Source organism: Sciurus carolinensis, chromosome 6 (genome assembly GCF_902686445.1).
Source record: "Sciurus carolinensis chromosome 6, mSciCar1.2, whole genome shotgun sequence".
Taxonomy (NCBI): Eukaryota; Metazoa; Chordata; class Mammalia; order Rodentia; family Sciuridae; genus Sciurus; species Sciurus carolinensis.
In genome coordinates, this window is record NC_062218.1 from 136,231,926 (window position 1) to 136,374,755 (window position 142,830).

Here is a 142,830-nt window from a genome sequence, read left to right on the forward strand (position 1 = left end):
GCATCCCCATGTCTGCCATGTGATAAGTGCTAATTAAATGTGGATTGCTGGAACAGAGAGCTAAACAGGTTTCAGGTATGGTCTTAAATTCCCAGAGCTGGGAATCAGACCTCTTTTTGGATCTCTGATACTTGAGAGAATGTGATGAAAGCTAAAAACCTTTCTCTAGAAAAAAAGTATATACAAAATAAAAGTCCCATTTGTATAGCACTGTATATATACTCGCACATACACAAATTTGTATCTGTAAAATTGAGGAAATCTAAATAAGATAGGTGGATTGACTCAATATCAGTATTCATGTTGTGATGTTGTACAATAGGGGTTACCACAGGGAAACTGGGATCTCTCTGTATTATTTCTTGCAACTGCATCTGAATCTAAAAATTATCTTGAAGAAACTTTCAATAAAAAAAAGAAAATTCAGCTGGGCGCAGTGGCACACACCTGTAATCCCAGTGGCTCAGGAGGCTGAGGCAGGAGGATCTCGAGTTCAAAGCCAGCCTCAGCAAAAGGGAGCACTAAGCAACTCAGTGAGATCCTGTCTCTAAATAAAATACAAAATAGGGCTGGGGATGTAACTCAGTAGTCAAGTGCTCCTGAGTTCAATCCCTGGTACCCCCCACCAAAATTTTCCAAATATCATCTTTTGGGAGTTGATAGATAACTCCAACTAAACCTACTCATGAATACAGAACTAAATTAAGAACTCCCCAATATAGTCCCGTTGGATGGATGTCCAAAGTCTTTCAGATTAATGGTGGCAGAGGTGAGATGAGCCCAGCTCTTTTTTCCTAACACCACAACCGGGTCCTGAGAGGAAGAGGGTGCTGTCCACATTGTGCTATTTACTTGTTTTAAAGGCAAGACAGATGCACATATGTAATCCCAGTGACTCAGGAGGTTGAGACAGGAGGATCTCAAGTTTGAGGTTAACCTAAGCAACTTAGTGAGATTCTGTCTCGAAATTAAAAAAAAAAAAAAAAGGCTAGGGATGTGACTCAGTGGTAAAGTGCCCACTGGGTTTAATCCCTGGTATCAAAAAAAAAAAAAACAAAAAAACAAAAACAAACAAAAAACAAAAAACAAAAAACAAATCAAAAACCCCCAACAAGACAGTTCAATATATCAGGATAACTGAAAATTATCAATGTGGGGAGTGTTTTCAGCCTTGTTTAATCTTTTTCCTTCTTGCTGCTTCCCAGACTGCCAATACTCAGTCTGTAGACTGAAATGGTTTCACTTGCAGGTAAGGTGACTTGGAAAGCTATGCCTTAGAGAACAGCAACCTTTTGGTTGTGCCAAAAGAAAAACAAATAGTGCTTCAGTGGGCTAGACATGTGGAGGAACAGGAGAGAAAGAAAAAGAAGAAGGATAGGAGAAAAGACAGCAATAGAACATGATATGGGGAGAGGACAGTGGGGGGCGGGGTTGAGTGTATTTAGGTGTATTGAATGTAAATGTTCATAAGTTGTGAAGGATAAGTGAACTAATAATACATGTAAATCCCTTGGAAGAGAATCTGACATATTGTAAGAGCTTAATAATTGCTGACCCTTAGTATTGTTACTACCTGACAGAGGCTCATTTACTTTTGTCCATTCCTTCAAGGACAGAGGGAACTAATCAGCATCCTTCCTCTAAGAACTATGCATCAACTTGTAAGCATTAAATTGACCATCACTTCTTTTTGTACACATTATTCCTTCTTTTGTTTAGGGATCCAGCTTCATTACCATCCTCTGAATCAGAATTTAAAGATGAGCACATAAGCACTTGGTAATTGAGGGACCTTCCTGCTTGGTGTTCCCTCTGTTGACTTAGAGAAAAACACTCCCGTGTAGGGAAAGTTTCTTTCCATCAGACAGTAGAGCAATATGAACCTGTATTTCTAGTTTTGCAAATGAACTTCACAGTCCTGTCCAGATGCTTATATACCTGTAAATTCACCTGTTGTGGGGAATCTAATTTCTAACTCTTGCCTGGAGTCAAGCTAGAGCACTGGCAAACTGCTCAGTCTGGAAAATGAAGGACAAAATGTGAACAGAGTACCCCTCTGGCTCCCTACAATGTGCTCCTTCACAGTGTTTATGGGACTCTTAAGAGAATATCTCATATGGGCTTACCAACAAATCCTCCTCCATTCACACCCCTCTACTCTAACAAGTACCAGATCTGTGTGCTGTTCTTCAGTCTCTGGGGTCTCCTTCTAATCTAGTAGGCATCCCCAATCAAGAGAGATCTTGCATCATGTTGGACAGATAGGGTTCATATAGATACAAGGGGACAATCTTGGGAGTAAGGACAAGGTGAGCTGAGGGTGAAATTAGGGTAAGTAAGACGTTGCTCCTATGGGGACTAGCTGAGCTGAGGGGAGGAGCTTGTTGTAAGAGGGAAGGCAGGAGAAAAGTCTACTGGAAATGCTTTGTGAGGTGGCTATGGGAAGAGGGAAAAGGTTTCAGTAGAGTCAAGACTCCTATCCATAAGAAAGTGGGGGCAACTGAGGGCACAGTGGAGTATTTAGCACAACCATTGGCCACATGTTCTTTGGGCCTGTGAGTCTCCTAAGTGATGCTTTGTCATGTTTACTTATTCTGGACATTTTCTTTTCACAGTTATAAAAGCAATATGGGGCTGGGGATATAGCTCAGTTGGTAGAGTGCTTGCCATGAAAGCACGAGGTCCTGGGTTCAATCCCCAGCACTGCAAAAAATAAATAAATAAACAAATAAATAAAAATAAATAAAAATAAAAGAATAAAAGCAATATGTATACAATACAGAAGACTCAAATAAGCAGAAGGAAGAAAAGGCCCCACTCACCAGATGCAACCACTATTAGTAACTCATTGTGTAGCTTTCTAAAGTCTCTTATAAACATGTATTTATAACATTTAATACAAGTGGGCCAATATCATACACACTGTTTTATAAGGTACTTTTTGCACTTAATGTGTTATGAATAATATTCTATGTCAATAAACAGACTGCTGTGAAAGGATTTTTAAGAGCTGCCAAGTTAGTAACAGTATTTGTAAGTTTTACCCTGCCTTCTGGAGTGTTGAACTTTGCCTTCCATTTCAGAGTTTTTTCTTTCCCTGTAACAGAAAAACATTTCCTCTGTAATTGAGAATGCTATCTGGACGTCATGGGTATCACCCTGGAACATGATCATTTCTCTCTCTTTTTTCTTTAGCCAAATTGCAGGGGCTGGGAAAAGGTCTGTATTGTATCTATGGCAAAGTTCCTGGCCACAAAACTTTGGACACATCTATAAAATTATAATTCTAGGTGAAGGGGAAACATATGCTTCATATCTCTGAAAACCACAAAGAAGAGGACTAGAGATACCAAAAAGTTGCAGGTAGCGTGGGTTATGCTGAGTGCAGAAATTTGGTAGTTAGGCAGGTCCAGTTAGCCAGAGCATGGTAGGTTTTTCATGGGCAGAGCCACCAACATGTTGACAGTTCAGAACTTTATTTTGGGGCTTCTGAGGCACAGAAGGCCTAGATGCAAAGAGCATATTATCCTTTTTAGGTATGGCACCCTTTTCAGATAAGGATTCTGCACTGAGAGGAGCAAGATGACTTTATTCCTAAGTGACTGTCTTTCTACATAACAAGTCTTCTAAATGTCTACTGGTGGCAAGGGAAGTAAGGGAATGCTCTTTTTATTCCATCTCTACCTTTCCTTTCTTGAACTTCCGCCCCCATCTCCATTTCTTGCTGTGACTTTGTCTCTATATGATGTTTTTTATATCCCTGTGTTCTGTTTTCTACTTAAACGGCGCCCTCATGGCAAGCATTGAGGGACTATAAATGACATTAGATGATATTTAAAAGCAAAGTCCATTTAGAAACTATAATAAAAATAATATCTAACACTTATTGAATAGTACATGCTATTTTACATTTATAATTTCCTTTAATTCTCAGAAGAATCTTATTTGACTGTTACAACTATTTCCACTTTATAGATGAGAAAACTGAGCCTCAAAAAAGTTAGAGACCTTGCTAAACTTCACCCAACTAGGCATTTGCAGTATGAAAATTCAAACCCAGGTCCATATGGCTCCAGAGTCATTTCTTACACTGCTCTACTTTCTGTCTGAGTTAAAAAAAAAACCGATGGGATGACAATGACAAAATAAACCTAACGTAAGGCCAAGAGAATTGCTGACAGATATATCTCATTCCTTCTCCATGTTTAATGTCAATTTTTATATCTTGGCTAAGAGTGACTATTATAAAACTATTTGCTCAAGGTTATTCTTCTCCTACCCCGCTCCCATCATCAGATGATTTTTATTTATAGCCAGGTTTAAACATCATGGGCAACACTCAAGCACACTATATACTGAATTTGCCATATGAGCAAAGATTCTTTCCCCAAGCAGATTTGCTTTACTCACTGTTTTCTTTCCTTCCTTCCTTCCTTCCTTCCTTCCTTTCTCTCTCTGTCTCTCTCTGTCTCTCTCTGTCTCTCTCTCTCTCTCTCTCTCTCTTTCTTTCTTCTTGGCTAGGAAATTTAAAGGAAAATTGTTGGTTTGCTTTTTAACTTTTGTTCCAAGTATCCCTCAGTTTTAGAATTGAGTTGGTCAGGTCAAATTGATTAAAACCAGTTTAATCAAACTTAACTTTTGATCCAGTCTTTATTTTGAATTCTACAGAGTAACAAAACATTCTGGATTTCTTCTAAAGAAAAAGATAACCTGATTAACATAGTTCTATATTGTTTATAATCATGTATGCTTTATTTCACTGCTTGAATGCTAATAAAAGCTTCCTAGAATTCATTCCTTAAGAAGTTAAGTCATTGCATCTAATTATTTGGCAGGAAGTTTTAAGTACATATAATTATATCTTCCTTCCATTTTGTGATGGTGTTGAGCCAAGTAATCTGCATCAAGGGAAAATAAATAGCACCTGCATTAATGCTACCAACGAGGAGATCACAGTATATTGGAAAAACCCTATCATTATAATCTGAGCACTTGGTGGGTGTTCAATACTTCTTAATCTACCAAACTAACATGGTCGCCATTTTTGCAGGTAAAAGAACTCAGGTAAAGGAAAATTATATTGACCATGTTCCATATTTCAATCCTTGTAAGTCAATCATATGACTGGCTGTGACTTTGGGAGTATGAAGTTTTAAATCCTGACCACCACTTTAGGGAAGTCCCTTCTCTGAGTGCCTGTTTGCTTCTTGTCCTACCAGACGGTGCCAGTTCTCTCAGAGGTATGTGGTGATGATGAAGAAAATACCATGTGCCGGCACCCTGGGCCACACTGGGCACAACTGGGCACGACTTCATTGGTCACCAAGAAATGGTTTACATTCATTCAATTCACATGGTCCTAACTCTTATTCTTCTATTATTTGGGGATGTTAACTGCAAAACAGGATCAGAATTTGGGCCAAAAGAACTTTTTCCCAGATTGGTAATTTATGTGATAGCCTCCTGGAGGAGTACATCTGAGGTACTTTCTTCTGGTTCTACTAGTAGGAAGTACAAAGCGAAAGCAGAATTGCAATTTCCAGCCTGGGAGGCCAAGCCAGTCCGCCTCGCCAAGCAGGTTATCTTGGAAGAAGGATGATTTTCAGTCCCGCCATTGATGTGATGCTCTCAGAGCTGCAGAATGCGAACTCTCCTCCAGTGTATCGCGGAACGCTTGGGTGTGGCCAGGTTGACTGAGATTGAGGGTAAAGACTTAGAAGAAAGACGACCAGCTCTTGCCTAGTCCTTTCATGGTTAAACTTCCTTTGGAAAGCTTTGATAACTCTTAAATGCTGGGGGCATCAAAACCTCTGCCCATTACAAACGTTTCTAGTACTGTTGGGAGAATACAAGCCCCACCAGAGCAGGAACCCCTGTTCATTTGGATGACCCCGCTATTCTCGGGGAATGGGATCTGGGAAACAGCTGGTGCTCAGTGGAGCCAAATATTTCTGTAAATGAAGGAACAATGTGATGTGAAAACGTTCCACAAACGCTAAAGAGATTCATAACCAGATCAAGGTCCAACCCTTAGGGTATAAAAGCTTTTTTTTAAAGAAGCAGATCATAGCCGCTTCTACCACACCCGGAAGCCGTCAGGACGCGAGCTCCCAGGTCCTTCGGGAGTCTCCTCTAGAAGTAGGCCAGGGCGGACAAGGGTTGGTGCGTCTCTCATTCTCAGTAGGAACGCGATTTGAAAGAAAGTGCACACCAGAGGTGTGAAAGACAACCTCGAGAGAGGCTGCGCGGGAAGACTGGAAGCGAGACAGGGACGAGATTAGGAGAAAGGCCAAGCAAGCCTCGACCCAGCCATCGCCCCTGACAAGGTGTGTACTAAGAACAGGTGTGTGCTGGGGGAGTGAGTACGCTGCGTGGCACTCCCCCGGCAGGTATACTCTCCTTCGCCTACAAGTGACCTAATTACAAGGTGCAGGAAGCGCCCAGAGGGGGTGGCAGTCACTCCAACTGGGCTGCCACACGGCACCCATTCCTGTCCCAAAAGATGCATTAATCCTATGCAATTCCAGCGCTGTTGGATTACGGAAGAGTCACAGGGTCGCAATTCTCGTTTCGGTTACCACGCTGCCACGTCCCATGTGAAGCACTGGGGAATGTTACCGAACCTACTTCCCCTGGGAGCAGGTCTCAGAAAGCCAGAGCCCCCACCAGAACTGCGCTTGCGCCGGACCAGCGCCGGCGCCTGAGTTTAGAGTTCCTGGACTAGTCGGGTTGGCGGTTTCGAGCACTGCGCTTGCTCGGACTCTGTTCTTCCCCTCCCCCGTGGCCCCTCCCTTCTGGGGGACCACGCCCCAAAAGCGAAGGCGCCTCAGTCACCAGCCCACTACGGTGCGCCTGCGCCTTGGCCCCACTGTGCGCTCCGACTCCAGCGGTGCGTCTGACCCAGGCCTGCTCTGCAGTTGCGCAGCTCGTCTCCAGGCCCGTTTCCCCTCCGTTCCCTGCCGCCTCCTGACGCCGGCGTGACGTCACCACGCCGAGCGGCCGCCATTACAGAGAGCCGAGCTCCGGAGCCAAGGCGGTCGGAGAAGGAGGCGCAGCGGCCGGTGGCCGAGCACTGCGGAGAGAGCCAGCGGGCCAGCGCCCAGCAGCTGCCAGGGGCCACAGAAGTACCCCGGGAATCGGCGGCGGCGTGTGCGTGTGGCCCGTGTGCGGGCGGCGGCGCGGTAGTAGCGCGGAGCGGCAGCCGGTTCGGGCGGGTGGCATCATGGACGAGAAGGTGTTCACGAAAGAGCTGGACCAGTGGATCGAGCAGCTGAACGAGTGCAAGCAGCTGTCCGAATCCCAGGTTAAGAGCCTCTGCGAGAAGGTGAGTTGCTCGTTATGCGGGAGCCGCTGTGGGCCGGGCCCGGCCCGCCAAGGAGGAGGCGGTGGGGAGGGTGCAATATGGCGGAACCGCCGGCTGGGCCCCCCCGAGCCTCGACGACCCGCGCCGGGCCCGGCCGGCGGCGGCTCCCCGGCGACCCGGCGCCCCCTGCCTCCGGCGCAGGGATTGGTTGTCGCCGCCGCCTAAAATGGCGCCGTTCACCCGACTCCGGGGCTTCGGAGCCTCGGGTAGGCGCGGGGTAGAGTGGCAAGGGGGAGCCGAGACCGGGGGGCCAGGGACCGGGGTGGGTGGAGATTATCTGTGAAAGGGAGCTTGGCTTCTATCGCCGGGAATCGGGCCCGGTCCTCCGCGGTGAGGTGGGTAGGAAGCATTTCATTAGTGCTCAGGCCTAATTCTGGGGCCAACGCCACCCCGAGGGTCCCCCAAAGACAAACTTGTAGGCCAGATCTCAGGACCTATGTAAAGGTCACGCAACTTTAGTCCTGTCCTAGGTAGTTGTGTTGTTCACCAAGCAAGTCGTCTTCTGAGACCTGTTTAAAGGGTGCCTTTAAGAATTATAGAAGAAATCGGTAACCTAATTTCTACGAAGGTCATGCCAGTGGTAGTTACAAGGGAGTATGACTTATTTTTCATAGTTGGAAGAAATGGAGAATTCGGTGAGTCATACAACATAAGGAACCTTTGGAATGGAAGTCAAGTGTCAGTTTAATCTGGTTATGTGCTGACTCAAATTGGGTAGCGTGAAACCCTTTTCTAAGCCTAACATACTTGGCATTTTGCCATTTATTTTTAGAATGAGCAACAAATTGGAAGAGCGTCAAAATCTGTATACTCGCTCTTTGTTGAAAAAGTTACTTGATTGTATTTTTGGCTATAAGTAGTGGTGGTGGTAGTAATCACTGCTTACTAGATTCCAGACATTGTGCTTGATGTTTAAGTGATGTCTCACAGATGTTGAAAATGGAGTGTCGTAGTTCACTTAATAACACTGAAGTATTTTCTGTTACCTTACTCCGTTTTGTTTTCCTTAGTGGTTGGGGAAACAGCCTGTTGGCTGTCAACTATGTTGTATTTTTAAAGTTTTTGTAACTCTGTGTTCTAAAGTATATGAAATATTCATCTCCACTATGAACATTTTAACTTCCCTTTTTACAATGAACTATGTATGTAGCGTTTCATTTTAGTACAGAATTGTGGGATGCTAGAATTTGTATAATGGAAAGAGTTTTGGGAGAGTTATTGTGCTGACTCTTTGTGGTTTGACCTGCAGATTAGATTCATAGGTTTGTTGTATATGTTCAGACTTCCAAAAACTGCTAAGAACAAGTGGAAACTAAGTCAAATTTAGATTTATTTATCCAGAAAACTCCACCACTAGTTGATGAGGTGGCACATCTCTTCGAGTTGAATTTTAATTCTAGCAGTATATTACATCTCCTTTTTCTTTACTTTTGTTTCTCTCATGTGAGGTTGATATTTAGAAGTTTAGAAATAGGACTTTAAAAATTACTTAATGTATATTATCACATCTTAACTTTATAAATGGTGATTTTTCTGACTTTTGGGGTTCAGTACTTATAAAGTTTTGAGTCCATAGTTAACTAGATAACTATTTATGAAGCAAACATAGCAGGGCAGTAATGATGTCATTTGAAGCCCAGTCACCAGATGACTAGTTAGTTCTGAACACTAGTCCTCTTTCTGTTCCTAAATGAATAATTGACTGGCTTTGGGGCAACCACTTCACTTCTTCCTTGTTTTATTGTCTGTAAAATAAAGTTAAAACACATTTGCAGATCGCTTCTAATCTCTTGAGATATGTTTCTATCTTAAATTGTACTTTGTGTTTAAATATTGAAACCTATTGAATATCCAAGATCTCACACTTTTATGATGGACATGAAAAGCAGTGAATAATCTTACATATTTTCAGGGAGCTTTGAATCTGGTTAGAAAAACAAGCATGGTGTGGATGTGAGCAGGAGATTGACCATGGAAATAGAGGGTTTGGATACTGAGGTGAAGAGGCTGAAACTTTATGGATTCAGTGTTGTTTTCTATATTTTTGTGAAACTAAGATGTAGTGAGGCTAATCTATCTTCATTGCTCACTCAGTGTGTATTGATTTTAGTTCTGAGAGCCAAAAGAAATAATACTTGAAAGATAGTTGTTAACCTAAGAGTTAATCATGGAATAGGTCCTTCTTGGTACCACCACACAGCCTTCATAATATTTTTAACTCATAAGTATGCCAACTTTTGGAACTATATTAACTTCCCAAACCAAATTAATTTGAAGACTGTGTTTTAGATATATGGGGTGCATGCTTATCTTTCATACAAGTTCTAGTAAAACAAGTTTTCATGGTTAATATTTGCATAAGCCAAATGGCATCTCTGGGTGAAAGCTACGTGTACTCTGGTGTGATTGGCTTCTAAACAGTAATTTTGAAAATACTGAATTAAGGTTTTTCATTAGTATGTTAGTATGGTTTTTCAAAGATAACTTTTTGGAGATAAATAAAAGAAGGAATATTAATATAAAAGCCTTCTGCCTATGTGAAGATGCCTGATATAAGTGAAGTATTTAAAGTTGAATAGTAAAGATATAAGTATATCCATAAGAGGTCATTGTAATTGAAAAACACTGAGAACATTAGTCTTGTATCATAACAGTGTTAGGTATTCAAAATGGAGAGAATCCAAGTGTGTATTTATAGACAAGGGTCAACTTGGTTTTTATATTATTGACTTGCTACAATATTTCAGATGTGATTCAGGTTTGTATCAAGCCAAATTTGTTGTATGTACAGTATACCTTGTCATTTTAGGGGATCCTAATTGTTTTAAAATTTGGTGTGTGATTGCAGTTTTGTCTTGGGCACAGTTCTTTTTTTTTTTTTTAATTTTTTTTTTATTGTATTGGGCACAGTTCTATAGTCAGTAGCCTAATTACATCTGTATAATTGACTAGGAATGTTTCCATCTACTGATTGAAAAGAGTGAATAGTATTAGCTTGCTTTTGCATTAACTATACTAAACAGCCTTTATTATTAGTTCAATAGTGATTTAACTTAGGTATGATTTTTGACTTTAACTTCTTGCTTTCATGTCTTAACAAACACGTGGAGAATGTTGTTTGATAGCCAGTTTTTTTCCCCAGTGGAATTCCTTACCAAGTATGCATTTCCTTTGCTCTACAAGCTCTATAAATAAAATATAGTCATTATGGCTTCATTTACTTTTACATTCTTATATGAAGTGAGTAATGTACTTGTGTGAATATGTGTTTAATTTAAAAGACTGGCTCATTTCTATAGAGGTAACTTGAAAATGAAAAAAGTAATTTGACTATTGAGAACAAACAGGTGGGAGAAGCATGTTACATAATGTTATTTTCATCATACTTTCTTGTACACTTTGTATTCTCAGTTATAAATATAAACAAATGCTCAGAAAGATAAAGTGACTTGACTACCAGGACTAAACTTGAGGTTGCCTAGGTTTATGGATTCTAATCCAAATGTTCTAGCACAGCTTTATAGATCATCTTTTCTGTGGTAGTGTTAATGAAGGATGTAGCCAGTCATGGTGGTGCACGCCTATAATCCCAGTGACTTGGGAGGCTGAAGTAGGAGGATGGCAAGTTTGAGGGCAGCCTTGGCAATTTAGTAAAACCCTGTCTGAAAATATTTTAAGTGGGGGAGGGGGGAGTGGGAGTGGGGTTTTAAGGGTACAGGTGAACCCACCCAAACTGAATTGTGAAATCAACAATTTTGTAAAATGAAGCATTTTTTTTATTATTGCTTAAAAACTTCTATTCATACCATATACTGTTGTCTCACTTTATCCTGGAAACAATAATTATTCATCCATTTTGTATGTGTCTAACTACATTGCCTGGCAGATAAGATTAGTGAGATGAAAACCCTAGGTCGTTGTCTGTGACTTGTCCGAAATTATGACCCAGAGATAGAGCTATAAAATGTTCTAATAAAATGCAACTGACTATATAAAAGTCAGTCACTGCAGCTTATGAAATGCCTTTTTTTAATCTTAACTTCTACAGTCAGATGTGTATATGTTTGTTTCATGATCTCTCAACATGAAGTGGAAACACAGTTTTGTGTTAGCTTAATGAGGAAACAGACCAGTTCTATTAACATATGTAGGTATCTCAGTCCTTCCTGTTTTCTCTATCCAGGGCTAAACGTTCTGTGTCTTTAGAAATTGGGAGTAAGGTAAAACTCATACTTTAGAAAGAATGTTGAGTTCTGGAGAAGTAAATGGAATAATATATCTCAGTCTGGTGTTCTGTTTTTTGTTTTTCTGTGGTACTGGGGATTTGAACCCTGGGGTGCTCTACCACTGAGCTACATCCCCACCCTTTTTAGTTTATATTTTGAAACAGTCTCGCTAAGTTGCTGAGGCTGGCTCGAAATCTTCCTGAGTAGCTGGATTACAGGTATGCAGGATGATGTTTTCCTGTTTTATGGCAGAAAATGTTTTCCCTATCTCATTGCAAGTTAAGTGTGTCAGAGTTACTTGTTAGATATTCTTTGTTTTGTTTGGAAGAGATAAGCCAGGAAAACTAGGAGACACTGAGCTTGGGTTGAGGTGGTGTTGAGTTCTTTTTTGAGGGTGATGAGAGAGAGAGAGAATATGTTGGGCAGGAAAATATTGTTTTCTTTCTACTTTGACCCATTTCTCTAAATTCAATCTTCTCCCTTTATTCTTTTTTCTTTCTTTCTTTCTTCTTTCTTTTCTTGTCTGAAAAAACCCCCTCATACCCAAACAAGATCTGAATTGGACTGCGACTAGAAAGCAGGAAGATTTTTGTTGTTAAATAGCTATTCTTTTGGCTTAGCAGAGTAGGCTGAAGGAGGGAGAGGTTTCTAACTGTCAATAAATGGGAAGTGGGGTCTTAAAGAACATGCACAGTCTGGGATTAACTGCGTAACTTGTTCACAACACAACATTGTTGTCTATATATGTTTTAGTATTGTGGATTGTGATTTGGAATGGATGAATGAGACAGAAAGGTGTATATGTATCTAAATCTAAACTAGCTGGCTAGTTGACGCTGTACTCCCTGTCCCCACACCTGCCTTAGTCATTGTAGTTACTATTACGGTTGGTAATTTTTTTTTGAAAAGAATTCTTATGTCCGTTGAATTTATTATTTCACAGATGATAATTCTTACCTTGTGATGCTGGGACGAAAATTGCAAATCTTTGTTATAATTTGCCTCTAGGAGATTAAAAAGAACTTGTTCACCTGCCACATAAAGTATTGTTCACAGATTATGGATTGTTGGTGATGCTATTAGCTACATGTACATTTATTTTTGAAATTCATTCAACCAGTATTAAGCCCTCATTATGTGCATTAATCTCGCTATTTAGCTTTGTCTATATAGCATTGTCTTATTTTAGTGCACAGAGATTCATTTGGGTTTTGCTCTGATTAATAGCAGTTTCATATTTATCAGAAAGTTGACTTTGTAATTAACTTTTTTTTGACAGTGCTGGGGATCAGACTCTGGACCTTGCACATACTGCATCTATCACTGAGCTGCATTCCAAACCCTTTTTTGTCTTGAAATAGGGTCTCACTAAATTGCCCAGGCTGGTCTCAAACTTGGGGCTTCTACCCCAGCCTCCCAAGTAGGTGGGATTATAGGTATGCTCCACTGTGTCAGTCTTGTAATTGACTCTTTTTTAAAAAAATATATATTGTTAAAATTGTAGACGGACACAATATGTTTATTTCATTTATTTATTTTCATGTGGTGCTGAGGATCAAACCCAGTGCCTTCACGTGCTAGGCAGGCATGCCACCACAGCCCCAGCCCCTGTCATTAACTCTTGATAAAAAATGTTTTAGAATGTTTCTGCAAGTAGTGATCAGTAGCTGATTTCTCTGCCAGTAGCAGTAATGTCTACCCTATGTTGGATGGCTTTGATTTAATAATAAAGGCTTCAAGCCAGGTGTGGTAGTGCATGCCTGTAATCCCAGCAATTTGGGTGACTGAAGCAGGGGGATCACAGGTTCAAGGTCAGCTTCAGTGACTTAGGAAGAGCCTCAGCAATTAGTGGGACCCTATCTCAAAAAATAAAGAGGCCTGGGGGTGTAGTTCAGTGATCAAGTGCCAGAAAAATAAATCAGGCTTCAGGTGTGCTGGGGGCATAGCTTAGGGGTAGAGTGCTTTCCTAGCAAGCATTAAGTTCCATCTCCAGCACTATAAAACAAACAAACAAAAAAACAAGCTCTCCAGGTTGGAATAGAATTTAGTGTTGAAAAACCATACAGGCTAAATCATATTTTTACAGATGAGGAAAGAAACTGAGACCCAGAGTAGTTGAATCTTATTCACTTGGATTATTGTGAGAATGTTTAAATAATTGCACATGAAGCAACATTTTTTTTTTGTATGCAGGAATGATTTGCAATACTTAATTCATACACATAGATTGGTTGGTAATGAGTGAGGTCATCCTGTTGCACAAGATACATAAATTTAAAGAAAATGGTCATTCCTTTTGGTTAGAAGGGAAGTTGATTATGTGATGAAGACAAACAAAAATAATTTTGGAATTAGAATTATCCCTTATTCCTAACATTTTCCTTTTTAAGTTAGACCCTAACCTGTAAGACCAAATAGAATTAGTTACTAGAACATTACGAAAAGGAATAATATATACACTCACTTTCTCTCTCTCTCTCCCCCCCCCGCCCCCCCCCCCTTGGTAGTACTGGAGATTGCAGGGCCTCAGCCATGCTAGATAAGCACTTTGGCACTGAGCCGTATCTTCAGCCCTTTTTAATTTTTATATTGAGACAGAGTCTCACTGTGTTGCCCAGGATGACTTCAGTCTTGGCAATCCTCCTGCCTCAGCCTCTTGAGTAGCTGGGATTACAGGCATGTGCCACCACACCTGGTTTATATTTTTAAGTTTATACAAATTTTAGTCAAAGAAGAATTTTAGTCAAAGTATTTCATAAAATGTTAAAGGTATCTGTTCAGTGTAGTTAATGAAATGCAAGTAGTGTGGAGAAAATTTTTATAGTTGAAGGTAATTAAGAGTCAATTGCTTCTGGGGCTAGCCGTATGGCCAACCTTATGTACCACCCACAATTGAGATCTAGCCTTATACACTAATTTATCACAAATCTCAGTTGTTTCTACATTTGAAAATAGCATTATCAAAGAAGGGTACCTTTTATCTTTCATAGAAGCTTTATGAAGCAAAATGAAATTCTTGGGATATTGAAAAAATGTTACTCTTGTCTGAGAATTTACTTTTTTAGAAAGAAATTTTTAATTGACTTAAAATCTGCTTAAATTGCAAAGCAAAATTTTAAAAAGATTAATTGCATTTTTTCCAACTTAGCTGCTCTGTATCTTGTATTGGTGGATGTGTATTAAGAAATGTCCAGTTTCTTTGAACTAGAATTCAAGTAAACATTAGAATTAATCATTTTAATAATAAAATGACTTTTTTAAAAAAAAAGGGAATTCCTTTATCAAATAATGCTATTAGTATTATTGAGATTGTGAAGAGCTTTTTTATGTTGACTGAGTTTGATCCCACAGAGAAGACACAAGACTATCATTGACTTTTTAGTTAAGCACAAGTCTTTAATTACTTGATGAGCGTGAACACATTTTCCTCAGTTTAGACCTTGGAATTCTTCTGTTGACTTATGTAAGATTTCCTTTTGTAGGAGTACTATTTATTTATTTAAGGAGGCCACATTCAGTATATACCTTAAAGAAAGTGCTTCTAGTTATATCAAGATCCCTTTCAAATAGCTAACACCAAAAATGAATATTAAGACTGTGCGCGGTGGCACACACCTGTAATCCCTGTAATCCCAGCAGCTCTGGAGGATGTTAAACTAGTTTTAAATATTGCTTCAGTGCCATAGGAACTTCAGTTCAAAGCCAACCTCAGCAACTTAGCAAAGTCCTGTCTCTAAATAAAACTCAAAAAAAGGGGGAACTGGGGATGTGGCTCAGTGGTTAAGCATCTCTGGGTTTAGTCCCTATCTTTGATTAAAAGTGTGTGTGTGTGCGTGTTTTAATTGTTATAAATATTTATTAATTAAATATCAGGCTTGGAAAATTAAGTAAAATTTTCAGTAAATATACATTGTTTAATGGAAAGCAATACGTTCTTTTCTCAGCTGATAAAAGATCAAGTGGGCCAAAAATATGGAACGCTTCACGAATTTGCGTGTCATCCTTGCTCAAGGGCCATGCTAATCTCTGTATTGTTCCAATTTTAGTATATGTGCTGCTGAAGCAAGCACTGTGTTTTTAAGATAAACTTGTTTATTCATGCATGATTAAAAACATATGATAAAGGTATCAACTGTACCCAAGTATATGGATTATAAGAACAATTATAGTGCAGACTCCTAGTTACTATGTGTGATTGTTTTTGAGACTACCAGAAATATTGCTGGAGATCCTGATGAAGTTATTGAAAATTTGCAGTTGGGTGTTCTCCCTGGAGTGTGGTAGCCAGAGTATTTTGTTCAGAAAAGGCACACTTGCTGCTCTCTGTTGGCCTTGCTGTAGAATGGCATGATCTGATGTGCCAAATCCTAATGTTTTGAAGGAGAAAAGCTGTTAACTTCAGTTTCATCCTTTCCGTGAGAAAGCACTTGATTTTCAGTGGTGAAGGGAGTGAATCTGATTTGAATTAAACATCAGAGACTAGTTTTTAAAGAACTAGAGAAGTACTTATAACTCTGTATCCCAATTTAGTGATTCTTTGGGGGCTATGAATTCCAAACTACTTCACGGTAATTACTAGGCATTTAAAACATTTCTTTTGTCATAATAATGTTTTAAATTTATTCAGGTTTAAAGCATTGATATAAGAAGCAGCTCGAGTAATTGTCATGTAATCCTAGAATTAAAGTATAAAACAAAAACTATTGAAAAATGGCAAGGAGTTGGCTGGGATATGGCTCTGTGATAGAGTGCTTGCCTAGCATGTGTGAGGTCCTGGGGTTCAGTGCCCAGTATTGCAAATGAAAAAAGAAAGGGGGAAGAAAACAAAGGAGGTAAAAAAGAAAATGGCAAGGTGATGGCTTTTCTTTTTAACAATTATAAGAGAAAAATTATAAGTGAAAATGAACATGGAGATCTTTGAGCTATATATTTAAAAATAAGAGACAATGCCACAAAGTTGATTAAAGTAACAAACTAAAACATAGTTTGTGGGTTGGGATTGCAGCTCAGTGGTAGAGCACTTGCCTTGCACCCATGAGGCACTGGGTTTGATTCAGCGTCACATAAAAATAAATATATTAATTAAAGGTATTGTGTCCATCTACAACTAAATATTAAAAAAAAATTGTATGAATAAACAAAAACATTATCTACTTCTCCCCTCCCCCCACTGCTTCTGGATTTAGATGTACAAATGGCACAGGAGGATACCAGTTCTTCTGTCCTCACTCTTAGACCCTTTGCAGGAACCTGGGTACTGTTGGGAGCTGGAGCTGAAGTTGCAGCCTGGATTTGGTCAGTGGCTGTAGAACCTATGATCCCTGGCCATATGGGCATGAGTGCCCTTAAGCTTGGGGTGGCCTAGAAAGGCAAGGCGATCAAGCTTGTGGCTTTGATATCTTGGGCTTAACCTCCTTGGGCCTTACCAGGGCCTTGATAGCCTTGGCACATGCTCTCATGGCCTTGGTGTTGTTTGCCTGCATCTTTTTCAGACCCTTCTAGATGTGCTTCTTGGCAAAACACATATTTCTTAGGAACTTGAGTTCTACCCCCTTAAAAGATTCATATCTTTGTGATTGGGGTTTCTTGATGCCAGTACTGTGCCATTTTGGGGTCTGGCTGTATGTAGTGTGGTTTTGGACTTGGCCATGTCTGCATTATAAGCTGCTGCTCCTGGAGTGGTTGAGACCAGAAGAGGGAGAGTCATTATCGATGATTAGATGTTTGAGAACTTTGGTTGACAATTTGTGTAAGAGGAGAAATAACTTACAGTAAATAAACATGGAATGAAAGGTTGAACCCAGAAGTGAAAAAATGCCAATTAAATCAGTGAGGTTACATTTTTTATATTAAGTAGCTGAGAATGGGTGCATTCTTCTAGGTATTATTGCATAACAAGTTGGCAGAATCCAATTTTGTAATGCCTAAGAACAAAAAACAGAAGTTTTGCTATTTTGCCCTGTGATCCTACAGTTGAAAATTTTCTGAAAAGAAATTCAAATAAATAATAAAAGATGCATAGATCTTCAGGAGGATGTTAAACTAGTTTTAAATATTGCTTCAGTGCCATAGGAACTTCAGTTCATGAATACAAAATGAGACATTGGGCCAATTATTAAAAAAAAAAAAAGAGGTCTTTGTGAGTAAAAACAAAACAAAAGTTCTAAGAAATGAGAGTAGTGTTTGTTGGTACAAATAGGCAGATAGCCATGTATTATAGTTTTACCACTGAATGTTTTTTAGTCTTTTTTTTCCCCCAGAGGGTTTTTTTTTTCTTTTTTTTTTATTGTAAACAAATGGGATACATGTTGTTTCTCTATTTGTACATGGCGTAAAGGCATACCATTTGTGTAATAAATTTACATAGGGTAACGTTGTTTGATTCATTGTTATTTTTTCCCTTCCTCCCCACCCCTCCCACCCCTCTTTTCCCTCTATACAGTCCTTCCTTCTCCATTCTTGCCCCCCTCCCTAACCCTAACTCTAACCCTAACCCCCAGAGGGTTTTGACACAGTTGTGATTATTTTGTGCTTTTTAAATGTTTGCTTGACTTAATATAGAAATGCATAAATATACAGCTTTTTTTTTCTTCCGTATGTTGATGACTCTGTTGTTGGTTCCATGGTGTTTTCTCTTTTAAATTGTGTTCCTTGAAAAATCTTGGCATGCTTTCGTTTCATGATATGGTGGTGGTTATGATGACCTGCATTCAAAAATGTCCAGTCATTTACTTTGTAGGTGATTGTTTTGTATAGATCGAAAATAGTTTTGAGATGTCTGACTCCAAACCCAGAATGCTGAGAGGATGTTGATAATAAACTAATGCCCCTGAAAATTTCCTTTAGGTTAATCTCCACAAATTCTAGGACGCCACAAAATTTTAACTTCCCACAATTACTTGTAATAAGATCCTATTAATAGAGTAGCCTATTTCCAGTTTTAACCTTGTTCTAGGAAGTTTTTATCTAAGCCCTTTAGCTTGAATTCATTTATTCCAGTTCTATGCCATTTGACTGAATTTCAGAAGGGGTTTGACTGAATCAGAATCGATAGGGCACTGATTACATTATTTTAAAAGACTTGATTCTTTGCCTCAAATGTTAATTGTATCTACTGACAAATTTGAAAGCCTTGCAAAAAATGTTTTTGGAGAAGCACAAAAGTTTAGCATACACGAGTTTTGGTTTTCCTTTTGCTTCATTGCACAATTCAAATGACACGATCCTTTAAATACAGGAGTTAAAATGCCAGAGTGAAAAAATGGTTATTTACACACACACACACACACACACACACACACACACCAAGCCTCTAAATTACTTTAAGAAACCTATTTCTACCTTTTATTTTGAGTATTAAAATAGAGAGTTTAGATTCTATAGCCATCTTTGAAGCTAATGATTGTTGCGGGCCTGGAAGCTCTTGGAGGTAACCCATTAGATCACCCCATGACGTTCTCCAGGCCTGACTTCTTATGATAGCACAACTTCCCTCAGACTTCTTTTCTTCTCCTCCTCCCCGCCTTCTTCCCCTGCTTCTCCTCCTCCTTATTCTCCTCCCTCCTCCTCCTCCTCCCTCCTCCTCTGTTATTCGTTTGTCTTTTCCTGAATGTAAAATTAATGCTGAAATCTGCAGCTTTTAAAGTTATGGAATTCAAGATAGTATATTTTGGTAAGTAATTACGTTAGAATTGGTAAATAGAGACAAAAAACTAAAAGGCTTATTTGCAAGCCCCTTCCCCCCCACCCCTTTGCAGTACTGGGGATTGAACCCAGGGCCTCATGCATGCTAGCACTCTAAAACTGGTTCCTAGCCCTTCATTTTTGTTGTTAAAATATTTTTTAGCAGTTGACTTGATGGTTACATTTGATATATATATATATTAGTATTTGCTCCAATATTTAGTTATTATAAATTCTGTTTAGTTATGAATTTGGTAGGAGGGATAGAAAGAGCTTTGGTTGGCTTTCTCCAATTTAGAAGTTAAAGTTTTCACTTAATGATTATAGTGTTTTCTCCATTTTGGAAGACAAGTTGATAGTGTCAGCATTTGAAAATACAAACTATTAGGTAATAGTAATAAGTCCACTTCATAGTATTTTAGGAAATATGCTGCATATATATATGAGAGTGCAAATTACTAGGATATACATTGCTGTATTTTTATACATATCACTCCTCCAGTTGTAATCTGTCAGGGACTATTCTGCATCCACTGAGGTCTGTATGTATGTTATGAACTCTGAGATGAATTTTCAGAAATTCAGACTTGTTGAACAGTGTTCTACATTTAAAACACAGAGGAAAACTGTTATGTTTCTATAGGCATATGACATGTGTAAGTATTTTAAAAAAGGTTTGAAAGAACACACATCAAACTGCCATTGGTAGTTTCTTTGCCCAGGGGGAGTAGGAGTTGTAGAATGGGGCTCAAGGGGCGTTCAGTTTCATTTGGGTCAAATTATTTTGTGCAACTTGAATGTTTATCATTGTGGTTTGCCTATGTTGACATAAAAGAAAGAAGTAGCATCTAGGTTTAATTTTTCTTTCACAAAAATTAAGGAGTTTAGGCAGTCCAGAGTGCAACTTTTTAACCATTCATTTTAAATAATAGCCTTTTAGGTAAGCAAGTGTTTAGAAGTATAATTTGAAATTTAACTTCTGATAGGATTAAATATGAAAGTTAAATCATGTTGAGATTTACATAGTATGTGACTGTTTTCTGTTTTTAAAACTTTTTGAATAATTTTTCAGTCTTTGAAGTGTAGAACCTGTCGTTTTATTCTCAGCTATCAGCATTGGTATGTGCCAGGTGCTATTAAAAACATTAGGCATGTGTTAATGCCAGAAGACTTAGTAATGGAATATGCCTGAGTGACTGCTTTTTAGTAAGATAAATAATCAAAGATTGGAATTATCCTAGAGAGAATTTTTCAAAATATAGTAAAACTTAATGAGTGGATTATTTGTATTCCTTAATATGTCTTTTTGAAATGAATTTTTTCCTTTTCTTTTTAAAAAATGTGTTCTAATTAGTTATACATGGCAGTAGAATACACTTTGAAATAAGAGTTTTTTCTAAACTTCATAAAAATGTTAGATCAAATTATTGTTTGGGGGATGTCAGTAGTTGTTGAGTATCTGGGAATAGGCTCCCCAAAATGGAGAGTAGAAAACTGTGGTTCTAAAACTTGGTTGTACTGAGGAAAGCACCAGCACCTGGAGAGAGACTTAAAAAATTGTTTGAATCCTAGTTCCAAAGAATTCAACTTAATTGGGGGGAGGAGAACCTGAAAATTGATTTTTAATGTGCAGCTAAAATTGTACGCCAATGTCTTAAACTTGTCCTTGGTTGTTACTCTAATGAGCATTTGGCTCATTAGCAACTATTTTTCATTGCCTTTGTTGTGCTATTTAATTTAAAAGTGGTCTTCCCCAGTTGATCTCTTTTCATTCATGACATTTAACAGAATCTGTACTTTTTTTGCCTGGTTATTTGTAGCCTTTCTCTCTCCTGCAATGGGAGTGATCTACTTATACATCACTGGAACTCTAGTGACCAGTACAGGGCTTGGCACATAGTAGTCATTCCAATGGTTGAGCAAATGATTGTCTTCCAGTGTACATAGTTTGTAGCATATAAGTGATCAGTAAATGTTTATTGAATAATAAATGATACATGAGATTTCTACTGTGTGAAATGTTTGCCATTAAAAGTAATGTTCAAATTTGATTTTATGGGGGATTGTGTATGCTGCCAAATAATTTTCTAAAAGCAACACAGAAAGCATGTTCATTGAAAGACTGTTCAGTGTAAAAGAACTTTTTATTTGAGTATAAAGAAATATGCCAAAATACAGACAAAATTATAATGTCTTCCAAAAATTAGAAGGCCTAAGAAACCGTATAGCCTGAAATCTTCAGAGTGGGAGCATTATAGTTGATTTTATATAGCAGCTAGTGATCTCCCTACTATTTAGTTAGATGGCAATTTGATAGGCTTAACAACTCCTGATATTGATCATAAGAGTCGGGGCTATGTATGTACCTTGCTACACATTTTTTTCGTAGGTATCAAATGAGATAGCCAGTACATAAAATCTAGCCATATCCTGTCTTACTTTAATGGGATCATACATGTTTGCAATTTCATCTTACCAAGTTTACCCATTCGGGTACATTAAGTGTGCGTAAATGTATCTTCATTAATGTTATTTTAATGCCAAATGATTGCTTCATTTTTCTTTCCCTCTGTAGGCTAAAGAAATCCTGACAAAAGAATCCAATGTGCAAGAGGTTCGATGTCCAGTCACTGTCTGTGGAGATGTACATGGGCAATTTCATGATCTCATGGAACTGTTTAGAATTGGTGGCAAATCACCAGATACAAATTACTTGTTTATGGGAGATTATGTTGACAGAGGATATTATTCAGTTGAAACAGTTACACTGCTTGTAGCTCTTAAGGTAATTTCAGTTTTATGTTTGGGCCTTTTAAACTGGGTAAGACAGTCTTTTGTTCCAATGATTTTCTCAATCAGGATGTTAAATTTTAGAAGAAAATTCCACATTTAGTAATGCAAATAATGAGGACTTTAGAGTTATAATCATAGGTGCAGAGGATGGCAAAGAATAAAAACAAAAGAGAATATCTTAATCAGTTTATGTGAAAAATGTTAGGACTGGTGAGGTAGGAATTGTAGTTTAGTATATTGGGTGTGGAGAAATAATATAAACATAGCAAGTGTTGGAATATTTATATTCTCTGACAGTAATCCTATAATTAGAATTTTTCTAAGGAAGAATTTCAAAAGGAAAAGCATTAATCCTGTAAAAACATTATAACATTATCTTTATCAGAAAATACTGATCTAAATATCTCAACAGTGAGTGAATACTTACAGTTTACAGCTGTTAACAATAATCTAGAATATTAGAAATGGTCATTGAAAGCAAATTGCAGATTTTTTTTTTTTTTTTTCCCTCCAGTGCTGGGGATCGAACCCAGGGCCCTGTGCTTGTAAGGCAAGCACTTTACCAACTGAGCTATCTCCCCAGCCCACAAATTGCAGAATTTTTGCAGGTGCTTTGCCCTATACCTGTTACCCCAGCTACTTGGAGTAAGGCCCTAAACAATTTAGTGAGACCCCGTCTCAAAATAGAAAGGATCAGAATGTGTCTTGGTGATAAAGTGCCTCTGGGTTCAATCTCCAGTTACTCCCCACCACCTACGCACAAGCACACCCATACCAGTTGTGGTTTTGTGAGATATACAGATGAAAATCTGAAGGTGAAACACAAAATGGTATAACTTTTGGGGTGGAATGTTTCTGCCTTTCCTTTTTTTTTTTTTTGGTATTGGAGCTTTGAACCCAGGAGTACTTAACCACTGAGCCTCATTCCCAGCCCTTTGAATTTGTGAGCCTCCCTAGCTTCTGGGATTACAGGTATGCGCCTTGCCACCCAGCTAGGAAAACTAAATAAGGGTATTTAAAAAAAAATTTTTTTCCTTTGAACTTACTCTTTTGGGGGAGGAGTGATTCCCCCCTCCCCCTTTCTTAGGCAACACATACTGAAGAATATTCAGAATGAGAAAATGGCTGCTGTAGAGCTGTGGGTTCACCAGGAGTCAAATTTAATTTTAGGTGATTAATATCTGAATTGTGTAAAAATGCTACAAAACTTTATTGTTGGCCATTATGTTCTGCATTTTTAAAATGAAAACATTGGACTACATGGAGGAAGCTTTCTGCTGGGACTCCAGGTGCTGTGAAAGAAACTGTCAAGCTACTACCCTGCATGTATCAATCCCAGTATGCAGAAAAGCAAATACACTACCTTTAAGAATTCGTGCAACAGGGTGTAATGAACTGAATTATGTCTGCTTAAATTTCATATGTTAAAGTCCTAACTCCCAATACCTCAGAATGTGACTATATTTGGAACTATGGTCTTTACAGAGGTAATTAAGGTAAAATGAAAAGAGATTTGGGCACAGATAAGGGGAGAGGATAGAAAGACATGGAGAACTTGAGTATCTATAAATCAGGGAGAGACCTTCAAAAGAAACATCCTCTGCTGACACCTTGATCTTGGACTTTAGCCTCCAGAACTATGAGGAAATAAGTTTCTGTTGTTTAAATATCCAGTCTATGGTATTTTGTCATGGTAGCCCTGACAAATGAATTTTGTTGGAAACGATGGCTTTTTCAGCAAATGGATCAAATTGGATCATAGACCTAAATACAAAAATGACAAAACTTCTAGAATAAAATTTAGGAGAAAATCTTTGTAATATTGGTTATGTTGGAAGGTTAGTTAACAAAAACACGATTCATAAAAAGTAGAAAAATTTGACTTCATCAAAATTTACTTTTTTGTTCTTAAAAAAAGACTTCAGAGAGAAAAAGCTTTTGTATTCAAATTTTAAATTTTTTTATTTTTTGGTGCTGGGATTGACCTAACAAGGCTTTACCACTGGGCCATACCCTCAGGATCGAAATTTAAAAACAAAAACAGAACCCTTAAAAAAACATAATTTTAAAATGGGCAAAACATTTGGGTAGATATTTCATTCAATAAGATACGTTGGTCAGGAAGCACATGAAAAAGACGCTTAACATTAGTCATCAGGAAAATGCAGTTGAGGTCTAAGTGAGATAACCTTCACATCCTTTAGAATGACCTCATGCTTTGCTGGTGGGAATGTGAAATGGTCCAGCCACTGATTCATGCTGCAATGTTGATAAGCCTCAAAAATATTTCAGATAATTAGCACAAAAGAACTGTATTTTGCATTATTCTATTTCTATATAATTTCTAGAAGAGGCAATCTCAAAAGCCAGAAAGTAAATCAGCGGTTGCCAGGAAGTAGGAATAGGAGTGGGAGTGAGGAGTGACTGCAGACAGGCCTGAGGATCTTTTGGGAGTTGATGATTATTACATAACTATAAATTTACTAAAGATGATTGAACTGGAAAAAAATCATGTATGAGGTTTTATATCCTATGATTATGGTTAATATAAAGTTGATAGTAAAAAGGAGTTTGATTTTATTTATTTAAACTTAATTTTATTCATTTAACTTTTTTGGTACTGGGGGGTTTGATCTCCAGTAGCACTTTATCACTAAGCCACATCCTCGGTCCTTTTTAAATTTTAAGGTGGTTTTGCCAAGTTGCTGAGGGTCCTGCTAAGTTGCTGAGGCTGGCCTGAAATTTGCATTCCTCCTGCCTTAGCCTGCCAAGTTCCTGGGATTACAGATGTGTGCCACTACACCTGACTCCCATGGGCATTTAAAAATGTTCATCATGGATTTGTGATTTCATTTCAGTGTAATGTAGGGATGTGTGCTGCTTTTTTTTTTTTTTTTTTTTTCCAATAAAATTGGAACTCTGAATTATTATTTGAATTTTCAAAGAGCTAGTTTTTGATGTTTTCCTTTCTGTTGTTTTAGGTTCGTTACCGGGAACGCATCACCATTCTTCGAGGGAATCACGAGAGCAGGCAGATCACACAAGTTTATGGTTTTTATGATGAGTGTTTAAGAAAATATGGAAATGCAAATGTTTGGAAATATTTTACAGATCTTTTTGACTATCTTCCTCTCACTGCCTTGGTGGATGGGCAGGTTTGTGCATCTTAAAACTCATCTTGCTGATTGTTCTTAGGAATATACTTCCTTAATGTTTATGGGCCTTTAACTGTTTTCTATCCTCACATCCTTTTGGGGATATTTTTTGGTAAATATTGATAGCATTCATTTAAAACTATTTTTTTTTTTTTTTTTAAATCCTCTCTTCATATCAGGCTCCTAATCTTATGGAATGGGATCATAGTGATGGAAAATTTAGACCATCCAGCCTGTTAGTCTGTTTCTGGAGAAGTCTAGGAGGTGTAGTGCACCCTTTACTGGTCCAGGTAGAGGTGTATACAGAACTTGGGAGAAAATTCTGAATATGAAGATACTATAGTAGTCTCTGGCATGGGTCAGGGGACTTAGATACATTTTTTTTTTGAAGGAACTGACTGAGGTAAACACAGTGTAGTGATGGTTTGTCAGGAAGGAAAAAAGTGTGTGTTCACTAGTTGCCTGGAGCAAAAATGGATCCTGTAGAGTCAAATCTCATTCAGGCAGAGCCCAGAAATATCAGTGAGGCCAGTGATGGGACTACTGCCTAAAACTTAGCCCAGAATAACAGTTTCTTTAGATGAAGTTAACATTTTGAACCAATCTCTTTTTTCAGATCTTCTGTCTACATGGTGGCCTCTCACCATCTATAGATACACTGGATCACATCAGAGCACTTGATCGCCTACAAGAAGTTCCCCATGAGGTATGACTCTGATTTGGTAATAAATTCTCTTTCAAAAACTTTTTAGGGAGAGGAGAAATTTGATTATAATTGGTTCATTTATATGTATTTGCTCATTTAATCCTTAAAAACAATTCCACAAGGTATAAGCACTCTTATCAACCCCCCTGTTCAAATGAAGCTAGAAAACCTGCCAAAATAATAATATCTGTGGGACTAGGCTTAAAAAAGATTCTACCCTATCTTAAAAACGTTTGCCTTACCCAGGCATAGTGGTGCATGCCTGTAATTCCAGTGACTCCGAAGGCTGAAACGAGAACACCCAATTTGAGACCATCCTGGGCAACCTATCGAAAACAAAAAATAAAAAGGCCTGGAGATGTATTTCAGTGGTAGAGTGCCCCTGGGTTCAGTATCCAGTATCTTAAACACTAACCAATACTGCCTAATACTAAAATTTGCATACTATAGGGAGATTAGAGCATGTTGCTATTAGGACCCAGTGATGTCATTTGTTCCTCATAAAGTTGGAAAACTTGTCTCATTTGAGGTATTTTTAACTGCAAAATCTGTTACTGTTTTCAGTAAATACCACTAAAAAGTGTGACTTAGTACTGTGCTGTTTCTGATGAATTACTCAAATTATGCTTTTGTCATTTTTGTAAAAACTATTTATAATGTGAATCTGCTTTTTAGGGTCCGATGTGTGACTTACTGTGGTCAGATCCAGATGATCGTGGTGGTTGGGGTATATCTCCTCGAGGAGCTGGTTACACATTTGGGCAAGATATTTCTGAGACATTTAATCATGCCAATGGCCTCACGTTGGTGTCTAGAGCTCACCAGCTGGTGATGGAGGTATGTTTTGTTCTTTGAAACACCATTTGCTTTTTAGTAACTAAAGAAAAGAGGCTATAGAAAAAAGCAGCAATGACGTCAATGATTTAGTGACATTGCATGTATTTCTTCTGATAAGTTTGCCATTATAGCCTGAATCTTTTCAGTAGATTTATACTTTAGAATTAAGCTTTTGATGATAATGGAATACATATTTAATCTGGTTTCATGGAATTCTGAATGGCAGGGAATTGCTTGAGATTTAAGAGTGGGAGAGTACAATACAGGGAGATGGGGAGGGATATAATATTTTATGATCCCATTTTTGTTTCATATATTTAGCATGTATATATATGTAGGAGAGGGAAGGAAGAAACACACCAAAATGTTAAGTGGTCCTCTAGATGGTAGGATTATAATCACCAATAGATGATTTGAATGAAAAAACTAAGCAGGAAACATAGTGGAATTCTTGGCACAGAACATTTGATTAGTATACTTTTAGGCGTAGGGTATTATTTAAACTAATACTAATGCAACTTTAAAATCTGACTTGATTAAAGATAGGGAAAGAACTTTGTGAACACTGCTAAATACAAAAAGTATCAGAAGCAGCTCATGCATTCAGGTGGGCTTTGTGAAGCTAAAAGATCCTAAAAGCATATCTCATTTGTACCTCCCTGGTAATTAATCAGCTTAGGGGCCTTCACTTATTATGACTACTAAGCAACAAATTCTAGCCTCCTGGAGGAGTAGGTATATTAGTCAGCTTTTTGTCACTAAAACAAAATACCTGACATAAGCTATTTGTGAAGTAGAGAGGTTTATTTTGCCCCATAGGTTTTGTCAGAGGGTGACACATGGCAGGACCCTGTGTCAGAGGTGATGGTAACATCTCTGGCCAGAAGCAGAGGAGACAGAGCATGCCCCCAATGACCTAAGAACCTCCCATTGGGCTTCATCTTCTAAAGGTTTCACTGCTTCCAATAGCTGCTCCTGGGGACCATGTATTTAACATGTGGGCCTTTGGAGGATATTTGGCATTCAAACTATTGCCTGTAAAAGGAATGGGCATATAATAACTCATTCTTAAATCATGTTTAAATTCTGCAATTTAAAAGAGGATGATGAGACACTGCCATTACAGAAGGACAGATAGATAAGAAGCAGTTTATTCCTTAGTGATTAGTGCTGTTTCTTAAAAGTTTTTATTTTTATAATAAACTGGTTTTGTAATTTGGGGAAAAGTAAATACATTTTTGTTTTATAAGTTGTGCAAAGTGCAGAAAATTTTCATGTTGTTTAGAAAGAAAGCATGGGTATTTCTTAAGCTTTTGTGGGAGAGGTGTCACGTTTAGTTGTATAAGGAAAGGAATAAATAAACTTAATTCCTTTCTTCTCCTTGTAGGGATATAACTGGTGCCATGATCGGAATGTAGTAACGATTTTCAGTGCTCCAAACTATTGTTATCGTTGTGGTAACCAGGCTGCAATCATGGAACTTGATGATACTCTAAAATATTCTTTGTAAGTATTTACACCTAAGCATTTGGTTGCTATTCCTGAATATTTAATTTTAATAGTGTTCATAAGTTTATACTAAGTCAGATTCCAACTTGGTCTTTGAAATGGACCAATGATATGTTGAAACACATCAACAGAAGCCAACTCATCCTATATAGATTCTAATATGAATTACTAGGTTTTTTGTTTTGTTTTTTTTTTTAACTTTTAAATCATGTTTTTGTTATGGAGTTAATAAAAGTATATTTTGGGGATGAGAGATCCGATACAATATGTTACACTGGTAATCTTAGCAACTCAGGGAGACCCTAAGCAACTTAGTGAGACCCACTCTCTAAATGAAAATATAAAAGAGGGCTGGAGGTATGGCTCAGTTGTTAAGGGGCTTATTATCCAAGTGTGCTTAAAGGAGCCCATAGTCCCAGCTACTCAAGAGGCAGAACCAGGAGGATTGAGTTTTGAGGCCTGCCTGGGCAACATAGCAAGACCCTGTCTCCTCTTTTTAAAAAGGTCTTTTTTTTTTTTAAATTTAATAGAACCCTTTTGCCCACTGGTCCCCCCCCCCCATTACTGTTAGAACCCTTCTTTCAAGCAGTCTTAGAGGGAACCCCATTGTGTAAAAGCAAAGCTTCTCTGATTAAAGTTGCTTTGGCTTTTTCAAGGGGAGTACAATTAGAAAAGTAAATGCATGATTCAGCTGTAATTAGGACTCTGTTCTTTAAGATAAGTTAAACTTGGATAGAAAAAGTGTAAAAAATTGATGACTCAAGTTCTTAATTTTGATTTTCCCCAAGACATTCATTTAATGACCATGAATCTTGTCTGGTTTTGCAGCTTGCAGTTTGATCCAGCACCTCGTAGAGGCGAACCACATGTTACTCGTCGTACCCCAGACTACTTCCTGTAATGAAATTTTAAACTTGTACAGTATTGCCATGAACCATATATTGACCTAATGGAAATGGGAAGAGCAACAGTAACTCCAAAGTGTCAGAAAATAGTTAACATTCAAAAACTTGTTTTCACATGGACCAAAAGATGTGCCATATAAAAATACAAAGCCTCTTGTCATCAACAGCCGTGACCACTTTAGAATGAACCAGTTCATTGCATGCTGAAGCGACATTGTTGGTCAAGAAACCAGTTTCTGGCATAGCGCTATTTGTAGTTACTTTTGCTTTCTCTGAGAGACTGCAGATAATAAGATGTAAACATTAACACCTCGTGAATACAATTTAACTTCCATTTAGCTATAGCTTTACTTAGCATGACTGTAGATAAGGATAGCAGCAAACAATCATTGGAGCTTAATGAACATTTTTAAAAATAAGTACCAAGGCCTCCCCCCTACTTGTGAGTTTTGAAATCGTTTTGTTTATTTTCAGGGAAACCGTTTAATTTAATTGTATGATTTGTCTGCACTCAGTTTATTCCCTTCTCAAATCTCAGCCCCATGTTGTTCTTTGTTATTGTCAGAACCTGGTGAGTTGTTTTGAACAGAACTGTTTTCCCTCTCCTGTAAGACGATGTTACTGCACAAGAGCACTGCAGTGTTTTTCATAATAAACTTGTGAACTAAGAACTGAGAAAGTCAAATTTTAATTGTATCAATGGACAAGACTGGTGCTGTTTATTTAAAAAGATTAATCAATTGATAAATTTTAGAATTTGTAGAATTCTAGGTAAAGAAAAATAAAAAAAATCAAGGCCACTACATAATCTCTCTGGTAACTCCTTGACATTCTTGACATAAACTTGAGGATTTATTTGTATTGCATACAGTAAATTTGTCAGATTGCTGGTTTGCTCTTTACTTGTCTGTAAGAAAGGAAATCTATGCTGCTTCAGTAAGACCTAATTGTGAAACCTTATTTATAACTTGTGAGTTAAGTTTTTAGGCTTTTATTTTACTCAAAATGGCATGTTTTTTAGGTAGAGCTTAAATGATGTGTTTACTTAGTGCAGTTTCTGGTTATAAATATTATATTGCTATGTATATTACATGAATTCTTGAAAGTGATTGACAAATTGGTAAGTTCTTGACAACTATTTGTACATTATTTAAGTCATGTTAAGAAAGCAGTGAAAACATTAGCCTATGTTAAAGTCACTTAAGTGATAGTGAAATGAAATGGAAAACTATTGTTGGATCATGGTTTAGTGTTACGTGCATTGACCCAAAGAGATAAGTGGCACTTGAAGTGCCAGTGTTCAACATTTAATGAAAAATTTCCCCTTTTCTCCTTGGACTGGAATTAGAAGCTAAAACAGTTCTGGGAACTGTCATTTGATTTTTTTTTTTTTTTTTTTTAAGCTACTGGGATAAACTTCAGGACATTTAATCATTACTTGTGTGAGTGTAGTAAATAAATGTTTCCTTACTTTGTACTGTGTTGAATTTGGAACCAGTAGTGAAAGTATAGCATTTCCCTTTTTTAAGAAGCTTGAGGAAAATACATACATATACACAATTTTGAAGTGTATGTGTATAATTGAAATACATTTTCTTGAGTGGTCCACTTTTTATCTGATCTGAATGATAGTATATCTGGTGTATGGGGTTAATTGTCCAGAGCAAAAAGCCCTTAGTATTTCTACATGTTTCCATTTAATTATTTTTGCTTTTATAAGAAATATCTTTTTTTTTTTTTTTTTTTTTTTTTTTGCTTTGTCACTATGTATCCAACAGGACAAGCAGCCCATCTATGTTTAGTGGTTTTAATGCAATACCCAAGTGATACTGACACCAAGCAACTGTTTTTCAGGTCCTATGATCAGAGAATTGACTCTAAGGGAATGCATATCTTGTAGTTAATGAGGTACTGTCATACAGATACAGATTCTTTAAATCTTATCAGCAGAATGGGGACTTGTGAAAATTGCTTTGGTTTTAGGATAATTGTTGGATTGAAGAGAATGACTGGGCTTTCCATCTAAACTAGAAAGTGTTATTATTACCTTATCTGCTAATGAAATGTGTGAAGAAAACATGTTGGTGAGTGGTAATTTCCTATAAAAATTTGTAATTATGTTTGGATGGGAATCACTTCAGTTGGGTGATATTGTCAGTTTCTATTAGAAACATGAGAATAGGATTTTCATAACAAACTCTTTAAAAGATACTTGGTTCTAAGAATAAAGACCTGTCAAGAATGAGTGTTCTAAAAAAATGAATGAACTGGACTGGTGGTGTAGCTCAGCAGCAGAGTACTTATGTAGCATGCAGGAGGTCTTGGGTTTAATCCCTTACACCACAGAAGAAAGTTTTTGTTTTTGTTTTTTTAAATTTTATTATCCCATTTGTTTATTAAAATCTTTTTTATTTTTACAGACTGCATTTTGATTCATTGTACACAAATGGAGTACAACAAAAAGTTTTAAATGAATGTTGCAAGCACTCTATATAGAGGACTTTGCAAAGCAGCAGTTTGCTTTGCAACTGGAAATGTGCTGTTTCTTTGGTTGAGAGTTTTAAGCAAACAATTTTTTTTTTTACATTGTGTAATGTTTTGTTTTTTAAACAGACAAAAACATAAAAATTGTACTTATTAATGTTTCAGTACATGTTTACATTATGGGATGTTTAAATTGGTTTAACCCGTTTTGATCTATAGTCCCAGATGTAGACCACTTATAAAAACTTAAAATAGTCTATAATTATATAACATACAAGACGGATATAATAATTCATATAAGCTCCATGTTACGGTTTCTGGCCCATTTTAATGCACCTTTGTCAATTGCATTGAAATATTTGCAGAATTGAAAACTTGGGACTTAATGGGTCAAGCATATCTATCTCAAGCATTTATCATGTCTTATGGTAAGAACTTTCAAAATCCTTTCTTGTAGATTTTTGAGATGTTTGAAATGTATGTTATTGTTACCCATAGTCAACCTTGTTGTGCAATAGCACATCAGAACTGTTTGCTCCTATCATGTTCTTAGTGTTAAACTTTCCTCATCCCTCCTCACAAATGAAAAATTTTCCCCCTGGGCTGCATATTAAACATTGACTTAGTTGGACAGGGATAAGTATTTCCATGGTTCTCAGTCTTGATGCCTGTGAAGGTTCTGATTTTAATTGTTTGAAGGAGGACCCAGGTGATTCTGATTTATATTTAGGGTTAAGAACCCACTGCTGTTTTCCAACTACAAATTTAAGAAAACTGGATTACTTGGTTAATGGGTAGTGGTGGTTTATAGGTTTTGGTAAATAATTAAAATGCACTGTATAACTCTTTGATTTGTTTCCATAGTGACTTTTACCTGTCGGTATAAGTGTTCCCTTTCAACCATAAATGTTTTCCTAGAAATGGGCCTGCACAGTTTTAATAGACTTATGTTGAGATGGGTTCTCTTCCCATGAACTAAAACTTTTTTGTTAAAGCCTTAAGTGTTCTCACACATTCTTTGTTTCTTACCCTTTATAATTTTTTTTTTTTAGGTTTTTTCCCATCACAGTTTTACCTGTATTCTAGTAAATGATCTTTATCAAGATTGTAAATATATTTGGGCATGCCTGATGATCTCTGTTTCAATCATAGTTTGAGCTTTCTATTTTTGCTTTTTGTTATGTATGTTTAATAGCACAACTGCTGCTGCTACAACACTTGGCTTGCAAGCATTGCTTTCCTGGTAAATAGGTTAAAATTTATCAATTGTTACTAATGCAACAGACCACTGCTTGTGGCTTATTTTACTGCTCTGAAAATCTGGAAATCTTTCTTGATAGCCTCAGCCATGGTGTACAGTCTCAACCATACAGAATACTCTCAGTGGGAAAGACTTTTTGGGGGGGAGGCGGGTATCAGGGATTGAACCTAGGGGCACTTAACCACTGAGCATCATCCCCAGCCCTTTTTTACATTTTACTAGAAACAGGGTCTCACTGAGTTGCTTAGTACTTCACTGAGTTGCTGAGGCTGCCTCAGCCTCCCAAGTGGCTTGGATTACAGGCCTGCACCACTTTTTATTAAAAAGTCTAGATTCTACTATACATGTTCTTCAAAGAGATGATTAAATAGATCTGTGTTTTGTTTTTTTCTCTTTCACTGAGGAGGACCCCTGCCTAGCAGATCTTTCTAAGTAGACTGCAGCCACCAGCAAATGACATTCCCATTAGTGGAAATCAAAGTCCAGAGTTGTGGTAACAGAAAAGGAAGTGAGAGTATTCCTTGCTCTGTATAACAGTAGAAAGACCAAAGTGAAAGGTCTAATTAAAGCTGCTAGTAATGTTCAAGACTGTTGAGTGCCTTTACCTGGAGCCTGTGAGGAGACTCATTATTTTGTAGTGATTCCAGAACTACTCTGGTGTGGTAGTGGAACTCGGGGGCTAAAGGTGAGGCTAGTCTAGTGTTAAGTTTTGTAGTCCTAGTCATTTGTGAGCCTTGGTCAAGTATGTCCAAGTGTGTCTCAGGAAAAAACTAAGGTATGGTGAAATATACCAGAATTAGAATCTATAGGCAATGCTTTGAGCCCAGGTAAGTCTCTTCCAGCAGCAGTGAAGGTGTTGGATGTGCGTTGAATGCTGCAGTCAGAGGAAAAAGCTGCTTAATGCATTTGGTCTTGAGCATTTCTTTTCTTTGTCTCCTGGAAACACACTGATTTCTTTTTTCTTTTTTTGGTTCCTGGGATTGAACCCAGGGTCACTTAACCATTGAGTCATATCCTCAACTCTTTTTTTATGTTTTTATTTTGAGACAGGGTCTTGCTGATTTGCTGAGGCTAGTCTTAAATTTAATACTCCTGCTCCAAGTTGCCCGAATTACAGGCGTGTGCCACATGCCCAGCAACATGTTGATTTCTAATTTGGTGAAAATGAAACTGCTTTTGTAATTTTAATCCTTTTAATGATTTGCCACTTAAAGATAGGGCTGGAGTTGTGTCAGTGTTGGAGTGCTCACCTAGCACGTACGAGGCAGAGTTCGATCCTCAGCATCACATAAAAATAAATAAAAGTATTGTGTCCATCTACAACTTAAAAAAAATTTTTTTTAAGGACAATCCCAAGGTTCTGCTCACTTCTTTCCAATAGTTGCATGAGGACTGAATTGTAGAATAAAAGCAAAAAGGAAAGCAGTAATTGAAATACGAGTTGATCCATTTGTGTACAATGAGTCAGAATGCATTCTGTCATTTATAACTAAAACAAACAAAAAAGAAATATGAGTCGAGACTGAGGCAGAAAGATCACAAGTACAAGACCAGCATGAACAACTTGGACCCTGTCTCAAAACTGTAAAAAAAGATTTTGGGGATGACAGTACAGATGATTCTCAAGACCTCTGAATAGGCCAGTGTGCTGGGAGACTTTGTATAGCCTCTGCCTGGTGCCATTGCACCATATTTTGCGCTTAATTTTAGCCCTGGTTTTGGATTTTCTTAAAATAGAGTCAGTGATTGCTTTGTATTTTCCAACTTCACTTCAGATCCTAGGAAAAATCCTCCTCCTCTAGATGCTACGATTTTTAAAATAGGGCTAGGAATATGAGTGGATGATCTGTGGATTTTCAAAATGAAATTATTTTTGAAAGCTACCCTTTGGAAACATTTCTGATGTCAACCTGAGTGGCAGATAGTCTACAGCATTTGGTATGTTAAAACATGCAGAGCGAGTGATTTGTGACTTCTGTGAATTTGATGTTACAATCCTTAAGGTAATAGCTGGTACATGCTAAGTCAGCTTATATGTTTCCAGTACTCTCAGTGATGAAATAACAATTACTCCAGTGGATTGAGTTGAATTCAGTGACCAGGAGAGCAGGAAATACTGGGTGTTCAGTCCTGAAATGGCAGAAATAATTTAATAGTGAATAGTGTCTAGCATTGAGTATTTCCCATGTGCAAGACTTCACATGAATTATTTTATTTTTTTGGGTTAACACAGTTTAGAAGAACAGGGAATTTTCTGCTGTTGACATTCTGAGTCCCTAACTTTCAGAAAACTTCATGCAGTGACTTGCCTCAGGGGCATTTATTTGAACCAGATTAAAAGGTAATTGGCTGCGGCTGATCTAGAAAATGACTCAGTCCACAGCCTGTTGCTCCTGAAGATAATAGAATGTTTACAGAGGATTGACCAAATATATCAGAAAGCAAAACCCATGGTTTCCTTAAAGAAATACACATGTAGAGTGGGGTGTTCCATCTTCAACTTGTAAGATTACATTGATGTGAAATAATTTCCACTTTTCCTCTTAAAAGGTCAGTTGTTTTGAGAGTGTTCTTGTAGTTGAGGAATGACATTTTTTATTCTCTGATAAACTTTTGAGATTGTGTATGAGACCTTTGAAAACTAGTCTGCTGTTCAGGTTGGCAAGGATAGTAATGAAGGAAGTGGCTCACCGTTTGTCACCTGATCATCTTTCCTACTCTATTGAAGCCAGAGGCCAAGAGCAAATTAAACTTGTCTGATGTCCAGTTCATGGAAGATGACATCACAAAAACTACCCGTATCTATGATCTGTGTATGTGCTCTTGTCTAAGAAATTGTCTTTTCTGCTTTTATTATGTATTTGTAAAATCAAGCAATAGGGATTATCTCCAGTTTTACTCTGGTGAGGTAATTACTTAATACTAATGGTTGTGAATACCTTCATAGAGAAGCATATACAAGTGTGCCCATTTGAAGGGTGATTGTGCTGTTAACTTCCCTTGTGATCATTGTGTGATTTTATGTGTGTGTGTGTGTGACCAATCAATATGAGTTTTCAATTACAAGTAAAATGATTTGGTGGAAGTATACTGGGTCCCTTGAAGTGGTTAGGTGTTAAGCAAGGAGGCAAAAATGTAAGTTAATTCACCAGTTTGTATGTGACCATAAGTGGGCATAGCTCCAATGTAGGGTGACCAGTTGTCCTGGTTTTCCTTGAGTTGGGGATTTAAGCAGAGCTTTCAATTCTCAAACCAGGATGGGTTGATCACCATAAGATTAGGTCCTATACTGATTATCTTACAAGTGCAGAAAGTGTTTCCCACCCTCACCAGAATCCAGGCTCTGCTTTGGCTCTCAGCAGGATCCTGGTGGAGGGGAGGTGGCCACTGAATTAATTTACTCAGTCCTGACTTCTGAAGACCCATCTGTTGTTCAACTTGATGTCTTTGCATTAAGTCTGACTCTGGAACCCCCTGATTTCTGACATTCCAAGCCTTGTTCTGAATGCTCTTCAAGTCTTGATGCAAAGTTCAGAAATAAGGGGCTATCAGATGTAGGAATAAATTGACCAAAATAGGAAGGGGATAAACAAGAATGTGTGTGTGAGGGTAAGGGGTATGAGACTAGCAAAAAAAACTTAGTTCTCTCAGCCTGGAGTAAGGGACCACTACTCCCTGGGTAGCACAGTGAGTGAGTCAGGAAGATGTTGCCATGGTGTTTGAGTAATATCCATGGGATAGTAAGCTATGACCAGGCACCAGCTGAGCTGAGTGGTTTGGTGGCATGCCACAGGTACTTTGAATTGGACAAATGACTGGGCAGCCTTGGAGAGCTTGGGAGCCATTTTTATTTAATTGCATCACAGGAGCATGGCCTTTTCTTATAGACAACTATGTTAGTTGCAAAGGAAACAGGTACCTGGTCCCAGGCATGCTTTGTGGGTCATTGTAGCTTTAAGGTTTCTTCATCAGCTGCTTCTGTTAGAAGTCTTGAAATGTAGCAGCCTTTAGTAGAACCAACAGAAATGGATTCAAGCACTCATTCAGCAACTACTTACTGAGCACCTGTTATGTGCCAGGTGTTATATAGTATTGAGAATATGTGTGTGTGTGTGTGTGTGTGTGTGTGTGTGTGTGTGTGTGTGTGTGTGAGACAGTGTCCTGGTGATGCTTTTGTTCACAAAAGTGAGATAGGAATGACGTGGAAAAGGACAGGAGGAAAGTTAAAAACTTCAGAAGTGTAGTTTGTAGGGCAGCAATGATCATTACCTGAAAACATCCCTAGAGATCTGTGCCTTCACCTGCTTGGGGCATGAGTTCTGGTGTAGTAGTAAGGAAACATGGTAGATGGGAGCCTTTTTGTAGTCCAGGCCCTAAATATTCTGACCAGAGCCTGTTACCTACGTGTGAACAACAGGACATGGCCTAGAGAAATTGATAAAACCATACATATGCCAAAGGGACCATAGCTACTGCCAAACAATCCCAATGCCCTATACTTCTTGGATCCTTTCTCAGGCTTCCAAAAAACTGATTCACAGTTGTCTCAAGTTAACAATATCGCCCCTCCACACTAGACCTTGACTGCCTTATTAATACTTCAAAGCTCAGTCAGACAAATGTTCTTTCTTCTTTCCATCCCAGGCACCAGCTTGCAACTGTACCTCTAACCTTAACCTCCTCAACTGGACTATTCCCATGAGCATACAAACATGGCTCTGTGTTCAGTCTTAAGAAACAGACTCCTTTGACCTCACAGTTCCTCCCCTTAAGTGTCTGTGCCTCTTCTACATTCCTCTGAGCAAAACTAGAAAGATTATGTTCTGTCCTGTTTTCTCATATCACATTCTTTTCTCAGCACACCACTCTGCTGAAATCAAAGAGATTTAGCAAGGTGATTTTCACATTGCCAAGTAATAATCAATCATGACCCATGGCTAAGATCAAATAAAATGAGTGACCAAAGCAATTTTGTGGAGATAATTTCTTCCTTGTATGTTTTTTTGTTTGTTTTTTGATAGTGGGGATTAAACTTGGCCTCATGTATGCTAGGCAAGTACCCTGCTACTGAGCTATCCACCTGCTCATCTCTAAATGATCTTGTCCAGTCTCATCTATTTGCCCCAAAACCCCCAATTAATTCGTTAATGTACCAGGGATTGAACCCAGGGCGTTTAATCACTGAGGCTTATCCCCAGCCCTTTTTATATTTTATTTTGAGATGGTCTTGCTAAGTTGCTGAGACTGACTTTGCACTTGTGATCCCCCTGCCTCAGCCGCCTGAGCTGCTGGGATCACAGGCGTGCACCACCACACCTGGCCAAAAAGCCCCAATTTATGTCCTTATGCAAGTTTCTCCCTCAGCTTGCAGAGTTATCCAGCTGGCTACTTAATGTGACTCACTTGTCTAGCATCTCAACCTAAGTTTCTGATCTCCCACACTCCTGGGTTTTCTTTTCATTTATTTTTAAATATATATTTTTTTTAGTTGTAAATGGACACAATACCTTTGTTTTATTTTTATGTGGTGCTGAGGATTGAACCCAGTGCCTTCTGCGTGCGGGGCAAGTGCTCTACCACTGAGCCACAGTCCCAGTCCTTTTCATTTTTTAAAAAATATTTTCAGTTGTAGATGGACACAAAACCTTTATTTCATTTTGAATTCTTATGTGGTGCTGAGGTTCGAACTCATTGCCTCACACATGCTAGGCAAACGCTCTACCACTGAGCCACAACTCAGGTCTCCTGGGGTTTTCTTGTCTCAATAAATTGTGCTACTGTTCATGCAGTTTTCATTACACCTGTTTGATCCATGTGTAGTCCTGTAACCACACCTCCAAACACATTTTTCTCTTCTCCATGCCCCCACACTCATCCAAGCTTCCTGAAACTTGCTACTTCCCCCCAATTATAGCCCATTTCCCTGCATAATCAAGGGTGTTCTTTTGAAACTGGAACTAATTATGCCTCATGCTGCTTACTACCCTCATCCCCTGAGGCTGCTTAATGCAAACTGAATAAAATCAAACTTGCTCATGATGTCCTCCAAAACTCGATTTGCTACTCTGCCTTCATCTCGTCATTTTCTCCCCCATTCATTAAGCTCTAATGATGTTGAACTTGCTGTTCCTGGAACACACCAAGCTCATTCTTAGAGCTTTTGTGCACACCCTTGAGTGTGTCTCACATCTCTTGCTGGTGCCTTCTTACAGGTTTATGCTTTGATGTATTCCTTCCCTCACTTTCTAGACCAGTTTTCTTTATAGTATTTATCTACCTAACATTCTCTTGTTTGTGTTTATTACATCTCACTCATTAGAAGGTAAGCTCCCTGAGGGCAAAAATCTTTTTTTTCCCTCTCTCTTGCTTACCCTATTGTTTATAGTGGGGGTTGGAGGGTGGGGAAGAGAGTGCTAAACACTCATTGACTTAGTCCATACTGGCACTCATGGGCTTGGACTTGAGGTTCTCCTGGAGAAGTCAACTGGCACTCAGTAGTTCCCTTGGCAAGACAGCCCTCCCTGACTGGATACTTGGCAGTCACAGGCTGGCAATTGGCTTGTAGTACATACTCAAATCACATGACTTTACCTCTGCCATTTGCCCCCATCTGGCTCCTGGGACACAACTCAGGAACCCACCTGGAACTCCACAGGCAGCTGGTTGGCTGGCAGACTTTTCAGAGGTTGCCCTTTCTGTTGATCTTTGCCCCAGTGTACTGACCCCATGTGACATGTGGGTGCAGAAGGGTAAGGGGACATAACTGGTAAGTCATGCATGCCATTGTTTTCTCATCTGTGAAGAAGCCCTTCTGCACTGCCCTGTTCTTACTCAGCCTGCCCTATCCCTGCTGCCAGGACTTACTGAACTCCCCATTTCACAGAGGTGCAACTGTGGCCCCGAGGGTTGGAAGCTGGTTCCCAGGTCACACTGTGGGCATGAGATCAAGCTGCACTGGTATTCAGTCACCAGGGGCCAGGCCAGGAGTCTGGACAAGACTATCCTGCAGAGGAGAGGTGGCTTCTGAAGTTAGCCCAGTGCCGGACAGTCCAGGAGGACCAGTCTGGAAAAGGGTAGACTCAGGAAAGAGGCGTTTTGGACAGCCATCTGGGCCTCTTCCACCACCTGCTGGTCAGAGCCAGTCAGTCCTGGTAATTCTTGGTTATCCAGGACCATACTGTAGAGCATTCACATCCTTGTTCCTGCCTTTATTTGAACCCAGTGTGGCCACTCAGCACACACAATCTCCCCTCTGGAGAGGGGTGGAGCAGAGTGTAGGCCATTCTCTTCTGAGAAGCTCTGACCTATCTGTGGTGAGTTAGCCAGACCTAGGTTCAAATTTCATCTCCCCACATTACTGAGTTATGGCCTGGGGCAGGTTACATAACCCATCTCAACCTTGCAATTTCTCCTGCAAAATGGATGTGGTAATAGTAATTACCTCCTAGAGTTGTTGTGAAGGTAATATACAGGGAGACTTTACCTCACTGCCCCAGCAGGACCAAGCTCATAGGCACACTGATTTGAGCAGTGTTGCTTCTCAGGTAGGCCTACTTTGCTTTGACGAAACCCTCCAATCCAGCCTGGGCCCTGGGAGATCCTGACCTCTGATAGTGTGGGGTACAAACATGAATCAAGAAGTTATCTCCACCAGTTAAGTGTATAAGCAACTTCTTCCTGGAGCTTCCATAGCAGCTCCCTGAGAGGAGGTCCACAGGCCATCAGAGGTGGTATCACACTAGTTGCCTCCAGTGGAGTTCTGCAGTTTTGTCCAAGATAAAGATCCAAAGTTGGACTTGAGCTATGGGAAAATAGTCCTCTCTGTGTGCAGAGATTTGTAGAAATTCTCTGCCTTCCCTCTCAACATCTCCCATTGCTCCTCTGCCCTTGACTGTGAATGGTTGGGCAGCCATGTGAAGGAGAGGCTATAGGGGCTCAAGTTTCCTTCAGGAATGGACACTGGCATTATGCTAAGGATGCTAAGTGCAACATCACATTGTCACTTTTCCCCTTTTTTTGAGATATGATGTACATGCAGTAAAGTATACAAACATAATTGTAGTTTAGTGAATTTTTATATATGCATGCACATGTGAAACCACCACCTAGATCAAGCTAAAAATTGTCTAGCATACCAGAGACTTTATTCATCAATACCTGCCACCTGCTAAAGGTAATAATCATTATTGTCTCCCCTCTCCTTAGTTTTTGCCTCTTTTTTGGTCTTTAAGAGGGTTTATACAATAAGTACTCTTGTATCTAGCTGCTTTTATTGAACATTGTGAGATTAATCCATGTTATTGATATCAGTAGTTTCTTTTTCACTATTACTTAGTGTGCCATTATATGAATATACCACAGATTATTGGTTTTTATGGGTGATGTATTTGTTATTTGATTTTTTATGCTTATGAATAAAGCTGCCACTATGTTTTGGATGTGGTTTTGGAGTATTCCCCAAGGGTTCATGTCCTGGAAACGTGTTCCCTGGTGTGGTGATATTGAGGTGGAGGAATTTTGTGTGTGCTTGTGTGTTACTGGGGATTGAATCCAGGGGTGCCCTATCACTGGGCTGTACCCTTAGCCCTTTTTATTTTTTATTTTGAGACAGGATCTTGCTAAGTTGCTGACTTTGAACTTGATCTTCCTGCCTCAGCATCTCAAGTTGCAGGGATTAAAGTGTTCACCACCACACCCAGCAGAGGTGGTGGAACCTTTAAGAGGTTCCTTAATCTCTTAAATTACCTAATTCAAAGTAATTAGGTCATGGGGGCACTGCCCTCAGAAGGGATTAATACTAGTCTTATGAATTCTTGGGCGAGCAGGTTGTTGTAAATGCCACCCACATTTTTGGCCTCTTCTGTGTGTGTCCTGTTCCCTTTCCATTTCTCTGCCATGTTGTGATGCATCCAATGGACCATTTTGTCCTGTTCCCTTTCCATTTCTCTGCCATGTTGTGATGCATCCAATGGACCATTTTGTAAATGCCACCCACATTTTTGGCCTCTTCTGTGTGTATCCTGTTCCCTTTCCATTTCTCTGCCATGTTGTGATGCATCCAATGGACCCTTACCAGGACTTGGGCACCATGCTGTTTGTGCCCTTTAGCTACCAGAATTATTATAGTTAGTACCCAGTCTTTGGTATTTTATTATAGCAAGGAAAATGAACTAGCAGGGTGGGGCACACTTGTAATCCCAGTGACCCAAGAGGCTGAGGTAGGAGGATTGAAAGTTTGAGACCACCCTTCACAGCTTAGTGACACCCTTCTCAAAATAAATAAAATGTCTTGCAATTGTTACAGTGCCCCTGGGTTCAGTCCCCAGCAGTTTCCCCCCCCCACAAAAGGACTAATATAGCTGCTGCAAATTTTATTTATTTATTTTGGTACTGGGGATTGAACCCAGGACTTTACCACTCAGCTACATGCCAACCCCTTTTTAACTTTTATTTTGAGACAGGGTCTCAGATCAGATTCCAAGGATGAAAGTGGTGTCTCCCCCTTCATTGCTTCTAGCATTGTATATAAGGCATGCCTTCCTGTCATCCCAGGGACTTAGGAGGCTAGGGCAAGATAGGAAGATCACAAGTTAAAGGCCATCTTCAGCAATTTAGTTAGTGAGGCCCCATGCAACTTAGTGAGACCCTGTCTCAAAGTTAAAAAAAAAAAAAAAAAAAGGGGACTGGGGATGTGACTCAGTGGCAAAGTGTCCCTGTGTTCAATCCCCAGTTAAAAACAAAAAAAAGGTCTTAAAAAAAAAAAAAAAGTCTCAAGTGGCTGAAGAAGGCCTTGAACTTGTGATCCTCCTGCCTCAGCCTCCTGAGTCACTAGGATTATAGGCATACACCACTACACCTGGCTGCTATGAACATTTTAAAACAGATCTTTTGGTGGACATAACTTATTTGTATATATCCAGAACCATAATTGCTGAACCACTGAATAGATACTTCCAGTTTACCGAAGTGTACCAATATGTACTCCCACGAAAGATATATGAAATTCCAAGTTGTTCTATATCCCTGCCAACACTTGATATTGTTATTTATTGGTTTATTTTTGGTACCAGGGATTGAACTCAGGGGCATTTGACCATTGAGCCACATCCCCATCCCTATTTTGTATTTTATTTGGAGACAGGGTCTCACTGAGTTGCTTAGTGCCTTGCTTAACTCACAATCCTGCCTCAGCCTCCCAAGCTGCTGGAATTACAGGCTGCACCACCGTGCCCAGCTAGTATTGTCATTCTTTTAAATGTAGCCATTTTGATGACTAACGTTTTCACAAATTTCCTGTGATGTCTCCTTGTAAAGCTCCAATTTGCAGACAAGACTGAGGCTCATCAAGGGGGAAGCCACCTATTGCAGATGACATGAGCTGTTATCAGCAAGTGGGAGGCAACAGTTCTGCATTATTCCTGTGCACCTGTGGCTGTATGAAATTTTAAAGTCAGAATACTTGGACTTGGGTGTAGTAAGATAGTAGTTCTCTTATTTTCTTCAGTACTTTCTACAGTCCTTATTTCTATTGGATAGCAAAAATGTAATCAGGTCACTTCCTGGCACAATCAAGTAAGTGTGTTACTGAGTCATTTTAGGGATATACTCAATCGAGTTGAGGATTCTCACTCTCTATTCATATCCAGGATGACAGTCACATTCTGCATAGTTTGTGTAGTCCTTTGTTATCATCATCTTCCTCTACTGCTTAGGGAAGGGAACAGATCTCACCCCTGCCAGTAGAAGGTTACCATTCTTCATTTCTGCTGTGCATCTGGGCCATGTCTCTAGCTTGGACTGTCTAGTTCATCTATTTATTTATTTATTAGTACTCCAATCCTTTTATTTTGAGACAGGACCTTGCTAAGTGGCTGAGGCTGGCTTTGAACTTGTGATCTTCCTTCCTCAGTCTCCCCAGCTGCTGGGATTACAGGCATGTGCCATTGCACCTGGCTAGTTTATCACTTTAGTATTCTCTATTACCTCAGAAGCATCTTCCTGATCACCTGCTCCCTGATTCAGTGACTTCTGTGTTGTTCAAGGGCATATTCTGTGTTGTTCAGGACATATTATGAGCATTGCAGGAGCATCATAATATGTTGACATGGGATGCTTATGCGTTAAGTGGGGAGACTACCCCCAAACTTATCTGGGCATCCTAATCTCTGTTGCTGGGTTAGGTGAGGTAGGAATGGGAGTCTCTTTTCAGAGACCCATGCTGCTAGCTAGCTGCAATGTTCTCCTCTCTGGCTCAATTCTTCCCCCACCCCAGCATTTTAGAAAACTGATTCTGGCATCAACACACCTCCTCCTTCCCACATCTTTCAACAGAAGATGAGGTTCAAAGAGGTGAAGTAACTCACCCAAGATAACATAATAGGTGGTTTGACTCTAGGGTGGCTATCGGGAACAAGACAAAGGAGACACAGCAGCAGGCCACATTCAGAAGATTATCCAAGCAGACTGGATTACTTCTTAGCTTACATGCATGCTGTTATTTGGGTTGGACCTCAAGTCCAGAGTTTGTCCATGGGTAGGTGGCTGAGAAAGGGAGTATGAACTGAATTCTGAGCTTTCATGGCTCATTTGCACGCACTGAGAGGGCTTTTCCTTATAGGAATCCTTCTGTGAATGCTTTACAAAAAGAGAGCCTCTGGAAATGATTTCACCACAAAAAAACAAAAAACTTTTTTTTTTTCCATACAGACTTCTTTAATTCAAGGCCTTTAGTATCCTTGGAGGTAGTGTGCTGGGAATTGTTGCCAATCAGAAAATGTTCCTTGCATTTGAGGGGCACAATCAAGATTCAATGTCTGGGCTATAATGGCAGGAGCTCTGCTCTTCAGTGGCTATTTGATACTGGGAAAATCCTTTCTCTGCTTTTGCTTCCTTCTCTATAACAAGTGTTTTTTTTTTTTTTTTTTTTAATTTGTTCTCTTTAGAACAAGTGGTTTTTGATTACATGGTGTGTGAACTGATTGAAATAGGATGAGGCTTCAGGTTCCTTGGGACCAGCTCTGGAACCAGAAGTATCCGTTTTCTCTCACATTCACAAACACATCCACACTTACCAAAGGACTCTGTGTGACTGGTCCTTTCTCACCTGGACTGGCAATCATGGATTAATGAGTGGGGATGAATCATTCCCAGCCTGTATCCCGCATTTTTGCAATCACCTTGACTTTCTTGAGTGGAAGGTTTAAGAGAGCATGGGGTTGGTCCAGAAAGTATAGAGTTAAGCCAGTCCCTTCTGACTTGGCTCCTTCTTGTCAGTGCTTCATTAGTGAGTCCCTACTATACAGGTTTCTCAACTTACCCTGTGCTTAAGAATCACTTGGAGAACTTGTTTAAAAGGCAAGAAAACCTGCCTACAAGAAGTTAGGTTAAAAAAAAACAACAGAAAAAACAAACAAAAAGTTAGATTCATTAGATTGAGAATGGACCCAGAAATCTGTCTTTTCCTTGAGATCAATTGTTCTTTTACTTTTTTTTATTTTACAAACCTTTTTGTCGATAGATTTAAAATTTTTTTTTTAGTTGTCAATGGATCTTTTAATTTTATTTATTTCTATGTGGTGCTGAGTATTGAACCCAGGGCCTCACACATGCCAGACAAGCACTCTACCACTGAGCCACAACCCCACCCCTGACTTTCAATTGACTGCAGCAATGGAGTTGCTATGCTATGTCCAATTTCTTGAAGTTAAAAAAAAAAAATGAATGTGGGTCAATATTAAAAAGGATTCAAAGTGAAACTCACCTCTCCCCAAGACACCTAGTTCCCTTCCCTTGAGGCAACTAATTTCTTGTGTGTCTTTTCTGAGACCCTACATGGCATATACATAGTGAATGAAATCTCCCTTTTTGGGTTTAGTGCTGGGCATTGAACCTGGGGCCTTGTGCATTCTAAGCATGCAAGTTCTACCACTGAGCTACATCCCCAACCCCAACCCCCAAATCTTCATTTTTAAAACAAGTGTGTCTTGGTGATTCTAATATTATGGTTTCTCAGAATTTGGAAAAACACACCTACTTTATACCAGGACCCACACTGGGTCCTCAGGCTAGTTGTATGACCTGGCACTGCTTAGGATGCTCAAGCTTATCAGGTGCCACCGTCTATTACCCAGGAAGAGAGCAGAGCGGCTCCAGTGGGTATAGCCTAGGAGGTCTGAAAGCTACAGCTGCAGAGGGCAAGGGCTGTGCTACAGATAAAAATTATGAGAGCTGTGGGCCTTTCATCTTCTGTCATCAGTTGTGGCACCTGGCAGACATTGGATACCATAGTTTGCAGACAAGACCTGGTAACCCAAGGAGCTGCTTGACCTGCCAGCCCAGTCCCAAACCGAGGAGCTGTAGGTATCTGATTTCTTTAGGGGGCCCTGTGTGGAAATGCCTTTTGTCTTCCTGGTGTCTGGAATACCATCACATGCCTGTTGGCTACGTGAACCAGGCGCCTTGGTCTCCTGGGAAGGAGATGGCAATGTTTTCTTTGTACAGCAGGACAGGGCCGGGCAATTGCACAATCCCTGATTGGGGTGAGGCCATGTAAGGGCTTCCAGGTTTGTCTCTTTCGACCTTATCACAGTCTTCCGGGCGCAGCCTGTACAACAGAGTTCTGTACAGCTGGGCCTGACTGGCTCACAGCGGGATTCCCACCTCGGTGGGTGCCTCCCACGTGGGGGCTCAGTGCACGTATACTGAAAGAATGGGTTCTCGCTGCTAGATACACGCCTCCTCTCTGGGCTTGGGATTTCAATGGTCATTTGGGCCTGGAAGCCTTTTCAAATGTCAAGGGTGGAAAATAAGGGTCAAGAACATCAAACTGAATGGAGTTAGGTCCAAATCATGGCTCCGCTATTTAAAACGTTCGGAACTTCTTCCCCGACTATAAAGGTGAAAAAGACTAACACTATGTCACTTCATGGGGTTACTGTAGAGAGTGCGTGCAGCTCAGGATGTATCATTTCAGTGACACACTCGTCAGGGGATCGCACACGCACGGATCCACCAGCGTTTTGTTGTTTGTTTCGTCTTTGGAGGACTGGGGTCTTTCACTCCGCTTAGGACAGCCCTTGCCTGAAAGACCCTTCCGGGCCGCGGAGGCACAGCTGCCGGTGGCTGGTGCGGAGACAAAGCCGCGCTCCTGGGGGCGGGGGTGAGGCAAAAGCCCCTCCCCTCGCCGCGGTCCGCCGCTTCTGGCCGGCTGGGCCCGCCCGCACCTGAGCCGCCCCGTCGTCCTCGGCTTGCCGTCAGGCGATCTCGGCGGCCAGCCCAGCCGGCTGTGTGACGCCGCAGGCCCCGGGGTCCTCGGCGCCTGCGCCCGCTTGTATAAAGGCCAACGCCGCGCGGCGCCGCTGGAGTGGCCTTGTCCTGCGCCTTTTTCTTTTCTTGTGTGGACGCCGCCCCGCTCCCGTCAGCCCCCGGCCCGCCGTCTTCTGGAGACCAAACACCGTGAGTACCCACCCACGAGCTAGAAGGGGCGGTGACCCCGGGTTACGGGTGGGTGAGGGTACTGCAGCGGCTTTGGTCTGCGCGAGGCGAGGCGAGGCGAGGCGAGGCGAGCTGCGGCGAGCTGCGACTGGGCCTGGCCTGGCTTGGCCGGGCCTCGCCTCAGGCCCGGTGGAACCCGTTGCCAACCCCGTTCTCCGGGAGGCGCCGTCGGGGCCTGTTCAGCCCCTCTGCGCTCGACTCGACCAGGCCTGTTGGGGCCGCGCGCCCTCGCGGCGCCTCTCGAGTGTGAGCCGAGCTCTGGCTCTGGCGGGGCCTTTTTTGCTGCGGGCGAGCATCAGCCGGCGCGGAACTCGGCGCAAGGCCCGGGCCGCACCGGGCCTGCCTTGGTGTTGAGCTTGCTGCCTGGGGCACCAGGGAGTGGGTGGCGGCGTAAGAGTGGGCGTGTGTTGGTGCCTGATTTTTTTGTTGTCGGAAGGGAGAATGGCGGTGGTAGTCCGCTGCATTTTTGGCTTCCTTCCTTTCTCTCTCTTGTATCTATTGTCACTAGCTCCCGGTCCTGCCTCACTGTATTCTGCCGCCAAGTCTGCAGATAAACGTCTTCTCTTAGTGAATATTTCTCGGCCTTGTTTTGCCACGGCGTGGAGCCCCTGAAATTATGTGTAATAGCACATACACGGTGGTGGCTTTTAGGAGCCCGGGCTTCTGAAAACTTGAGGTGTCTGGCTTTTTAAAGGGGTAGAAAGTTTACCTCCTTTGGTTCACTTTTCAGTGGATTTGGGGAGGCATGCGTTTTTCATCAGAGTGTCATAATAGAACGTATGTGTCATATAACAGTGTTCTCCACCCTACAGTCTAAAAAGAGGTGTCAGAATTTCGGGTCACTAAAAACTTTTTTTTTAATTTAACTTTTTACGATGTGATAGAAATCACGTTATGCCAACCTAGGAGGGTTACTTAATTTCCCAGTTTAAAAAAAAATGATTTTAAATCCGTTATTAGTAAAAATTTTGTATTTAATTCCACCATAACGCTGAAAAGTTCTCTTTGTGAAGTCTAGGATTACAAAGTGCATCGAATTACAGATTAACCAATTGCCTTTCTGTTATTTAGTAAGAGCCTGGCTCCCTTAAGAGTAACCTAATACACGAAGTTGACTGTGACTAAGCACATCTTTCTTTATTGTTAATTATTTCAAGGAAATATGAAATTGTTGACTTTTATTAACTGAGTTATTAGGTTTATGTTTCTGGAATGTTCTTTGCAGTAGTATGAAATATAAAAATAATGTAAAGTGTTTGGTAATTAAAGTTGGGCTTACTTTAAAACATTTTCTTTCAAATACCTTTTGTTGTTGCTTTGTCACAGGGAGGGTCTGCTGCCCTGGGCCTTTTTCCATTGAGCAGGACAACTGCATTATTGGCAAGCACTAAGTAACATGGAGAAGCAGACGTGTTTGTCAGCTGAAAAGTGAAATCTGATTCTTTCTAGCCTTGAAGGAGAATGCTGAATATTTTTCAGTGGCATATTGTAAAACATACTTTACCTTTTTGCTTCCTTCTAGCAGCTTGTTTGCTTGGGTGGTGGCAACAATAGTTTCAGAAAAGCTGAATGAATAATTTAAGTGATGTAGTGGGTGTTAACTCTTTGAACATAAAGTGGGTGCAATAACTGTTCTAAATGCCAAACTGTACATTTTGGTGAAAATTGACACTGTATTTTAATACAGTCCGCCTAGAAAGCTTTAAAATTAAGTTAATTAGAGTCATGGTGGGATTGTGAACACCTCAAAGCATGGGCCTGTATGTGAATTTTAGAGCTCTTGAATTAACTTTACAGTAGGATATTGCTGCTTTTTTCTGAAGATCGTAAGAATTTGCTGTCTTAGAACTTTTTAGTTTTAGTGGGTTTTTTTTTTTTGGCAGAACGCAAGTGCTTTGAAGTTAATTGCTTAATTTCATGTAAGAGATCTTGTTCCTAATAAATCATGATTCATTTGAGCTAATAAATGCATTTTTGAAGCAAGTAATAGGTTATTATCAGTATTTGCCCAAAAATCTCAAACTTAGCCATGTAGACAGTGAGTAATGAAAGAAAAAGAACTCTGAATTTTAAGTTCCTTGTGAGGTTTAGGGAATTGTATTAACACCTGTTTATCCTTAAGTCCTTTTATTCTTTTGTATATGGTCTTGCATTGGTTCAAATATAAATGAGCATATCCTGATCTAGTCTGGATATGAACTCATTTTTTACTGGTAGGTATAACTGTGGGGAAATCACTGACTTACTGGATAGCTTTATTTATTTGGACTGACCTCGGGTTTGCAGGTGGTTAATTGTGGCAGTTCTCTTCAAATAGAGTATTTATTATTCAATGGGAACAGAAAGCAAATAAATATATTTTACTTTGAATAGAATTTGCATCAGAAGTATAGAATATAACTCTTAAAATTATACCAATAGTGATAGGGCAGACCTTAAAAGCTTCGGTTCCTGGATGTTATACTTTGAAAAAATTTTATAGAAATTCTTGTACTAGAGTACAAGTATTTTTGTGAAGAACTGCTTACAACAGTGTTATATACTGTAGGTTCTTTAAACTTTATTATAATATAATAAGTTAGACATGAAAGACCATAGTTCATGAAATGTCAGATAGAACCTAGTATTTCTTGGATTTCACATTCAATGTACCTTTTTAGATGCCTTCAATTAAGTTGCAGAGTTCTGATGGGGAAATATTTGAAGTTGATGTAGAAATTGCCAAACAATCTGTGACAATCAAGACCATGTTGGAAGGTAAGTATCAGAAAATCTGGGTGGGTGGAAAGGGGAAAAAATGTGTAATTTGAGATAAATTGGGAATATTGAATTTATGTGAACAATATCTGTCATAGACTAAAGCATATGAAAGAGTAACATTTTAATTCTTTTGTCCCTAAAGTATAGGCATTGTTCTGACTCAGGTCATCTTTTCTGCAGCAGTGTCTGAATTAATGACATATTTGATCCTTACAAAAAGGATAAAATTGTAAGTTAATGCAGACCGAAGTGATTTTCAGGTGTCAGACAGTGGCCTATTTGTGTTTGAATGAATTAGGATTCGTAATTTTTTTACTTTCTTTTTGGTACTGTGGATTGAACCCAGGGGCCCTTTGCTACTAGCTGTACCTACAGTCCTTTTTATTTTGAGACAGGGTCTCTGCATTTCTGAGGGGCTCACTGAAGTTTCTGAGATTGGCCTCCAACTCAAAATCCTCCTACCTCAGCCTCCTGAGTCTCTAGGATTATAAGCTTGTGCCACTGTGCCCAGCTGGATTAACAAATTCTAATGACAAAAACTATAGCCCTTGGGAAAGGGCTATCTTACTGTATTGTAACTAAGTAGAACACCTTGTTTTAGCATAGGGAGTAAGCTCCGTAGATTGTAAGCCCTGTAGATGCTGTTTTTTCTTTAAAACAAGGTTTCCATTGTATTATTCCTCTGAAACTGCTGCAAAGTATATATGGAACACAGCAAAGTGAGACAAGAAAACAGGTCCTGAAACTTTGAAACCTTCATAGTGTTACCAGTGGGCTGGTGCACATTATGGAGACCTTTAAATCAGTGTCTAAAATTGATGGGGACAAAACTTTTTAGCAATGGTGTTCTTTAGCACTGAAATGTCAGAGGTTTTTATATAAGCAAGATCTGCAGCTTACATATAATTAAATGAAGAGAAGGATTATGTGCCAGGTGCTAGTTATATGCTGGTGAAAAGAAGGTTGAGAGAGAATATTTGCCCTTGAAGAGTTTATAAACTTGGAGGGAAGGGGAGCCAGACACTAAACAAAGCAAACTGTCACTTGTTGTAATTAATGTATTAATAAAGTTGTGTGCCAAGTGATGCTGCAGGGACATCTTGATGATTTTCCTTAGGCATTTGGAAAGACAGTATGTAGTACTAGTAAGGTTACATATATTTCAAGTCTAGTAAAATCAGAATGTTTTGGGAATTCATTCTGAGGTAAAGTAGATAGGATTAATTAGGGAAAAGTATAATTGAGGTTTTCAGTTGAGATTTGTTGGGGGCAAATGGGATTTTGATACTGCAGTTTGGTAGAACTGTAAATGAATTGGAGAGGAATGTAGAAGAAAATGACTCTGAGCTTGAACTGTATTTTGAGATTCCTTCAAAAGATCTGTGTAGAGTGGAGCATGGTGGCACACACCTGTAATCCCAGAGATTCAGGAGGCAGAGGCAGGAGGATTGCAAGTTTGAGACCTCAGCAATTTACAAGACTGATGTAGCAAGATCCTGTCTTTAAAAAATAAAACAGGGTGGGGATATAGCCAACCTTACTCAGTTGGTAAGTGCTTGCCTAGCATGCACAAGACCCTGGGTTCATTCCCCAGCACCATCACCAAAAACAAACAAACAAACAAAAACATAAAAAAAGGGCTGGGAATGTGACTCAGTGGTTAAGTGCCCTTGGGTTCAATCCTTGATATTAAAAAAAAAAAAAAAAAAAAGGAAAGAAAAGAAAATCAAATTTATATAGTGGTCTCCTAGCCAATTTCGGATCTTGGCCCTTGACTTTTAAACTGCTAGGGATAGACTTGGATTGCATGGTGGGTTATTAGTATACTAATAATCTGGAAGATGAGGTTAGTGCAGGCCTGCGGTTTTAAGAATATAGTAATCAGAATTGGACAAATCAGTGGAGTTGTGGAAACAAAGGGAAGAGGAAGCATTTCTAGATGACTAGAATGGTTGCCAGATTCATATTTTATAAACTGATCACTTAGGGTTATATTATAATTAATAAGTTAGAGAACTTCTAATGTATTTAGGTGTGGTAGAGGTAGAAGCTGAGTTGTGAAGAATGTGTCAATTTTCTGAGTAAGTGACTTCTGCTTTCCAATAAAAGCTGAACACAGCGTTATTTTTGGTTATTGGTACCAGTCATGTGGCACTTACAGTCCTATATCCTTGTAACTTAGACACATAGATCGCTTCTATTAAGTTTATAAACCCCTTGGTACATCCCACAGTCACTGTCCATCAAGTACCTGTTGAATGAAGAAATATGGTATGGTCAGTAATAAAGAATATGAAAGCAATCCAAGTATCTCTAAAGGCAGGTGAGTAAGGCTTTATGTGAAAGATGTAGAAACTGTTAGTAAAATTGCTGCCTGTATACTTGCTTTGGCCATGAAAGTGTTCTTTATTTCATCTTAGTTGGTGCCTGACACACTAATCTGTCCCATGCTGCTTCAAAGAACATTTGCCAATCTTAAGAACATAGGGCTCCTTGAAGGTTTTATGTCAGCTTTGATCACTGAAGCAAGTGGATTGATAGCAACAGCTAAATGATTCCATAGCTTTTGGAAATCAGAGGTGAATGGTTTTAAGTACAGTGGCTTATATAGGATTCTAGCCTCTTGAAGATTAAAGTCTTTTGAGTTTGGCAACTTACTGCTTTCCTTGTTTTGCATCTGCAGTGTCTGGTTAGAGTTTCATGTGACTTAGGAAACAGAATAAAACCTTTTAATCACAAGACAATCAGAAGTGAAAATCTTGGCATGTGTACTGTGGATTGGCTTATTTGTTCAGGTCCAGAGTCTGGTATCAGGACACAGGTTTCTTTTAGAAGACCTTGAAACTAAATAGCTTAAAAGAATGACTGTTGCTACTTGTGCATTTGTTCTAAAAACAAAAATGCTGCACATCTAAGTGCTTGAGAAGTAAACCTTTACAACTCTTGAGGAGCTTCATTTTAATGTAACTTAAGCTTTCTTCCAAATAACCTTTGGAACTAAAAAACTGGTCTTCTGTTTGGTTTCCCATTATCTTAACTCCCCAAGCATGAGTTCTTTACATAGTGTAACTTCTTTTCTCTCGTTTAATTAAAAATACATTCATACTTATTCATAAAGAATAAAAATAATCCAAGTGGAACTTGAGAATGTGGACATTTTGTAGTTTTACTTTAGGCTGAGATGGGATCAGGGTCAGTATTGGTGGGAAGTGAGTGCATCTACCCATCCAGGATAAGATGAATTAAATTCTTTTTTAATTTACTCGCTCCCTCCTCAGTACTGGGGAGAACCCAGAGTGGTCTGCCTTTGAGCTATACATCCCCATCTTTTTTTTTTTTTTTTTTTTTTCTTTCCCCCTCTGAAGTCAGGTCTTGCTAAGATGCCCAGATTGACCTGGAATTTGCAGTCCTCCTGCTTCAGCCTCCTGAATAGCTGCGATGGCAGTCATGCACCACTGTGCCCAGCTTGAATCTGCTCTTACCTTTACTACTCTATTGGAACTGCCTATTAAACTTAGTAACCTCCAAGTGGTCACATTCCTTATCTGTTTTTGATTGTTATCTAGACCTGTTGACTGTATTTGACACTTGAAAATTGGCTTCTTTCAGTCGTTTTCAATCATCTTCTGTCTCCCATCTTTAAAACCTGCTGTTCCCTAGGGCTTAATCCTTGGACTTCTTTGTTTCTATACTCATTCATTCCCATAGTTCCATGAATCATGGCTCTTGCAATTCCCAAACTTACCAATACATACAATATATATATATATTTTTTTTTGTTATTTGTTTTTGCAGAGGGGTACTGGGGTTGAATGCAGGGGCACTTTACTACTGAGCTGAATCCCCAGCCCTTTTAATTTTTGTTTTATAGAGACAGGGTCTTACAGGGTCTTGCTGAGTTGCCGAGGCTTTGCTCAAACTTGAGCTCCTCCTGCCTTAGCCTCCCGAGTTGCTGGGATTATGGGTATGTGCCACAGTGCCTGACTTTGACAACCTTAATAGTTGCTGGTGGCAGCTCCATCCTTCCTATGCCATAAACCTCAGTCTTCTCTGACTCCTTTTAAATTTTTCCATTTTCTTGGCAAATTCTTTGGGCTTTTCTTTCAAAATGCATATAGGATTAAACCATTTCTTTTCTTCTTACCTACAAACCTTGTTCAAGCCACCATCTTGTTCCCGAATTGTCGAAACCAGTCTTGGTTTCCTTGTTTTCTCCTTCCTGTTTCTTCTTATGCCAGAAAGCCCATATCTTACTACTATTTAGCTCTCTAGAATGAGTAATTCTTATCTGCTTCACTTCCTATTTGTTAACATCAATCTAGTAATATTAGATTCCTTAGTGTTTTTATTTTATTTAGTTTTTGAGATGGAATCTTGTTAGGTTGCCTGGGCTGGCCTAGAACTCCTGGCTCAAGTGATCCTTCTGCCTGAGTAGTAGGAACTAAAGGACTGTACTATGTTCAGCCCTTAGTGTTTTCAGAACATGCCAGATACTCCTGAGTGCATTTGCTTTTCCCTGGTTTCCTCTGCTTATGTGTTTTTGCCTCTTTTAGGATTTTACTAGAATAATCTCAGGAGAAATTTTTTAATTGCAGTAACTCCCCCCACCCTCCCCCGCCATGCTCCTGTATTCATTGCTGACTTTCTCCTGCCTAGGATGGCATCTTGTATATGTTAAGTAATGTTTTACTAAGCATTGGCCCTGTTGCATCACTGATAACTCTTTATTTTAACCAGTACAGTACTATGTAACTTTTGGCTTCTAATTTTGGTATTTGGTAACAATTACATAATTTTGTTAGGCAGCTCTTTAGTTGTGTAGAAACTGAAGGATAGGTCCTTTTGATTTAAAAAAAAAAATTTCTATTCAGAATTTTTTTGTTTGTTTATTTGGTGGTGCTGGAGATTGAACCCAGGGCTTTGTGCATGCTCAGCAAGCACTCTACCAACTGAGCTGTATCCCCAGCCTTTTATTTAGAATTTTTAAACCAAGTTAGGTGTGATGGCACATGCCTGTAACCCCACTGATTTGAGGAGCTGGATCAGGAGGAACCTAAGTTTGAGACCAGGCTGGGCAACTTAGCTAGACCCTGTCTCAAAATTTTAAAAAGGGCGGGGGGACTGGGGATGGAGCTCAGTAGTAGAATAACTCCAGGTTCAATCCCCAGTACTGTCCCTGCCAGCCACTCAAAAAAAAATTGAAAAAAAGATTCACTAACCACTTTTACCTGGAATAATACTGGGGATTGAACCCAGAGTATTCTCTACCACTGAACTCCGTACCCAACCTTTTATTAAATTTCATTTTGAGACAGGGTCTGGCTAAGTTGCCCATGCTGACCTAGAACTTGGGATCTTCCTGCTCCAGCCTCCTGAGTCATTGGAATTGGGCCACTACATCTGGCTCACCCAACTATTTTGTGAATTTGAGTTAGATCTTTTTACCAGAGAAACTTGTAGATTCGTTATTGTAGGTAATAAGTGCTTGATAGACAAAATGCAAGGGTATATGTTGAAAGTAAGTCCCTCAAACCCACATACTCTTTAACTTCCTTAGACTTAATATCATTAACAGTTCCTTAAGTATTCTGGAGCTAATTTTTAGAAGAATGTGTAAACACAATTCCCACTTTTATTCAGATAACATTTATCTTTTTACCTGACTTTAAAAACTTTTCTTGAGATCATCCCAGTATATGTGGGTTGTCTGCCTCATTTTTGTCACTGGCTGCATGACCTCTACTGTGTGTGTGTGTGTGTGTGTGTGTGTGTGTGTGTGTGTGTATATATATATATCTTTAAGCTGCTTTTTTTTTTTGTTTTGCAGTACTGGGGGTGGAAACTATGGGCTTCATATATGAATGGATTGAAATTTTATTACTTATGAGGCTTTTCACTATTTTTCTATGTAGTCCATGTAGAGAATTTGATACAAAGATAGTGAGAATAAGGGTCTTGCCTTAAATTTTTTTTCCAGATGACTGGCTATCTTAAGTCACCTTTTCATTTAGCCCCTCTTTTTAAATCACTTTTCTTTCTAATTAAAAACTTCCCTTTTATTATATTCTGGTCCTACTCACACAGCTTTACATAATTTGGGGTGGATCATGGACCCATTGTCAGGAACCACCAATTTTAAATGCTCTTAAGATAACTATTCTTAGTAAAGGACTTTGTATTTTCTTTCAGACAGTATGTCTTGGAAGTTTGATATAGCCTAGTTGGAGTAGTACAGAGTTGGGAAATAATGATCACTCTCTTCTGGTTTTCTTAGATTTGGGAATGGATGATGAAGGAGATGATGACCCAGTTCCTCTACCAAATGTTAATGCAGCAATATTAAAAAAGGTAAGTCTTTATTTTTTTATTCATTCATTTTTTGGTTTTGGTGATTGAACCCAGGGCATTGAACATGCTAAACACATGATCTCCCACCAAGCTGCATCCCCAGCCCCTTGTAAGGTCTTTGATGAATTTAGCTTTCAAGCTTTTACATGCTTCCATCGTTCCTTTGTCTAGAGAGTAGTTCTGAATCTAGCATGTGATGCTTCTAATCCTGAAATAGGAAAATGTAGTTGTTCTTTATTTTGGGGTAGATCAAAATTTTCTGAAAGTAGACTCAACCACAGTTGAACTTTTTCTGGTATAGATTTTATCGAGATATATACTGTCAGTGTTTACCTATCATCAGTTAAGTCCTTTCTACTTAAAATATACTTAATTGTATTAGAACTTATTGACTAAATTACTTTTAAATTTGACTGTTCAACACTTACTTGAATTATTTTGAACAATAGTAGTCCTAGTATACAGAAAAAAGTTCTGTGCGCTCTGTTGCCACAGATGACCATTGTCATTGGTTATTAAAAGGACTTGTTTTCTTTTTTTGTGGTGCTGGGTAGGGATAGAACTTGAAGCTTTATGCATGCTAATCACATGCTCTACCACTGAGAGAAAGGTTTCTATACTTGGTACACTTGTGCAAGTATTTCTACGGTAGATGATTTTAGATGTAAGAAATCTGGGTCACAGGAATGGTTTATACACCTAAATTTTCATAGATCTTGGTAAATAGCCTTCTATAAAAATACTTCTCAGAGCATCATGGAATTGAATCATGACTACCTATCTTAGAGTTTTATTTTCAAATGACTAAAACCAAAAATAAAGGAACACGTAACACTTCATTCTCATTTCCCTGTTAACTCTGATCCCCCTCCTTCAGGTAATCATTTATTCTTCTAGTATTTTGTGTTGCAGATATTAACAAATAAGTGTATTTTTTTTTTAGCAGCCTATATGCTTTATTCATATAACCAAATGAAATGGTGGTCTTTCAACTCATAACATCCTTTTTAAAAAATTCTATGTAGTATGATCATGACTGTAAATAGTTTTTGTGATTTATTTAACAAGACCTTGTGAATATCTGAGTAGTCTTTTGCATTAGCACATTTTTAAGAATATGAAATGGTGATTTTATTATAAAATGTATGCCATCTATTGATCATTCACTTTTCTTTTAAACAAACACACAAATATGAAAATGGAACAAACATCTCCAGGACTCATTAGCCCTTGGAGGATAGGAAGAAGCCCTGAATGGGGAACCCACAAATGTTTTTCTTTATGCCTAATGTCTCAATTTCTTAATTCACTTTGGGCTGCCATTTTTTTTGTCACCTCTTGGCTAGAAGAGTCATGTATAGGAAGGTCACAACCAACTTTAAGGCTATCTGATGCTAACAACTTCTGTATACTCCTAGCCGACCTTTGCTTTCTTTATTTGAATTACCTTTGGGACTGGTTATAGTCTTTCATTGTAGCTTCTGTTTATCTCAGAGCACAAAAACTCTAAAATACATGTGCAGTTTCTATGTTCAAGTATAAAAGTTTATTTCAGGACAGTCTGGTGGCTATAGTGTTTATACCCCTGTAGTGTCTATTAGTCATACCCTTGGACAAGCTGGTCAAGTGGCAGCCGAATACAGGGGGCATACATAAACTCTACCACTGCCAAATTTGCTCCCTATACAATTCAGACACTGCACCACAAACAAGGCAGAAATCTGGAACTCACTGCTCTTATGGAGCAGGAATCCATTTATTTGCCATTAATTAAATGAAGTTTTCGAAAGGTATACTGAGGCGGAGCTGGAGAGTCTGACTCACAGGCTCTGGAGAGCGCCCTGGCACAGCTTCTCTTTTCTGGGATGTCAGGAACTCATAAATTGCTCTTTCATTCTGCAGATTGAAGAAATGGTTCAGCTTCGAATCCCCTTTGTATTTTATTTTGAAACAGGGTCTTGCTAAGTTGCTGAGACTGAACTCAAACTTGGGATTCTCCTACCTCAGTCTCCCCGTTCACTGGGAGTACAGGAGTACACCACCACTACTTCTTACATAATTGAAATACTTCTTAAAAAGCTATTATTTAATTTATTGAAGTCCCTTATGCTTGACTTTTCCCTTTTGAAATAATTCGTGTGTGTGTGTGTGTGTGTTGGCAGTATAATTTCTCAACTGTCATTTTCTCTCAGCATTGTTAAGTCTCCCAACATTTTACTATGAAAAAGTTTTTAAGATAAAGAAAAGTCTAAAGAATTACAGAGCAATTACTTAACACTTCCAGTATTGATTATTGGTCTTTATGTGTGCTATGCATAATTTGAATAGTCAGTTTTCTGAAACTTTATGATATATTCATTCCCCCACTAAGAGAACATGGATTTTCCTGCTTTGTCCTACATCAGTAGTTATATGCTCATGTCTTGGTATTTAGAATTGCTTGGTTATATAAGTGTAATGCACATATTTGGTTTTATTAGGTAGCACTAGATTCTTTTTCAAGGGAGTTATACTAATTTATACTCTAGTTGATGACTTGAGTTTCCTTTAAATACTGCAACTAACTAGTATTATCAGAATCTTGATTTATTTTTCTGTTTAGTATCTGACAGTATTATTTTTATATCTAATGAGGCTCAGCATGTTTGACTATTCAGATTTCTTTTGTTAATTGCCTGTATATATCTTTAACCTATTTCCCCATAGCAGTTTTCAGGATTTTTATATTCTGTAAGCTAATCCATTGGTGGTTGTACACGTCTCTGGTATCTTCCAGTCATTATCCTGTCAGACTTTGATTCTTTTTGCACATTTTTTAAAAATGTCTGCATAGTTTGTTTTTATCTGAAAAGACTTTGCCCTTTAGGGTTGTAAAGATTCTTCAGGTTTCATTTTTTCTATTCAGGTTTGGCTGTTAATTTATTATTCAAATCAACCTCTAGCTAGTTATCCCAGTGTAGGAATAATGCTATCCTAGCAGTGGGGTGACAAAATGTCCCAGAGGAATTGAACTTTCTTTGTTGTAGGTCATTCAGTGGTGCACACATCACAAGGATGACCCTCCTCCTCCTGAGGATGATGAGAACAAAGAAAAGCGAACAGATGATATCCCTGTTTGGGACCAAGAATTCCTGAAAGTTGACCAAGGAACACTTTTTGAACTCATTCTGGTATGTTTTTAATGTATAAGATTGTTCTAGAACCTTTACCACTTCTTATAGAGTTGAATTTACTAAACTCATTGATACTGAATTTTAAACTTTCTAAATTCACATGTAATACTATATGTAAATTCACATAATAATTACATTAAATGTAAGTGGTTCAAACACCAATTATAAAGCAGAGATGTCAGAGCAGATAAAAAGTGAGACTTGCCTATATGTACTCTGTAAGAAACACACTTTAACTATAAAAGTACAGTTGGGTTGGGATGGAAAAAGATGAGAGTAATGCTGTAACACTAGTCAAAACAAAGCTGGAGTGACTATATAAAACTAGATTTAGGATAAAAGACTATTAACAGGGTTAGAGAGGGCATAATTATAAACATTTACCTAAAAGCAGGACTTCCAAAATTGAAGCAAATCCAAGAAAACTCAAAGGAGAAATATACAGATCTGTGGGTTGGGGATGTAGCTCAGTGGTAGGGTGCTTGCCTAGTGTGTTCAAAACCCTGGGTTCTATGCCCAGTCCTGCAAAAAGAAAAAGAAGAAAAAAAAAAAAAAAAACTATCATAGTTAGAAATTATTGCAGTACCTGTCTTGTAGGCAGAAAAACAGTAAAGATTTGGAACACTAAAGTAACACCACTAACTTTTCTTAATTGACATCTGAAGACGTTATATATGTTGTCAATACGAACCATGTTCTGAGCTATGAAGCAAGTCAAATTTAAAAGAATTAAGTTCTACAGTGTATTCGTTAACTTCAATGAAATTAAATTAGAAATCAGTAACAGAAAGATACCTGGGAAAATCTGCAAATATTTGAAAACACATTTCCAAGTAACTCGGGTCAAAGAAGAAATCCAAAAAGTTAAAGTATGCTGAACTGAATATAAGTAAAACACTTAAAATTTTTGGGGCACAGCTAAATTAATACCTGAAAGAAAGTGATAAAAACACTTAGATTAGAAGAGTTTCAAGCCAGCAAACTAAACTTTCACCTTAAACTAATGAAAGATGAAATAGCTTATAATAAGCAGAAGAATAAAAGTATTAAATTAACTAGCATTTTAAACTTAGACGTAGATTGTCAGTTACTAATTTGGTTTTAGCATGAAACATCTAGTATACTTCAATGAAAACAGCCATCATTTTACAGGCTGCAAACTACTTGGACATCAAAGGTTTGCTTGATGTTACATGCAAGACTGTTGCCAATATGATCAAGGGGAAAACTCCTGAGGAGATTCGCAAAACCTTCAATATCAAAAATGACTTTACTGAAGAGGAGGAAGCCCAGGTAAGTAGTGCACAGTTTTATCTTTGATCACATGGTTTTCAAGAGACTAAAACCCATTAACATGACAAGAAAAGAGGTGCCTTTATCAAGGAATCCTGAAACTTGAGGGGATAATAGTTACTTTCTGAGTCCTACACATACTCTTACTGTTCTTTCCCTGAGTCTGAGTCACTTAGGTAATACTGTTCTTTTATAAACATAAGAAAAATGAGTTTTGAACCAAAAAAGCTCCTTCATATTCATAAAATTTCTAATTTTAGTACCTGGGGTACATAGGCCATACATAGTATGGCCAAAAGCAGGGCCAAAGGATGAGTATATGCTAGAATACTTCAGAGCAACTTAGTGAATGGGGAGGAATTGAACAAACAGATCAGAATGCCTGTTGACATGACTGTGAACCAAAATTATATGAATAAACTAATTAAATTTTCCCTGTCAATTTTGACTAAATTGAATTATCCATTGCTTTTGTTCTGTTGTTTTTAATAATTTCAGCAGACTAGAGTAAAAATCTGGGAGACAAACAAAGGGAATCAGAAACTGTAAACTAGTATTTTTCTGGTTTTTACCTGTCCTTCTGACTCATCTCAGGCTGTTGATGAATCAGTATGTAATACAAGTCTTAGGAAGACTACTCAAGTAAAGGTGTTTCCTTATGTCTGTCTCTTCTTCTAGGTACGCAAAGAGAACCAGTGGTGTGAAGAAAAGTGAAATGTTGTACCTGACACTGTAACACTATAAGGATTGTTCCAAATACTAGTTGCACTGCTCTGTTTATAATTGTTAATATTAGACAAACAGTAGACAAATGGCAGCAGCAAATCAATTGTATTAGCGTAATATTGTCCTTATTGCATGTGTAGTTTGAGTATAGACTCCAAACCTATGGCTGAATTTCTTCTAGTATGAGAGAAAGTTTCTTTTTTCTTTACTCTGAATAAAACTGAACTGTGGTTCTCTGTAGAAAGTGGCATTTTGGGCTTTCCCTCCTTTTGTAAAGCAATTTCTGCATAGTTTATTGTCCAGTTAACTTTAGTGAGCTTTTAAAAGTTGGCATTGTAAATAAAACAACTTGCAAAAAGTTTTCTGAAATAGAATTAACAAAATATTATCTTTATTCATGAGTTGGAAACTGGAAAAAGGCTACTTGAAGTAAATGTTTTCAGTTGGGAGTGTTAGGATGTCTTCCAGCCTCCTGGACTCAAATCAGTACCACTGGGGTTGATTAGCCTGTATGTGACAGGGCTCCCTTAACTGGACTGAAGGACTTGGGTTTTTTGTTTTGTTTTGTTTTTTTGTTTTTTTTTTTTTAAATCTCAGCTTTGAATATGTTGCCTAAAGACTCAGTTATTACCCAGTTTGTGGATTTTGGGGGGAGAAATGTAACTAGACAGTTTGATAGCTTTTCAATTAAAAAAGACACTTAATTCATGTGGTATGTCATCTTTTTATAATCAGTGTTCCCATGTGGGGGAAGCTATTCATACTACTTGCATGTAAAAAGTAATTTAACCTTTAACATTGAAATATGTGGCAAAACCCAGAAAACATTCATCATGAGTGCAAGATACTTTCAATAAAAAGTAAGTTGTGTAGTAGGTAGTAAATAGTTTGTTTTGTGAACCTCCATGTCTTTTCACTTTGTTAAATGGCTTACATCTGGTTTAGCTTGAAAAATGTTCTTAGGCAGTTTATGTTCTAGCTCACTGAAGGCTACTGACATAACCAGAGGCTACTGATAACTTCTGTCTCTTCTAATTGTCATTTATGTGATTAACTGGAGCCATTGCTTCATTTCCTCACACAAAACTACATGCCATTGTTTCCCTCTACAGTAGAATGAAAGTTTTTTGATGGCTTTAGATAGTTCACAATTTTTTCCTTTCCTACCATGCTCCCTTTTTCTTTGAGTTATTCTTATCTGTATTCATATGTAATTTTATTATATTTTCTTTACACTTACTGTGAGTTGTTGTGGTGCAGGTTATCATGACAGTAGCTTGCTTTTACTTTTCCTCCCATTTGTTCCAAATTCATCTTACTTAATAAAATCCCATATGTAGTCTCACATAATTCTCAACTTATTTTCTTTCCCAGAGATAGCAAACTACAATATGCATGTGGGTCATACCTGGCTCAATCTATTTTTATAGTTTTTGAGCTAAAAATGGTTTTTGTATTAAAAAACAAACTATAACAAGAAAACATTGTATTGACCAAAAAAACCTAAAATAACTGCTGGCTAGCATTTTGCAGAAAGTTTGCTGACCCCTACAATTACTCTTAGGAAATTAACTTGTTTTCCATTTGCCCTGGTCAATGGGGAAGGTAGCAGTCCAGCTCTGGATTGTCTCATCTGCCAATTCCTGCTATAATGATCAACTCCTACAATAAATTTAGCCATCTCAGGTAACCCTAGTAGTGTCTTGACAAACTCAGATCTTCATTGAAGGTCTGAGATTACTAGCTTGTGCCATATTGAATTTGTAAAGGAAATTTCAGCTTTTGGACAACAGAAGCCTGTTATCATTAGCTCTTGATCTGCATAACATTTTGAAGTTGATACAATGACAGGCCTAAATAACATCATTATCTGTATTTAAAGGATAATCATTCAAAAAGATGAATGGAAAGACAACATGGTAGTTTAAGTTTTTGTTTCATTCTTGACTTAACTATGGCCCTAAGTCTTTGTGTGTGTGCGCGCATCTGCGTATGTGTATGTGTGATACTAGGGATTGAACCCAGGGACCCTCTACCCCTCACCTATATCCCTTTTTATTTTTGAGAATGAACTTTTGCTAAGTTTTGAGGCTGGCTTTGAACTTGTGATTTTGCTGCCTTGGCCTCCCCAATATCTGGTGGTGATTGCAGGAGTGTACTTCTGTGTTCACTGGGCAAATAGTTTTTTATGGTGCTGGGAATTGAACCTAGAGCTTATACATGCTAGGCAAGCACTCTACCTACTACTGAGCTATGTCCCCAGCCACCCACACTTTTTTGGGGGGGGATGGCATTTTGCTATGTTGCCCAGGTTGGCTTCAGTCTTCTGCCTCCTAGGTGGCTGGACACTGAATGCCCATAAACAAATAGAAGATCCTGATAATCTCAGATTAATGGAGAGCTGATAACTCATCCTGGGAAAAACAGGCTATTTACCCAAATAAATCCTAAGCATGGTGTTAAGAAGCCCTTTTTAGTCTGGCTGCAGTGATGTCTTCCTAACCTTTTTTCTCTATTCCTGCTGCATGTTCATTGTTCCTTTAATTTGTCTACCAAGACAAATTTGGTTCACACTTACAGAGAGTAACCCTTTCCCATTATCTGTAACAGCTAGACCTCAGTCTTCAAAGATATATTCATGCTTATGTTCTTACCTATTGTACTAAACAAATGTGGTGAAGGTCATACTTCAGGTTGGAATCTTTCCTCTGCTTCTTAGTGCCTACATGGCCTTGGACAAGTTAAAAATAGTAGCTTCTATGATTTCAGTCTAATGCAGTCTGCTTTACATTAGTTGTTCCAAGACTTAGAGGCCCTTTCAGGGGGGACTTACCTTTATTTAGCAGCACTGCTCCATTTATTTCTGTATTAAGAACATAAGTGAAAGATCTCCATGAGAGGGGAGAACTGGTTAATAGCCTTTGAAAGGTTTGGAAGCTGGTTAGTGGTGATAAATCATAAAGACATTCTTTAATTACTAATATATATAGGAGAGGGGAGAAATCCCTTCTTTTTTGAAAAAAATATTTTTAGTTGTAGATGGATACAGAACCTTTATTTTGTTTTTTATGTGGTGCTAGGGATCCGACCCAGTGACTCATAGGTTCTAGGCCAGCCCTCTACCACTGAGCTACAACCCCAGCCCAGAAATCCCTTCTTGATAAACCTCGAAGCTTAACTTGTTTTGCCAGGAAAGAGAATGAGAGGGAGGTGTTTGGCAAATTTGGGTGACTGCCACGTAGGATTAAAGAACATTTGTCAACTTTTTTCTATGTCCATAAAAATGCATAGATGCCTCCTGCAGTGTGATGCGCTTTTTTTTTTTTTTTAAGGTAATGAAGACTTCTCTGACAATTCTTTGGCTTGTCACTTATGATCTAGAAGTAAACCATATCCTTTAATGTTAGCTTACGACTTTCTCCCTAACACTATCATGGGCTAAGGATATGCCTCCTCAGATTCTAATAATTCTTATATTGTAAAAGCAAGTTATTTCTTTTGATATGTCATTGTGTTTTATTGGCACGCTTTCTTGAATGTACCCTTAATATACAAAGTAGGTATTGCTTTATACTTTTTATACTTTTCTAAAGATTCATAAAGACATATCTTTAAGTTAAAGAATTCAGGTGCCTGAGTTTAAAAAAATGCCTTAGAGGAATTTGAGATCTGGAACAATAAAGCGATAGGAACTAGAGTCTGCCAGAGTGGGCCTCTCTTGTTTCAAAGATCCTTGTTAAATCGTTATAGCCCTGAGGAGCTTTAAGAAGGCCCTGAAGAGAGTTGGGATTGCAGTTCATGCAGCTCAGTGGTAGAATGCTTATCTAGTATGTGGAAGGCCCTGGGTTCAGTTAACAGCACTGATAAAAAGAAACCTCTGAAGAGACTTAAGAGTCAGTTAATGCAGACTTTCTAAACTCAGAAGCAAAGCCAATTTGGCTTGGGTTTTAAATTTTTGGCAAGCAGAGTTTGACATGACCTTGTTACCTTTGCTCCTGTGTTTTCCTAGAAATGGATACAGAAACTGATTCCTTCCCCTCTGGAGCAGAATGTAAATAACCATTCTGCTTCCCTCTGCTTGTGGCCTTCCTAGCCAGGCTTATTGTGCACAGTCAGAGCCGACCAACTATACTTCTCAGCCAGCTTGGGACTCCACAGCCAAAGAGAACTTGAGACCACAGGAGCCCTTCCAAATATTGTTATAAAGATTGGAAATGTAGCTCAGACCCCATGCCTAGTGTACTCGAGACCCTGGGTTCCATCCCCAGCACCACCAAAAAAAAAAAGTAGATACTGGGCTCATTAGAAAAGAGTGAAATATCTTCAAATTGGGAGAAGTATCACTGCTAGGTGCAGTGACACACACCTGTAATCCCAATGACTCCAGAGACCGACATAGGAGTATCTCAAGTTTGAGGGCAGCCTGGGCAATTTAGCAAGACCCTGTCTTGTGGGGGTGGGGGGAACAGTGGTAGGACAGCCCTGGGTTCAATCCCCAATTTAAAAAATAAAAGCATGTGGAAGGCCCTGCTAAGTTTGCTAGACTGAGTCTTCACCGAATCCACTTAGCACAGGATGGGGGGCAGTTGCAGTAGATGGGAGCAATCAAGATCTGTTTCAAGGAAGACTTAAGTCTGCCAGTTGTCTGGGAACGGATAAGAGGGTATCCTGTCCTGTGATGTCTCAGAAAACAGGGTTGATTCTTGGCTAGCTGTGAGGGGAGACTGGTGTGGTATTTGAAGCTGAATTTGGGTTTGTAATCTCAAGTCACCCTCTGGCCTCATAGGAGCATGGTGAGATTTAGAAGGATTTGAATTTCCTTTTGGAAGTCAGGTTTTTGTGTTTTTTTTTTCTCCTCTAAAAGACTGGTCTAACAAAGTTGCCAAAGGACCCCCCCACCACCACTGCTACACAAAGGGTGCATTGTTTATGTACCCGGTGCACTCTAAATGAGACACCAAATCAGATGCAACAACTCAGCCTTGCATAAGCCCTGGTTAGAATGTAGTTTTTTAGAACAACTAGGCCAGTAGCCAGAGTGGAATTCTTTAAAATGGGACAGACGTCCAGAGAATGGTTGGTCTCCTGTCGCACCCTCCCAGAAAGAAGCAAGTCTGGGATTACAGCTTCCCGTGGCCTATTTTTTAAAGAGACACTATTCTGGAAGATGACTTTATATGTTTTAAACATAGAATCCAAAAAACTCAGTGAAGTGAAAAAAAAAAAAAAATGCATGATGGTGGTTTAGTGGCTGTATCTTTTGAAATTTTTGCCCAACATTTATCTAATGGCTGATTGATCTATTAGGGTGACTTTTATGATCTTTTTCACATTCACAACAGGTCTCAGGAAGTTAGCGGTGTACTTTAAAATGGTGGAAACTGCCATGTAAAAAGCAGACTGTTAGACTAGCAATCAAACTAAACCGGTTTTTTATGAAAAAAGGAAAAATACTTATTTGGGGGATTGAGCCCAGGGATGCTTAATGACTGAGCCACATTCCAGCCCTTTTAAAAAATTTGCTTTAGACAGGTTCTCACTGAGTTGCTTAGGGCCTTGCTAAATTGCTAAAGCTGGATTTGAACTATTGATCCTCCTGCCTCAGCCTCCTGAGCTGCTGGGATTACAGGTGTGTGCCACTGTGCCCAGTAGGAAAAATACTTTTAAAGTGCCCTAGCAGATATCATCTTTGCTAGGAAAGAGTGCTATTAAAATATCTTTGGAGGATTCTGTGATGATGGCAGGTTATAAAAGATTCTTGATAGTTTTTATTTTCCTTGAAAGTAGGATATCATCTTTCTACTCTCAGAGGGAAAGAGCCTAGTGGTCATGTGCACCTATTTTAGGTTCGTTTTCAGGGTTTGTGGATGGCAATTTCCAACTCATCTCTTTTCATAAGGATACTGGCAAACAGGCTGTCTTGCATTAGTTGTGGGGTAAGGAGATTAAAGACTACGGTTGCAATGGAAGCTTACTCTCAGCATGAGCCCAGACTTAGGGGTGGGGCCCAAGTCCTTTTAGGGGAGATGACAAGGGTGATCCCTAGCTTCTGTAGGTTGTAAGTTTTGGGAATGTGTATACCATATTAGGCAATTAATCCCAAGTTTTGTGACTGGAAAAGAAAAGTGTCATGTTCTGTTACCCAAACATCTTCTTCCTCAGGGTCAGGCTTGAAAAACAAACCCAGTAAAAAGTATCTTTATTCTCATGTTTAAAAAAGTTTTTCTGTGATGATGCATTAACAATACAAAAATATTTTGAACACTACATTGGTCCTTTTTTCTCAAGACTTTTTGCAACACTACACAAGAATATGTGATCTTGGATTCTGAGAAACCAGTGGCTAAAGTAGCAACTAAAGGCTTTTCTTAAGGGTGTATGAGTACACAGACAGCCCTTTTTCTTTGGATTCAGGCTATGTACAGTTAGGAGGAGGCAAAAGAAAAAAAAAAGTTAAATTAAAAGAAAAAAGACTTTGTTACTTTGTTTCTCAAGGCTCAGGGTTGAAGCTTGGCTCAAAAATTGATTAAAGTAGGCTGTGGTGTAAACCAATGTACACCACTAGAGGTTTTTTGGGCTCCTTTAGTTTTAACAGTACTCTTTCCTGCAACCCCATAGGGAACAAACTGAAGCTGGCCTGGTCTGAATGCTAGAAGGTAGGTTCTGGCTATTGAGAGATTTTGGGTTTACCCTCTCTTAAATTGCCTAAGAGCTGGCTCAAGTGACATGGATGAGCTGGAAATGGAATTGTGAAAAAGACTGAATGGGAAGAGATACATATTAGATTTGGGCCATGACTTCTGCCAACCATTGCCCACAGCTTCTGGTGCCTGAGCTTTGGTGTCAGGGTTTCTTAGGCTGGTGAGTTGCTCAGGAAACATTTCCAAGTAATTTGAACTTGAGCAAGGTACCCCACCTGCACTTGCCTGATAGGGTAATGTTAGGTTATTCCTGTTGTCAAGGTTGTTAGGCCTAAACCCTATTCCATTCCCTCCTCCTCTTGTAAGCTCCTGAGAATATGATAAGAGGCTTCCTCTGGTCCAGCTATGAAGAGCAGCTGGTTTTCTGTAAATAGCTCCTCCGTTCCCTTAGGAGAGAAGCATTGGCATCTTGACTTTGTGGTTGTGATCATGCTCAGATGTTGTTTGATAAAACAGGCCATTCTTGGTCCATGAAGTGTCTGTTATGGGAAGGTGTGGCAGAGGGGGACAGATGAGGCATTTTTGTAGAGAATGTAGCTGGGCTTAGTCCTGCCCTTCTGTGACCTATAGCAGAAAAGCAAGGGAGGAAGGGACATCTGGCTAGCAAGGTTTGGGGTGTTGGGGGGAAACGACATAGGCTGCCATGGGCACCAGGATTCCCTCAGTGAGACAACACATTGGTGTTAATATGGTCCCCACCGCCTCAGGTTTATGCAGAAGTTCGTCAGCTTCTGAAATCTTCAGGACCTGGCGGAGAGTATTGGCAGGGCTGCTGGCTGGTTTCCACATGATTTGGGCCTCTGCTGCTTCCTCTCAGGAGTTGGGGATAGGTCCCTGGAGGACGCCAGGAGTCCTTTGCATGCTAGGCCGCCTGCCTCTGAGATTCCTGTTGCTGTACCTGTGTGTTCTGCAGAGCGCTGTGAGGAGCCTGTGGGGGTCCAGGGGTGGGGAGACTGAGAACAGTTGAGAGACCTGTGGATTTCGGTGCCGGCTCCACTGAGCTAGCAAGCAGTTCTGTGGGGAACTGTGGCAGAAGGTATGAGGGTGAGTCCTGGGGAGCTGGGGACCTGGGGCAGCCTAGAGCACTGTCATCGGAAGGAACGGGGCTGGGGCAGCGGCCTTCTCCGGGTAAGTACCGAATGCATTTCTTTTTCCTCCTAGGAATAGTGAAGAGAGTTATCTGTAAACAGAGGGTGAATTCACAGTCATACACCATAACCAAAAAATGCTGTCCTTGCACAGGCCAGCTGACCTCCTGTCTTCTTCCCATGACTTGGGTGATGTCCTTACGTCCTCAAACCTGAATCAGCCCTGCAACTGTTGGATTTGGCCCAGACTAAGTCAGGTGCAGTTCCCAGGACAGCCGCAAGGTGGCACAGGGACCTTTTGTAACTTGGTCTGTGGACTGCCTTTTTTTTTTTTTCTCCACCAGGGGAGCCATCTAGTGTGGGTCTTTGAGTGTCTGTCATGTTTGTGGGGCTCAGATCTGCCTTAAGGCAAGGGACTGCAATGCTTGTTTCTTGACTGAGCAATACCTGTCCTCAGGACAAATTATTTTCTCCTTGGAGGGCTGGACAAGTGTTCCTTAGAGCCAGTGACCTTACTGCCTGGAGTACCCCTCAGCCTTGGTTCTATGAGGTATGTCCTGAATCTAAAAAAGGCATCTTTAGCCATGAAACTTTTCGTGCCCATGATAAAAACAAGTTTAGTGCCACATGGCCTCTGGGTAAGACAGCCCAGGAGTACTGCTGCTTCTCCCTCCCAACCTCTCCAGTCCTCTGATATCAGTAGGTATGAGATGGAAAGTCACAGGGCTGCCTGGCAACGAGGTTGTTTAGGTGGTTGTCTGATGTTATCACCTCGTTTTTCTCAGATTTAGGGGCTTAGGATGGAATGTGCATGGGTAACCTTGAAGAAGTGAGAAAGTTGGAAGGCCATGATTTTGAGGCCTGGGAGCAGGGGCTTAGACTTCCTGAGTGGTATGAGAGAGATCTGTCTGCTAAGGGCCTACTAGGCCTAACTGGCACCACAGCCATCTGTTTAAGTCTGCTTTCCTTTATGGAACATTCTGTGTGCACTCCACCACTGCTTCCACCTAGACCCAAGTGCTCTCAACAAGCTGTGTTCAACGTTCACTCCCAGTCTTAGGAGGCATGAGTTCCCCTATCTCCTGGGTATGCTAGGGGGCTGAGGAATCAAAGGAGGGGAGCTGCAGGCCCAGCAGAACATGTGTAGTCAGGGAAGCAGCTTGAAGCAAAGGGAGAATGACGGTGGGGACAAACCCACCTGCACGGACCACACCAATCCGTCTGCTGGTTGAGGCCAAAGCGAGCACGACATTTCTTAGGCGAGCCAGTGTCTGCTCACAGCCATGCCAGAGGGGCAGAGCAGGGCAGAGGGCGAGCGGGCAGGCAGCAGGGCAGAGCAGGGCCCAGAAAGAAGAGGTAATATCAGTGTTAGCCAGTTATAGACATCCCATAGCCCCCACAGGCAGAATGGACCTCTCCATGGCACAGCCAGCCCCAGTGGGAGCCCTAGGCCCCAGAGCAAGGTATCAGGAAAGGAGGTAACCCAGCTGGGCAATAGAGTCAGTGGGGGAGAGGATCCAAGATGGCGGACTTGGGGGAGGCTGCGTTCCTTGTCGCTCTGTGAGGCAGTTGCTGCTTATCAATCCCCTGCTGTTTACCCCATTTGTCCACTGCGATCACCTGCATGCCAGCATATTGACTACTTTTTGAGTGCAGATTGCTCACTGACTGGCACCTAGAGTCAGTGGAAAGAATGGTGAAGTGGGGAAGGGGTCCTTAAGCTGGCTCCTCTCTGGCTTGTGGGAATCCTTCTAACATGGAGGCTACAGAGAAGCCCACGGAGGCCCTTGGGATCCAGCCTTTTCTGCCTTGGGGCTGTCCATCTCTTCCCCAATTGCCTGCCTGTTTTATCCAGTATTCATTCTTGCCAATGCCCACATTTCCTTAAGGACTAAGGCTACAACTTGCAGCTACAAGGTACACTTTGAGAGGGAAAGAGGATTCATTCCTAGCCTCAGAGAAAGAGCTGAAAACTTTGTCCTGCACAGTTCCAATCCTAGTTTCCAGGTTTCTGTAGTAGGGGCAACACAGCTGAGAAAGTAATGAATATGAGGCACAATTATCAAGAGTTAAGAGGCAGGAATTCACCCACAGGAAGGAGACCTGCAGACTCTGGGCTTCCTGTGTCTTCTATACAACGCTTTGCATTGCTATGAGAAACCAGGGTAAGAGATGGGAACATGATGATAGAGAAATTGCCAGGCACTAGCCAGCAGGCTGTGTGACCTGGGCTAGGGCTGGGCCTGGATCAGACTCTGCCTAGATAGCCTGCTCCTCATGTCAGTAGAACTAGCCAACATACACTGAGTAGGTTACTCCTGGAACCACACTGGGAATTCCTTTCCAGTTTCTCTGGTAGAGGTTAACTGTGGGCAGGGCTGGCAAAGTGGAGGGTATATCACCTGCTAAATGAATTGTCTTCTACTGGTCTTTCCTCGGATTTAGTATAGCTGTTCCTTGTTTGGGGATTTGACTTATGAAATGCAGACCTTCATTTCCAGAGGGCCCAGGCCCTGAGGTTCATGGCTGAGTGCTCTGCTGCCCCATCTGGGCTAGAGCAGAGCTGCTGTTGATATGGGGGCATGGAGAGGAGCCTCCACTACTGCTGAGGTAAGGCCTCACCTGTGGTGGATTCTTGATGCTTTTCCCTCGATCGCCTCTTCTTTTTCCCCTGCAGGGAGAAAAGGAGAGATACTCAGATCTGGGAGGTAGACACTGGGCTATCTGCAGGCTACTGCCTAGCCTAAATGCCCCTGGGATTCTGGGCATACATGTCCCTCCTACCTGGGGGACTGTAGTTCTTACTAGGCTGCCATGGGGTACATTTAGGGGCTCTTCCCTCTCCCAATCTGGTCTACAATTTGAATGGCCCCTTCCCCTTCTGCCCATGTGGCCCAATCAAATAGTGGGCAACATCCCACATGTGAATGCATTCTAGAGTGCAAAGCAGGATGTGTGAGCTTGGTTTCAGGGTGGTTCCCCTGGCTTGCCTCTTCTGAGACTCAGACCCTCCATGCCCTACCTCATCCATGTCACATCTTTACTGGTCAGGACAATAGCTTTTTTTCCACCTGAGATTGATGCCTGGGACATAGTATCTTGAAGGTTCCCCTGCCCACCACTGCTGGATGTTTCTGGCCACTCACGTAGTTGTCCCGCGCTGACCAGCCTGGGTATAGTTGCATGTGCAGCTGCCTTTCCTTACGGGCCAATTCATAATACTTGGCCTGTTCTTCCCGTGACAGTGCATGCCACTGCAGGGGCCAGGGAATGGAGTATATCAGAGTCAGCAGAGTGAAGGGGATCAGAAGCCACCCCAACCCACTTGCCCATCACCTCACCCTGCGGCCTAGGATCTGGTTAATGGCGGCGCTCTCCTTGAGTGTACACTCTGCAATGACTTTGGCTCTCATCTCCTTCATGTACAGCATGAACGCGTTGAGGGGCTTCTTAATGGTTGGCTTCTTAGCCTCTTTCTCTGCCTTGGATTCTGCCTGTGTCTTCCTGAGGGGCAGATACCCAGACTGCTCAGGAGCAAACCCTTCCCCAGGGATCACCAAATGCAGCCCCAACTTCCTTGAGAAGTGGGTGCATAAGTGTATGATCCTAAGGCTTTGTAAATGGAGTGTTTTTTAACTGGCCCAAATGAGTGAGCAGAGAGCTAAGTAACTTCCTTACAGGAATTCTGTGGCCCAGTGGGAAATGCATGTATAAGGACTTCTTGGCCCCTCCCCTCAGCACAAATAAAATCTTTGTTCCTTGTCCCACCTACCCCTGCTTGTAAAGATTAAAACAGTGGTCGGTAGCCAGCGCCACTAGAAGGCTTGAAGGGGCCACCTGACAGTTCTTGGGTCTGGTGGGAGGCACCTGTGTCCTGGCTGACAGTACCTCTGCTCACTTGCCCATCCCATACCTTCTTGCCCCCCCTCCCCATTGGTGTGTTTTCACTCACAAGCTGCGGTCATAGGGCTGCAGCTCCTGCTTTGCTGAGGTGGGCACAATGGCTGGGTGGGGGATGGCTGCTGGGTGACCAGGGACACCAGAGCCCAGCATCAAGGATGGATGGGTAAACCTAGAAACAGGAATAGAATTAACACTAAGCCAGGAATTTATGGGCAGACCTTCAGACATAACATGGAAGCCCCTGCACAATAGACAAGGACACAGAGGAACAGATACCCATCCCCTCTGACCTGGACAAAAGTTTACAGAGATACATAAAATATCTGGTCCCAACACATTACACAGACAAACTGCAAAAATATATGTATATGCCATTCAGGTGGTTTCTAAATAGTCCCAAGTAGCTTTTAAATCTGTTTTCTTCTCACCACCTGCTGCCACCAAGTCAGCCCCCTAAAGAGTCTGGGGGCTTTTCTGTGGGCCTCCTCACTCTCCACTGGACCCCTTCCAGGGCCCTTTCCATACAACAGCAAGTATGACCTTTTAAACCAATGCTCCTGGCTCATTCCTGCTGAAATTTGCCCACTGCCCACAGAATAAAATCCAGAATTTTCCCCCCAGGTCCTGCACAGCCCTGCTTCAATATCCATGCTGACATTTCTAGCCTCCTCTCTACCCCATTTCTCACCACTCTCCACCCATAGTCAAGCCCTCTTACTGCTGGTCCCTTTGTCTTCATCAGGAAAAGTTAACCCTTTCCATGACCCATCAGGCCTGCTTGCAGTCTCCTTGGGACTTCCCAGTCACCTACTGGCCCACTGGAGCTATGTTTATACCTCTCACCCTGGGCGGTGATCTCCAGTAGGGCTGGTAATGTCTGCTGAATTCCTTGCTGTTATGTTGACACCAGGTCTGTTACTGAGGAAATAAGCTAAATGAAGGGACACATGTACACTCACCTCTACCTCACTTCCTTGCTGTTCTGTGAAGACCACTCTGCCCCTTGCTGCTTGCACAGGTGTAGGATTCCTGAGCAGGCAGCCCCCTGAAGGATAGAGGCTGGGGACACTTATGTAGAAAGTACTGCCTCAGCTGGAGAGAGCTTATAGGATGCCCCAGCAGGGGTGCAGAAGAGAGGTGAGTGCACACACATCTGCACACCGGCTGAGCTGCGTATGCACTGCTATCCTGGCTGCTCTTTGTTGCTTTACTGCACTATGGCCCAGACTGGAGCCTATTACACTCCTACCAGCTTCGCTGTCGGGCATAGGGCAGCAGGGGACTGCAGGATGACAGACAGACAGGTGGACAAACAACTAACACGGGGTAAGCAATGGCCTGAGCATGGCCTTGTGTGGGCACTTAAGCCTGGGCAACAGGAAGCAGGAGCCTGGCTGCAGGGGTAGGGGACTCACCTGGGGTAGGGGGTGCCAGGGGCTGCAGTGGGGGCAGGGAAGTGCTGTCTATATCCGCAGGAAGGGGACAGGGGGTAGAGAGGAGGGCTGGGCCTGTGGTTGGGAGAGACAGCTGTTAGCAGTCTGGCTGCCAACCAGACATGGGGAAGGCTTTTGTACCTTGCTTGGTCTGATGCATAGTCTGAAACAGATGGGCTTCTGCTGGGGTTACTTCTAGCATCTGCCACCAGGGGTCAACTTGTGCTTCACCCTGCACTTATTTCACTGGGCCAGCATGTGCTTAAGGGATGGAACTGGTATCCTCTTCCTGGCACCCAACTTGGCAGACTTCCTGGGGCCCCTCCAGCTGGCCTCCTAAATTTCTTTGATAATGCAGGGTTGATACCTGTACAAAGGCCTCTGCATCCTCTACTGACACTATATGGATTGCTCTTCTGCCCCAAGTTGCCTGTCTCAACTGTTTATCCTTTGGGTCTTGTTTGGCTGAGTGACCCTTTTTCCCAAAAGCCCAGAGATCCCAAGCTGGATAAGGTGCCCCTATGGGCTCCTACAGTCCCCAGCCAAAGCAATACTAACAGTGCCCTATAATTGCCTGGCTTCTTGCCTGGTCACCCACTAGGCAAACAGTTCTGGGACCTACGGATCAGACAGCAGAAGAAGTGCTTCCCTGACACCCATAACCCTACCTGGCACACAGTAAGGTTCAGTACAGAGATGACACTCTCCTGGCAGCCAAGTGCTGTCTGCTGGGAGCTGAGAACACAGGGCTCTCCCTCCCTGTGCCTAAAGACCCTCATTAGAGCCTTAGTAGGTAAACATCCCCCCTAAGCATAAGTCTCTTGGCTTTGGAGCTTCTAGTGTATAGGACTCTGGAGCGGTTGGCCCAGAGATTTGCTTCTGTATAACCCTAGCCTGGGTTCTAAGCACATTTTTTTTTTTTGTATTGGGAATTGAACTCAGGAGCATTTAACCACTGAGCCACACCCCCAGCCCTTTTTTCTTTTTTGTATTTTATTTAGAGACACGGTCTCACTGAGTTGCTTATTAGCGCCTCGCTAAATTGCTGAGGCTGGCTTTGAACTCATGATCCTCCTGCCTCAACCTCCCAAGCTGCTGGTATTACAGGCGTGCACCACCACGCCCAGCCTAAGCACTTTCACCCCACCTTGATCCTGAGTATAGTCCTGATTTGTATTTAGAATGGCACTCTGACCAAAGAGAATCTGGAAATGAAGGAGTATGCTGAACATAGGTATAGGGTAAGGGAAAAGGGGCATGCTGGCCTTTGGCCTTCCCTACCCTTCCTGGGTAGCCAACCTTGCCTTCTGCTGGGTGACTGCGCTAGCTCAGTGAGCCTAGGTAATGTTGTAGGTGACAAGTGAAAGACTTAAGTGTCCTGCTGAGGCCTTAGCCTCAAATTTTGGCCCACAGTCAGGCCTTCTAACTTGGGTCCACGCTGGCTTTTCCTGGCCAAGCCTTAGTACACCCTCCAAGCAGGCTGGTCAAGGCTTCAGCTCAAGCAGGCACCATAGGGACAAGGGTGAACTTGCTGTTCAAGCAGCTCAGCCATGGAAGAGACCAGCCAATAGCAGGTGTTGAGGCCAGTGGGAAGCATCCCCCTGCCCACCAGGCAGCTGAGAAACAGCACCCTCTCTGGTGGCTATTCATGCTGTCACCTCCCTGCTCAGGCCTACCTTTTCTTCTTCACATACTTACATGGCTCTGGAGGTCTCTAAGTAGCCCCGAGTTCTCCCATGATGGAGAGTTCGGGTTTCATAAGGCTGGAACCAACAGCCAGCAATCTGGCCTCCCTAGAGGAAATATGTCAAGCTCCCTGGGGAATGCCCTGGGCCAGGGAACCACAAGAACCCCTAGCTCAGAGCAGGTTGGGATACAACTGCTAGTCATCCTATGGTGTCTGCGAGGAACATGGAAGGGCAGTCAATGTCCAACAGTGTCCCCTTCCCCCTGGGCCCACACTCACCAGCTCACAGTGTGGGGGAGCTGTCCCATGCTGCTTGAGGTCAGAGAGTAGAAGCCAGAGAGGTCAGGGGTCTGCAGAGGCCTGTGAACTCCTGCCATGGAGAGGGGCCAGGTAAGTGGGCTAGCCTCATCTGGGGGTGACTTCAGCAGTTACTGCATCCTACAGCACCTCTATTTGCTAGAGGTCCAGATAAACTGGTTTGTTCAGGACTATCCTAGTATAACAGTGGCCCTCAGACAGGCAAGGGAACAAAGGGCAGAGGGGTTGGGTGACTTGCCTGAGGGTACCAGCTGACCAGTAAGTAGTCACTTAGGAGGGTATGGCCTGGCCTCATCACTCCCTGGGCCACTGTGGCTCTGTAGTTGGAGCCTCTCTGCTGGGGGCTCTGCTTGGCTTTCTGGGCAGGAGGTAGGCCCCTGGTCTAGAGGAATCTTACTTGGGGTGCCAGGGCTCCCCACTACTAACCAGTCCCCCAGGTTTGAGTCAGCAGGTTTCCTACAGCTGACAATAGTGGATTTCAGAATGACTTTGGCTGAGGGGAGGTGAATCAGCCATCACAACCACCACTTTCCATTTTCTCACTGGGGGAGGAAGGCTACAGCTCATAGTGATCAGAAGTTTCTACTGCCACTGGGCAGGCTTCTACCCCAACTTGAAGCCTTCTCATTCTGACCTGGCACCACCTCCCACAGCCCTCTGGTTCCCTCAGATCCCCCAGATCATCTTTCTGGCATTTTCTTTGGACTCTGGGTTTGCATAGCCTCAGGTTTGCACAGCCCATTATAAAACAGAAGCCCTCAGATTCTGTCCTCATCAGGGCCCTCCCCATCCCAGGCCCATACCTTGTTTCTGGTTGATGTCCGCAGGTGCAGGTGTGGGATGTGGACTGCTGAAATGTTCGTAGAGAGGAGACAGTTGGGGGACACTGTGGGTTGGCTGACTGGCCTTGTTCTGAAAAATTAGGAGGGCAGGTGAACGTGGGGAGTCCTAAAGGAGGAAGTCTTGGGGGTGGGGGCATGCATAAAGGCAGAGCTGCAGTGAGCTATGTGGACAACCCAACTGTCAAAAGTGGTGCTGGCCAAAACCACAGGCCTCAGGAAAGGGGGCATCCACCACTCAACCCACCCTGTGTCCGGCAGTGCAGTCTTCTGCCCATTAGCCCCCACACTTTGACCAAGCAGTCCCACCTCTTAGAGAGCCTCTTGGATTTTCTGGGTACTCAGTTCACAGAGGCATGGTCTCACCTGCTGGGAAATCTTCCTAGCCTACCAGTCCTAGAAAATATCCAGCTTGTTTGAGATCCAGTGGCTTGTCTATAGGACTGCTCATTGCTACCAGCCCTAGGCAGCAGGGCTTGGAGCTTTTTTCTCCTCCAGCCCCTAGGCTGGGGGTCCTGAGTCTGACCCTCAGTCCCACCTCAGTGCTAACTGGATATAGTGACACCAGGCAGGACTCCTCCTTGGTCCCCTAACTCAAGGGAGGTGGAGCCAACCTGCCCAGCCCCGTCTTCCGGTTTCCTCAGCACTCTTACTTTCCTCAGGACTCTCACTTTTCATGCTAGGCGCACAGCTCTCTGTTCTGAGATGACTCAGTCAGCAGACTGGGGGAAAGGGCCCTCCATATACCCCAGGTATGGGGAGTCACTGCCATGCCCACAGCCCAGCTCTGCATGTCTTTCAGTGCACACCTGCGCAGGCCAGAGTTCTGGACACCCATCACCTATAGTCAAGGCTCAGCTTCCCACTCAAAGTTTTTGGGGATGCTGCTGGCTGAGAGTAGATGAGTGATCTCACACTCATGACACAGAAGAAAGAGGGGACATCTTTGGGGCAAGACAATAGTGAGAGGGTGGTGTGGCCTGGCCTCCTAGGGTAAAATTCCCCACTGGGTAAATTTAACCAGATTCTTTCAGATCTTCAGCTTTCTCCCCTGGTAATGGATGGGACCTAGCACAGATCTCTTGGCACTTGTCTATTGGGAGTCCAGGATAAAGATGGAGGGAAAGCTGGGTATGAACCCCATTATAACCAGGAAGCAAAGCTCCCAGCTGTGCACAGGATGCCGCAGCTCTCAGCAACAGCCCTGGCCTGCCATCTACTCCTGCATTCCTGCTTCCAGGCTGTAAGCTGCACCAGTTCTTCCCCAGGCAGACAGCAGCTGATGTCCTGACAGATGCCATACACAGGGAGAGGGAGGCTGGGGCAGGTGTGGGATGTGTGGACACGTGATATCTTTCAGACACTGAGTATCTACCACATGCCAGGCATTGTGCCAAGCACCTTGCAAGCCCAATCTCATCCCTACCAGGGTGCACATAAGGCTGCCATTTCTCCTATCTGTAAATCCTCCCCCAACCAACTCATGTCTCACTCCCTTTTATAGAAACCTCAGCAGGTCGGTCCTCTAGTTCTCAGCTCTCCTTCTTCCTTCCAGCCATTCCTCTACCAGACGACTACGGTCAAGGTCCCCAATGACTTCCACAATTCTGAACTCACTGGTCAATTCTGTCTTCATTTTACCTGGTTTCTCCCTCCTTTTTGAAGCCGTTTCTTCACTTGGCATTCACCTGATTTCCTTCCAACCTCAGAGGCCACTTTTTCTGACTTCCCATCCCTTCTCTTCCAGCCTATGGCTTCAAACATCTTCATCCAATGACTCTGCATTCCTATCTCCAGTCCCCACTTCGCATGGGACTCCACATTCCACATGCCTATTCAACTCTGCTTGGAGGTCTAAAATGTCCCCCAAACTCAACATATCCAAATCAGAACCTTTGACTTTCTACCCCATCTGCTCCTCTCTTCCTCAGGATGACAGTTCCATCCTTCATTAGCTGAAAAGTTGCTCAGACCAGAAACCTTGGCATCATTCTTGATTTTTCTCTTTCTCTGATACCCCATGATCAACTTTCTACCTTCAAAATCTAGAATCTGCCAGGTGCAGTGGCATGTACCTGTAATTCCAGCTACTCGTGAGGCTGAAGTAGAAGGATCACAAATTTGAGGCCAGCCTTGATAACTTAGTAAGACATTGTCTCAAAATAAAAAGGGCTAGGAGAGCACCCCAGATTCAATTTCTGCAAAAAATAAAATTAAAAAAAATCTAGAATCCAACCACTTTTTCCTTCTCCCATCTCCTACCTAGTCTAGGCTGTTGGCACTTCTCACCTGGAAAACTGCAGCAGTTCCTCCCTGTCTCCTTAGCCATGCCTTCATCCAGCAGCCTCATAAACCAGATCATGTCCCTCGTTTGCCTAAAGCCTCCAGTGGCCTCCCTAATTGTATTTCCTCACCTGGAACTCTGTGATCAGGCCCAGCTCCCTAACTCTAGCACATTCCACCCTTCTCCTTGCTAACACCACCCAGGACTTCCCATAGGTGCTTCAGCATCCTTCTCCATGATATGAAGTCAGTTGGGAAGCAGAAGCTTCCCAGAAATCCCTGAGGTCTTTTTATCCTGAGGTTCCCAGGACAGCACTAACCACATGGTAGACCTTGGCAGCTGAGGGCAAGGAAACTGGGCATCAGGAACATTGGACCCTGGCAAAAAGCATTCTGCCATTCACTGCTTAAAGGCACAAATGCCTGGAGTCTCAGCCCAGCAAGTGGGATGATACCTCCACAGTTGCCTCCAGAATCAGGAAGTTTCCAAGTTTACACTCCTGCTTCAGAGAAGGCCCTACCATCCAAACTTGGCTCTGGTTCCTTAACCCTCAGGACTCAGTAGGCCTGGCTAGCTTAGAGGGAGAGCTGGGTATGGAAGCTCTGACCCTTAAAAACCTTAGGAGTAGGGTCTGGGGTCCAAGGTGCCAGTTTTAGGAAGACAGTCCACTTTGCCCAGAGCCATTGAAAGGCAGCCAGAGGGTGACCTGCCCTAGGTCACAGCACAGCTCAGGATGGGCCTGTGGAACCTCAGAGAATCCAGCAGGACTGCTATGCATGCATGTGACAGGGCAGTGGGGTGGGAAAGTTTCTGGGGAAATGGGTTTATCCTATCTACCAACCTTCCCTGGGAACTGGGGAAAAGTCCCATTAAGCAGGAGTCTGCAGCCAAACCACAGAAGTGCTGGGTGGGCAGGGGTGGGGCAGAGAACTTGCTGGCAGCTGGAGGCCCTGGGGTGGCCAGTCCTTTCCACGCTCATGCAGGTTGCCTCTGAGCCTCACTCCCCAGCCCCCTCCATACCTAGTGGTGGTAGCCAGGGGGAACCATCTGGCACAGGGCCCCTTGCCCTCCTCAGTGGAATGTCCCGCTCCAGGGCTCCAGCACAAGACTGTCCCAGAGCCAGGCTTCCCAGACAACAGGGTGGGGTCGCTTGGGGCCTGGTGTGTGTATGGAGAGCCCAGTGACTGGAGCTCCCTCTCTGCCTTAAGATGACCATGCCTCGCCCCCAAAGGAAGGAGGCAGGTCTGGATGGACTGTCCCCAGCAGGCCCTGAGTGCCTCAAGAGCACAACTTCATCTCTTTCTCTGAGAGCAGAGTATACAGTAAGTGCTTAGAGAATGGTGGGATGCATGGATACATGAATAATTCAACTAACCTGTAGTCTTCTCTCAGGATACCCCAGGTCCCTGTTCTTTGCCTTTGCCTGAGCCCCCATGGCCTCTCCCAACAGCCTGTGGGACAGGTCCAGGACTCAGACCTTAGGGCTATCTCAGAGTCACCCTTCAGTCCCCACCAGTAACCTGTCCAGCTTCCTGCTGGATGCCTGCACTGGGCTCACCCCCAGAAGAGGTGGTCCTTCCTGGTGCTAGGTTGCTTGTACTGCTCAAAGACTTTTCCCCACATCTACTCAAGTCTGCCATCCCAAAGGTGCTCCTCCCTTTTGGGATACTTTCCTTAGCAGATGGCTAGAAATTCCTCATCTGGTGCTCCAGCCTGTCCTCCTCTTCTTCTGCAGGTTGGAGCCAAAAAGGCCAGGATAGGGCCAGGCAGAAGGAGGTGGAAATGGGGGACTCGTGAGGTAGGTGTCTGTTCTGAGTCCATCTTGGGCCTGGCTGGGCTGCCCCTGCCTCCCTCCAACCTGCCCCCTCCCCCGCCCACTTCCTGCAGGCTCAGGTGAAAATAAACACAGTCGGCATTTTCCCTGCAGACCGCAGCGGTCTGCTGTGCTCACAGGCTGTGTGCACGCTGAGAGCCCCTGCCACCACTACCAGAGAAACTCCCTCGCCTCTGACGGTTGACTCTGAAAACCCCCAAACACTTGAGCCCCACAACACTTTCCCAGAGAAGAAAGTTGCTGTTTCCTCTGGGCTCAAGCCTGAGGGGGTAGAGGAGCATGCTCGGCCCAACCAGGCCCTCCCAAGAAGGCCTCCCTGTGGCAGGGACTGTACAGGAGAAGAATCCCCCACGTACCAGGATCCATCAGCATGCGTGATCGTTCAGGGTGTACGACTGAGCTCCTACCCTGTGCCAGGCAAAAGACTGAGGCCCAGAAGAGCATCTGCTAGTGACATCTGAGCGCTGAGAGTTTCTCATGTGCCAGACACAGCCCTGAGCACTTAGAGTTTAATTCGGATACTCCTAAAACAAACCTGTGACATGAGAAATTACTATCCCTGTTTGACTGATAAACTGAACTGCAGAGTCACACAGCTAGTAAGTGGCAGAGCTAGGATGTCCAGGGCCAGAACAAGTTGTGGACAGAACAAGTTGGGGAGAGGGAGTGTGGGGGGAGCTATACTAGTCCTAGAGCCACTGCCTCTCTGACCCTAAAAATGCCCTAGCAGGCCTAGGACCCCTGGGACGGGTTCTGGCCTCACCTGCCTGCCAGGGCTACTGGCATTGGCAGCCCATCTGATGGAGAGGGTTGGACATGGCCCCAAGGTCCTAGCCATGTGTCCTCTGCTCACCATCACAGCCGTTAGGGGGCCTACTCCTCTGCTGCCGGGTACCCAGCTCTTCTCTGCCTCAGCACCTTTACTCACCACGGCCTCCTGTCCCCCATAACTTTCCATACTTCCTCCCTCTCCTTGCTAGGCTGGCTCCTTATCCTGACCTATGTCACCTCTGTGGAAAGGCCTGTGGTCTGGTAGGCGTACCTCCAGCTTGCCTGGGCGTCCTGGAGGGCAGTCGCCTTGCCAGACACCTCTGCCGTCCAGGCTCTGTACTCAGCAGACATTCACTAAAGATTTGTGGGATGAAGGCCTTTAGAATTCTCAGTGCCCCCCAGACCTTCTGCTTGCCCCTACCCACTCATTTGCCACTGGACTGTGACTTCAGGTCCTTCAAGCCCCTCAGGCAAAAGGCTGTTCTTGATGCCTGCCATGGAGCTGGGGAGAGGCCCTTGGGGGGAAAGCCTGTGGAAGGAATGGCAGGGCCACACCTCAGGCCTGTGCTCCTTCCGGGGCAGACGCTGACTAGACAGAAGGGTGGGTATTGCTATGGTTATTGTTCTGCTTGGCAAGCGCACAGAGGTGAAGCTGAGTAATATAAATGCCAAAGGTGACAAACCCACGTGAGGCTGGCATTTGTATTCCCATTTCATATATGTGTGAACTGAGGCTTGCGGAGGTGAGAAAGTTGCCTGTGTCACAGCCCTCCACCACCAATGCCCACCTGTTCCAGGTTCTCAGGGTCTTCAAGGAAACCAGAAATTCACACCCTCTCCTCTGCCCTCCTCTTGCTCCATGCTTGAGCCACCAAGGCCCCAGGGGCCATGCTGTGCCCTCTGCCTAGGGCACTCTTTCCCAGCTCCTCTTGGCCAATTCCTATCCATCATGCAGGCCTCATATCATTGAGATTTCTTTCTGGAAGCCCTTCCTGTCATATGGGATTATGCCCCATGTTTTTATTGAAAGAATTAAAGCTGGGCCCACAAGGATGGGGCTAGCATGAGGGCACAGGTGGTGCGTAGGGAAACACGGCAGCACTAGGTAAAGCATTCTAGCTGGGGCTGGGCATAGCGTCACAACAGCACAAAGGTTTGGAGGCTGGGAGAAGCTGGGATCTCTGTTTAGGGTCAGGGGACACCTCACCCAGCACCCAAGACCCCTTGGTCTCCTCCCCATCCCCGTTACCTCTGGGAGTTAGAATGACCAAAGACAGGGTGGCCACTAGTTCATACGGTGCCTCTGTACAAATCAGAAAAGCCCCCTTTCTTATGGGGAGACACCAGAATTATGCCAGGGTACCCAGCTCAGAAAGCATGGTGTAGGCTGATTTTCTCCTTGGCCCAGCTCCCCTGGGTACCCCAAGGGTGATTCTTTCATTTTAATTTTTAAGATTTTTTTTTTATTTTTACAGACTGCATTTTGATTCGTTGTACACAAAAGAGATACACCTTTTCATTTCTGTGGATGTACACAATGTAGATTCACACCATTCATGTAATCATAAGTATACACAGGGTAATACTGTTTCATTCTACTATCTCTCCTCCCCCACTCCCTCCCGCCCCATTCTCCTCTACATAGGGTGGCTCTTTCAAAAGGCACTCCCCAGTTCTCACTTTTCTTGCCCTCACTGCCAGGAACTGGGCTCCAGAGACTAGCCCTGATCAGTTTCTAGGGGCTCCTCTCCCAGCTCCAGGCCTGCCAGGCAGCCCCGCAGCCCTCCCGGGCTTCTGTGTCTAGACCTGGGGAGCCACCATCCAGAACCAGTGGGGCTTAAATGCTCCAGAGTCTGGCTAGTTGCTGAGCGGGATGCTCCCTGAGACCTGGGCCCACGAGAATAAACTTCCCAGGAGGAGGCTGGTCCCCTAAACCTTCAAAAGGGCCTCAGTCTGTGGTTCCTGCAGACCTGCCTCTGCTGATATACCCAGTGGGGCCTGGAGGGCCAGGCTGGAAGAGCCCTCATTCATGCTCTTTTATCCCCAGCCCCCGCTCCAGGCCCTGCTGCCCAGGACATGGTGCTCCAGAGGACGGCCTGCAAGCTTCTCGCCTACAGCATGCTGGACGCCCTGTGCCAGACGCCCACCACAGAGCACAGAGCCGTGGCCATGTAGCCAGCTAGCTGACCTGGAAGGGCAAGGGGATGGCTAGGCCACACCCTCCTGGACCAGGAGGCTTCAGTCCCACCTGTTGACAACATGGCTGTTGCCATGGTTACAGAGCCTTGCCAGGTGCCTGCGGCCAGTCCACCAGCCGACTGGCCTTGACATCACATAACAGGGCCTGCCAACAGCAGAGGTGAGGACTAGAGTCCCTGCAGGCAGAGTTGGCAAAACCATAGGCCAGCTCTAGGCCCAGCCCAGCCCCGAGGCACCCTCAGAGCTAGCTGAACCCCGCTGAGCTGCCTTGCCTGGCCATGGCCTCTCGCGGTTTCTATGCATTAGTTTACTCGCGTTTTCCTTCCTCCTCTTTGAGGTGAACGCCCCTCAGGACAGGATGTTTTTAGAGGAAAATATAAGCTTCCGGGAGCTGCTGCAGCTGAGCTGCTAGTTGATGCTACTAACATGCTGTTTGGAGACTCTGCAGCAGCCCAGCATGGGTGTCCCCCTAGCCCAAGAGGTTACCCACCCAGCTCCTCCTCAGTACCCTGCCATCCAAGAGCTCACCATGAACCAAGGCAAGCCAGAACACCACCTCAGCCCAGCCTCGCCTGAGGAAAGGAAAGGGCAGCAGGGAAAGGAACCAGGGCTCTGGAGGGAGGCACTGAAGCAGTTCAGAGGCTTTGTATCCCTGGGGGCAAAGCTGAAAGGCTTTGCAGAAAGTTCAGCTTTGCGGAAAAGGCAGGGAGAACAGCAGAGGCACACTTAGAGATGGTGATCCCCACCAGTAAGGGCCTACTGAACGTTCAGCAGTCTACAGAGCTCCACCCCACCCTGGAATCCCACCAGCCTTCCCAACTTTGCCCTTTGCTGTGCAAATTTTACAGTGGAAAGGGGTGAAGCAAAGACAGGTTAAATTACCCTCTTACAGAGCCTGGCTTGTGCCCTTCCCCCTCTATGTGCAGATGGATGACGGGTGGGAAGCCACTAGAAGCTGGAGAGGCTCTTCCCAGGGCTTCTCTAGCAGCATTAGTGTACTGCCTATGACTGAGAGACAGGAAAGCCCAGACACGACCCAGAAAGGCATGGGCTGAGAGGGGTCAGCAATGGCTCAAGGGTGGGAGGGAGGAAACTTGGAGATCTGCCCTGCCTCAACTCTGCTTTCTTGCCCCAGTTCAAACTAGCCAGCCTCTGAGAAGAACAAAACAGGGGTCTACAGGTCACATGTACTGTTCAGCTGCCTCTTCTACCCCATGAGGACAATTCTACCCTGAGGCTACGTCTGGAAGTTCACCTGAGCCTAACCCTTGCAGCTACTGCCAGTTAAGGCCTTGGGGCTCTGAATGGACCCAGTCTAGCAGTGTATCCACAGGGGAAAAAGGCAAAGTGTGGAAAGAAGCAGCTGGAGGCTCCTAGTCTCAAAATGCATCCACCCCAGCCCCTCTCACCCAAGGGGCTCACACCCACGAAGAGGGAGCAGGGCTGGGCTGCTCCAACTGCCATAGGGGCCATGTGAGGCACCACCCTTAATGAGGCTGAGTTAGGGAGTTCACACAAACCACACCAAACAGCCCTTCCAGATGCAAACCTGGTGTAACAGTGTATAGATATAGAGTAGCGGGTAAAATACCAAACACCTGGCCAAAGGAGTGGGAAGGAGGCGGGTGGGGGAGTCAAGAGGACCCGGCTCTATGAAACACAACTACATGATTCCTATGGCACATCATAGGAGGAGCCAGGAGCACAGTTACACGGCCGGGTTCAAATCCCTCCTCCAGCACTTACAAGGTGGAAGTCTCCAAGCTGGCAGCTCCCTGTCTGCAAGTGTCCATTACCTCATGGGGTTGTGGTGAGGGGAGATGTGTGTACTAATATTTTGTTGTTGTTCTTAGCTAAAAGTAAACTAAAAGAAAAGGAAAAAAATAAGACAAAAGCAAGTATGTCCTTAGACAAAGGCTTTTTAGGAAAGCCAGCTTCGTGCCAGGTCGGGGCCGCTGACCCTTGGTTTCCTTTGGATAGCAGCCTGATTACCATTGGGCCAGACTGCCAAGCTCCTGACAGGCCTGTGATGCCAGAGCTAGGGGCGGGAGGCGGTGGTGAAAGAATCTGCCCTCAAAACGCCCCAGTGAGGCCAGTGGGCAGCTCTGCCTCCCAACTAGCTTTCCCCTGGGTGTCACAGCCATGCCCTGGGACTCCCTCTGCTTCCTCAGTACAGCTACTTGCAGTGATTCAGGGCCTACGAAACTCACTACCCCAACCTGGGCTGCATAGAAGGGGGCAAGAGGTTGGGCCTAGAGAAGTCCAGCAGCAAGCTCTGGGCTGGGCCAGGACCAAAGCTGCAGAAAGGAAGGAACCCATGGTAAGCAGTTCCCAACCATGCTTCTGTCATGTACCAAACCTGAATCAATCTTAAAGGCCATTTATTTATAAACACATTTAAACATGGCATTCTTCTAGAAGCCCCAGGCTCCTGCCTCCCAACTGAAAAAGGCAACTCTCCCAGTTCTGCAAGGTCTCCCAGAAAGAAAGGGTCTAGCCCTGGCCGAACTCAGAGCTAGGGAGTCAACCCAAGGAGGGCAGTGAAAAGCCAAATCTTTCTCTGGGGCCTGAGGGACTAGCTCACGGACCCAACAGTATGTGGGGTTAACTAACACTCAGCTCCTCAGTCTGCAATGTGCTCACCAACACACAGCTAGAGCAGTAGGGCAGTAAGGCGCATGGGCCCTTGGGTAAAAGACAGCCAAGTCCAAATCCTGATTTTTCCAGGTTCTAGCATGTTCTTAACCTCTCTGGAGCCTCAGTTTCCCCATATGAAGAATGGGGCTAATAATAGTAGTTACTTTCTCAGCTTCTGGCATAGGCTTGGCACTAGGAAAGTTCTAGAAATGAATTATTGTGGCTGTTGTTCTGTCAACCACTGTTTACTGAGCATCTACTATATACTAGGCCCTGTACTGGGCACTGAGAATCTAGTGGTAAAAGGAACAGATGTAGCCTGCGCCCCATGGATCCTCTCCAGCCCTTTCTGATCCAACTACCATCCCTGAAAGTCCTTGCTTCAACATGGCCACTAACCCTTGTGGCCTCTACTTTCCCCACTTCATATCTCCGCCCACAGGGTTGCCCACCACAGCTGGGCGGTTCCCAGGGCCGCACACTGCTTCAAAGCCTGCCAGCAAGCTCTGGGGTGGCTGCCACAGCCAAGCACACACCAAGTGGCCAGCCGCCCTGGACCCCAGCTGTACCCAGCAAAGATCTCACTGCAGCCACAGCCCTTTCCACAGGGTGCCTCTTAGCATCTGAGAGCCCACCCACCCTCTGCCTGCCTGGCCACCGGGCCAGCCACAGAGCCATCTGATTTGAATGAAACTTCAAACTTAATGACTTTCATGCTGGTTATTTAAAACGCAATGTAATTTTCTTAAACACCCTATTATTTCCTTTGATAGCTACAAAGCTTCCCCCAATCCCATAAGCATGTTTATTTTTAGGGAAAAGAGTGGTTTGCAGTTGGTCAGAGAGACACAGGGAGAGGGAACCCACAGAAAGCAGGGCAAAGAGTCAGCCTTGGCAGCCTGGAGGCCCTCCTGCTTGCAGACGCTCTACCAGACACCAGGACCAGGCAGGCCCTGCCCTTTTCTCACCAACACATCAGTCAGTGGGCCTCCTGTCCCCCACCTGACAGCAGCCAAGTAAATGTAAGGCTGGTCTGGTCCCCTTCCCATGTCTCCCTCAATGCTGCTGGCCCCCGCCTCCTCATCTTTAGGCTGCTTCCATTAGTTTCCCAAAGAGTTTCCCATGGGCATTCCAGGCATGGACATGTCTGAGGAAGGGTCCTGAGGCTAACGCCACACCCTCAGCAGCCTCCTCTCAGCTCCTCCAGACATTCAGCTCTGGGTGAGGCCTCAAGGCCTGGAGCCTTGACCAGCTGGGTGAGATCTGTGCCCTGATAAGGCAGCCTGAGGCAGTGGCTGCCCACACTGGGTGGGTGGGTGTGGCCCTGCCAGTCGGGGCTCCCCGGCAAGGGAGATGGCATGGTGGTGGGTGTGCGTGCATAGGTCAGCTGAGCTCCACCAATGCGGGGCGTCCTCTGGGAGCAGCTATTTTTAGGTTCCAAGCTTTCATGTGGCCAAATGATGTGGAGTTTACAAAGCATCGGTAATGCGTTTCAGATGGCGGCCCAGCAGGGCAGGAGGCTGGGCCCACTGCCACCAGAGCCAGGTCAGAGTTACTCAGAATCCCCACTCATGACTCCCATCACCTGTTCCTCTCTCTGCATGGCCCCTGTGGCACCATGGGGAGGCTAGCCTTAGTGTAGTCCCTGCAATGCCCAACTAATCCCACCTGAGACCCAGGTCACCAGCAGGCCTCTCCAGTTCACCTTCTGAACCTCAGAAATCCCCATAGCCAGGAATGCCCACCCATTATAGAGAAGGAAACAGACCTACCGAGATGAGACCATTTGCGAGAGGTCACACGGAGGGAAGAGGTGGCTTCCTTCCCCAGCAGAGTCCCCTGCTCCCCTTTTTGAAAGGGGCGATCTGCCACCATTGGCACCAGGCCAGCTCAGACATGGTGGAGTAGGAGCAGCCCATACCAAGTTAATCCCCAAGCCCACACCCCTGTTTCCTGGGGCCATGTCCTGCCCACCCATGCCTGGAGCCTCTGGTGTACACATCATTTGGAGGCAGACAGTGTGGGGCCCAGACAGCTCCCTTGCCCTTGGTGAGAGCTGTCTGTTTTAAAGGGGGGGGGCACCGGGGCAAGGGGGGCAGGAGGAAGCTTATTTGGCAGCGTGTCTGCTTCCTCTGATCTCCAGGGAGTTCTGGCTGTGGAGGCAGGGCTGTGTCAACAGGCTCGCTCTGGGCTCTGAAGCGAAGTCTGTGGGTGCAGCTCAGCAGACAGTCTCCATGGGTGGGACAGCCTCCCAGCAGGAAAGCACCAGGCTCACACCCCTCCAGCTGTGCCCCAGGCCAGGGCTAGGCCCCCTATTGAGCAAGACAGACCACCTCTGCCTACTGGGGACTGAACCAGAGAAGCCCCATGTTCTAGCTGGTCCAGGGGCAGGGAATGGGTACAAAATCTCTGATAGGACAAACCAACCAGGCTGCAGGTTGCTTGCAGGATGGGGCTGATGTGGGCCACACCTTTTTTAAGGGAGGGAGGTGGTTTCCCAGGTCCAAACCTCAAGCATGACAGGTCTTTGAGATGAAGCAGCTAAGTGTCTGAAGAAGCAGCTGAGAATGTGCTGGGTTCTTGGAGATCCTCTCCAGACCCTGGCAATCTCAGAGCCCTGCTGGAGGAAATGCAGGGCAGAGGTGCTCTCTGCACCTTGAGGGACCTAAGCAAGCCACTGACCTCTGGGGTGCAGTTCTCCACCATAAACAGGGTACCAAGTCCCTGGACTCAAATGAAATAACAGAAAAATGGCAACTGCACTTCGGGGGTACTCTTACCTTGCATTAGCCAGTACCTTGGGTCTCCCAGCCCAAGGCCACTTCTCCCTTGGCTCTGCTCTCATTCCCCCAGTCAATCACCCCTGCCCCTCCCAGCACCCACCCTGCCCTTGCTGCCTCCCTGGCCCTCCGTGTCCAACTTGGCACATCTACAGTGGACACTTCCCTGCCCTTCAGAATGCCAACACACTGCATGTGCCCACCACCCTCCCAGGCTCTGGAACCAGCACTGCTGGGCATCGGCTCACACGCTGGGGCCTTAGTGCTGACCTTTCCAGCCTCACCTCACACCCCTCCTAGAACCTGAGCTTGGGACTGCCCTCCAGGGTCTGGGAACACACTCATCTCTGCCTCTCTCCTGCATGGCTCAGCCTCCACCCAGAGTGTTCTCCCGCTCTTGGCTGTACAGGCTCCTCTTAGGAAGCTTCCTAAGCTGCTCCCACGGCCCCAGTTGCTTCTCTGTGCCCTATATCCAGCTCCAGCAGTACTTCAGGGCCAACATGGGGCCCCCAATGAGTGTCCCCTTGCCTTGCCAGGACTGAGTTCTGCAAGGGCAGGTACAGCCTCCCCTTTGCTGAACCAGGCTAGGTACACAGAAGGGGCTCAATAAACACAATCTGGACTCAAGATTCTAGCAGGCTCTGGACTGAGCCCAGCTAAGTGCCTGAGGGCTAGGCAGGCCAATGGTGACCCCTGGGGGAGCTGGCTGCTGGGCAGGGAAGGAAGAGCAGCCAGCCTGAGCATCAGCAGCACCGGAGCTTCTGAGTTCTTTATGCAGTGTTAGTCCTCCAGCAGTAGCCTGCCCGTGGGCACCACCTCCACCGTGCCAGTGCCTTAACAGACACAGTCTTGCTCCATGCCAGTCACCCATGGAGGGTGGAACCCCTCATTAGATGAGGAAATTAAGATCCAAAGGGCAAAGTAACTTTCCCAGGGCCACGCAGTCAGAATAGTCAGAATAGCAGATACAGTATTGGACTAAATGCTTTTCCTCCCTCCACTCCTCAGAGGCCTTGGCAAGTGGCCTTCCCTGATCTGGCTTTACTGTCTCTGCCTGCAGAAAAGAGGTTGTTCCTTGAGGATTTGGGTACTGTACCAATGGGTAGGGGGTGCTCCTGTGGCCTGATAAAACACCTGTTTCCTCCAACAGAGCCTTGTTTGTACACAGTGGCAGGAAGCACCAGTCACAAGGTGTGAGGGAGTGTGACTCTATGGTTTTTGGACCACAGGAGCCAGAGGGGGCTCAGAGGGGCTGCAGCTCTCTTTTGCCCTTCAGGAGACTTTGAACCCACCACTGACCCAGCCTGAACTCAGCAGTTACGTGATTTTCTTTTTCTTTTCTTCTTCCTTTTTTTTTTTTTTTTTTTTTTTTTTTTTTTGGTATCGGGGATGTTCTGAACCCAGGGTGCTTAACCACTGTGCCACATCCCCAACCTTTTTCTTTTTTTCTTTTTTTTTTTTTTTGCGGTGCTGGGGTTTGAACCCAGGGCCTTGTGCTTGCAAGGCAAGCACTCTACCGACTGAGCTATCTCCAGTCCCCCAACCTTTTTCTGTATTTTACTTAGAGACAGGGTCTCACTGAGTTACTTAGGGTCTTGCTAAGTTGCTGAAGCTGGTTTTGAACTCATGATCCTCCTGCCTTAGCCTCTGGAGCCATTGGAATCACAGGCGTGCACCACTGCACCAAGTTAATTAAGTGATTTTCAACCAGCACCCCTGAATCCCTGCTTATAACTCAGCTCCACTTCCCTTCTTGCAGAGGCAGGGGATGGACTGTGTTCTCAGGAGTACCAGAGAGGAGCCATATTCAATTTTTTTTTTTGGTAGGGAGGATTAAACCCAGGGGCACTCCACCATTGAGCCACATCCCCAATCCTTTTTACTTTTATTTTTGAGACAAGGGGTCTTACTAAGTTGCTTAGGGTCTTACTAAGTTGCTTAGGGTCTCACTAAGTTGCTAATACTGGCCTCAAACTCGCGATTCCCTGGGATTACAGACATGTATCACCACGCTGGGCTTCCCTCTTTTAATTCCACTCACACCCAAGTCTCAGCAGCTGGGGAGGCAGGCAGAACTGGTATGAAGATCCTCATTTGCTGGTTGTGGGAACCAGCTCACTGGAACCCAGGAAGAGCTGGGAACTGGGTCCTAGCAACAAATCTGGGGCTCTCTCAGCCCTGGGGCCTTGGGAATGTCCCCTTTGCCCTGATGAGCTAGCTTGCCCTACCCTTCCAAAGGAGTCAGCAGGCTACCCTAATGTTGTCCATTCCTCCCTGCCTCTGTGGACAAGGTGAAGCAGGAAGCCTGGCCCTCATCAGGATCTGCAGGATAGGCCTCCTTCATGGGACTTCCCTGGCTCTAGTAGGCAGCAGTGGGGTGGAAGCTGTCCTCAAAGCAGAGTCCCAGCTTGGGAGCAGCAGAGGAGGGTCTATAGGTCGTCCAGATCCCACAGCCTTCTGAGTCAGGAAAGAAATGCACTTCAAAATAAACCTAAGTTCCACACTCCACCACAGACTTAATGAAGAGCAACAAAGATGAGTCTCCACATCAGTCATGCTTAGGCACTGCAAGGGCTGGGGAACAGTCACAGGCTTGGAGCCCATGGAGAAGAGGGGCAACAGGGCAGCAGAACACTGTGATTCTTCCTACCTCCTGACCCCATAATTTTCTTGGGATATTATGCTCCAGGAAAATAATCAAAACAGATGCTAAGGAATGTTTTGTACAGAGCCTGATCGCTATTGGTAAGAAGGTGGCCTGCGAGTGAGCCAGAAGCCACAGGAGGGACACTATGAATAAGGACAATGTGAGCAGGCATTGCCTGGGAGCCTGCATCCCACACCAGGGGAAGCATCACAGCAAGAATATGGGGTACACGCAGGGGTGATCCTGTGAGCAAAGGTCCCAGGGTGGCTCCAGGCTAATGACCATGAAGGTCTTCTCCCTTTTTATTCTTATAAAAGAGCTTCAACTCCTCACACCTTGGATAAGGGCTTTAAAGGGATGAGGAAGGGAAGTCTCTTTCAGATAAATTTTTGGGGTGGTGAAAGGGGAATCTCAGGATGGAGCAAGTGGTTGTGGCTCCCACTCTGGCCCCAGGGATGGCACTCCCCCTCCCAAGAATCCCTGGGTGAGGTCAGGCAGCGAGAAGGGAACTTGTACACCTGAGTCCCCAGGCCCAGGGTTCAGCCCGAAGTGAAGATACAGCCCTCCAGACGGGGGTCCACATGGGGCCTACCACTAAGTCACCAATCCTTACCCACAAGAGTAGGGATAGCAAAGGAGAGGGGATTGATCATGTCTCCACTCAGCCCAGGCCATGCTAGCACCTCCCTGGGCATCTCTCTGGCAAAACTGCTAGTCCTCACTCCAAACATCTGGAAGGAAGGCTTGTTAGCCCGTTGTAAAGACGCAAAAAACAAGGCCCAGGATGCTTCTGCAGATAAGCTCTCTTTAGCTAAGCATAGTGAGTGTGTTGTAAAGCTGTGCTAACCACATCATCCAGAAGAGCTGCTGGGGTGGGCAAGGCAACCAAGGTCCAGAGGCAGGATGAGGGGGGGTACTACTTGGATGGTCGGAGGAGGAGACATCTGAATTAAGCCCCGAATAAGGATTAAGAAGGTGGGTGGCACCTACGTCAAGAGCTGGGGAAGAGAACTGCAAGCTGAGGGAACAAGTGCAAAGGTCCTGAGGTGGAAAGTTTGCCAGGTATAAAATCCACCAGGACGGAGCAGCTGCTGTGAGGGAGAGGAAGAAGGTGGTACTGATAATGAGGTGGAGGCTGGAGGCACCAGCCACCCAGGCACTCAGGCTGTGGTGAGTGGTTTGGATTTTCCTCCAGAAGCAATGGGGAAGGCCCTGGAGTTTATAATCAGGTGAAAGACTCAAATCTCATTTACTTTAAAGGACCCCTTTGGCTGCTACATGGAGTTTGGACAGTGGATTAGGTGACGGGGCAGACAGACCCTGGAGGTGGCTATTGTGCCATCTGGGTGGGAGACAGTGATGGCTGGGGGTTGTGACAAGTGAACTAGAAGATCTGGGATGCACTGAGGACATGCCAGTCCCTTCTTTATCTGCTGGACAACCTGCAGCCCCTAGCATTCTGCTCAGGGGACCCTGGTTCACAGCCCAAGCTGAGGCCAGCTCTGCCCAGGATACCCTCAGCTGGGCCTACTTGACAGTACCTCTCCAGACAGGACCTCCTGGCTAGATTTATTCATCTGTCCCCTCTGCTCAGCTGGGCACTCTTAGGACAGAGCCTGCTTCTGGTCATCTGTGTTCCCAGCAGCTGGTAGCCTGGTGCCAGACTCCCTTCTCACAGGCTTCGCTCCAACCTGGGCTGGTGTTCAACCACCACTAATGTCCCAGCAAGCTCACAGGGCCCTTCCGTTGGGGTGGAGGGCTGGGTGGTATTCTACACCTTCTCTCTGCACAGCTCCCCAGACAGGGGACCATGTGTCAGCAGCACTTCCTTCCTCATCTTGAGATGGGTCTTGCTCACCTTTTGCTCCCTCAGAGTTTATCCTCCCAGCCCTCACCTGGACCTCAATCCTGGGACTCAGTGGTGAGCCCTATGGCCACCAGTCCACAACTAAAACCATCACCTCCCTTGTGCCTCACACACTAGAGCTGCTGCTTGACCCCTTGGCTGGAAGGATGCCTTGGTACTAGGATGGCTGTGGGGATCAGGGACAGGGAGTATGGCCCAAGTCTCCACAACAGCCAAAAGCCCAAACTTTTTTCTTTCATTGAGATGTAATTCACTTTCTATAAAATACATTATTTTAAAATGTACAATCCAGCAGTTTTTGGTATACTCACAAGGTTGTGCACCTGCCACCACCGCCTAATTCCAGAATGTATTCATCACCCCAAAGAGAAACCCCAAGCCCACTGGCAGTCACTTCCCACTCTCCTCTCCTCTCAGTCTCTGGAAACTACTACTATTCTTTCTGTCTCTATGGATCTGTCATTTCTGGATATTTCACCTAAATGGCAAGAGGCTCAGAATCCCTTCAAGCCACAGACTCTAAGAGGAGCCCACAGATGGGGCCACAGAGCAATGCTGCCTCACATCCTTTGCGGATATAACCAGACTGGTGGTTCTGCACATCTAATAGCCTGAGTATCCCTAGGGAATTATTATATTAATTTCAGAATCCCCTCAGAATCTGACCTAGGACCAGCTTACTACCCTACCTTCCCACTTCTACTCCATCCCAGGTCTCAGAACTGAGAAGAAAAAACAAAACACACACACACACACACACACACACACATACACACACACACACAAAGAAATGACAATTATGGTCTAGGCCAGTAACTGCCTGTAAGCCTGTATCAGATGCCTAACAAAGACTTTCATGGAAAAAGCTTTCACTTAACTTCCCGTCCCCAAACAAAGTTTCAAAGAAGTCAAACACCAAAAAGCAACATTTTGGGGAAAAAGTGTCTCTCTGCCCCATGGCAGCTGGCTGTCAGTTGGGCATTTAGCTCCTGGCAAGGTTTGAATCTGCTTGTTTGGAGGCCTCCAAACGTGGTAGCCACATGAGCATCCCACCCACATGTGAGTGGAGAAGATTGCTGATGTGGGTTTGCCCTGCTATCTGTGCAAGTCCAGCGATTCATCTTGAACATCTTAGATCTTAAGCACAATTTTTGACCATCTCCATGTCCTCAGAGAGGGCTGGGCAAAGGATGAGGGGACATAGTTCTAAGGCTTGTGGACAGGGCTTGGTAGCATGTTGTCTGTCCCCTGCGGATGGGCTTGGTAAAGGACCAGCCTTGGAAAAATCTCTCAGTGCAGTTTTTCCTCAGGGCCCTTTCTAGACCTCCTAACCAATCAAAGATTTTTTCCCTGACTGCAGACACATGAACTCTTTTTTGTTTGTCTGTTTATTGGTACTGGGGGTTGAACCCAGAGGCACTTTACCACTAAGCCGTATCCCCAGTCCTTTTTATTTTTCTTTTGAGACAGGGTCTCACTAAGTTGCAGAGGACCTCACTAAGTGGATGAAGTTGGCCTCAAACTTGTGATCCTCCTGCCTCAGCTTCCCATGTCACCGGGATTCCAGGCGCTCATTACCACACCGAACCAGACATACGAACCTTGAATCAGATGATAAACATGCTCCCAAAATATAGAGTCAATCTTTTGCTTTGTAAAACCCACCCATATATGAAGTGTCCACACGACTCTCTGCATAATATAAGCAATTACTTTTACTTGCTATGTATTATAACTATCAAGTTTGCTTAAAACAAGCTCCCCTATATTCACACACATTTTCTTACCCAGTGTTACTCTAACAGGCCTCTGCCTCTGGCCTTGTCCCCAGCCCCACAGAGCAGCTGAGGCACAGAAATTCAGTGCCAGTAGTGGGGGCAGCAGCTGGGTGGGGAGGAGGGTAGGACAGGGTGCAAAGCATAGGCAAGCATCTGGTGCAACTTGGGAAAAGACTGGAAGCTGAAAAATATATGCCCCAGGCCAGGTGAGTGGTGCTAATCCTGACTGTGGGAGTCCACCCTCCGCCCACTCATTGACCAGTGTAAACCAAAGGACACCAAATGGTCTCATTACCCATACCCTTATAACAAAGTGAGGTCCTTCCTGCTCTGGATACTTGTCCACACTGTGAGAGGAACCACTGCCTTCTCCCTGCTCTGCCATGGAGTCCTGGGAGCTAGCCCAGCCAGGAAGGTTCTTGGGCCTAGGCCTCTTGTCTAGTCAGTTACCATGGTGACCATAGCCCTAGTCCAAGCAATGCCTGCCAGTGGTTGGAAATGGTGGGTTATGTCAACTGGCCCCAAATCAAAGGGTTTACACCTTGTAGGGGATCCAAAAAGCATCTGTACCTGCAGGGTGCAGGGCTATGGGGAGAGTGGCTTCGCCAGGTAGCAGGGTGGAGAGGAAGCCCTCTCCCTCATAAACCTGGAAAGAAGGGAACTATCCTTTATATCCCAGAGCAGAGAAGTCAGGCAGAGAGACCCTCCAGCCAACATGCTTGGTGTACAGAGATGAGAAGAGGTCCAGAGGACAAAGAGTTCATTTCTCAAGTCAGTCATCTACCATGTTTTTCAGTCTGAGCTTCTGGAGAGCAGCCTGCATCTGTCTTCTCACCTCCCACCAGCTTTAGCAGGAAATAGCTCTCAGAACCTCCTAACTCACTCCTGATCTGAACCAGCTTCACAGTCATCCTGTCCTCCTTCTGGGTGGACCTTGCCACTAGCTGCACAAGTCTCTGGCCTGTGGCCCCACCTGCACTGGGCTTACATTTGCACCCAACACCCACCCACCTCAGACCTCCAAGTCTTCCATGCACCCTCACTCTCAACTTGGACCAACTGGGGACCATCTGAAATACAAACGTGGATTTTTTAAAGTCCAGCTTACTGTTCCAAAGCACTCCAAAAAGGCTCTTCACACTTTATCTGGACCAATGGAAAAAAGCATGGTTTGTAATGATCGAGAAATCTTTTCAAAGCTCTAGGTACTTAAAAGGATTTAACTCACAATTCACCAAGCTGGCCCCTTACCGATACCACTGATTTGTAGCCCATCTCTGCCAAACCTTCTTGGTGGGTAAGAGACCAAGTGAGCCTCCTCAGAACCCACTTGTGTGTAGGATTCTCCTTTGGCAAGGGCACACTTATGCCAGTAAGGACACACAGTGGAGAACCTTTTTCCTGCACAAGGAGGAGATCCCATCAAATCTCCTTTTCTGCCCATTCCTTCAATACCCAGGCTCAGGGATTCCCAGGAGAAAGCTAATTGCAAAGCTCTCAGTTCAGATCACATTAAATATACCAACCTTGGGAAGAAGGTGATCTCAGCTCAAAAGTTAGTTGTTCAGAGGACCCCACCCCACATCATGTAGCATAAGGAACCCGCCTGCACCTGCTCATGAGCAAGCTGGGAAGACAAAAGCCAATAATACCTACAGGGGATGATACAAAGCAGGCCCTCCTTCCTCCCCTTGAAGTTCTCCTTTTGGTTCAGATTCCACTGGTGGTGTATGAGGAAAAAAGCCAACCACAGAATCCTATCTATCTCCTAGGCAAAAGTACTTCTTGCCCATGCCTCACCTACCTGGTCAAAGGAAGAAGCAAGCGCTAGGGACACTGGCTGCTGGGGTCACTTACCAGCGGGGGCTGTGGCTGGGGATGCTGCCCTGCTCCTGAGGGGGGTGGGTAGTGCATGAGCAGATTGAAGGCGGAGTAGACGGTTTCTTTGTACATGCCGCTGGAGCACTCCGGGGCCTTCAGGCCTGGAAAAACCACAGCTGGGTCAGATACCAGCCCGGGCAGCTGCTCGGGCTGAAGGCAGTCTGCTCTTGAGAGAAAAAATAAGAATTGACAAGGTGTCTCCTTCGAGTTCGGGACTTGATAGGGAACGGGATGTGGGTGTCCTCAGTGCCAATCTTTGGGGGAAGGACCCCCGAGTCCAGGCCTTCTCCGGGAGACCCTGTACAGACTCCCCACCTAGCCCTCCAGCCAAGAAACCTTGGCCAACGCCTTCTCCTCCAGGCTGGGGATTAGTCAGTCACCTGGGCAAGAGGGGAGGCGGAGATGGAGGGGGTCTGTTTACTCCTATAAAGGTCAGGGCACCGGAAGTGACTCGAGCCCAGCAGCGCCCGGGAAACCCGCCCCCCACTCCCCCACCCCCTAGCTTCTACCCACTGCCGGAGCTGCAGCCGGGGGTGGCACCCCCTCGATTCCCTACTTCCCATGGAGGCCAGGGCCTCAGCGCGAGGAAAGGCAGCCAGGCCGCGCAGAAACTCACCGTCCTCCAGAGACTCTGGAAGTTTGTCCGGAAAAAGTCTCTGCGAAGTGTGCTCCCGCCCCAGAGCCTGGAGGGAGAACCAGAGGGGCCGTGAGGGGCAGGGGGGACCTGGGGCTCAGGGTCTCGGGACCGGGGAGGAGGGCTCTGAGGGATGGAGAAGCGGAGGGCCCCAGGCGGAGGGCTGGTCAGCTCGAGCCGGCGTCCGGCGCGGCGACCCCCAACATAGTGGGTGCGGGCAGACGCTCACCTCGGCCCCGACCTCGGCCTCGCCACGGGCTCCGGCGCCGGTCCCCTGGATCCCCGCGCCTTCGGCCGCACCCTCGGACTCGTTCACGAGCGAGGACTTGAGCTCGGCCAGGTCGCGCTCAGGGCCCGCGGCGCTGTCGCGACTCTTGTCCTGCTCCTCTCCCTCGTCCTGGAAGGCCAGCAGCTCGTCGGGCGCTCCGAGGTCGTCGCCGCCGCCCGCGCCGCCCCCGCCAGAGTCCAGCTGCGGCATGGTGCGCTCCACCCGCCCGGGCGCAGGGAGCGCGGGGCGCGGGAGTGCGGGGCGCGGAGCCGGCCCGGGAGGCGGCGAGCTCGGAGTCTGTACCTCCGAGCCCGAATCACGGCGGGCGGAGCGCGGGCTGACTCCGCCTGGGCGGGCTGTGGGCGCCGGGCAAGGGCGCGGGGCTGAGCGGCTCCGGGAGCCGGCGGGTCGGAACATCAAAGGCGCCGCCGGCGGAGTGCCGGGGGCGGGGCGGGCACTCCGGGGGCGGGCCCCGACGGGGGCGGGGCCTAGTAATCTGGGTCCGCCCCCTTCTCTCCCGGGAGAGACCGGGACGCACCCACTAGGCATAGTCTTAAAGGGCTCGCTCTCCGCCAGTGAACCCCGAGGGAGACGTCTGACCAGCTTGAAATATCGTCACTCTTCTCCTATAATGTGGGGATGCTAAAGGAAACTCCCGACCCTGCTTCCTCCCTTCAAGATATTCTCATCCGGCGCCCAAATTTCTCTTCCAGTTAGGTAGGGTGCGGGTCCCTTAGGCCTTGGGCTTTGGGGTGTGGCTTCAAGTCGCAACCTTAGCGTGAACTGCGTCAGGGCCCCAGGCCCAGTGTGTATCCTGTGCTTTGAACAGGGAGTTTCTTAGAGCTTGGGACTACTGGAACCCAGGGAACCGTCAGGGTTAAGATTCTCAAAGCCCCACTTTCTGAACCGTCCTCCATCCCTATGCCAATCTGGAACCTCCTTCTAGGTTGCCGCCCATTGTGAGAACACAAGTATACAACCCTCACACATTCATTGAGCGCCTGTTGCATGCGCCGCTCATACATAACACATCTTTGACAAGCCGCTCAGTCATGTGGCAGCTCCCAGGTGCGAACACAGACGACAAGGAGGAAAGAACCCCGCCGCCGAACCTCCAGCCACCCTCCATCACGTCCTTCCCAGCTCAGTTCCACGCCTAGAACCTGTGTCCCAGGGACTTTGGGCAGCCACGTGGACCACGGATTCCGACGTGGGATCCTTCACCCGCAGCAATTCAATCTGGGAAGTTGTATTCCGGAACCCATTGACTGACGATGACCGGTGCTGAAGTTTTCATCTCATCTACTTGGCACCCGGAGCCTTATCCACAGGGTCCTCCGGTGACTTGGTCTCGGCTCAGCCTCTGCATCTACAAAAGACACCGGTTCTTTGGATCGCGGTGCTGTAAACCGCAGGTCCCCCTTCAGGTTTCTGTGCAGGATTCAGGGTAGACGCTCCCACCTCTTCTAAGAGCAGTTGAAACAGAGGATATTTGGGGGAGGGGGCATTGGACGTCTCGCCTCTCTGGCGCAGGGCCCCACAGGACCGCTGGCAGCGGTGCAAAGCCGGGCCGGAAGACAGCCGCGCCGCCCCTCCGGGTCCAGGCCCAGCCTAGCTGGCTGCGGATCAAAGAGCCAGGGCCGCCCTTCTCTGTGTTCAGATGCTATCTGCGCCCGCCCAGCGGGGAGCCGCGGCCCCCCACCTCCGGGCTAAGGTGCCCACTTTCCCTGCCTTCCGAGGGCTAGGGGGCTTGGGCATTAGCACCCAGCTTGGTGAAGGGGATGCATTTTAGACCCTGTGCGATGGGTCTCTCCAGCCTGCTTTCCCAAGGTGTGAGCGGGTGCTCAATTTGACCCCGACCCCTCTAGCTTTGGGGGAGGGGCTCCAGCCAAAAGCTGTCCTGCCAGGAGGGGACACACACACGATCTCCCGCATCCTCCCGCCCATCAACTACCCAGGTTGTCGGGTCTGGTTTTGGTATCAACCTCCTCTGGAAAACTGAACGGAAATAGGGATCTCCCTAACCCAAAGGTGTATGGGGTGGGTGGGGGCGTCCTCCTGCGTTTGTGGGTGACTACGACGTAGGCGGAACCTCCTCCAAAACAATTTGTAAGATCCATGAGGTCCCAGTGGACACAGGTCATGGGGGATTGAAGTTTTCTACAATCCAAAGAGAAAAGAAAGAAGTCAGGGCAAGTGCAGTGTGTCTATAAGGGTAATTTTTTTTTTTTTTTTTTTTCCTGCTTGGCATTAGCCTTTAATAAGAGTACTTTTTTTCCTGCTTTTTTGGTGCGAAAGCATCCTTTCTTTACTAAAATGACAGTGAGAATAGACTTTTTAAAATGACCTTATTTGGCTAAAGAAAAGTGACATTTTTTTCTCATCTGTTCACTCCCCCACTCTCAAGTTTCTTTGGACATTTTATAGGGCTGTGAAATCCCTGAGCCTGAGAACCACTGCCCTGTGATGTCCTGGCTGGGACTCCTTGCCTCGCTGGGAGGAACAGGGGAGGGGAAAGGACTTAGGAAAAATGAGGGTGTGAGGAGGGGTAAGGCAGAGAGGAGGGCTGAGTCACAGGCCTTCACAGCCTCACTGAGATCAGTCTGAAAGCTCACTGAGGGATCAGCTACTGGGCTTAACCCTGGGCTCAGGCTGAAGTCGGGGGAGGAGTAGAGGTGCTTTCTGGGAGCCACTGGCTGCTTTGAGAAGTTGAGGTCTTGTCAGAACTGAGCTGGGGGCTGGATCAGCCTATACAGAGTGGAGTGGCAGGAGTTTGAGTGGGCTGGAGTAATCAGGGTGGCTTCCTGGAGGTGGAAAGCTAAGGAGGAGAGGAGCAGGAGCTTAGACTTGTTTCCCAAAAGGCAGGTACATTCTGGCAGGAGTCCTTGGTCAGCACAGATTCCTTTATCCTCACTGGCACAATGACCCCATATACTGAGTTAGTACTATGTGCCTGGCATCCTGCCAAGAACTTCACACATATTATCTCATTTAATCATTACAGCGACCTTGTGACATGAGGACTATTATCCCCATTTTACTAATGAGAAATCTAAAGCTCAGAGAGGTTAAGTAAGTTGCCCAATATCTCAGAGCTTAAAAATGAGGGCACAAGAACTTCAAATTCAGGCAATCCGACTCCTGAGCCCCCCACTCTGTTGTTCCATCATGACCCTAAAATTCCAAGGGAGTCATTATCTGCTGTGTGGTCTTGGCAGACAAATAGTGATGAATGAGCTGTCACCATTATAGAATCCTGACTTTCTGGGTGGCTCTTATTACATGGAGGGGTCACCAAGAGAACTGGATAATTCCCCTGGATGGTATATGTGGGGGACCCAAGCCCTTTGCAGGGTTAGAGGGCCCAGAGCCACTCCCTGAGCCACACAGACCTTAGCCTGTGCCATCTCTCCTGGCTGTCCTGGGCTACCTGAACCTGTCAGTGACTCACATCCCAGAGACCATGGGCTCTAGGGTTCTTCCACAGGGTGGGGTTGAGATCTGCTGTGGCTGTCCTCCTGGAAGTTACAAGCAAGTTTCAAGAGCAGGACCCAGAGTGCTCTGGACTCATTTAGTCAGGCCAGAGGTGGTGATTTAATGAGGCTTCAGCTTCATGCAAATGAATCAGGCGAACTTGACTGTCCTTGGATGTTGGATACAGTAGTAAGTCAGGACCCTTGAGGTTTGAAGGTCTGAGACAGAAAGCTCCAGCTTTGAATTTGGGCAGACTGGTGTTTCCATCCCCGCCCTGCAATTTACTGGCTGTGAGATCCCAGACAAATCACGGACCCTCTCTGAGCGTTGTACCTACCTTGGACTGTTGGTACAAGGTTGAGACGAATCACCATATCCTAGTAAAGAGCTTAGCACAATGTCTGGCACATTCCAAGTACTCTAATAAATGGGTGCTCTTGAGCTAGATATTTTTCGGAAGTTGTTAGGCTAATTGGCTCTTCATGTAACGTCATGTAAATCATCTGAATGTTCTCATGGCCTGAGCCCGCTTAATCATAGCTGAAGCTGAAAATATACATTTCCTTTCCTTTCCTTTCAAGTTCCTATAACATGAAAGGATTGTATGAACTCTCTGACCTTTTCTAACAGGGAGAACCTTGAAATGTGGCATTTCCAGAAAATGTCTCAAAGGAGACCCAGATGGATTTAGTAAATTACAGCAGGGAGAGGTTCCTAGCAGCGTCTCTTCCTGCCCGCCAACCCGCCTGGCATCCTGTTGGGACTTGCCAAAAGCAGCCTGGAGGCCGGGCTGCAGGCTCCCATCAGGAGCGCTTCCCATGGAGCATCTCTCTCAGGGCAGAGTCCGGTCACAAGTCCCGGAGGCAGAGTGTAGTTCCTTGCTAGAAACACAGTTTGCTCTCTGGGAACTATGTTCGAGTGTGTGTGTCTGTGGGTAACTGTGACCCACACGTCGGCAAAGACACATGATGGCTTTGATGCAACAGCCAATGATCCTGAACTTGGAGCAAGGAGGGTTTGGGGTCATTTCTTCCTTCATAAAGAAGGAGGGGATCTTCTCTTCTCCCCCTCCCCCTTTCCCTCATATTTTATGTAATACCAAGAATTACTATCAAAATAAAAATTTAATAATGAAGCTAGAATTAGTGTTTCCTGATGAAATGCTAAGAAAGTTTGGCCAAATTGGCTTGAGAAGAGGGGGAATTACACGGAGATCTGCCCTGTCGGTTCAGAGCCCTTGTGACTATTTCCCACACTGCACCAAACATTGCCCAATGAATGGTCCTGGGGTTCACTTGCCAAAAGGAAAAAACATCCTTGACCTTCCACAGGAAGGGGTTTGGAGTCAGAGATATCAAATGGCTGCCGCAAAGGCAGTCTCGGAGTGGCGGCCAGGTGCCAGGCCAACAGTATTCATTGGTCACCCAAGAGCTTGGGATCTGGGTCCCCAAACCACCACTGACTTGTAGTACAAACTCAAGTAAATCTTCTGCCTAGTCCAGGTCCAGAACTATCTAGAACTGTAAGGGTCCCTTACCTAGTTCCAAGCATGCCATGAGGAACCCACAGCCAAGAGACGAGAACAGGAGTTCATGTCATGGCATACAATGCGGCAGTTAGGGAGGACTTCCTGGAAGAAGGATGTCAACCTGGAAGGCAAGTGGGATTTAAGACAACAGGGCCTATAAATATGCATTGGAGAAAAGAGCCTCTTCAACAAATGGTGCTGGGAAGACTGGAAATCCGTATGTAGCAGAATGAAATTGAATGCCTATCTCTCACCCTGCACAAAACTCAATTCAAAGTGGATCAACTCTAAGTAGACCAGAGACCCTGCACCTACTAGAAGAAAAAGTCAGCCCAACTCTCCATCATGTTGGCTTAGGAACCGATTCCTCAACAAGACTCCTAAAGCACAAGAAATAAAATCAAGAATCAATACATGGAATGGTAACAAACTAAAAAACTTCACAGCAAAGGAAACAATAAAAAATTTTCTCCCTACAGAATGGGAGAAAATCTTTTGTCACCTGCACTTCAGATAGAGCAGTTATCTCCAGGATACGTGAAGAACTCAAACTTAACACCAACAACAACAACAACAACAAAAAAAAAAAAAAAAAAAGCCCAATCAATAAATGGGCTAAGGAACTGAACAGACACTTCACAGAAGAAGAAATATGAATGCTCAACAAATATATAAAAATGTTCAAAATCACTAGCAATTAGAGAAATGCAAATTAAAACTACACTGAGAGTTCATCTCACTTTAGTCAGAATGGCAATTATCAAGAATACAAGTACAATAAATGTTGAAAAGGATGTGGGGAAAAAGTTACACTCAGACATTGCTGATGGGACATTGCAAATTGGTGCAACCAATCTAGAAAACAGTGTGGAGGTTCCTCGGAAAACTTGGAATGGAACCACCAGTTGACCCAGTTATCCCACTCCTTGGTTTATATCCAAAGGACTTAAAATCAGCATACTATAGTGATGCAGCCATATCAATGTTCATAGCTCAATTCACAATAGCTAAACTATGGAACCAACCTAGGTGCCCTTCAACAGATAAATGGATAAAGAAAATGTGGTATATATACACAATAGAATATTAGTCATAAAGAAGAATGAAATTATGGCACTTTCCGGTAAATGAATGGAAATGGAAAATATCATGCTAAGTGAAATAAGCTTGTCTCCCAAAACCAAGGCCAAATGTCCTCTCTGATATGTGCATGCCCACACACAATGAGAGTGGGGGGAAAATAGAAGTTCATTGTATTAGACAAAGGGGAATGAAAGGAAGGGGGGATGGAAATAGGAAAGACAGTAGAATGAATTGGACATAACTTTCCTTTGTTCATATATGAAAATACCACCGGTGTAACTCCACATCATGTACAACCACAAGAATGGGAAGTTATACTCCATGTATATATAATATGTCAAAATGTACTCTACTGTCACATATATCTAAAAATAAGAAATAATAAAAAAAAGAAGACAGGGCCTTCTTCATGTGGGGTCATAACCCTCTATGTTATGGTGGACTTTGACCTCATAGGGTTCCTGGAACCCAGGTAAACTCGCATCTTTGGGAAGAGTTTGATCTTTCATTAAGCTTTGTCTAGACTGGCACCTCTTCATATCCCAGTTCCTGCAGTCCCTCCATCCCTTCTAATGGGACGATTCCTCCCAAGTTTCCTCTCCCCAGGACACTGACTCTCCCTGTTTACTCCCTCTCCTAGAACAGACTACCTCCCATTGCATAGGCCACCATTTTGCAAAGGGCTTCAAGACTCTCCTAGCTCAGTGCCCTGTGGAAAGTACACTTCTTGTTTCTAGCTTCATTCCTCCTCCAACCCAGGGCAGTTGGGGTGGTGGGGAAAGGAACAACTAGGACACAGTGGACAGGGAGGACCTGTGCCAGACTCTGTCACCACTGCCTGTCCCAATGTCTGCAGCCAGGAAAGGGTCTGAGAAGTTCTGGAACAGAGAAACCTGTCTAACCTCCATCAGGCAAGTGTCTCCCACAGTTATTTGATTCTTTAACTATTTTTCCATGTATGAGTGTGTGTGCATGCATGTGTGTGTGTGTGTGTGAGAGAGAGAGAGAGAGAGAGAGAGACAGAGAGGGAGGGAGAGGAGAGAGGAGAGGGAGAAAGAAACTGGGTTGATTGAACCACTGAGCTACATCCCAGACCTCTTTTTTATTTTTTATTTAAAAATTTTTTTTGGCGGTGCTAGGGAATTGAACCCAGGGCCTTGTGCTTGCAAGGCGAGCACTCTACCAACTGAGCTATCTCCTCAGCCCCCTCTTTTTTATTTTGAGACAGAATCTCACAAAGTTGCTGAGGCTGGCCTGGAACATGTGATTCTCTTGCCTCAGCCTCCCAAATCTCTGGGATTACAGGCATGTACTGCAACACTCCATATATGATTTTCAAACCAATGCAGATCTCTTGAAAGTCTGGGGGACATTGGTGCCCTTGGTTTCAGGGAGCAGTGAGGACCTCTCCTTATCCAGAACATACAGGAAGGATGAGGGAGCTGCTTCCAATTGATGTTCCAATGGAAACCAATGGAAACCAATGGTGGAGGAAGTTAGTAAGGGCTGAACCCCAGAGTGCTGTGACAGTTCTAACCAGTCTCACTCTTGCCCTCCTGGATTCTCAGCCTCTTGGGATCATGGAACTTTAATCTGTGTCTATTACTAGCTAAACTTACTGTAGCATTTAATAAATGCTCACTGCCCAGAGGATGGAGCTTTTGAATTAAGGTCTAGTACGGCTCTTCAAGCTCCTGGGCTGACAGGATTCCATTTTTTTTTTTTTTTTCTTTTGTTGGAATTTCTGCAGTGTCTGAGATGTCTCTAATTTTCAAGGCCCATTCCTGGTCTCTGCCTAATCGAGGAGGCTTCCCCACCTGCCCAGGACCATGGGACTCCTTCCCTCCATTCCAGACTCCCATTTCCTTGAAAACTGAAGCCACTCATCTTATCCTGAGCTGAGGGTCTGTTTCCTGTGAGCATCTGCTGTTTTTCAGCTGCTGTCTTTGTCTCCTGGTGGCCAAGAGCTGAAAGTCCCAGTCGTATGTGCAGTTGGGTTTCTTCACTTACTCATCGTGACCTGAACCTTGGGCCCGTCAACCCTGACTTGAGCCTTCTTTTTCTCATCTGTTAAGTGGGTGTAGTAATAATACTTACCTCAAATAGTTGAGAAGATGGGATGATTCATGTTTGTAACGACCTCAGCACCATGTCTAGTGCAGAGCAGGAATTCCAGACAGCAGGACTGAGCTGGGGACCAAGCCCAGAGAGGTGATTCCCAGGTGCTGCCTAAACAAGTGACTGCCCCTGTGATCCTGCAGTGCTGCTGGTCACGACCGGACCGTGGGGACTGGGGTGGGAGGGGCACCAGGAGCCCTGCCTTCTGAGGCCTGGTCGTTCAGCCTGAGTGGAGACTCCTTCCAAGAGATGGCCATCTCCAGATGTCTGAGGGCTGGAGGAGCGGCTGGCCCTGTGGGGCCTGAGGGCAGAGACAGGGCTAATGGGAGGAAATTACACGGAGAGATTTCATCTCGGCTTGAGGAAGCACGTCTACCAGTCGGAGCTGGCCAACCGTGGCCCGCCCAGTCTGTGACAGAGGCAGTGAGCTCTCTGTCCTCAGAGGTGTGCGAGCAGAGGCTGGGGGCTCTCCAGGGAGGGAAGCTGCTGTGGGGGTTTCTACCTTCTGGTGCCTCCAAGGCTGTGGGCAGCCCCTGCTGCTTTATTGGTGGCGCTGTCCCTCCTTGGACCCTGATGAGCCCACAGCAAGTCCTCTAGCCATCTGCAGGCTCAGAGGTGAGTTGGTGGGTAAAGGTTTGGACTCCTCTGGCTCTGCACTGGGACTGGAGGCTGGAGTGGGGTGGCTGCTGTAAAGGCTGGTCTCAAGGGATCTCAACCAACAATGCCACCTTTTTTGGAGAGGTAGCTTAGTGCAGTGGTTGACCAGGTACCTCACTCAGACCTCCTGGGGTTAGGGGAGGCAGAGATTGAGGGGCAGGGCTTGCTCTTAAATTAGCCTCTCCTCACTTGCTTTAGCTTCTTTTAAAACCAGGGACTGGAAGGAGAAAGACGGGAAGACACAGAAGCGGAGACAGCTGGGCTCTCAATTTTGACTCTGCCACATGGGTAGCTTTGTGACTTTGGGCAAGTTGCTTAACCTCTCTGGGCTTTGATTTTCTTACCTATGAATGAAATGATAATACTACCTATCTCTCGTGAGGATTCTTGTGAGGATTAAATTAGTTATTGTTTGTCACAAACTTGGAAAAATTTGTAGACCTGTGCTCGCTAAATAGATAAAAAATTAAGTGTGCAACTCAGCTATGTCTAGTACTATACAAGGGGATTTACATCTATCGCCTTGTTTAGTCTTCACAACAGTCTAGTGAGGTTGGGATTACTATTATTAGGAAAAGCGAATCCAAGAAGGTCAAGTTCCTCGCCCAAGGTCACAGGTTGGTGAATGGCAGAGCTGAGGTCTAAACTCAGGGCAATGTCGTAGGGCCTGAGCTCTTTGCCCGTCAGTTCTATGCCTCAGGAGTTGGTAGCCTCTCTAGGGAGGGAGAATGCCCCCAGAGCAGGGTGACAATTTATCATTTACCAAGGGTCGGAGTGATTCCCCTTCCCACGGGCTAGAGAGATTCCTCTAATTTGTGGACCCGCAACTGGTGGCTCTGGTTACAGATTGCAGCTCTGATGAGTAATCACCACTCTGGGGACCTGGAAGGAGGGGGTTTCTGGGCTGGGCAATCCCAAAGCCAGAAAGGGTGCTGGTTGTGTCTGTCTTGGTGGTGACACTGCTGAGGGGGTGGGTCACCCCAGGCATCTTCTGGGGACAGGGCACCGGACTGGGAGACCTGGGTTCCCTGCATACTCTCTCTGGGCATGGGTGGGGACTGTGGGCCTAAGGTGTCCTGCTCACCCCATTTTCTCCTCTGCCTCAGCAGGACTTGTCTGCCTTGTTCATGACTGTCCCTGGGCAGGGCCAAGGCCTGGCCGAGAGCAGAATGGCCCACGAATATCTTCCGGGCCCTGGGATGGCTCTAGACATGTGCCAGTCCTTCGATGTTCACAGGTGCCTTCCCGTCTGTTATCTCATCCCATCCTCATAACAACCCTGCGAGGTACAGTATGTTAACCCTATTTTACAGATGAGGAAACCGCAGCTCACAAAGAGGAAGTGACTCCTTCAAGGTCAAACAACTCGAAGCTGGGTCTTTGGGCTCTACTTCCACTCCAGCTCTGCAGCCTGTACTGAGGATAGTGGGGGACAGCAGGAGCCCTCAGCTGGTGGAAGTTCTGGGGAGATGGTGTTATTGGTTGCCAAGCAATCAGAACCACAGCTTCCAGGGCTTCTGATGGGCACTGGGGTATCTCAGATGAGAATGTTCATCCATTTGTATAGCAAGCTCTTCCTTATTTGGGGGAAAGGCATTCTGTTTCCTGGAGACAGAATGTCAAAGAACTGTTGGGTGTCCTTGTCCCTGTGTCTTCAGCCTCCAGGGGTGGATGGGTTTGGTCCTCAGAGCAGCATCCGCTCTGATGGTGAAAGTAGGTCCTTCCCCTTCAGGTCACTGGTGGGCCTCTGTTGATGACTGCGGTTTTCCTCGTCAGCTTCGCTCTTCTTATTTTGTTCACAGCTCTATTATTACTGACATCTGAAAGGGTCCGAATTATGTGTCTGCCCCCACCCCTGTCCTTGGTCAAGCTTTGGCTTTTGTTTTTATAATTTTAGAACTTCGGTTCACTCCCTCTTTTTTCCTCTTTCTCTTTCAAATTCATCCATGGTTTTGGAAGAGTTTGAAGCAGGAGTTGCATCCCTGTCTCCCTGTCCCTGTCCCCAGAAGGGCTGAGGGCCCTCCAGGTGGAGCCAATTCTGAGGGCAGTGTCTAGGGAAAAGGACACCTTTTTAAACTGGGGATTCCTTTTCCTGCTCTAAGTGGGCACTTTGATGCCTCTAGGCCCCTTTGAACAGTGACCCGTGCATCCTTCCCTCCAACATTCTCCCTGCTTTGGGTGCTTCTAGCACCCCCAAATGTGCTGACTATTGATTAGTCCCCTTTCATCTTGAATGCATGGCAGAGACAAGGTGAGGGATGGGAAAGGCGTCAGTGGGGCCCCTCTGCTCATCCTGATTCATTGTGGGACTGGGTTGGTGGCAGAAAACTCCCCTTCTGAAATTCACAGGCCCTAGGGCTGGGATGGGGGTTTCCTCAGCTGCAGAAAGCTGGGCCCCAGGACTGGCCTGTGGTGGTGGATTCAGGTTCCAGGTTTGGGCCCAGGGTGGGGCTTGGAGCTTCCCTCTGTCCTGACCCTGGGGCCTGTGCTTGGCCTTTGGTTTCTGGAAGGTAGGAACTGAGAAGCTGAGGAACTACTGGGTCCTCAGAGATCAGTTTGAAGTTTTACCTCTCTGGAGTCTGAAAAATTCTCCCTGCCTCTTGCTCAGCGCTGCTCCTAGCACACCAAATTGGGGAGGGACAGAAGTCCTAAGACTTGTTGCCCCAGCTCATCTCCTGCGGCAGGGTGAGGGGATCAGGCTTGCCTCCGAACTGCGCATGCCCACTTGGCCGGATTGCTCTCAGTTCGCTCTGCGTTTGAGAGCCAGGTGCTGCCCGTGTTGGAAAGCATTCAAACCCCTTCAGCGTTGGGACTTCAGTGCATGAGACAGACTCAGTGCGTCTGTGTTTGCCGGCGTGGGAAATGCTGTCTTGGTCTTTCCTTTGTACCCACAGAAAGTCCCAAAGGTGCCCCAGGTACCAACTTGCAGGCCGCTTGGGGAGCTAAGCCGTGAGACTGGTGCATAGACAGCCAGAGAACCAGAAGTTAGAGAATAACACTGCATGGACAGGGCATGGGGCCATTTGGTGTCCTGAATGGCAGAGACTGTGCTGTGTAGGCCTCAGAGAGAGAACCGTGAAGATCCGTGTGGTCAGAAAGGGAGATGGCGCATGCCAGTAATCCCAGCAGCTTGGGAGGCTGAGGTAGGAGGATCATGAATTCAAAGCCGGCCTCAGCAACTTAGGCAACTTAGTGAGTTGCTTAGGCCTAAGCAACTTAGTGAGACCCTGTCTCAAAATAAAACATAAGAAGGGCTGGGAATGTGGCTCAGTGCACCCGCATTCAATTCCTGGTACAGAAAAATATAAAAAGAATAAAGAAAGAAAGAAAGGAAATGCAAGGGCCCACTGAAGAGCAAGTAAGGGGAGGTAGGAAGTGCGGGCCCTGTGGAGGAAGGCTGGGGGGTGATTCCACTTTTCTGGAACCAGCCCTGAGCACTGAAGAAAGAGACGGTTAGAACTCTGAGAGACTTGGGGAGAATGCCAGGACCTCCAGACATGTGCCCAGGATAAAATAAGGCCCAGGGGCAGGGAACTTCCTCTACCAGTGAATGTAGTAGCCGCCTCTTGCCCCACACTCAGGAAATCTTGAAATATGTACCAATGTAAAACAATCAAATCTAAAGCACCCATTTCATGTATGGGACTTGAGTTGCTTTTGTAATGAAAAAAAAAATCAACCATTTAATGTTATTATAAAGAAATGTAGATGGAAATAAAAATTTTGGTGTATGTGGGACAGTGGGGATGAGGAACTTGCGGCATTCCCCATCCCTGGCCCAGCATGACCAGGTGGCCCCTTCCACAGCCTCTCTCTGTGCACAGGAGGCTGGTGATCCCACCTGCAAACAGCAGGAGCTGCGTGCCCGCGCCCCCTGGTGGCTGGCTCTGGAACAGGCTGGGTCTAAACTATAGGGGTGAGTGAAGAGGATGCAGTTTGGATACCAGGTCCCTCAAAAGGAAAACCCTTCTCCTCCTTGCCTCCCCACATAGTGCTATCATTGCATATTGGTGGTGGATACTCTGTCTCTTGTCAGTCATCAGGGATGTGGAAGCCTGCTCACCTGGGTTTTGAAGTGGGCCTATTGACCAGACAGACTCCAGAAAGGGTCTTTTGGAATGGAATGTTAACACTGGCTTAACAGGAGTGACAGGCCACCTCAGAGCCCTGGCAGTCACTCATTTGTTCCCACGTCTCCTGCCTTAGTCCCACCTTCAGTATTGGTGACAAAGCTGTGACACACAACTGGGGAGGCCCCCGCAGAGGAATAGTGCAAGTGGTCCCTGAGAGTGACCTGGCAGTTTGGAGTCCTGGCTCAGTCACTCAGGATGGTGGGATAATAGCAATAATGACAGTAACAGCACATTTACTGAATACCTCCTGTGTCCACCAGCACCCTCAGACACCAGGGAGGTCTCAGAAGAGCTCACAGATAGGGATTCTTTTTTTAATGTTAAAATCTCAAAGGTAGGACTGGATTGTGGCTCAGTGGTAGAGCACTTGCCTAGCATGTGTGAAGCACTGGCTTGACTTGTCAGCACCACATATAAATAAATGAATAAAAATAAAGGTTGGGCTGGGGATATAACTCAGTTGGTAGGGTGCTTGCCTCACGTGCACAAGGCACTGGGTCCAAACCCCAGCACCACTAAATAAATAAATAAATGTCTATCAACATCAAAAAAAATTAAAAAAAATATCTCAAAGGTAAAAATAATAGTATAAGAAGCCCACATATATTCTACCACCCCAATCTAGCTATTATCAAGATTTTGCTACAATTATTCCACTTACTCCTCCTTTCTCTCTCCTTCCTCTTTCTTTTTAATTAAATATTTTAGAGCAAATCCAAGAATCACATCATTTCCTCTCACATGCTTCATGATGTATTTCTAAAACTATTAACAATTTCTTACATAATCACAAAACCACTGTTACATACCTCAACATTAATAATTCCTACTTAGTACGTGAGGCAGATAAGCGGAGACCTGAAGGCATAAGTGACTTGACCCAAATTCACACAGCTTGGAAGGGCTGGAGATAGGATGTGAACCCAGAGAGTCTGATTTGGCAGTCTACCCTCTAGATCACTGTCTGGGCCTCAGTTTCTCTGTCTGTGAAGCAGGGATGATAATGAATGCTTTGCCACATAACGGGGTAATGCATGAGTGGACCATGCTGTTCTTGCTTTAACAACAGTGTAAATAACGATGGAACAAAGGAGTCAGAAGACAGAGTTAGTAGAAAATAGGTGTACTTGAAATATGACAATTAGAAGAAATTGAGGTTGACTGAGTCCTCATCCGTATGTTAGCTTTTCCTTTATCTCATTTAATCTTTACCCCAATCCTGTGTTCTTAATTAGCAGCTTCATTTTACAGGTGAGGGAACTAGGGGCTCAGAAGGAGGAAGTGCCCGAGGTCAGGCCACTGGTAACTGGCAGGAGCAGCTTTTAAAGCCTGGCTGGTCTCTTGGGGGTGGCAGGAATCCTAGGGTGTGTCAGGAGCTGCAGTTGGCCTTTGCCAAAGGCTTCGGGGCATCCTGCCATCATGGGGAATGTGTCTCCTAGAATTACTGCTTGTGAGCAGCAGAAATTGGCTCTGGTGGTCTTGGGCAGGATAGGAGTTTACTGGAAGCATGTGGGATAGCTCACAGCGTGGATTAGGAAGAAGCCAGGCTGAGAAAAATATGAGCTTGGAGCAGCTAGGAAGCCTGGTCTGATTGTGCTCTCCCCTGGGCTGAATACCCTTCTACTTGTTTCTCTGTTTAGGTGTACTTTCAGAGACTGAGACCCAGAGATAGAGAGAAAAATCAAAGGACCCGGCCAGGAATGGGGTAGGGGACATACCCCAACTGTTGGGCCTTGGCCAGGGCTTTTTAAAGGAGCTGAGCAGAGCCGGAGTTGGAGGGGATTCCCCTGGGAGACTCAGCCACTCTGGTTTTCACACTGTAACTTTGCTTCTGGTCCTCTGTGTGAGTCACATGTGAAAGTATCTTGTTTTGCTAGGCCTGTGTCTGTTGCTACCACTAACTTCACAGTAGCTGCCACCTCCAGGCGGGAGGCCGTGGGCTGGGTCCCAGGCTGCGGGGAGCCCGGATCTAGAGGAAGGGCAGAACCTCCAGACTGTCACTGGGTGCTGCAGTTGTGAGAGCAAAGCAAGTGTTGGGGGGATTTTCCATCCTTTGTGTCACATGCATATCGAATGCAAATGATATGCAAAGAGCAGGTGCCCTGGGAGACTTGAAAGGAGATTGTGTAGCTCTGGCTGATTTTTGCCTTCTGTTTCCTGAAAATGCTCAACACAGCTGCTCCCAGGGAGGACTCTAGCCCCCTCCTCCTCCTGGAGTCCTGCCCTGGCCCCTGTGGGGTATGTGTCCCTGGACCTGTAGTATACCCTGAGGGCCCTCAATGTAAAATCTGGAAAGTCTAGATGAACAAATAAAAAGCATTCTGGCCAGATGTGGGGGTGCATACCTGTAGTCCCAGCACTCTGGAGGCTGAGGAGAATCACAAGTTTGAGGTCTTCTTGGGCAACTTAGCAAGTCTCTGTCTCCAAAAAAAAAAAAAAAAAAAAGACTGGGGTTGTAGCTCAGGGATAGAATTCTCCTGGGTTCATGGGTTCAACCCCCAGTACTTCAAATAAAACAAATAAATTAAAATAAAAAAATAAAAGCATTTTGAGCTACGGCTGTTCTCAGTGAAATTCTTGATACTCTGATTTTTTAAAAACTTAAAAAAAATTTTTTTTAGATGTTGATAGACCTTTATTTTATTCATTTATTTATATGTGGTGCTGAGACTCCAACCCAGTGCCTCACACATGCTAGGCAAGTTCTTTACCACTGAGCCACAACCCCAGCCTCCCTTGATACTCTGACTTTAAAAAGCCTTTTTTCCCCTGGACCCTCAGGGAGTGGCCATAGCTATCTATTGACAAAAACAGCTGGGAAGCTGGTTGGGTCTTTTGTGTTCCTCAATGTTTTCCATTCTGAGCTCTAATTAGAGAGATTATTTGGTGTGAACGTTTTCTTTTATTGAGTTAATTTCAAAACCAAGTTGTGAGGGTAAATGATAATTTTATTTGTTAATCAATCTAACCAGGGATTCCTTCAAAAAACAAAAACAAACACAAAAACCAAATATTGGAAATCAGATGGGGTTTTGTGGATTACAGCAATGTCCAGGGTCCTGACAGTTGATAACAGAAATCGAGGTCTTTTATTAGACTGGATGTGCCTTGGGAAGAGATGAAAATGGAAATGTTAGTGGGCATCTGCACTGAGGGCCATGACCTCTAGGCATGGGCCAGATCCCATTTCCTGAAAGGGGACTGCACGCCCCTAGGTAGGCCTCAGTGTGCCTGCTGGGGAGTCCATAAATACCTATCCAAAGATGGGGGGCGGTTTGAGGTTGAGAAGAGATTGCCACGCAGGTTGTGGGCCAGGCTGAATCTGCTTGCAGTGCCTCGTGACTCTCTGCCATGGCTCTCTGGTAGAGTAGTTTCTGATGCTTTTCTTTCTTGGCACTATCAACATTTGGGACCAGCTAATGTTTTATACACAGGGCTATCCTGCATATGTAGGATGTTTCCCAGTATCACTGGGCTGGATCTATTAGATGCTGGCAGCACACACATAACAAAACCCTCACACCAAAAGTGGCAACCCAAAGTACCTCTGGACATTGCCAAAAATCCCCTTGGAAGCGAAATTATCCTCTGTGAAGAACCACTGAGTTAAAACATAATATGCATTCATTGTAGAAACAATATAGACAAGTATAGAAAATATGATAAAAATAACTAGCAATTCCAAGCACCAGAGTTAACCCTGTTAAGCTTAGGTGGAATTCTTTCTGCATTTTCTTTTCAGTGCATTTTTGCCTTTTTTTTTTAAAGCTGATACTGCTCCAAGTGTGCCAAGTGTGCTGATGGTAACCTGCTAAGCTGTGGACTGCGCACAGAGGATATCTCCCCTCCCCGCAGGCCTGCTCTGCTGTATCTCTTCCTGAGCTCCATTGGCAGCATGCCTCTTTAGTGATGGCTTGCTGGAGGACTGAGGAGCATGGGGGAAGCTCAGCAGGACCTCATCTTAAGGACCAAAGGCCCAGGAGACCAATGCCATCATTCACCCAGAGTGATGTTGCCCTGGGGCTCAGCCATATTAAAGCATCTAGTGGCCAATGCCCACCCATTTTCATCTGGCTCAGGGCCTGGGCTATGCTCTCCATGGCCTTGGTTTCTGGTGGTCAGGCCTTGAAGAGAGCCTTGCAACTGGGGGCTGCAGCATGGGCCAAGATAGTCCAAAGCTCTCATGTTCCAGAAAGGAGGCGGGAGAGAGCTCTAAAGTCGTGAGCATCTGATGAAAGTAGGGACTCTTTCCTAGGAAAAAGGCCCATATCTGCCCAGTTCTGTGTCCCACTCTGAGGACCCGGTTAGCAGTTTCTGGGTACCAGGATTTTCCAGAGAATGACCTAGAGACTTATCCCTCTGTCTTCGAGGAATATTTGTCGAGACCTTTGGAAGGCTCTGACTTTCCAGTCTTTCCCTGTTACACAGACAGGGCCTCTTGTATGGGCAGTGATGTCAGTTCTGGGCGATGGATAGACAGACGCATGCATGCATGGAACTGGAGAACTGGGACCAAGACCCAAGGTTAAAGGGCACAGGAAACCACCTGGAGCCATTTGGAGACCAGTGGAGCTTCTCCAATGATAATATTGATCAAAGCGAGCAATTACTAGCAATGGGCATTTGCTACTACAGACAGACTCTACATCTAATGTACTCTCCATGCCCCAAGCCTACGGTTTGAAAGGCAGCATTATTATAATTGAGTTGCCATTTAACAAACTGGAAATAGGCTAAGACTTGCCCAAGGTCATACAGCCTTGTGAATTCTTCCATTCTGTCCTCTAGGACCAAACACACTGGAGCCAGGCTGCTGTGCCCTCAGCCCTGAAGCTGTACTGCCTCTAGGGAGGATGGATGTGTTTGCCTGGGCTGTGGAGGACAGGCATACACTCTGCCAGGATGCACTGGGATCCATGGCCCTAGGCCTGCCTCCCCAACAGGATACAAGAATGCTTCTGGCTTCTGGCCTTACTTCCTTCCCCAGAAACTGGGCAGCACCCCACCTGATCTCCTACCTGGTTCCCCAACCAGTCCTACACCTCAGAAGGATTGAGACCAAGCTCCGCTGGGTCATCTCCATGTCATCTTCAGGAGAATCCTAGGGCTGGAAGAAATGGAAGCAACCTGGGGGGACATCTATGAGAGGGTGAAGCTTGCCCCAGCCTGGGAACATGAAAATGGGAAATGTGTACCTCAAGGGACTTTAATTGTATCTTATTTCATTTATATTGTGAAAAACAAACAAACAAACTCCATAGGTACGTGGGACAATGTTCAAAAGGTGTAAACAAATGTGCAGTGAAAATCAAGTTTCCCATCCTTTCCCTGATACCCCCCATTGTTCTTACTTTGTTTTTTTTTGCAAATATCTACCAACACAGGCCTCCCCATCCCATCTTCCCACCACACAAATAGCACATTAGACGTGTTGTTCTGTAATTTGGTCTTTTCTCCTAACACTGGAGATTGCTTTTCACTGTATCCTGGAGATTGTTTCATAGCAGCATGTAGGTGTATCACCCTGTGTTTAAAGAGTGCCATAGTATTCCACTGTGTGCATTTAAGTTAACCATAATTAAATTAACTGGCCCTCTTTTGGCCATCCTATAGATTTTTTTCTGACATTTGGAGCAATAAACAATGCCACTATCAATGGTCTTAGACAGTCATCATTTCACCCACACGCAAAACCTACTTTTAGCTAATTCCTAGCTGTGGAAGCACTGGGTCAAAGAGGATGTGCCTTTGATTTGTGATGGTGATAACCAAGTGGGGAGCTCCCAGTTAAGGGGCTCATGGTTCACCACAGCCTCACCCGACAGTGGGTAGTGTTACAAAACACGCTGATCTTACCCTTCTGATAGGAGAGAGACTGCATCTTACTGTATTTGCATTTTCTTTATTATACTGAACACGAGAGTGTTCTCTCATTTGGTTAAGAGTCATTTTCTTTTCTTCTTTCAATTCCTCATGTCACCTCTCTGGGTCCTCTGCCCATTTTTCCTTTGGTTTGGTAGTCTTGTGAGTTTGTAATGGAGTAAGCCTGATTCAAATGACTTTTTAGAGCCACAAGGTCCAGACCCCTTCCCTCTGCTGGAGGCCCTGTTGGGGAGTCATGCAGAACAAGGGAACAGCGTGAGAATGCCCTGGGAATGCCCCCTCTGGGGCTGGCTCTGGGTTGACACAGCAGTCACCGGTGGGGAGAAAGGTCAGACTTGCTGTCTTGCAATCTGGAAAGCAAGGCTTTCACCTCAGGAGGTGTCATCCCATCAGCCCGGCTCTGGGTTGCTGCCTGTGTCCACCTGGGATCACATGGCACACTTATAGGCAATGCCATTTACATGGGCTCCAATGAGAATGGCACCATGGCCCCTGGAGTTAGGTGACATGGTTGCCCAATGGCAGCCCAAATGGAACCAGCTATGGGCAGCTAGAACTGGTCTCTGTGTTCCTGTTATTGGGCAGGTCCTGTGACTTTCTGAGTATACAGGTCTGGGAAGGGTCAGTGAAGAGCTGTGTGTGCATTGACCTACATCTGGTCAGAGCAGGACAACCCGCATGAAGAGTCTGCGTTGGCATGTGTGTGGCTTCCTACAGAGATTACCTTCCCAGTCTACTAAGTGTAGCCAGAGGGAGAATACCCAGGGTCCCCTTTGGCTGGGGCAGGGCAGATAGACCTGGGAGGGAGGGCTTATGGGGAGCCCGAGGAAAGATGGAAAGAGCCTGACCAGGTCTGCTGGTCCCTCTTTGGATGGGCCCCAGATCCCTAGGGAGCTGAGAAGTGGGGTCAGCTCATTCAGGCCTTGGGCTCAGAGCATGCCTCTGCAGAAGCCCAGCATGGATGCCTGGTCCCTCCACAGGAGCCCAGGCTGGGGGATAAGCAGGCAGGAGATTTTGGCACTTCTTTGCTAGAGGCCTGCCAGACCAGGGCCCCAGCTACTTAGTCAGCTGGGATCAGTGCAGGGTTGGCCTGGGCAGCAAGAAGCCTAGGGGTCTGTGGGGAAGACAGGCCCTTTCCTGTATTTTCCAAATAGGCAACTGTGGCATCATCTGGAGGAAGACAGGAGCATCAGAGCAGAGAATCCTTGGTAGGCTAGATGAAAGAGAGATTGGGGTGGTCCATCGCTCCCTTTTCCGCTACTGGGGATTTGATAATGCTGAGATCCCTGGCATGGGCAGCTCCTGGAGACTGCCTAGAACCCACAGCTGGGACTTCTCAGTTAAGCTGAAGCCATGAGGCCCTGGCCTAGGTAGAGGCAAGGTTTTGGATGCCTTGTCCCTAGGTTCAGAAGGAGAGGGCACTCTGGGAGTGGAACTCTTCTGAGAACACAGCAGAGGGGAGTTCAGCCCCTCTCTTCCCTCTTCCAGGACCTACCTCCCCTTGTAGTAGCAGGAGGTTGGGGGAGATGCAGGAAGGAATCCCTGGGAACCACCAAAATGTGAGAATGTGGGGCTGGCCAGTTCTGTCCTGGTGCTGGGGAAAGGAAACATGGGTATCTAGGTGCAATTTCCGTGAAACTCACCCGGTCTGCTGGGTAGTCAGACTCCATGTTTGGTGCCCTCTTGCCTTAGACTCAAGGAAGGTTGGTTTTCAGATTCCAAGGACAAGTGTAGGAAACTGGAGCTGGTCAGACCCTTTCCTAGAATTTGTGGCTCTGGGCTTGTCTCCTAGGCTCACTGAGATGCTAGATCAACATTTGCCCAAAGACCTTTCTGCAATCATGGAAATGTTCTCTCTGCTGTTCAATATGGTAGCCACTAGGCTTTCAAGTCTATGGAGCACTTAGAATGGGGCTGACTTGGCTAAGGAGCTGCATTTAAAATTAGCTTTAGTTATAATTAATTTAAATGTAAATAGGCACATGTGGCTAGTGGCTACAGTCTTGGGCTTTGCAGTTCTAGATTCTCATGTCTCATTAGCCTCTCCCAGTTCTCTAGTTTCCCTGGACGGGAGGTAATAGCAGCATCAGGTATAGAAGCAGTTTCCCTGAGAGATTCCATCAAACCCTAGTCTTGAGATAAACTCCATTAGAAAAAACTTAGGTTAAATCTGAAAATACAGCCCACTGTGCCCTTCTCTTGGATTTTTGAGATGCAAATTATTATGTTAAATAATGGCACAGAGATATTCTGCCCACAAAAAACTCACTTAGTTTTATTTAATCACAAGTATTCCGAATGTATTTGACCACAGTGCCTCTCTTATGTGGCATCTACTGTGGGGCTCCCTTTGTGACATCCTGGGAAAGGAAGCCAGACACCTGGAGGAAGCAGTCCCCCCACCTGGGGTGACTTCCGGTTCCTGAAGCATGTGTGTAGGGAACTCCAGAGTCTCTGGTTAAATTGAAGATATTTCCTTGAGCTTTCCCAGCCTGTTCTGGCCTGGACAGGAACCCAGCAATGGCTTTGGGAGGCTCTATCATTGTGGACTCAGTCAGGGACATGGCAGCTGGGGAGATGGGGTAGCTCCTCCCACCTCTGTCAGCCGTCCATTGACCTTAGGGTTTGGGACCCGAGCCTCTCAGTGTGGAGCAAAGAGGCAGTCGCCCCATTTCATGTCTTTTCAATTTTCAGCTGCTTTGGCTGACCAAATAGTTGGTCTGTCATTGTCCCGTCGATGTACAACTCTATCCTTCTACTATCTGAACTGGGCCCTAATGAGATGAAGAGACAAAGCGTATCTGTCAGTTGGCCCTTCTTTCTGCCCAGGTAGGCAGTTTGGAGGCCAGGCCCAGAACTGGCTGGGACATCAGTAACCAACCTTCCTGTAGGAAGGATCCAAGAGCTCCAACTGGAAGGGCTTGGCGCCTGCTGGGATGAGGCCAGCCCAAGCCTGTTGACTGCATTAAGCCAAGTAGCAGGGCAGCTGCAGCCGCCCACCCCATTGGCCTCACTGAGCTGAGATGGCAGGGCTCTGGTTTCTGGAGGCACGTCAGTGGGGTTGGTGCTGTGGATTGCAGGAAAGTAACAATTACTCTCAGGAGAGACCAGCAGGGGAGTCACAGCTGGAGGACAGTCAGGGGTATCCCACAGTGCTTTCCAGAAGAGGGAATGACCGCAGAGGAGGGGCTGCCCCAGACACTTTCTATCTACTCTGGGGGCTTTTGACTTAGCATCCTGTTTCTGGGAGCAGGACCAGATTTCCCTGGGTGCCATGCAACCCTGCGAGTGCTGATCCAGCAGGTCTGTTCTTCCCTACCCAGACAATCACTTTGAGCCAGAAACAGGAGCCTTGATGGAAGGAAGATCTTCAATGCTTCCCTCTGCTGACTTGGGCTCTTGAAGTCACATCTGGGAGGTCTGGTCAGACCCCATGAAAGGACATTACCAGTCAACGGTGCAATTTCAGGCCTGTAGGGCTTGGGCTGTGCTGGGATCCTTAACCCTCTTTCATGTAGCCCCAGTCTGCCCCAGCCTGGAGTACTGAGGCCTGACCTGTTTTCTTGTGAACTTGCTGTACACATGTGCAGGGCTACCATGACCCACAGCTCTGGGGCACCGATCACATGGAACACAACATGGGCTGCGTGGACACACACACACACACACACACACACACATGCACAGTCTTAAATGCATGACTATCAGGTTTCACTGGGGACACCTTCCTCTCCGTACCTCATACTCCCAATGTGGGCTACCCATCTGTATTTGAAAGGTCAGGCAGTAAGATGTCCCATGGTAGGAGGCTAAGGGCTTTCCCAGGGCATTTGAAAGGGGGTTCCCTTTGTGCCCAACTTTTCAGGACCACATCCAGCTCTATCCAGTGAGGTGCACCTGTGCTCAGATGACTCATGAGTATGCAATGGCCTGCCAAGGGCCTGGAAGCTGCTGTTTCTAGTTGCAGCAGGTTGCTAGTGATTTATGACTCAAGGTCATGAATCCATCAATCACATTTATGCCCCTGGAAGGATGATTGTGCATTAAGCTTGAAAGAGACCTTTGCTGCAGGAGTCTCTGGCAAACCTTGAGCAATGTTGTAAACCATCAGACAAGGAAATCCTAGCAGACTTACTGGTCCCTAGAAGCAGCAAGGGCTACTATGCAGAGAGAAGATGTGAATGAAAATGTATGGTAGCCTAAATAAGCCCTGGTAGTGAATTCACTGACATGTATATGAGTGCTACAAATGTGGCTCCTCATTGTTCCTGCTGGACATGGGGCTGCAGGGGGCACCTGGGGAATCTGACAAGAGGGATTCCAGAATCAATGTCAGAGGGTCACCCAGGGAAAACTACCCACCTGCTGGATGAGAACTAGATCCAGAACGGTCAAGTTGCTACCCTAGGACTGGGCCACGCAGGAGAGGCAAAGGGGAGACCCCAGCCTTGGTCTTCTAAGCCTGGTTCATGCCCAGCCCACCCACCCAATCCATTCTCCAAATAAGGGAGAAGCTCAAGACAGTGACTCAGAGCCCCCTTGGCAATTTTGCTGATAATTTTTTTTTTGTTTTGTTTTGTAGTGAGATGTTCTGCCTCTATTAAAGTCTTTAGGAAATTATAGTAATTTGGACTTTTTCAGACATGTTTGAATTACTCACAGTCTGGAATTCCCAGGCAGGGGGTGAGACTGAGAGAGGCAGCAGAGTACAGAAATCAGGGACACAGGATTTGGAGTCAGATTGGTCAGAGTTCGAATCCCTACTCGGGCAGTCAGAAACTGTGTGAGTTAACCACTCCGAGCCTTGGTTCCTCATCTGGTTTTGGTAACTAACAGCAAGACTTAGTTCAAGGGCCACAGGGGCACTGAATGAGGTAATGAACAGGGCATGCTTGGCCCCCAGGAGGCCTGAGTGGAAGGGTTACTCCCTGGACACATGAGTGAGCAATCAGGCCAAGGTCTCAGTGAGCCCTGAGCCAACCCGCATGAGGCCTTACGCAGAACCCACTCAGGCTTATGGATCTGGAACTGGGCTGCTTGGGTTCATATTGACTGGGGGCCAATAACTTCCCTCCTCTGAGGCCTCATTTCCCATAATCTAGATTTTGACAGTTCTGTTGCAAGAACCTGACTGTTCAGTGCCCAGAATGATACCTGGCACACAGTCGGTGCTCCTAGACGATCATTTTGTCACTGTCCCTGTTTTCTGCTTGTTCCAGCAGGGTAGCCACAGTTCAGGTGCTTGCTGAGCTACTGGGAGTGTTTCCATAGCTCTGTTTCTGCCAAATATGGTGTGAATTTGTGCTTTTCTTGTTCCATGTGTGGCCCAGCCTTTGCCCGTGCTGTTCCCTTAATCAGGAAATCCCTTACTTCTCTGCCCCATCTACCAATGTCCTTCCAAGATCCAGTTCCCAGGGTGATGGGAAGAACTTCCCTGATCTCGCCTAGTCCAAAACATTCACCAAAAGTTCAACCAACATCTCTTGAGCATCTGCTCTGTTTTAGGACGTTTTTGAGTGGCTGCCTCCATTCTGTACCTAGCCCATCTCTGTACGTGAGCACTATTTTCTCTGCTCTATCTTCTAGCACTAATTTTTCTGTCTAGAGTCTAGAGAGTAAAGAGCCTTATAAGCTTGCATGAGGCTCCGTGACCAGTTTGGGGCCCGGCAGCCTCTCTGTTCCGGACTTTCTCCCTGATCACAGACATCCTCACTAGAGGCAGGGCCAGCTGTGTCATTCTAAGCCAGATGCAGATAGATCTGAGCATGCTCAGAAGGTTCAGGGGTTATCTCCACTCACTGGGGATGCAAAGACCTTGAGAGGTAGCCCCCAAAGGAAGATGAGGATTTCAAACTCCTACTGAGTCTTCTCCGTGGGTTGCATGGAGATCAAAGTCTGAAGGAAGTAGAAGGTTGCTTTTTGACAAAAACATCATATTTTTAGAAGCGTGCAGTGGTTTCGGATGTTTGCCCCAATGCTGCCTTTCAGTGGAGGGGGTGGAGCTGGGGGTGGAGGCCAAGGGCTTCAACCTTGAGCTGAGTGCTGGTGGGAACGGGTTTCCTGGCATAGACCCAAAGGTAGAGGCTGATGGTGGGAGAATGTCCCATCGCCTATCTTTCATGAAGATCAGGATGTTTGGGCCATGGTACTTCAGAGTTGAGAGGCAGTGAGGCCTTAGTCTCCATCTCCTTCTTTCAGAAATGGGAAAACTGAAGCCGGGTTTTCTTGTGCATGCCTGTAACCCAGCGGCTCAGGATGCTGAGGCAGGAGGATAAGGAGTTCAAAGCCAGCCTCAGCAACTTAGTGAGGCGCTAAGCAACTTAGTGAGGCACTAGGCAACTTAGTGAGATCCTGTCTCCAAATAAAATATAAAAATGGCTGGGGATATGACTCAGTGGTTAAGTGCCCTTGGATTCAATCCCTGATACCAAAATAAATAAATAAAAAGAAATGGGAAAACGGAGGCCCAGAGAAGAGCAGAGGCTGACCAACTTCCACCCTCCACCTCCCACACCCACCACCAACATACACACACTCTCCCCATCTGGGGATTTGGGGCTTGCACACATGAAACTGTTTGAGAACAATGCATGCATTCTGTAATCAAGGCTAATTGGTGTGGTTCAGAGGAGGAGGAATGCCAGGCGTTTGGGGGTCTCTGAACAAACTGCCCAAGAATATTCCATAAAGAATTAGAATAGCTTTGGGGTCCAGGAGGGGGAAGCCCTGGGCGGATGAGAGGACCATCGGGCAGTATGGACAAAAACTAGGAGATGAGACCTAGTTTGGCCTGAATGTAGGGACCAGGGCAGCGGTGCAGGAGCTTGGGTCATCCACGGAGTGGACGAGATCAGAGGATGAACACCTCAGAGTGTACCTTGCTAATTTCTGATGAGCCTCATTTGCAAAGGTGTCTGGTTGAGTTGAAATGGCTACTGTCTATTCGGAAGCAAGTAGAGAGTCATGTTGGGGGCTGCCTGGCCCTCCCTGTCTCTTCTCAGTGCCTCTACCTTATAATCAGGGTGGCCCTGTCTTAATGTTTATGCCAAAATCCCCAGCAGCCAGGCTGGGATGGTGAGCTATAATTTATATCATTTTTCATATGGGTTATAGGCTCCACAGCTCAGACTCCTTCAAATGGGAACCACATTGGAGAGGAGTAAACTAAGAGAAGGGGACGTTAACAAATATGGTCCTGGAAAGCCACCTGCTTCTCGTTTGGGATGTGCCTCAGTTTGTTGCTTGGATCCCGTGCCCAGCTGGTTTTTGGAAATGGCAGATCTCCTTGGCAGGCGTCTGTGCTGAGGCTGGGGTGAGCCACTCACCTCCAGGGTGCCCCCATGCAAAGCTGGGGACTGTTGAGACCGTACAGAGACTGTTGGGAGCACTGTGCTCTTTGTCCTCGCCTGTGCCCACAGAGCAAAGCGGAGAAAACCCAGTGCAGGCAAAGCTCAGAGCCTGTGCAAGGCCTGGGGCCGCTGGCTGGTTCAGAGCAGCAAGGATTCTGTCTCCCCCAGACACTGCTTCTTGTAAACTGTGAATGGGTGCTGACAGAGTGAAGCCTGGTTATATGCGACAACACAGAAACCTGGTGCAGTGGCACACACCTATAATCCCAGTGACTCAGGAGACTGAGGCAGGAGGATTGCAAGTTTGAGGGTAGCCTCAGCAATTTAGTAACACCTCAGCCCTTTACACTCTTCTTTTGATCCTAGAGGTGGCTACATGAATGTTCACACTGTAAAGATTCATTAAAGTGTACATTTATTCTTTGTGGTTTTTTTGAATGTTATTTTTCACAATAAAAATGATTAAGAGGGGCTGGGGATATAGTTCAGTGGTAGAGTGCTTGCATAGCACCTGACATTTGTAAGGCCCTGGGTTCGATCCCCAGTACTACAGCAACAACGAAAAAAATTCAGAAAACAAAGATGGAGGCATTGAATCAGTGGGCTCAGTACCTACTTCTCTTCCTAATTTGCCTCTTTTCTGTCTCATTTTCACCCCTTGGAAAGCTCTCCAACCCTTGTCCATGCTGGGGGTCAGTCCCCTTCTAGTTGTCTTACTCAACCTGGTTCTGGTCTAGGTCTGTGCTATGGTTTGAATCTGTCCCTCAAAAGCTCACGTGTTGGTGGGTTGTGGTGGCTTAAACTATTCATCCAACAATAGTGGTAGCTCCCAGCTATTCAGGAGGTTCAGGTAGGAGGCTCACAAGTTCAAGGTCAGCTTGGGCAACTTAGTGAGACTGTCTCAAATTTAAAAAAATTAAAAAGGACTGGAGATATAGCTTAGTGATAGAGCACTCCTGGGCTTAATCCTCAGTACTGCAAAAATAAATAAGTGAATAAATAATCATGTGTTGCAAACTTAATCCTCAAATTCATATGTTAAAGATATTGGGAGGTGATACTATTGAAGGTAATTAGGATCAGATGAGGTCATGAGGGTGGGATCCTCATAATGGCATTAGTGACTTTATAAGAAGAGGAAGAGAGGCCCCAGCTTGCTCACTGTCTTGCCATGTGATGTTCTCCGTGTCATGATGCAGCAACAAGACCCTCAGCAGATGCTGAACAGATGCCAGTGTCAGGCTCTTGGACTTCCCAGCCTCCAGAACTGTAAGCCAAATAAACCTCTATTCTTTATAATTTACCCCACCTTGTGTATTTGTTATAGAAACAGAAAATAAACTAAGACATCTTGCCTTGGGGTTGATGGAGTCATAGGCTAGTAGGACTTCCTGCCCTTCAGAGAGCCTGGAAGTTTAGGGGGCCATGGGTACCACCTTCTCAGTAGTTCCTGGCCTAGCCTGGGCCTAGCCTGGTATGGTAGCACAGTTTCCCACAGCAAAGTGGTGGGTTTCCTCCAGACTCTGGGGACAGGTTCCCTGGCCCAGAGATATTCCACACTTTTCCTTGTGAAATAAAGAATTGTCAGAGCTCTGTGGCCTAGGTTCCTTTGCCTGGGTTCCCCAGGGGTAGACACTACCACAGGCTGATTAAATGAACCAGAGGTCCTTCATCCATAGCCTCAGGAGGCCTCCAGTAGCAGGCCTGCCAGGGCAATGTCAACTCTCTCTGAGAGACACCCAGGAGGGCCCCTGCTGTGAATGCAGGGCATATCTTTAGAACATAAACATTTTTTTGAAAAAAAAAAAAAAAAAAAAGCTCTGATCTTCAAAGTTCTGTTTGCTCTATTTTCTTCAAGGACTATTGACACATAAAGACAAGTATTGCCTTTTAATGGGTGCAAGGAATCCCTCACCGTTGAGGTTGAAGAAACCAAATGAGAAAGTGAACCATGTGGGACGGGGGCTGGCCCCGTCGGTCGGCTTCCCCCATGCTCCTTATTTTTCTGGGGCACATGAGTCTCCCCAGACCGGCGGGCCTCCTGGCTCTTCCTCGGCCCTGTCAGGTGAGAAACTTTCCATTGTTGCCTTATCTGGTGGCAATCCGCTTCGCCTCCCTGCAGCAACCACAGGTGCACACAGATCTGAGGCCCTGATCTGTTCCACTCTATGCCAAGCAGAGCCGGGGACGCGAACCCCAGCATGAAACGGCGCCCACAACCGCAAGGCCCGGTGTTCGCCCTCTGAAACCGTAGGTAAAGACAATTACCGGCAATTTCCATAGCATGGTTTGTTTTTTGTTCAAAGGCCATGGAGGCCTTCTCAGCAGTAAGCCCAAAATACACTATTCCCACCGCATGCTGCCTTCATAAACGTGCGATAAAAGCTGTGGTCGCTTTGTCCCAGCTCTTCCTTTTAACAGTCAAACCTTCAAGTTTGATGTTGAAACTGCTTTTTTTCTTAAAGTGTACTTTGATGGCTCAGATAACGCTTCCTGATAAGGAACCTGCCTTCAAAACCACTCACTGTACCTCGTGCAAACCATTAGGATGCACCTCACAAGGGAAAATCAGGCACCCGAAATGATAAGAAGTGGAATGGGAATGTGCTGAGTCTGAGATTATCCTTTCTACTGCCTGCACTGGAGATTTTGAAGAAAAAGAGAGGAAGGAAGCAAGAAAGGAAGGAAGGAAGGAAGGAAGGAAGGGGAAAGGCACCAATCAGAAGGGGGTTTGGGAAAGGAGAATATAGTGGGTAAAGTCCCCAAAATTGCTATTTTAGCCCCAGCAAAAGTTGCCAAGATTTGCAGTCATGCCCATCAGTTTTATTTAACTAGAAGACTTTATGAGCCTGGTGTTAAGTGGCCCAGAGTCCACACAAGCTTGGAATGTCTGAGCTATCTTGGGGAGGTGACCCAGGCTCTGCATCCTTCAGTCACTGCGGCTCCTGTGGTTGAGTTTAAACTCTTCTGTTCCGCTCATCAACGTCGCCAATGGCTGGAGTCATAACAACACAGTAGGCATAGACCCTGTGTGTCTTCAGTTAAACAATGATCGTTCTGTTTTTCTAGTGCATTTAAAAAAAAATATTTTTATTAGTTGTCGACGAACATTTATTTATTTATTTGTATGCAGTCCTGAGAATCGAACCCAGTGCCTCACACATGCTGGGCAAGTGCTCTACTCAGCCCCTCTAGCACACTTTGATGTCTGTTATCCCATCTCCCTTCCCATGGAAAAGGCAGACAAATATGGTAGCTACACCAACCCCATCTGATGTCCTGTGCCCATTTTACAGATAAGGTAATAGCCTTAGAGAAGTAACTGCAGAAAGAACCCCGAGACCAAAGGCAGGTTTCTGGGGGAGTCCCTTAATTCTGTCTGCAGAGATGTCTGCAAGACCTCCAAGCTTTGGACAGGAATCAGTGGCTTTAGACAGGAATCAGTGACTTCCCAGGTGTCTTGAGAGAGACCATCTTAGCTCTTGCTTTCGTTTTCAGCTTCCTCATGTGACCAGTGACCCCAGAGATTCTGAGCCTGTGAGGTTGAGGGGTGAGAGCTGACATAGATCAGACAAACTGAAGCCTGAAGCCTGAGTTAATAGCTGTGTGATTTGAGTGAGTTACTTGAACTCTCCACTCTCCGAGCCTCAACTTCATCAGAAAAATGCAGATTTCAAAAGGAAAAGTTCTGTTTTCTGTTTTTGTTTTTTGAACTGGGAATTAAGTTCAGGGATGCTTTACCACTGAGCTATATTCCAAGTCCTTTTCATTTTTTAAAATTTTGAGATAGGGTCTCATTAAGTTGCCAGGGCTGTCTTTGGACATGTGATCCTCCTGCCTTGGCCTCCTGAGTTGCTGGGACTACAAGTGCGCCCCACTATGCCTGGCTTAAGTAAAGTTCTTTAGGCATAACAGTCCTTGCCAAACACGATAGTCGGTGAAATTGTGATTCTATGAATTGCCCTGGATTTGCATAAGCGTAAGTTAATCTTATGGGCTTCTAAGCACTTTTGCAAATCTTTCAGCAGCCCATTTGATCTCTACCACAGCTTTCTAGGGTGGGCAGGCAGGTAGCCATATTTTCTATTCCCATTTGGGAAGTGGAGAAATTGTGGTGCAGAGAGATTAAGTGGCTAGTTGGAGGAAACACGGCAAGCTGCCAGCTGGCCAAGACCTGGGCAGAGGAGGAGAACCTTTGGGCCACTGTCTTGTGGGCAATCCCACTGGTCAAAAACAAAAGCCAACCAATTAATAAATTAAAACAATACAATTCTGGCTCCAGTGCTCACCAGCTGTGTGACCTCAGGCACCTGGCTGAGCCTGGGGATGTGATCCCTGGCCTCACATATGCTACACAGTGCTCTACCACTGACCTATATACCCCCAGCCCTGGTGCCAGGATTTGGACCTTATGATTTAATTTAAAAAGCCAGACTTTATGCTCCACACCACACTGACTTCTTATCCCGTTCACAAAGCACTTGAGAACTGCTAATGCCCTTAGTCACTCCTCCCTCGCTGGAGCACTCCCAAACTCTGCTGACTGTGTGCTGTGGGTCTTTCTTGCTCCCTCTCTGGGCTCTGAGTCTGCAGGTCTTGCAGATGCATCCAATCCAGCTCCATCTGCCCCCGACACCAGCCTGGAGCATGGCGGTTCTTGGCAAGTCTTGCTGGGTAAAGGCTCAGAGAGTGAAAACAATGCTGTGTGAAGGGTACAGTGGCCAGTTGGGGACTGAATGTTCCAGGGCTCTCTGCCCTAGTCCTCACAGCACAGAAATGCCGCTTGTCCCACCTCACCACAAACTTGGTCCTGACTCTTCTAACCATGCAGAATAATGTGATGCTTAAAGGTGCAAGTTCAGAGTTGGACGCTCTGTTCCCTATCCATTGTGTGACCCAGGGCAAGTGACCTTGTATTTCATGAGTATAAGACTCCATCTCTTGTAAAGTACACCACATTTTATGTCCCACCGAGAAAGGAGAAACACTCCCTGCCAGTTCAACTACAATAAGCAGATGATTGTAAGACACATCTCAGTCTCAGAGATGAGAAGATTTGTACAGGCATTTCAGAAAAGAAAATATGGGAATGACTGATTTGCACACAAAAAGATGCTCCACATCATTAGTCAGCAGAGAAATGCAAATTAAACCCACAATGAGATACCTCTATTACATCCATTAGAATAGCTCCAATAGCCTCCCCAAACTGACCATCCCATGTGTTGGCAAAGCTGTGAGGCAACAGTACTGCTGATGGGAATGTAAAGTCACTCTGGATAATAGGCAGCTTCTCAAAAGGATAGACATGTATCTTTTACACGATCCAGACGATCTACTCCTAGATATCTACCCAAAAGAAATGAAATCAAGTTCATACAAACATTTGTGTACGAATATTTATTAAAGCAACTTCATCTGTAATAGCCCCAAGCTGAAAACAACTCAAATATCTCCCAGTGAGTGAAGGAATCAACAAATTACAGTCTAACTATGGAGTTGTTTAATACTGGAATAAAGAACTCAGTATGGTGCTGCATAAAGTCTGACTTTTCAAATTAAATCATAAAGTTCAAACCCTGGCTTTAGGACTAGGGCGTAGCTCAGTGGTAGAGCTCTTGTGTAGTGTGGGCGAGACCTGGGATTTGTCTCCAGGCTCAGCCACCTAAGGTCACAGCTAGTGAGGGCTGAAGTCAGGATTATATTTTATTTATTGATTGATTGATTGGTTGACTTTTTCTTTTTTGAGGTCCTGGGGTTCCTGACCAGGAGCGCCAGAAGTACTTGCATGTCTGTTCAGGTCCTGGCCAATAACACTGGAGGTAATGCTGGTGCCCAATTGTGTCCAGAAATTAACTAATGATCTATGCAATAACAGGAATAAATCTCACAATTATTATGTTGAATTGGAAGAGGAACAAATTAAGAAAGGAGTACACATTGTGTGATTTGTTTTATATAAAACTCCAGAAAAAGTAAAGTTATCTATATTGATAGGAAGCAGAATCAGTGATTGAGAACTGGGGAGTGACTTGGGGTGGGTTGAAAGAATGGATTCTGAAAAGGGACAAGGACACTAGAGGGTTATGGAAAGCTTTGTTTAATTGATCACAGCAATGGTTACACAGGTATAAGCATGTCAAAACTTATCAACTGTACGCCTTAAATATGCACAACTTAATATGCTTCAATTGCACTTTGATAATGTTGAAAAATATGATCAGATGTATGTTTTGAATGGTTTCCTGGTCTGGGCCTCAGGAATATGGTGAGGTATAAATGAGGTAAGGCGTTCACTCTGGTGCAGGATAAGAGCACTGTAAATGTCAGCTCATGTCATTCGTGTCCCCACGCTTAGCTTGCGCGGGTGCTTTACCTCTGTGGAGGCCTTGAAGTTTTTGTTCCACTGAGAGGCCCTTTACTGACAGGGGCCTGGGGTTGGGAGAGGCAAGGGCCCTACCCTTGGTCCCACAGGGAGCTGATGTAGTCAGGCCACCCTCCTGATCCAGAGAGGGTCCCATACCCTAGGCTGGGCAAAGTAGGACAATCCCAGTCTCCAAGATGCTGGAAGTGGTCTGTCTTACAGGAGTGAAGGCCACCAGGGACTGTGACATGCGACACTTCAGCATTACATACTGGGTCCTTACTGAGGGCGACTGACCACAGTGAGCAGCATGAGAGAGGCTTGGCCAGCTTTGATGTCGCCCCTCCTTGCGTTGGCTGGGCCCCTCATTGCCTGTGAGCAAGTGCTCTGAAGCCACTCTTTGCTAATTGTGAGAAGCCCCCACCACAGGCTGTCCTCAGGGCGGGCCAAGGTTCGACATTACTCAGAGCTTCCAGTACCTGTGTGAGTTCAAACAGGAAGCTTGGTTTTTCCTCTCAGGTCGACAACAGCCTGTGTTCTGTCTTTCTATTCAGGTCTCGGGTCCCTTGTGGACTAGGTTTCTGGAGTGAAAGTCTGAGCATTTGTGACCCTTGGCGCCCTACCAACAGATGCCTAAGCAGAACCAGTTCACCCAGCAAGGTCCAGCAGGGGGCTTTGTGCCAGACCTCGGGGACAACTTAGCTCATCTACCATCTCGTAAGCCGGGACTCTTAACAGGCACATAGTGGGCACTCAACACATATTTGTTCAACTGATCTAGACTGAAATGTAATACATCTCCAAACAAATGCAACCCCTCCTAGGTTCCTGGTTTGTCAAATATTGCCTTCTCCAGTCCCTTGGGTCCACTACCCTGGAGTCACTTGCCTCCCCTGTTCCCTATCCCAGAGGAAACTAAATACATCTGTCTTTTCTCAGTGTTTCTCTAATGCAGCTGCACTCCCCTGCCCTCTGCAATGGTCTTGGTTTACTCTGTCCTCACTGTCATGCCTGGTCCCTCTCTAATCACAGAACTCCCGGTGGCCACAGCATCTTTCCTAGATGCTTGAGGAAACATGTCGTGAATGGACCTTCTTTGCTTCCCATCTTCACACCTGCTATTTGGCAAGTCTAAAGTCCCTGCAGTGACCTGCCATCTCTGAAAGAGGCCTTTTACCTCTCAGAACTCAGCCAGGTCCCATGGCACAGGCCTGTAATCCCAGGGAGGCTGAGGTATCCCAGGGATACCGGGGAGGCTGAGGCAGGAAGATATAATTTCAAGGCCAGCCTGGGCAACTTAGTGAGACTCTGTCAAATTAAAAAAAAAAAAAAAAAAAAAAGTGGTTTGGGATGTAGCTCAGTGTTAAAATGCCCCTGGGTTTAATCCCCAGTACCAATAAATAAATACATAAATAAGTAAGTGAATAAATAAATAAATAAATAAAAATAAAGAGCGCTGGGAATACAGCTCAGTGGTAAAGTGACCCAGGGTTTAACTTCCAGTACTGCCAAAACAAAAACAAAAACAACCCCATCCCTGCTCTCCAGGGTATTCTCTTTGCTTGTACTAAAGATACCTGGCCCTGGTCTTCCCGGTGTCCAGGGCTCCATGCAGTACTTAGAATAGGCCCCAATCCCGAGGCTCTGCCTGCCCCTGGACCTCTGAGTCCACTGACTCTCGTCCTTCCACTGAACCCTTTCCTCCCCACTGTCCTGGCCTGGCCCCCCTCAGCTTACCTGACCACAGCCAGAGTTGGTCTCCCTCCTCCTCTCTATGCATGTATCAGTTTTGTATGCATCATGTGAACCACAGGGGTCTCCGGCCTCTGACGACAGGGTTCTGATTTGACTGTGTTGCAGGCCAAAGCAGCCCTGCCTAGTCAAGGGCAGTTCAGCACAGAGCAGGTGCTTGGTAGCGTGTGCTGGAAAGCCATCTCTCTGTGCCTTCCATAACCTCAAGGGATCAGACCCAGGCCTGTGACGGGACTCTCCACTTCTTCCCTACCCCACAGGCTCCCTAATGCAGCAGCTTTAGTAAGGACCAAGTCCTGTGGCCCTGAACCCAAGTTCAACGGTGGGACCAAAGAGGAAGGGACCCTTTCCAGAGGAATTTCTTGGACATTGAGCATCTGTGATGTCCTTCCCTGGCTTTAGCTGGAGATACGACCTGTGGCTGAGGCTGGAAACTCAGAGAACACACATTCCATTTTCTTTTCTTTTCTTTTTCTTTTGGTACTGGGGATTGAACCCAGGGGCACTCTATCCCTGAGCCATGTCCCCAGTTTATTTTTTATTTTGAGACAGGGTCTTGCTAAGTTGCTGAGGCTGACTGAATTGGCGATCCTCCTGCCTCAGCCTCCTGAGTTGCTGGATTACAGGCATGTGCCACGGTGCTCAACTTCCACATCCTGTTTTCATTGGACTCTGAAGAAAATATTCCTGGACTCTGGGAGAAACAGCCCTCCTCCCTGGGCTGAATGGATGCTGGGAAGGCAAAAGGGAATCCTGGCCCTGAGTGTCTTCATTTGCACAATGGGGAATACCTATCTCATGGGCTGGTTATGCTGATTAAGTGGGTGGATATGCATAAAACTCTTAAACGAACTTGGGCATGTATCTGTTAGTTCCGAGGAATAATGATCATGATGATGCTGGTCTGTGGAGCCTGCCAGCATGGCAGAAAGCATACCAGTCATTGTGTTTGGAAGATAGGCCCCATGCACACGGGAGCAAGCCATAGGTCCTTTCTCAGGAGGAGTAGGTTCTGTAGGGGTAGAGGCTACACCTTGCGCACGTTAGGGACACGGTGAGAATTTGTTGAATGGATTTAGAGTTTTTAGTTTTTCAGATTAGGCTGAGCTGAAGCTTCTTGTTTTGTTTGTTTGGTTTTCTTTATGTGCCAGGGAAGAAAACCTTTGCTACGTAGGTAGGATAGTGAAGATGTTTAAAGGTGTGCTTGATCTCTTAAAAGAAGAATATCTTTAATTTCTTATTTACCAAGGGTGCTAATGAGTAATAATTATTATCCAATCATTCAATCAGACCTCCTCTGGAAACTTCTGATGGATTTGTATAGAGGCCCAGAGGGGCTAAGAGGAGAAAAACTGCATAGTTTAAAATAAACTTATGGCTTCCCAAGAGCCACATTGTTGTATCAAGGTCTTGTCTGTTAAACCTCCTGGGGTGTTTGGATGGGATGGCACCCCTAGAGGTCATCTAATCCAGCCCCCTGCCTTAAAGTCAGATGTTCATAGTCACCTGGAAATCCATGTCTGGAGCCCTTTGAAGGTTGCAGTAGTATAAGAACTCTTGGGCAAGGATGGCCTGCTTGGATCTGAATCCCCCACAGCCTGGATCTTCTTTGGACCTGAGTCCTGAGTACCAGACTATGCTGGTGCTGGGGAGAAAACAAGGTACTAAGCAGACTCAGCCTGGTTTCACAGGACTCAAGGTCTGGGAGGGGAGGTAGGGAGACAGATAGTGCATGAACTTTAGAATATATGAGCTCATCATCACAACAAGTGATATCTCCCAGATGACAGGGAGGGCTGACCTCCTGGGGAAAGACCTGGTCTGGGAGTGCTCAGGAAGTGAGGGTTCAGCAGAGACCTGAAGTGTGCATGAAGTGGGGATCGGAAGAGAGGGTGGTAAGCTGAGTAGTGTGTGAGTAGTGTGGAACAGTAATGTTAACAGTATCATGAAATAGTGTATTCATCAGCTTTCTGTCACTGTAACAAAATACCTGACATAACTAACAAAGAGGAAAAGATCATTTTGGCTCAAGGTTTCAGAGATTTCAGTCCATGGTCAAATGGCTCTGTTGCCTTTGAGCCTGTGGTAAGGCAGCACATCATGGTGAGGAGTACAGGGTAGGAAAAAGCCTTTCACATCATGGTAGCCAGGAAGCAAAGAGGGTGATAAGAAGAAGATGGGGTTGCAATATTCCCTGCAAGGGCATGAGCCCAAAGACCTAAATTTCTTCCACTAAACTGAAGCTCTCAATACACCAAGGACTGGACTGGAGACCAAGCCTTATATATATGGGCCTATGAGGCACACTCAAGATGCAAACTAGCAGAGCATGGTGATGCATGCCTATAATCCCAGCAGCCCAGGAGACTGAAGCAGGAGGATTGTGAGCTCAAAGCCAGACTCAGCAATTTAGTAAGGCCCTAAGAAACTCAACAAGACCCTGCCTCAAAATAAAAAATAAAATAAAAAGGACTGGGGTTATGTTTCAGTGGTTAAATGCCCCTGGGTTCACTTCCTGGTACAAATAGTATGCAAATAACAGTGTGAGCACTATTGTGAATAGGGTCTAAATACTAGCATGAATATTGTGAAAATGGTAGTGTGAGTAGTGTGTGAATACTAAGGGAACGACGTGTGATTGTGAGAACAGTATAGTGGACTGTGCATAAAAGGGCCTGTGGTCTGCTGGAAGGCCAGAAGGCCAGGAGCTGCAGCAGGGAGGGAGACTCTGGGTGAACTGCAGAGGAGCGCTGGGACCCAGGTCCTTGTTCGCCCTGTCTGGGTTCCCCTGGGGAACAAGCTTTGATGGTGGGTGTCGTCACAGCATATGTGAGGACTATCCAGGTACCCAATCTCCCCTACCCTCCGTGGATTCCCTCCCTTGGGCACAACCCCTTGCAGGGCTGGGTTAGCCTGTTTCTCCAGGTGTCTTTCTTAAACTCTTGAGTGCTCTTGAACCATTGGTCCTCCCACTGATGAGTGACTGCAGAACCAGAGGAGAAGAGGCCCCAGCAGGGCTGAGGCTCCTGCAGACACCTTACAGGTAAGGCCACTGCCACCCGGCAAGTGGGCAACCAAATCCCTGTCTCCACTCGCACTGTGCGCTGTGCAGCCCTTTCTTCCTCTTCTCAGAGTGATCCCGTGTTGGGAGTGAGGGTCAGGTGGCACCCGCCTTCCACCAGACCCCAGGGTACAGGACGCTCTGGTGCCGGCAAGCTTGCTCATAGGTTAAACTTCATCTTTCAACTTAAGAGTTAATTTCAAAGTTTTTATTTATACTTAAAAATTGACTTTTAAAGACATAAAAATACAGATATTGAAGAAGATAAAACAACCTTGTCAAAGCTACAGTTCCTCCTCCCAGTCCCCTCCTTGGAGGATATCAGTTGGATAAGTCTTCTTTCAGGCTTTTTTTTTTTTCCTTTTTCTTTTTAAGCACATTTTTACTTGTAGATATGTAGATAGTAAGATTTGTTTGGGATGTATATCTATCTATATATTACATAAATCTTAGTTACACAGAGTATTTAAGCAACTTTCTTTTCCACTTAATGGTATACCTTGGAGACCTTTGCATGTCAATGTGCAGAAACCCATTTCCTCTTTTTAAGAAACTGCCTATAGCGTTCCCAAGCTGTGCTCCCATGGGCTATTCACCCATTCTCTCACTGATGAACACTGACATTATTTCCAATTGTCATCATCATAAGTATCACTGTAGCAAATTTGTGACTCAGCCTAGCTTAACTCAAGGGTGACTGTTTTGCTGGGTGATGAGATCTCCATCAGGTGAGGTATTCAAGTAAAAGGTGAAATGATATGCCTTCCTCACCCCCAAAGCAGCAGTGCTCAAGCTTTGTGGCATATGAGAGCTACTTGGAGAGATTTTAAAGTTACAGATTGTTGGGACATACCCCTGGAGTTTCTGATTCAGGAGGTCTCGGGTGGAGCCTGAGAATTTGCATTTCTAGCAAGTTCCCACCTGGGTGAGAACAGGCCCAGAGACCTGACTGCAAATCACTACTTCAGAATGTAGGCTGCTCAGCCTCCACCACCTAAAGAGTCACACCACCCCTGGGGGACAGAGTTCTTGAAGAATTCATCCTGGGCCCCTCCCTCTACTGGGAGGTAGTGACAGGCCAGGGGTCTGGCAAGCAAACATTTGGTTAGATGTTCTCCTGGGCCAGAAATCCCAGGACCTCTTGCTTCTTGACAGAGCCTGCTGAATCAGACTTCCGGGCAGCCTACTGTCCAACCGTTGTTCATCACCTCACCCTGATCTTCTCCTCGGAGCCTAATGAAGGACTCTAGCCTGGTGGTAAACTGTTTACACAGTGTGATTGGGAAGTGCTCTGGGGTTTTCATAAAAGAAACAGCAGGAGACCACATTCCCAGGGAGGAGCTTCTCAAGATCTTGAGGCTTCAGGACTCTGGGGTGTCTGTTCCTAGCCAGACCACAGGAGGTCATACCGGGTGGGGAGAAGCATCACTGGGTGGAGGTGGGGAGAACCTGCAGCCTGGATCCTTGAACTAAAAACCATCCGGCAGGACTTACTATCTCTCCCAGACCTCCCTGTGGATTTGGGAAGGACACTTCTGTACCTTAGGATGCTCCGGTTGCAGACTGAGAGTCAGACACAGTGGGCATTTGTCCAGTGCCTTGTCCAAAGCAGAACTATGACACCCTGCTGTTCACCATGCTCCTTGCCTTTTGCTCCCCCACCCCCACAACGTGATCTACAACCACCCACAACCCTGATCACAGAATGAGGCTTCCTCAGGTCTGCTAGCTGCTAAGAGCTGCTCCAATCCCCCACCCTTTGTGAGCACAGAACCTGGATCCTGTTCTAATCCTGGCAGCAATGCTGTTGGAGTAGGGAACTACCCGTGAGCCCTTCTCTCTCATTTGGTTATGTCCAAAGTCTTCTTTCATTTGTTCTTGGTAGTAATTCCAGCACCTAGCACATAGTAGGCACCTAGCAGCCCCTGCTGAATAATTAAAGAAATTAAGATTTTAGAAGGTGTATTCTGGTTGCTTATTCCCTGGAAGTGCAGCTAGACCCTAGGGCCACTTATGTAGCTGTAGGAGTCCCGTCTGCATGACTGCAGCTGTAGAGGCGCTGGGGACCCACCACCAGGAACAACCTCTGCAGAACCTCAGAAGTGGGGAAACCTCTAGTCTCCAATCCAGGGTAACCCTGAAGCAGGCCCAGCCACAGAGGGAAGCAAGCAGAGGGGGCCTGGATTCCCCTTTTCCGGGGAGGAGCGGGTGCAGTAGATCTGTAAGCATTTTGTGGGCCTGCTGGGGCCCCAGATCCGCCCACACGGGCTAAGGGCAAGGCCGCTGCTCTCCAGGATCCCACCCCTACCCCTCACCCACCTGTGCCGTCCAACTTTGCGGTGATACTGGAACTGAGGTGGGGTGGGGATGGGAGAGAATGTAAATCCTTTCATACTCAAAACTTAACTTCTCATTTCTTTCAAGACTTTTGATCCTAACCCAAAAGACGAAAGCGAGGCTCAGGGGGAATTCTGCACGGTGGAAAACTCCAGGTGTTACTTTTGGTTTGGGTGGAGCGGGTCTTCAGCATTCGCAACCCGAATCTCTGACCCAAAGCGCCCAAGGCTGGGGGCGCTGAGCATTTTCGAGTCCGGTCCTTAAGGAGCTGAGTCCCGGTGGACCCGGCAAAGGAGGGTGTCCCTTCCCCACCCCCGGGCTAGGCAAGCAGGGCATCGCCACCTGTCCGGCTGCGCATCCCCCTTTCTGCACGGGGTGGGGGAAGGGGCGAGCCCTAGGAGGCTTCTCTCTGTGGACCTTCCAGCCCAGCCCCTTCCTGCGGCGTCCCCAAGCCCAGCGCTTTGAAGTGGCCGCATTAGAAGCCCCCTCGCAGTGCGGCGCCGCCCCCGCTGCGCCAGCACCTTGACAGTGGCCATTCTTTGCATAGGAATGGGCGGGTGGCCTCCAGCTCGGCGCTCTTTGTAAATCCATCCCCAGGAAGGCCGACGGAGGGGCCGCGAGGGAATCCGCCTTTGGGGTGGCAGGGTCTAAATATGTAGGATTAGCCTCTAAAACCTTGTAAAGATAAATTCCCCTTCGGGACCCAGCGGGAATCATCCCAACTCTTCTGAAGTTTCTCGGGAGGAGGTGGGGCGGGCTGTCGAGTCCAAGGCCCGAAGAGGTGACTGCAGAGGAGGGGCGCGGGAACCAGGTTCAAGGGAAAATTCTGTGGGCCATTCTGACAATGTATTTGTCTATACTTAAGAACGGTACAGACCTTTAATCTACCAACTTCATTGCTGCCAAGAAAATAATCAGAGATGTATGCAGAAATGTATGTGCTCACAAGGCTCCTTGGGCTCTGTCCCCGGTATCCCCTTCAAGATGTGAGCAGGACCCAGGCTTTCTTGGCTTCCCTGGTAGCGTCAGCACGCAGCGTTCCAATCCAAACCCTCAAAGGTGGAGATGTTAGGAGACACCTCAGAAAACAGAAGCACGGCCCTCAGCAGAGGCCTTGGTATAGTGTCCTACAGGTTTTGGCTTCAAAACAAGACAAGACAAAACAAAACAACAAAACAAAACAAAACAACTTGTCTTCTGATGCTGCTCAGGAGGCCTGGGATACTGGAAGAAGCTTCTACCGGATCTGCTCTTGTCAAACATTCACTTTCAGGCTGGGGTCCCTGTGCAGTGGTAGAGTGCTTGCCTAGCATGTGCAAGGCACTGGGCTCAATTCTCAGTACCACATATAAATAAATAAAATAAAGGTCCATTGTCGACTAAAAACAAAAACAAAAAACAAAAAACAACCCATTCACTTTCCTTTCCAAAAGGTGCTGGCCCTCTGGATGCAGGAGAATCCCTTCACACTGTGGGTCTTTGCTCCAGATCCCCACCCCCCATTCCCCTCCTGAGTTATTAGGTGAGGACTGGGAGGGTTTTTTCCAGGATATATCCAGTGGACTTGAGCTATACCAGTTGAAGCCAGCCCCTCAGTCTTTCACCATAAGGTTGATAGAGCACTGAAAAAAATTCCCCTTGCTCTATCTAGTAAGCTCTGTAATCTTTTGAAGTTCCCACTTGGCAGTTTATTACTCTAAGTCATTTTATGCTTCTGATTTCTTTAACATTCATTTTAATTTTCTTCTGAAAGCACAGTAAAACCTGGGGGATGGCTGTGTGGGTGGGAGTTTTACTGTGGTTCCCAGAGGGGACTGCTACTAAGTAAGATTTGCTTTTACTAAAACACACGTCCAGTTGCACACACCTATAATCCCAGAGTCCGGTCCTTGGGAGGCTGAAACGGGAGGATTGAGTTCAAAGCCAGCCTCAGAAATTTAGTAAGGCCCTAGGCAACTCAGCAAGACCCTGTCTCTAAATAAAATATAAAAAAGGGCTGGGGGGCTGGGGTTGTGGCTCAGTGGTAAGGGGCTTGCCTAGTGCGCATGAGACACTGGGTTCAATCCTCAGCATCGCATAAAAATAAATAAATAAAGTAAAGGTATTGTGTCCATCTACAGCTAAAAAATATTTAAAAAAAAAAAAGGGCTGGGGATGTGTGGCTCAGTGGTTAAGTGCCCCTGGGTTCAATCCCTGTTTACAAACAAGCAACAACAACAATAACAACAACAGCAAACACAACAAAACCCCACAACTCCCAGAAGCCAGACTTGGAGGTCAGCCTGGGCAACACAGTGAGAGAATGAGAGTTCCTCTCTCTAAAAAAAAATGGAAAGAAAGAGAAGGGGGGGGAGGAGGAAAAGGAAAAGAGATAGAGGATAGGACACACAGGTCAAGAGGAGGTAAAGAAAAAGAGATAGAGGGTAGGACACACAGGTCAAACATCTCTAATATTTGTTCCCGCAGAAGATGATGGGGAGAATGGAGAAGCACTATGCCAAGAGCCAACAACGAATTCTCTGGAACTGGTGGAATGTGAATCAACTGGTAGAGAAGTCACAGTGATTTCTGAGCAGAGAAAATAGAAATTGCTTTACTCCTAGCCACATTATAGTGAAACACCAAAGACAATGAGGAAATCCTAAAAGAAACCACTGAACAAGGAAAAATCCTACAAAGAAATAGAAGTAAACAGCCATCTCTTCAATAACAAAAGACCGGAATGATCTCTTCACCATGCTGAAGGAAAATAAAATTCCATAGTAAACGACATGCTGTTTAAACATGAGGGCAAAGGGGAGACTTTTCATACAAGAAGAAAAACAAAATGGACTGAAAAAATTTTCACACACATATATCCTCACTGCATCAAAACTGTTAGTGCTGGGGCTGGGGTTGTGGCTCAGTGGTACAGCACTTGCCTAGCATGTGTGAGGCACTGGGTTCAATTCTCAGCACCACATACAAATAAATAAAATAAAGGTATAAAAAAAATAAACCTGCTACTGTTTTCCTCAGAAAGAAGGAAATTAAACTCTGAAAGAAGAAATGGAATGGAGGAAGTGAGTATGAGAGGGAAAAAGTGTATGTTGGGTTAATCTAAGTAAGCCTTGGATATAAAATAATAATGATAGTAACTAACTGTGGAGGGTTTAGAAAAGAGAAAGAATAAAGTACTAGTTAACAATAATTGAGAAGATGGAGTAGGGTTGTTAGAGGAAAGCCTAAGTTTCATTTGTTGTTTTAGACAGAAAGTGAACCTGTTATGAAGTTACAGAAGCAGGAGTTGCACAAGAAACTCTGGTCCTTCCTTCCTTCCTTCCTTCCTTCCTTCCTTCCTTCCTTCCTTCCTTCCTTCCTTTCTTCCTTCCTTCCCTCCTTCCTTTTTCTCTCTCTTTCTCTGGTACTGGAATTAAACTCAGGGGCACCTAACCACTGGGCCACATCTCTAGTCCTTTTATTTTTTTAGGGCTTGCTAGGACAGGGCCAACTCCAATTTGTTGAGGCTGGCCTTGAACTTGCCATCCTCCCGCCTCAACCTCCTGAGTGCTGGGATTACTGGTGTGTACCACCATGCCCCACTTGTATCTTTTTCTTAAAGAGAACTCTCAAATTGGATAGGTAAGGTCCCATCAATTGGGATAGAATTAATATTTTGTTTGGACTCTATTAAATCAGTTATATATGTTAAAAATGTAAAGATAATTGCATAACAAACAAGACATATAACTTCTAACCTGGTAGGGAAAAAAGAGATAAGAAAATTCAACCAAATCAACTAAAAGCAGGAAAATGTGGATGGGGGAGAAACAAAGAAAACACAGTAT

At 44.9% G+C, this 142,830-nt stretch overlaps 3 protein-coding genes and 1 non-coding gene across 9 annotated transcripts; 2 read left to right on the forward strand and 2 right to left on the reverse strand.

The window, feature by feature from the left end:
* Nucleotides 1-6,912: 6,912 nt before the first annotated feature.
* Ppp2ca (protein phosphatase 2 catalytic subunit alpha) lies at nucleotides 6,913-31,596 on the forward strand. The gene is made up of 7 exons (XM_047556132.1): nucleotides 6,913-7,324; nucleotides 21,848-22,057; nucleotides 25,047-25,220; nucleotides 25,837-25,926; nucleotides 26,602-26,763; nucleotides 28,151-28,269; nucleotides 29,101-31,596. Exons 1-7 carry the CDS (start codon nucleotides 7,223-7,225, stop codon nucleotides 29,171-29,173), a joined length of 930 nt encoding a protein of 309 aa, XP_047412088.1. The 5' UTR covers nucleotides 6,913-7,222; the 3' UTR covers nucleotides 29,174-31,596.
* On the reverse strand, nucleotides 15,556-15,659 carry LOC124987797 (U6 spliceosomal RNA). Its single transcript, XR_007109307.1, has one exon. It is a non-coding gene; the product is annotated as a U6 spliceosomal RNA (small nuclear RNA).
* Nucleotides 31,597-47,219: 15,623 nt separating the features above from the next.
* Nucleotides 47,220-61,965, forward strand: Skp1 (S-phase kinase associated protein 1). Its single transcript, XM_047555144.1, has 6 exons — nucleotides 47,220-47,376; nucleotides 50,076-50,172; nucleotides 56,450-56,523; nucleotides 59,550-59,693; nucleotides 60,849-60,989; nucleotides 61,668-61,965. Exons 2-6 carry the CDS (start codon nucleotides 50,076-50,078, stop codon nucleotides 61,701-61,703), a joined length of 492 nt encoding a protein of 163 aa, XP_047411100.1. The 5' UTR covers nucleotides 47,220-47,376; the 3' UTR covers nucleotides 61,704-61,965.
* A 5,920-nt stretch (nucleotides 61,966-67,885) lies between these two features.
* Tcf7 (transcription factor 7) lies at nucleotides 67,886-100,796 on the reverse strand. 6 transcript variants are annotated; one of them, XM_047555139.1, is made up of 13 exons: nucleotides 100,726-100,796; nucleotides 99,226-100,633; nucleotides 98,979-99,045; nucleotides 98,339-98,463; nucleotides 77,649-77,757; nucleotides 76,807-76,897; nucleotides 74,823-74,915; nucleotides 74,251-74,325; nucleotides 73,457-73,576; nucleotides 72,846-73,008; nucleotides 72,651-72,758; nucleotides 72,127-72,175; nucleotides 67,886-69,573 (listed from the first exon to the last, which is right to left on the reverse strand). In XM_047555139.1, the coding sequence occupies exons 2-13, from the start codon at nucleotides 99,811-99,813 to the stop codon at nucleotides 69,494-69,496; spliced, it is 1,668 nt and encodes a 555-aa protein (XP_047411095.1). In that variant the 5' UTR covers nucleotides 99,814-100,633; nucleotides 100,726-100,796; the 3' UTR covers nucleotides 67,886-69,493. The 6 variants fall into 6 exon arrangements, with proteins under 6 accessions (XP_047411095.1, XP_047411096.1, XP_047411094.1 ...); XM_047555140.1 differs by having other exon boundaries at nucleotides 67,886-69,596; nucleotides 99,226-100,779; XM_047555138.1 differs by having other exon boundaries at nucleotides 99,226-100,776.
* Between the last annotated feature and the right edge of the window lie 42,034 nt (nucleotides 100,797-142,830).

Coding starts and splice junctions, on each gene's coding strand:
- Tcf7 (XM_047555139.1), bottom strand. CDS start 99,813: ATGCCTAGTGGGTGCGTCCCGGTCTCTCCCGGGAGAGAAGGGGGCGGA. Junction 77,758..98,338: donor CCCAGCCACAGCCCCCGCTG/GTAAGTGACCCC, acceptor CTAATTTTTCAG/AACAAGGCCAGTCAGCCAAC. Junction 76,898..77,648: donor GGACATCAACCAGAAACAAG/GTATGGGCCTGG, acceptor TCTCCATGGCAG/GAGTTCACAGGCCTCTGCAG.
- Ppp2ca (XM_047556132.1), top strand. CDS start 7,223: ATGGACGAGAAGGTGTTCACGAAAGAGCTGGACCAGTGGATCGAGCAG. Junction 7,325..21,847: donor TTAAGAGCCTCTGCGAGAAG/GTGAGTTGCTCG, acceptor TTCCCTCTGTAG/GCTAAAGAAATCCTGACAAA. Junction 26,764..28,150: donor CTCACCAGCTGGTGATGGAG/GTATGTTTTGTT, acceptor TTCTCCTTGTAG/GGATATAACTGGTGCCATGA.
- Skp1 (XM_047555144.1), top strand. CDS start 50,076: ATGCCTTCAATTAAGTTGCAGAGTTCTGATGGGGAAATATTTGAAGTT. Junction 59,694..60,848: donor CACTTTTTGAACTCATTCTG/GTATGTTTTTAA, acceptor ATCATTTTACAG/GCTGCAAACTACTTGGACAT. Junction 60,990..61,667: donor CTGAAGAGGAGGAAGCCCAG/GTAAGTAGTGCA, acceptor CTCTTCTTCTAG/GTACGCAAAGAGAACCAGTG.